The following is a 140,235-nucleotide window of genomic DNA, read 5'->3' on the forward strand; positions in this document are numbered from 1 at the left end:
CATTGTAAAACGTTGTTTTATCTATGTTGTTTATGCTTATTGCTGATGAATGTGCACATTATAAATCTTTGCCTGCATTGAACCATAAGCTAATTAGAAATGCACCATTTGAATCAGATGGTTTGTCCTGATTGGCTCATTGATAATGGGGGACTGGCTAGCTCACACCTGATTGGTGCATGTCCAATAAGGATATTTTAATATACATGAAGGCTAACATTCATGTTGCTCCTCACTTTCTGACATCTACTGTCGTGTTCACCTGCTTGTGTACCTCTTATCAGTCTCATTAAATTTATGTCTATTAGTCCTTATTAATGTGCAAACAAGGAAGCAGACATACATTAAAAACTGCTTCTGCTCCTTTTGATACAAGATGAACTTCGCTACTTAAATGCCTCCCAGCTTTGTTACACACCTGTTCAAATCCATTTTATGTTAATACCAAAAAAAAACTTTAGATGAAAACTGTTAGAGTTTACCAAGGCTTATAGTAGCTAAATTACTGAGTTGATGCATAAGCATTGATCAAAATTGTATAAAATAGATAAATCAGGGGTTTTATGTTGTTGTTTTTTGTGGGAGCTTAAAATAACATTTTTAAATATAGTTTTCCATCAGTGTGACTATTTTGAATGATTGGTTAATTTGCACGTGTATCTGGAGCAACTCTCTCCATGAATCATTCTGGCTCCTCTTAAGGGATTTTAAGTGTCTATGAAGGGAAAGTCCCCAACGTAATACAAAGCCTGGAGAGATTAGATTGTATTTGTAGGGAAATAAAACACAGAGGATTGGATAGTTAAGTCTTCCTTGTATATTTTCTGTGTTGATTTGTCTTAACATGTTGTAATGTTACTGAAGGACGGTTTCAATATTCCTGCGCTGGTGTTCTTCTATGTCCTCCAAGCTGTAATCCAACTTAAATTCAGGTATTAAATCTGCTTTTGACGGAGATAATAAAATCACTTCATTGGTCGGGTGTTCATCATTTGAAAGTTTGTAACTGTAAATAAGATGGGTTTAAAAAAAATAACACTGAAAATTCTTCTGAATGTCAATCTACTTATTGCTAGACTGTTCACGACGTCCACATTGTCTTTTAAAATAAAAAACTTGACTGTTTAACTGCCCTGTGTGACTTTTTTTAATGTCCAATTCTCTATCTTGTGTGAGTTTAAATGTTATTTTTTCTTAACTTCATGTCAAAACGTATTTTAAAGACGAAAATGTTTCTCAAAAAAGTAAAAACCCACAATTAGTTTAATGAGGATAACCAGCTCCTGCATGGTGCAGATTTTTCCACAGCATATAAATCCTGGTTTGTTCGCATTTCAAAAAAAGCAGTAGTAAAATTAATATTTATTTTTATTTATTTATTGAGCTTATTTTATAGAGCAGACACACAATAACATGGACCAACTGAATAAAGCAGCAGTCCCACGCCTGTGTCATGGTGCTTACAGCATGAGATAATTTGCAGCACTTGTCCCTATATGGGCTTCTACTGTATGTATATTAAGATAGTATTAGCCAGTGGAAGGGTAATGGAAGAGTAACATAATTTAAAATAATCATACTTTATAACTACAAACCAAAATCATAGATGGTGTCACATAAGGTCAGTCATAAAACTAGAAATACTTCTGATCTTACAGTTTCTTTATATTCTGCTCTCTGGAAATTGGAAATTTTGGAGGGGATAATCACTCATATTTCAGAATGTCAAAGATTCACAGCAATGCAGATCAATCTTTATTTGTAAGTATGTTGCACCCTCCTGTGTCAACATTATGCTTTCCATTTTTTTATCATTATTGGCTTTTTTGTTGTTGTTTTTTTTTTTTGCTTCAGTCATTAACATTCCAAACAAATATCTGGGATTTTTTTTAGGTTTGATTCCTTAAACTCTAATTTTAGCAATTAAAACATCATCAAACTTTCGGATATCAACAAAAATGCTGATGTTTTCCCATTCCATATATGCAAACTGAAAGACGTATGTTAAATAAAAAATCGACATTTTCCCTCCCCCAAGACTTTAGGTCATTATTAAAAAATGCCATAAATACATATATATATTTATTTTCAATCTTATGTAATATTTTAATCTTCTGAGACAGTAATTTTGAGGTTTCATTAGCTGTAAACCATAATCATCTAAATGAACAAAAATAAGTGTTTGAAATACATTATTCGGTGTATTGCATCAATATTATGAACAAGCTTTACTTTCTAAATTGAACTTTTCATTGATACTTTTGTTTATTGAGACGCTTGTGTACCCAAAAACTGGTATTCGGAAACCCAGCAGCTGTACTTCACTTGTTTTATACATACTTACCAGTAGATGGCAGCATTGCTTTGTAGTAATAATTAACGCCAGCCTATTTGTATGAATGTGCTGCTTGTTAAATTCATACATGCGATACATGAATGAACGTGGGATGTATTCAGAGATTTGTTTTGGGTGTGACCTTGATTCTACTTTGGTGAAAATAATGAGGTTAATGTGTCACAAAACGTCAAACACTGAAAGTTTAAAGCATGTAGCTTGACATTTAAAAGCAAAATGCCTATCATTTTGTGCTCTGATGTTTTAGTTATGCATCCTCTATGGGTATTGTCATTGCTTAAATCTAACATCATTAAACATATCTGGCTATATTGCAATGTCAGTGCTTGATGATACTATTGTCACGCTTTTTTTATGGTTTCTTTTTTTTTGCTTTCTGTCCCATATTTCTCTTTCCGCGTCCCTCTCACTCTGAATATGTAGGCCTTGCAGCTCTCTTTGAGTCAGTTTTGGAATTGGCTGGAACCACATTAGCTGCAATTCTCAAAGGGGAAACACTTTGAGGAAAGCCTTGACCTGAATCCACACTCTTGTTGATTTTAGTCTTTCACTATACATGAAGGATGCACTGCCTCTAACTCCTGCTCCTGTAGGTCCACAAGGAATTCAACATGCAGAAAAGTGCGTTCCCACGAGGAGTGCAGAGCTTAATTTTTATGTCAGTACATTTCACACCAATTGATTTCAACAGTCCAGGAAATAATCATCTTATCTGTTAGAATGAGCAAAGTTACACGCATGATGCAGTGTATTTTAAGAGCACTCCCTCAAACATTTGTGTTAAATAAACATATATTTCTACAATAAGTGTCATTTTTCATGGTGTGTTGTGCTTTGTTAAGTTGATTTTCCCAGCAGGGGGAGTCTGAAGTTCTTGTTTTCCCATGTTAGTTAAAAACAAAGCAATAAGCCAATCAGAAACCAGCTCAAGGAATTAAATAAGGGTTCTTTGTGACCATGGCAACAGTTTTACCTCAGTGACAGATAGAAGGTGAGAGATAGAGATGGAAGAGCGGCTAATGCATTATTGACTAGAGTCAGTGGGTTACTGCAAACTTCACTGGAGAGTTTGCAGTGTCTTTAAAGTGGAGCTTGGTGACCTGAGTGCATTTTGACCTCTTTCTGTCTACGAACTCTAACAGAAGACTAACTATCTAATCAGAGAAAGCTAAGGTAAGAAAGGTGAACAGGAAAATAGGAGTCAACAGTAACACTGCAACTAAAGATACGTCATATGACATATCATTACAACAAAGTGAATGAGAAAAATGTAATATTATACTTGGAAAGAATTCTAACAAAACACTGGAAAATGTGGAGCACAGTTCCCTTGCAGAAAAAGGTCCTGGACTCAAATCCCATCCAGGGGTATTTCTGCACGAACTTTGCACGTTCTCCCCGTGCATTCATGGGTTCTGTCCAGATACTCTGACTTCTTCCCCCACAGCCCAAAAACATAGCTGTTAGGTTAATTGGTATCATTAAATTTCTAAATTGTTCTTGGAATACATGTTTTTTTGTTTGTTTGTTTGTTTTGTCCTGTGTGTCTCTGTGTTGGTTTGAGATGGACTGCCAAGCTATCCAGGATTTACCCTGACTCTCACATTGATGGATAAATGGTGTGTATATGTAATCAGTCGCCCAAGTCTTTACACATCTAGAAAGTGAAGAATTTGCCTGTTCGAAATAGCTCAAAGTCAGTCAGAATAGCCTGTCAACATCACATCACGTTTCAAATTGGGTTTCCACAATAATATAGTTTAACTTAAACCATTCCATTGTATCTCTGGCTTTTACAATGGAGGTTGCAAGTCTTCTGCAATTTCCAACTGTTTTCCCAGAATTTATATAACTTGACAAAATGCAAGAAATTTCAAGGGTTGAGATACTTTTGCAAGACACAGTTCATGCTGAGTGATTATTGCAGATTTATAGTCAAAGTAAATATGCACACACCTATTTGGAATGCTATGGCTTGAATTCGATTTGAATTAATTTATTTACTTGAAAGAGGACAGAACAGCTTAATAAAACACATGTCAATTTCTGAAATAAAAGTTTTTGAAATAGTGTTTGTAATCTGTAGTCCTATGGCCATGAAGTTAATATATTAGTAATATTTTTGTGTTGTTGTCGAAACAAAAATGCATGCTGTTGTAAACTTCCATATGCTGGAACCTTAGCTGACGTTTTTCACTTTTTAAATTTGGTCAAATATAAACTACCTGAAAAACGCATCTAACTTAGTTTGAAATGGTGGAAAATTTTCTACCATACTAATTCAGCTTTTTTTCATTTAGAGATAAGTTACGTCAGGGTTTGGGGTTATTTCAGTTTAATTAAATCTAGATTATTTTATGAGAACCTTGATGAACTAATTAACTTCTCGCAGATAAATTTTACTCAGTCTACTTTTACAGTTCTTAAATTATAAACATGATTTAACATTTCTGTCAGGCTCTCAAGGCCACCTTTGTGGGTGCGGCCTTTTTTGGAGCGTACAAATATAGTTCTGCCTTCAATCCCACCCTTTCTTCCATGGTTGTATGCAATTGGCTGTCGTGCTATCATTCTTAAATTTGATTGGTTCTGCGTTCTGTCAGTTTCAGAAGCCCCGCCTTCTAAAACCAGCGGTTCATCCGCGCGTGAAGAGCTGAGGATTACCTCGTCAGCGGGGAGCAGACCTGCTTTCTATTAATTTAGCAGGGTTTTTTTTCCCCATGTTATTAGCCGTCTTATAAATGAACTTAACTTTAAAGTTTAGAGGTTTTTTTTCTTCAGTGTTTCGGACAGCTTTTAGTAATAGAGGTGTGGTGCTACGGTGTGAACGGTGAGCTCGCAGCAGGTTTTTGTGTCACCTGGCCGTAGCAGCTGACTCGTGTCTTGCGGAGACCGGAGTTGTCAAAGGAAAAGTAGCGGTTGCTAGTTAGCAGGTCAGCCACTTAGCCCGCCAGCTAGCCTTACTGCCACACTAAGTCCCACCCTCACCGTGCGTAAACGTCGGGCTGCAGCGGTGAAGACAAGTATAATATTTTTGCTTCCTCTGAACTTGGCTAGCATCCTTGTACACCTGGCTGGCAGGAGAGATTAGCGTAGTTAGGTGGCGCTAACGGAAATTGGCCGTTTTTACGTTCGGAGAGTGTTCTCTTTTTTTTTCTCTATGAAGGAATACTGATAAAGGGACTGGTTCAAAAAAAGAAGAGGCGAAATAAAGAGAGAGAGAACAAGGAAGACTGAGGAGGAGGTGACTGGCTTGTTTAGCCGGGGAGACACAATTGTGAACGTAAGTGACTCATACATAGCTGGTGTCGTGAAAGTGGCTTGTTAAACGGCTTACATGACCTGTCCAAAACAACTTGCAGCGCTTGCATGGCAACGTTTATCCTGCCTGCCGCTGTTCTGGTGGCTTAGCACCCGCAGCCAGTGCGCCATACTATAACGTAAGCTAAAGGGGGGGTCGTCTCTCTAGCTAGCATGACAGTTTAGCACTGATGAGCTTTAATGTCGAAACAGCACGTCAGTCTTTGCTTCATTGCACTTTATACAGGCATCGCGTTTTAACCAACGCTTACCAGCAAGTTTGGTTAAGTTGTTTCTTTAGCTCTAAATCAGCTGTTTGCCAGTAGTATTAGCTTAGCTAGATGTGCTAGCTGCTTTGAGCCGACCACCCACCCAAGTTGACAGCTCAGTTTCAGACGATGCAAAGCACTCGTGTTTGTAAAAACCCAACCAGTTTTAGTGAATTTGTGTCCATCCCTAAGCAAACTCATTATCTGCCGCCTGCAGCTGTGAGAACTCTGTGTTCCTCAGCTCAGCTTTAGATAAAGTCGCCACTTAGTTGTAGCAGTGTCACACAAGGCTGGTAAACTCTGTTGCATTCAAAAGGCTGCGCGATGCTTTCTCCTTTTGGCTGTCAAACTTTAGCCCGTCTGCATCCTTTTTTTTGTCATGCTAGGCTGTCATCCCCTAGTGAGCCTCAACAGGCATGCATTGTGTTGAAATTACAAGTCACATCTGTTTCAATCAACAATCAGGCTGTCATAGACCACACCACGTGCCAGTCCTCGACACATGAAAATTATTTTGCCAACACCATTAGGGTTGTCACTATTACTCTCTATTAATGTAAATGGAAAGAAGAAGCAATTTTATCTAGTGTTTTCCAACAGACATCATTGTGGTTTCCAGTATACCACCTAGTAAGATGGCAATTTAAAAAAAAGATACTTCTGGTTACGACTGAACAATATTAAAAAAAACATGTAGCTGCTATATTATGAAACATTATGATATGCTGTTACAATTTATCCACATTTTCTTACTCCTGCATTTTCTCTTTACTTTCCATTAGAATAACTTCACCATTTTCTGTGAGACTCTGGGATTTTGTTGTCATGAACAGATGGATATGCTGTTGCACTGAAAGGCTAACAGAGATTCAGCTTGTAAAAAAAGTTCAAAACTTAAATGTTTAGCTGTGGGAATAAAACAATATGTTATTGGTTTTTGGCTGTTTTCTTAGCCAAAAGCAACCATATTACCACAGTGAAGTTGAGTTGGTACGAAAACAGTGGAAACTGTTTTAGGATTTTGCATCATTCTGTGAAGTGAGCAACGACGTTGATGACAGATTGTACCACCTCGTCCGTTTTCAGGTCTTGTAGTTTCTTTGAAAAATCCAGTTCGACTAGCACTGTGGTGATAAGGAAGACAGCTGCAGCATGACAGTCACCAACTTTAATGTGGCTGCAGACATTATTTAGAAAAGAAATGAACTTTTTCTAAATATAAATACATTCTCTTCAAATAAATTTTCCTTCTTAATGAAAAAAGAGTGCTTTTTATATTTTAAAAGCCATTCCTAAGTTTTATATCGGTTTTGGCAGACGTTACCCGCAGCGTGGTTTCTTCAAACACATTGTTTACATTTAGTGTGTAGAAAATATCTATAAGGTACAAATTAGAGCTTTTCTGAAACCAGAAAAAGAAGCATAGGAGTTGAACAGATTGGTTTCTTCTGGTTACCGGCCTCCCAGTGACTGGATTCTGAGGCCATTTTGACAAGTTTGAAATGTTTTTTATTTTGTCTTTTATATACCACCTTTGTTCAGGACAACTTTATTTTTTCAACTTAGACCTATGTCATTGACATATTGTGTACTTTCGCAAACAGCGGTGTAAGAAAAAGTTCACATTTTTGTCAAAGTTTAAAACCTAAAAATGGCTTAGTAAATTGTCCACAAATTGATGCCAAGAGATTACTATAGGAGGCAGCAGTCAAAGGCAGCATAAAATCAAATAAATTCAATTTTCCTGTCTTTTTGTTTCATCTTGTTTTAGATATCTAGGAGCTACCAACAAGCTAAACACAGCCATGAGTATTCAGATACCGGTGGGATTGACAGAACTGCTACAGGGCTACACCGTGGAGGTGCTGCGACAAAGGCCAACAGACCTGGTTGATTTTGCTGTACAGTACTTCACCCGTTTGCGGGATTCCAGAAATCAGGATGGATCCGACATTAGTGGTAAACCGGGGAAAGGAGTGGTGTTTGATGGGGAGCCCATGCAGACGGAGTCCAACGGTGAGGAGGATGAAGATGACGACTCTGACTTTGAACGTGAGTTGATGCTGCCGCTTTGTTAGATGGGTTTGTCTGAGGAAAATCAGATGTATTATTTTGGGTTTCCATGAGGAGATAAATTGAGAATGTGTTGCCTGAAGCAGTGTCTGAATGCCCATCATATTTTTATAGAAAGTAGTCCTTACTTGCCACTCTACTAATCTACATGTTCTTCATCCCTGTTGTCTTTGTGGTCATCAGACTTGCACATTCTGTTCATGTTTTGAAGTTTCAAGGTCTTTAGATGTTTATTTTCTAAGAATTTGTGAAAAGGGGTGGGGGGAACTTGACTACATAAGCACTCAAGGTAAAATTCTGCAGTAAATTTTTGTGGTTTTGTGAGTGCTTTTAACTTTTTAGGCTTTTGTCATGTTTTTTTTTAAACAAATGTCAGCTTGTTGTCTTTTCAGACCTGCGTTCAAGTCTCCTTTTTAACTCTGCTCACAGATTGATTCCTTACATCGATGCAACTTTATTGTGATCCTCCTCCTAGTATGTTTTTAGAAAAGGAAGAACCGCACATCCTGTGGCCTTTAGGTTGCGTGTTTGCACATCTGATGGCTAGATTAATGGGACTCTGAAGTTCCCACACTGCACACAGCCTCATCTCTAGTGCATCTCTCCCCCGTGTTTGAGACACTGGCACAGGATGTAAGCCATTCCATAGCCCAGCTCTCTTCAGAGCAGTGTGGCCCAGATCTAATCACATTCCGATGCTGTGAATGGGACTTTACAGTTCATATAGGTGCTTGACTCTATTCGGGGAACCTCTGCAATTTGGAGGTTTGCAGTGGGAAAAAAGTGAAGCAATTTATCTGCAAGTTAATGGTTAATGTAGTCTAAATGGTGCAAGTGTGATTGTGGCTGCAGAGTTTTGTTTTTTTCCCCCCAAATCAACATTGGATGCAGTGAATTGGAGCGAATGTTAGATTTTTATGGCTGTTTGAAAATTAAGATTTATTAGCCAAGTCTGTCAGCGCACAAAATAAATTCAGCTCTGGCTGCTGTTGTCTTTCTACAAAGTTTCGCTCTAATTCTGCACTAGGCTATTTACAATAGATGTTAAAGCACAACTAATAGGGCAATAAATGTAAGATGTCAGGGCATGATGTGATGTTTGACAGAGCTTGGACTGCCAGGCATTGTAAATGATGATGTTCAGAGAGAACAGGTTCTGGGACACTCATTTTGCCCTCTTTGGTTGTAAACTTTAGTTTTAGTTTCACCATGTCTTTATGAGTTAACCATCGTCTCTTATGTAAATATTATTTCAGGTAAAAGCAACTTGACAGATGCTGCAGTCTGCTGCAAACAAGATAGATTATGTATTCTGTGTTTATTCTCACACAGTGTGGCTGCTGTCTAACAGCTGTAACCTTAACCGAAGGAAGAGTGTGTGTGCGTGCGTATTCACACATGCGCATCTTCGGTTTCTTCTTGCCTTTGAGTTAATAAGTGAACATGTGTGTGCTTGTTAAAGCACATTGTTGTGTTCTGACTTTTTCACACTAGTTCAGATTCCATTCTACTGACGTCACAACGCTCTTGTACCTCTGTGTGCCCTGAATTAACCTCAACAGCACTTATACAGCTCATCCAGGGGGGCAGTAAACCAAGAGTAGATACAGTCATGCTTCAGGAGGAAGCTTTACACTAAATGCTTGAGGTTACACACATGACTTCCATGGTATTAAGTTATCCAAGCAGGCCTCTGTGTGTGCTGCCCCCAGAGGATTCTGGCTCTGTGGAGGCACACAGGACTGTATATTGAAAGAAATCACGTGCTGTTTGAAAGACCACTAGAGTAGCCAATGAATGTGAAGATTACAGATCTGCTGAAAACAAATCTTTAAATATAAATATGTGCATTAAGTACTGTTAGTAGCTACACTACTTCTTCTATTAATATTTCAGTGTTGTCTATATTTAGTATGTGGAAAGTATTAATAAACTACAAATTGTATTTCTTTTTTAAACCAAAACTAAAGCTTATCAGTTCTATGGATTGTTTTTTGCTGTTCTGCTGTTATGCAGCTGCTGGTTACTGGTAAGAATTGCTTTCTTTAAAAAAAATTAAACTACTGTAACATACTGGGCCCAAAAGTGCAATAAAATAGTTAAATATCTGTTGAAAAATGTTATTTGTTTTCTTGCATTAAAATCTTTCTTAGTGAAGTGGTTTAGAGGTAAACATAGGTAGTAGAAATTAACATACTCATTTAATTAGGGTTGAACTGCAAGTATTCCATTTAAAAACCTGTATTTTCATAAGCATTTTTTATCTTATCAGCTGCCCCTGAAACTAAATGATTTCTTTTTTTTTTAATTGATTTAACTCCTTAATACTGCAGAACTAAAGCATTTAAACTAATCACACTCTGCAGCACTCAGTGACACTGCTATAAGGATCATCGTGTATTAATGAGTATCATCACCTTTCTGTTTTAAATGCATCTCAGCAGTTTTATAGTGCATTACCCTTCATCAAGAATAAAATATATATTTCAAACCTATTGTGGCTTTCCTAACCTATTCCGGTTTGAGGTTCCTGACAGCACAGCTGAGATGCTCTCGTTTAGAGGAGGAGCTACATCGCTCCCCTTTTAAAGCTTGTCAGAGGTATCTAGTGTTTGTCTAACATAGGCTTTCTGTAAGTAGGCCAATCACACTTTTAGGTGTTGACACTTTGTGTAAGAAAGACATAGTTGTTGCGAAATGTTTGAGGCAACTCAGAATCAATTTGCTCCCTGAAAGGTTGTTTGGTCTGAGCTGTGATTATGTGTATGATACGTTTTATGTTTCGCATTCAGACATTTTGGCAGTTTTTTTTTCTTTGTAGGCTGCTTACAGTTTTGATGATTCATCACTGTGCTCGTAACCTTTAGATTGCACTGCAGGAAACTGGTGTGAGTGAGAGAGAGCGCACTGGCTTAATGCTTTATATGTAAATGAAATAGATGGGGTTAGTACACTGTACTAGTGAAAGCATGATATCAGTTTTTGCATAGATTTTCTTTATCTCTTGTAGCTTAAAGCCACTACAGGATCAGTATATAAGTCTAAGCTTAGCTAAAGGAGGTTTTGTTTTCAGTACAAACTATCAGACTGTCATCATATGCATCACTGTTGCCGATATGGAAAGTAGCCTCATATGTTACCTGTTCAGTGACTTATCAGAAATCCAAATTCTACTAAGATGAACCAAATGTCACTAAATAAATTTTGCTTTTGCAGTATTACATTGTCTTAATTTTGGCACAAAATTGCCTGAAAAACCCACCATATCTTTATTCCATTAATTTATTCCATTGCTTGCGTATTAACCTATTTCAAATAAAATAATCTCCTATTTGTGTTTATGGTGTACTAGAACTATAGGGTTATTTTGTGTATGTTTTAATTTTTTCCATTATTTCAGGCTTTGATGAATGTGTTTTATTACTCTTCCTTAATAAAGCTCCCTTAAAAACAGGACTGGCAGGCAAACATTAGCTTGCATGTAATTTGACTTGTAATATATTTTTATACAGTTCTAATTCATTATCTGTGACTGGAACTGACCGAAAAAGATGCTGTCCTGCATCATCATTAATTATTGACTAGCTTGCTAGGCTAGCCCACTTAGCTGGCACACTGATGCAGGTTTTAGTTGCCGAGATGCTAAATGTCACAGAGTAGTTTGGACATCTTGATCTTAACAACAGAAGAAGAGTTAGTAAAACATGTTATTTGCAACCAATAACATTATTTGTATTATTTTTGCAGTATTACGGTTTCATGTTGTCTTTATACAATGGTGCCCTAATGTCTGCCTTACTTAATATATTTGCAGATTGTATTTTATGCCTCTGCTGGCAAATGTTTGGCTGGACACTAAAGGCTTATTTCAAGAGTAAATGTGTTTGGCTTACAACACAGTTATAAATATCTTGTTTCCTGAAGAAGACATACTTAGGAGAAGCAGAGCACAGGCACCACGTTTCCATCTTCCTAATATATTAAACCTTTTTCTTAGAGCTGGCCTGTGTAGTATCAGTTTGGCAGTGCAAGTGCATCTAGACAAACTCTGAATGAATGGACACCTTTGTGACTGAAGACATAGATGGGGGGGGGACAGTGCGTCCCAGTGATTATATTAGAAATGAATTAGATGTGTTTTTATATGAAAGATAGCTGGAATGAAGCCGTGGCTGTTTGTAGAAAAAAATGTCAACGAGTATTCAGAGAGGCTCTCTTTCTATTAGGAAAACATCTGTGTTGTTTGCAGAACATGACAAAGGGCTGTTTTTTCCCCCAGATCACTGGGAAATGTTAACCAACATGATAATGGGGGTTTTATCTTTCGATCTGTCAGTTGATATATTTTGCTGTCCGTCTGTATTTAAAAAAAAAAGCCTCTCAGGTATGTGGTAATTATGCATAAACACTGGTATTTTGAAAGCAGAAGATGCATAACATCCCTAGAAGCCAGCCAAGTGTTTCCTTTTCATCCCAACAGCCCTCTTCCATCAGTATATGCACAACTCCACAGATGGTTGGTGTTTATTTTTGACAGCAGACCTTCTCTTACTGGTAAACACTTCAGTAAATAGGCAGATGAGCGCGGATCTGTGAATATAAGCCAGACCAAATATTGAACAAAAGCAGTTTTAAAAAAAAAAAGCATTAGAGGGTGATTTTTCTTTACTTTATTTTAGATTTTTATGTGCTGTATTAAATGTAATTAGATTCCTGTTATTTCTAGGGATTACTGTGAAAGATCTGCATTCATAGCTTTATATATTCACAGCTCACGCTGGTCCAAAGTAGTGCAGAAATCCATTAACTGGGAATAATGATGAAATTGTGACAAATGCAACATGACTGTTTGTATTAATAACAATAATACATTCTCTTTCAATCATTCCAATCCTACTGCAAGCTTTTATTTACTCTATTTGAGGAAATAAATGTTCACCAAGGACACCTAAATGCTATTGGTTTCTTAAAATGTTCATACCAAATTAAGTATTTTATGGTACAAATATAAAATGAACTCTTTAGTGCATTGAAGCAAGTGAGCCCTATTCTTCACACATGCGCTGGAATCCTTAGGTTTTGATGAGTGGCATGTATGAAAATAACTCCAGACAGCGATGCCCCACAACAGCTGACATATAGTCAATCTGCACAACCTACTGAACCTAAAGTTCAATCCTATATTTAAAGAAACTGCCACAGTTATCATCAGACTTTTAAACTATGCACCATTTCATTGATGTCAAACGCTGACTAGCACTTTGCCCTTAACTAATGATGGTCTTTTTCCCTGGTACATTTGTGATGTTTGACTCTTTAGTTGTCTTTGGTTGTTTCAGTAAAAAATGTCATAACATTACCTTAGATGTAACTGCAAATGTTTTCTTGTTTTTTTTTTTCCTTCTTCATAATGTCCAATTTGCTTTTAGCCCCATTCTGTTTTGTTGATTCAGCCTTTATACTTTAATTACCCAATTGTTTTACTTTACATTATTGGAAAAATTGAAGACCTTTAGTGAGCTTCATTGTTTTTTCTTATGGACTGCGTCTGCACACGCACAGTAGAGATTAAAAACTCAGAGGTAACATTTGTGAGCTTAAAAGGCACCATTACTGTATACAGTTGGGAATCTACATGTGTTTGTATGCATGCATGTGCCTGGTTTCAGTGTTACGCTATGCAACAGGTGACCTGATTAGTATGCAGCAGTGTGTGTGTCCAATGGGTTTGTAGCCTGTGGGTAAATCTTATGCTGCCTAGCTTAGAGACCAGGCCCACTGGCAGACTGACAGCACTAAGTGGGGAAGCCCTAGGACAGATTAAACTGCTTATACTGACTTTTTGTTTCTCCTTTTCTTTTTGTAAAAGAGTGACATCTGTGTTTTATGCTAAGTAATATCATAGCTACTACATATATGTATTTTCCTTGATCAACTAAAATTTGCAGGCTACTTTGGGACAGTTTGATTTCTGTCAGCTCCAGTCTGATCCTGTGAAAAGGGGGAAAAATATAAACAATTCTTGAATTAAAGGTTTAACCTTAAAGTATAGCATCTACTAGATATTTAATTTATAATTTGCCACAGCTGCTAATTCCTTCATTATTTAAAAGAGTAGCAATGGGAGGGAAATGCTGGTTATTTTGCCCTTCACATTTCAGTGTTGCCCATTTCCTACCCAACTGAATAAAGTTTGTGTTTGCAGAGAGACAGAGCCGTAATTACACTATCAGCAAGTTGCTAATATTCAAACAGGTGACATTAACTCATGCCAGCCACCTTGTTTAATACTTTTATAGGTACAAGTTAACTGACCTGTTTAAATTTTATTAAATGGTGTTGTTAAAATGCTTCACTATCTGTAGAGCTAACCAGACTTTAACCACTAACAAGCTGTCACAGTTTGGATAAGCGTTTATCTTTTTTTTTCCTGTCTGGTTGTCTTGCATCTAAAATGCTCCCAAACACATTTGTCTTTGTCTTTTTACACCAAAGGTGGTCAGCATGACTCGTTTCCTGTCATGTCTGTGATGTTACTGGGGTTCTGAATTTATCAGCAACAGCTCAATATTTTGACTTGTCAGCCATCAGGTGACTTGCTGCAATTTCAGTATGCTCTCATACTTGTGGTGGTTTTGGCTTGGCTTTATTCAGAATGTAAGCTGATCTGCTATAAGATCAGGAAACATAAAGCCTGGATCAATTCTAAGTACCTCTGGGATTTTTTTCATTATTATTTTAATCTATGTAAGTATCGTATGTTGGTGTTTTTATTGTCGTGATGGTGGGCCACAAGGAAATGATTACTTTAAGCATGTTGTCTCTCAATTAAGTTCTTTTGTTCTGTTCACTTCACTGTTTAAATGCATCATTTCTCTTCTCCCATAAACACAGCTGCAACTTTTTTCTTGCGGTCAGTTCATTAAAGCCAACAGAGCTTCCTGTGCAAGGGGCAAAATGCGAACAATGCCTAAATAAAGGGAAGGAGCTAAATAAGATAATTACAAGTAAATAAAACGCAATGCACACGATCATAAATCAACCATGAGAAAAAGGGATGAGTCAAATATAGAAGCATGTGAGCTTGTGGTACGTGATGCATATATTTACTGATAAAAATCATTTGAACTTTGTTACTTCCTCATCTTGTTCTTGGGCATCTTTGATGGAGTTATAAAAATGAGGAAATGGTAGGATATCACATGCCTTTACGGAGGGAGTCTGCACTGTTCCTGCCCACCCTCTGGAGTGGGCAGGCTTCCTCTTTTCCCAAAAAACAATATCCCTACTGAATTGTAAACAATGCAATATTTCTTACTACGCTGAAACAGTTAAGCATACAGCACAATTCATTTCTTGGTAGTCATCACCCCACTGTTGGACCCACAAGACTGTGGTTTGGTTTTATGATAATCACAAACTCAAGAGTTGCACAAAAATCTAATGTTTTTTTTCCAAATTAAATTCAGCTTCACCTCTATTCAAGTTCTCCAACTGGCCTCCTCCTGACAACCACCCTATTACACCAACAACCAATCAAATAAGCTAGTTGGGGAATATTAATTTTATTTAGTAGTGCACTTTTTACACTAGCTGTATGGAGTCATATTGTCAAATAAATGTACTTCACCTGCTCTCATTGAACTAACAGTGAGCAGAATATGATCCCAACAATTCTGTGTAATTTCAAATGCTTCTAATTCTGAAAATGGGTTGTCAATCCATTAAGGCTTCATAATCCTCCACTTGTTGTTTATTTACTTATTTTCTGGTAAAAAAAAAAAACGTCTTCTAGGTGAGGAATTATCAGGCTCAGGTTTGTTCACTCTAAATATTTTAGACTTTAAACCAGAGGTGCAGAAGCCTTTTGGATTTTTCAGAGGTGAAATACAGTAGTTTAGCACCAACAGGAAGATGTAAACAAGCAGCGCAATTGAGAGTTTTTTTCTGTTCTTATTTCAAAATAAGTTTCAAACATAGATATGATGAAGAAAGACTGCCAGTTAAAATGTTGATTATTCTGTGGACTAATTTTTCACTCTACTTATGTATTCCCCCCCAAAAAAGCCATTTCTAAATGAAAATGTAATTTTTATTAATGTAAAAAACGTAACTAAATAAAGTGTACAGATTTAGATTTGTAAGCATGAAATAAAATGCATCTTCCAGCTTTACAAAAGTAAACTGAATGAAACCCCTGTCTATGTATTTACATAATGTGGATATTGATGAGATTACACTGGGAATAAACATAAATCTGTTCAGTCATGACTGTAACTCCAAATGAAAATGTTGTTTACATGAGGGGCACATACAGGATTTTTCACATTTCTTTCCATCTGTAACCCCTCCAGCCCAATCCTTCTTGTCTTTACATATCTTGGAACAAGCGGCTTCATTTGGTGTTTTGTCTTGCACCCAAATCTTTTCGTTCAGCACCTTTTCTGCTCAGATTGAGGACGTGCACTGTAAAAGAGCTGTGAGTGTTTGAAAATGGCACAAACATCAATATGACGAGGTGTAAGGCAGGCAAGCTCTGTTGCCTTGGATCAGAATACCGAACATGATTGTGTTTGAATATTCTTTGATTGCTTAATCTAAACCTTACCTTAAACGAAGGTTTGCAGAAAATATTGTGAACATGGCAGACTCCAATGTAGAAACGAATGTTTTAGTGTCTAAATAGTTGTGTGCATGTAAACATACCTACTGAGAGAGATGACATTTAAAAGATGAGGGAAAGAGCCAGAGCAAATAGCAGCACTGCTAAATGTGGACTAAGTCTGTCTAGGTCTGTTCAAACTAGCATGCTAAAAAGCAATCTCAAGCAAGAATAAAACAATGAAATTTCTTCAACAGTATGGGTAATTATACTAAAGAAACTTTACTAGCTTAAAATATGTAGACATGTTATCCTAACAGATTTTGTTCAAAGAGAATTCATGATCATACACTCAAACTAATCTTTGCTCCCCAGTGCTCATAGAGAAAAATCCAGAACCCCTGAGGTTGGGTGTCATTGTGTTTGCATAAAGAAGTTGATTTTTATTTGACAAGCCAAATCTTTTCAATCTCATTAAATGCTCGACGCCTTATAAGCTAGGTAGAATGCAGAGCAAAATCGAGCAGTGGATTAAGTATACTTAAACCTTATATCGATCAGTTTGTTTTTAATTAAAATTGACTGCTCGGTCATCAGAGAGGCTTTTACAGTTGATGAACTGACTGCAAGCACTTGTTTGTGTTTTGCACGGAGTGTCAGATAAGCTTGAATTCGCTCAGGGTTTAGGGTTATTCAGTGACATAGCATTCATTCTTATCTTCAGCCCCGTGCTCAGGCAGAAAGCCTCTAAAAATGGGTCACACAAACGCATGTAGTTTGTCCTCCATTGTTGTTGAGTTGTTTGTCTATTTCTTAATACTCCCAGAGATAAGTCATGTGTGACATTTTCTCTCAAGGCCTGTGCATTCCTGGGTGTTGAGTTTGTTAATTAATAAAAATCCATCACTCTCTTGTCCTGTTGGCCTTCAACCCACCTATGTCACATTTGTCCCCTGGTACTTGCTTTGCATTTGTCTGTCTCGGTGTAAAGCCCCAATCTCATTAGACCAGATGGATTAGAGGGAAGATGTTATTAGGCCGGTTTAGCTGAATGCCTTTAGGAAGGTAAGAAAGATTTGACAAAAAGAAGAGAGAAGACAAGAAAGCATGAATGAGAAGAAGAAACTGAACAAATGTGGAAACTACAGTAGATGTGCAGTTAAATGTTAACCAGATGTTGCCAGATTTGTGTAAACTGTATACATTTTTTTTCAGAGAGCAGTTAAATACTCAGCACATGTTTTAAAATGCTTGATAACTAGCTGTTCTTAAGCTATTAGTCAAATTGTGTTGAAACATTTGAACTACTGTATATACATATATATATATTTGTATTTTGTTCAGCAAATACAACCCTTGAGCAGAGTAATAAACTTTCTTCATGTGGTAGCAGCAGAAGTTTACTGGCATGATAGATAAATGGTTTCCTGCTGAATTGGTTACTAGAGCAGTCAAATAGATGTGGTAGGGCTATTTACAGGAACAATTTTGGTAGTATGATTTAGTCTGACAGGTTTTCAAGTAAGCTTTCTAGAACTATAGTTGGCCCAGCTCATATAGAATTAAAAATGGATTCTCTTAATGATATTCTGACTGAAGTTGTGTTTTCCAGAAGTTATTAGGAAAACGCATAATGGCAATGATGGCAAGGACTTTTCATTCTTTATATATGACTAATGTCGCAATGAATCTTGGACTGAAAATCTATTGCAGACTGGTTGTAGCAAATACATAGAGTCTACCTGACTGTTCAACATAATATTGGTATATAGACTGTGAATGTATGGCTTTGAGAAGTTGTATACCTTTGCGATTGGGATATTAAAGTTACTGATACTATAATGGGGATGTTATGCAGCTCTGGTGGTCTATGTAACCTTTTGATAAATTTTTTAACAAAGCTGAATGATGATCGTACGAGTTCATTGTTTTTTTTTTTCTCCTTTTTTTATAGAAATTAAAAATTGAATTGTAAATAGAAACTTAAGCTAAGAAAATGCTTTTATGGATTGAGCACCACAGTTGGATATGTGGGTTGTGCGCTCATAAAAAACTTAGCCAAATCCTCTCCCAATGCCAAATGGCTCATTCTGCTACTGTCTCCTCATCGGTGTCTTTCAATAGATTGGGGGTTTGAAGAATTACTGGGAATGGAAAACCCATGCACAACCCTGACATCCTGGCACCTGCTCTTCATGCTGGCCACCAGCTTGGTCACACACTGCTGTGGGATGGCATCCAATTTTCTCAACCAGCATGTTGCGAGTCAGTCAGCAGGGTTATGTTGGAAACTCTGGCATGAGGAGCACACCCAAGCTGACCTGAAAAGCGTCAAAAGAAAAAGATCGGACAAACTTAAATATCCTTGCCTTTTGGTTTCAAGTCCCAATCTCATTGGGATTTGCCTACGCTGATGGCTTTGTAGGTCTGTGAACCAACATAGTCAAGGTCACTGTAGTGACAACTGTCCTTGGAACCAGTTTCAGGCCATTGCTGCTGGTAGTAGCTGAGATAGGCAGTGGCCTCACCTTCTGATGGTTCAGATAAGGAGTGAAAGGGTTCTGTGAACTACTAGTGGCCTTCAAACATTCCTCTTCTGTAAATTTCAGTATCGTCACAGATTTTCTCACAGTGCTCAAGTTTTGGTTTATATTTGTTTTGTTTTTGGGTTTTTTTGTATTGGCTTTCTTTTTTCCCCAGATCCACTACAATTGTCAATTGTTTCCTAAGTATGTTGTATACCCAATTCATTTTTGCATATTCCTTTTCTCAAAGTACCAGTCCATAGTCAAGATGCTAGACCTTTACCAGGATAGCTCAATATAGCAAACTGTTTCACTTCCTGTTTGTTTTGCCTCTCTGTAATAAAAACGTAGATGTTGGGCCTTTTCATGTGAAAAATTCTCAGGTTTGATTTGCTTGCCTCTGCCTTAATGATTCGTCTATAGTGCACAAGCTTTGTTAGAGTATAGCTTCAGTCTTTCTTCATGAAAAAGTTTTATTTTGCAAGCTATTGAATGCTGGAGCTGACATTTGCCACAAAAGAAAAACCTGGAACATCATGGGGTCATGAATCTTGTAAATCTGCAGGTTTGTGTCTCATTCTTCAGATGACAGATAGGAGTCAACTGGTTCTACTCGTTTTTAATTGTGCACGTTTTCACTGATAATGTTGAGGATTTTGGCAGATGGCCTGAACAAACTTTAGATTGGTCTAAATGATTTTAGTTGATGGTGTCAATTTATTTAAACTGTTACTCATGTGGTTTTTGGGGGCATAACCAGTCATCACCAACCAGGGCGGCATTAAACTTACAGAAATAAAATGCGAGGCACATATTTAGATCTTTTCTTTTTTTTTCATCTTCAAAGGTAAAGTCATGCACAGAAAGCTCTGCGCTGTGCATGGTTCTCAGCAGCAGAACAAGTTCAAATTACACCATGCATCAGCTTTGACGTCAATATATTAAGCAGTCATCATCAGCAACCAGTGCCTACCGGTTCCTCCACACATTAGTTACTTCTGGGAATGTTCCTAGCCAGCGACTTCTGAATGAAGGAAAAAAACAGCGTATTTCCCCCTGAGTAAATAAGGCTGGGAAACTAGATTTGAAACAAACCACAGTTTAGATGCTGCCTTTTACAAGTCATAGCTGGAGCCAGGGAGGGGCAATTATCTAACCGTTTGTTAGTATCATGGATTTTTTCTTCTTTTTTTTTTTAGATACAATTCTCATAATAATTATTTATAGTGACAGTCCTACACCATGATGGCTGGAATCCTAAGTTTTTATTAACCCTTTTATCATTATAGCACAACATGCCACATTGTATGGTAGTAAATGTTTTCAGTCTATTTCTAGAAGGAAAGAACAATTACTACAATATTAATGCTTTAAAATCTTTTTGTAAAAGTATATGTTAAAACTGAGTAAGATGAAGTCTAGCGACTATCTAATCTTTAAGGTTTAGAATATGGAGTTATTTATGGAATGAGAAATGTGTGGTTTGCATTTCAACTAGTGGGGTTTAGGTTAAGACTACAGGTTGGACATTCTTATTTTAATGTTATGTGAATTTCTGTCTTTCATTATGTTCTGAAAATATAAATGCAAAAAAACACATCTGTTTGCTTCTTTCCTCTCCATACTCACCAGATGAACGTAAAGGGAATGGCAGCATGTTATTGGAGTGGGGATTTCCACGGACGATAAATATCTTCTCATGATGCTCTAAAATGCTTCAACAGAGACTCCTAATGATGGGAATAAATGTTTATGATGCCAAACCCTTATCAGGAGATAGCTCCTCTACCAAAAGACATGTAGACATTAAGTACCATAAAGTTTTATAGTGACCACAGAAGTATTCAGTAACCGTAAATGAAAAGTAGGCAGTTTGTTGCTTTCCTGTTTGTAGCCAAAAGCTGTTTCTCTGGGACTTGTTTTTTTTAACAGAGTGAAGTTCTTATCTTGTGAACATGTTTTAGTTTGATGAGAATTGCAGAAAGGGGAAAGGAATCATTTCCCTCTTTTTTTTTTTTTTTTAAGCAGCAGTTTCTATTTTAGAGCCACATACTGGTGTGTATTAGTAACCAGGGCATGCCTAAACTTTTCAATTCAACTGACATAATTTACCAGCTGTACTTCCCCCCTCCCCCCTTCAAGTTATTTTCACCGTTTTGGTCAGTGGATCCTAATGTTGAACTGAGTACACAATCTATCAGTAATGTATATAGAGTAAGAACAGGGCCTGTCAGGCTCAAAGTGGGTTAAATTACATCACCAATAGTTGAAGTGCAATGAAAGCATCGCTGCCCGACTATAAGCAGGCCAGAGTTTTTTCCTTTTAAGGGCCTAAGTTTCAGCGAGTTTGCGATGAGAGGGTTGAAACACTGGGAAAGTAGATTGAGTCACATATAGGACAAGGGGAAAATAGGGGAGAGCAGTTTTTATAGGAATCCTGCATATTGAGTTCTAAGAAGAGAAACGCTTGGGGTTAGTGGGAAGCTGAAACTTGGAATAAAACAGTAACTTCACATGATGAGCAGTATGAGAATAACAATGAATTCCTGATGAATTAGAAAAGGCTCTTGAATTTCAGCTTTTCAAGCCACATAAAGCTCCTCTACATTGTCCCCTCGAACATTCAACTGATGTTCAGTGTAACCCTTTAACTGACTCTATTTGTTTTAAAGCTTCTTGACATAGTTATCATTTAAATATTCGTTGTAATAACTAAGTTAGTGTTTTTTGTTTTGTTTTAGAGGTTAAAAATGTTTGAACGCTTGGATAAATATTCTAAAACTGAAATAAATTTTTAATCTAGACACCTCCAAGTCTTTTAATCATATTTGCAAATATCAGGCCTGTTTAATTGTGGGGAAGAAATAATTACTATTTTTGTGAGTAATAAAATCACAATTTTACATAATTGCTAATTGAGTTTGAAAACCTTTTTATGCACTGAAAAAAACACAAGCAAAACTATTGTGGAATAGTAATTCCACAATTTTGGCTCCAATTTTCTGTAACTGACTGGAGCCAAAATTGAAATTAATTGCCCTGCCCTCTCATTTAATAAACCACAAGCTTTTTATTATTTTTTTTCCTGATATGGTAATTGAAACATAAAGTTGTCATCTTTTGGTATTGTTCCCTGAATAGCTTTGGGAAAACTGATGTCTTCAACAACCTAAGCGATTCTAATGTTTTGCGTTAGGCTCTTTAAACTGTGACAAAAATACACAAAAGCACATTACTGTACATTATACAGTATATCAACCTTACTCCAGTTATATCTTCTCAGCTGACTCTCGTGCACAGACAGCACGATAACTTCCTCCAGCTGCAACAAATTTGACTGTAAAACACAATCACATCGACATTCCAGATACTGGGTAAGCATTCAGCTCCTCCAGCATGTGCTCGGTCCATGTAGTAAAGCCTCAATTTGCAAGAGGCAATAATTGGCATGTTGTTTGACACTCATAATTTGACTGTGGTATGACGCACTGCAACCTGAAGACACACGTCAGCAGACCTGATGCCTGCATTGCACTACATATTTTACCTAGAATGACACAAAAGATGCCATCAGGATGATTATCTACAGTCTATCTCGTGTATGTGGCCACAAATGGCCATAGATTCACACAGCTTGACAAAAACAGTTTGGGAATGGATAAAAATATACCCATGCTTTCTAATGTGTGTGTGTGTGTTCAGTTTGAGTGAATTGGTTTTATTTGATGTAATCTGGCTATAAAAGGCTTGAACTTGAAGTATTGAGAAAGTCAAAGTAATCTTTTAAACCAGTCGTCCCCACTGGGGTGGGGGTTGCGCGCAAGACTTCGGAAATTTGCGGGACGGGGGGGTGCGCACGTAGAGACGACCGACATCGATGCTGTTGCTGCTGTTTCTAACTCATTCTGCTGCTTGTGGGCTCAATGTTAGCGCACAAGACGTAACAGACAGAATCCGGTAAAGGATTTTCAAAATAAAAGATCCTCCAGACTCAACACATAAAATGGAAGTATTTAATTATTTCTTGCGCGGCTCTGTAGCATGCGGTCCACGGACCGGTACTGGTCCGCGGCCCGGGGGTTGGGGACCACTGTTTTAAACTCATCGTTACCCCACTGGAACAGGGGAGACTTTGTTTTTTTTTGTTTTTTTGGTAGGGGGAGTTAAGCTAGATTTGACTATCCCCTCTACAAGGACAGGATGTACTGATTATAAAAAAGTTCAATTGTGTTTCAGAAAATAAGCTTTTTATATAACTCCAGAATGAGGTTACCAGTTCTTACTCTACCTTTTGTCTTCTATATTATCAGTTTGTCTTTTTTTTAAAAAAACAAAACTGGTACAAACCTTTATTATGGAACGAAAATAACACATTCAGTTTCTATGCACCACAAATCTGGAAGAAAGTTCCATAAAATGGCAAAGATGCTGAGTTCCTTTAAATCAAGGCTAAAAGCCCACCTGTTTAGATTACAAAATTTTATGTACACTTGCTGGATGGTGGCATTTTACAAAATGTAATGTTTACTGTTTCATAATTAAATGTGTTTTTTTATGGCCCAAAGCCCTTTGACTCCCTTGTTTCTGGAATATGCTACTCAAATAAACTTGACTTGATCTGTGAAATATACAGTTTACATTCTGTCCTCATTTCTATATCAACCTCATGAATATGAACCTGAAGCTAAATGTTACTTATAACCTCAGTAGCAGATCGGCCGTGTAAAACAAAGTACACAGAGGTTCATTTAAAATTACTAAAATAAACACGAAAGAACCAAAAAAAAAAGTTTTGGGATCGGTCATTTTGAATTTCAGTCCATGATGAAAAAGCTGAGCTTCCTCTTACTGCGTCTCTTCAACAATCCTTTTTTTTTGTGCCGTCTGAGAGGAAGTATCACATTGTGCCAGAGTCAAACATTCAAATAACGGCGGAAAACAAAAATCCCTCCGTTTCTTTTTTTTTTTTTTTTTTTCCCCTGTTCAGATTCCACACGCATGCATCACTCAGGCAATATTCAAGGGGGAATTAGGGCTTCATTACATGTGTGGGTGTACAAACTGAAACTGGAGCTGATGGTTTTCTGCGTTTCTAGTTGTCTTCCATTTGCTGTGTTTTGTGAGCCTGCACACAAAACATGTCTCGCGCTGTTTGTGTTTGGGTTTGCTGACCTCACTGTGTGCCCAGATGAAGGATGCAGTTGTTGTTTTTTGAGGGCGTTAGACTTGTTGGGACATCCAAGGCTGCTTGCACTGGAGGAGAAGTAACGCATGGGGGGAAGTTCCTTGAAACATATCTCTCCCTGCTGTTATCATTTGGACCTTGAGGCTGATTTGGGGGTGGAGGGGAGGTGGGTGAACAGAGGTGGGAGAGTTTTAAAAAGAAATGTGGAGGGGGTAAGTTGCAGTTTAGGGTTAAATTAGACATTTGTGACTTTGAAATCTATTAATTGCACTATTTTAGTTAGAAGCAATAAAAACATCATTACACTTCTTCTGTTTTTAAGTCAAAACCTTCCACATGGAGCTGTAGCTCTGCACTTTAGAACCGGAAGTTTATTCATAAATACTCTGCTCTGGTGGAAAATGATGATGATACCCTTTTAGTGACATACCAAACACATACTGGCTCAATATTTTGACAGGCTCTGCAATCTATCAATTACACCCAAAGCAACGGTGAGGCAGATTCACAGGCTTGTAAACCGGCCTGTTGCAGAGAAACAGGGTTGAATGGAAAGACTACACTCTCTCATTTAAACACTTTACTATGATATATAATTAGGAACATTTGGAGGAGGGTTTCCATGTGCAGGTGCGCTGCAGTGCTGCCTAACACTGAGATGCTTAAACTCAAAGTGTACGATGTGAAACTACTAAATCTTAAGGATTAGTAATTTGATTAAAAGATGCACAAAATCATGTCTCTTTCAAAGTTTAAAATATTTTTGTTTTTTCACCATCAGAAAAACATTTATTTGTGAACATGAAGTGGACTCTGAGGATTACATTAATCTAGTTTGACAAAAACAAAACAACAACAAAAATTCAGTTGAATAAATTAATGGCTCCAAAAGGAGGTCGATTCGCTGCCAAATTTCTGTTCCAGACTAGTCTGTTTAAAAGCTTTTTTAGCCTTTCACTGTTTCTATTCCAGGAAGAAGAATAGTAGGAAAATCAGGGGGGCGATAAGTTGCAGCAGGGTGGTAAAAAATTAAAAAAGGTTAACCTGTTTTTATATATTTTATTATTTTGCCCCCTCAAAGCCAGTCTTTGCTTTCTCAATACACATTAAAGTTGTTGGGGTTTTTTTCAGATTCAATCTCTTTCTTTCCTCTCTCATTTATCTTCACTCACTTTGTCAAGGCAAATTATTAAATGTAATTTCTTTGTCTCAAGTACCGCAGCCACATTCATCCCCTTCAGCCAGCTATATGAGCTATTGACAGGAAAGACCGACAGTCTCACAATTAGAAGGACTGAAAGATAAATCAATGGGAAATGCCAAGCAGAGATGGTTCAATTGCTCTCTTTTCGTTCCCGTGGGTTTTTGTCTCTTCTGCCTCGGTTTCAAAAATTTTTTTTTCTTGGTGTGCAATTACATAAAACTGACAAGAAAAATGGGCTTTGTCATTTTTCTCCCACCTTTTCCATATTTTTGGGTTCATGTAATGGCTTAATTCTAATTTCTTATCCCTATGTTCCTACACGTCTCTCTTTTTCTTTTATTTTTGTCAGTGATTGCTGTAGATCTCACACTTCTGCCCCTTCTAGTCTAATTGTTTCCCCCCTCTGGTTTTCCGTCTGTTGTTCCTTTCTTCTTTTCCTTGCTCCTCTTTTTTTTCCACTGCTGTTAATGCTGCCTTAACACTCAGTGGGTGTGTATAGGGAGGGATGGACAGACCGTGTATGTGTGAAGGAGAGGAAGGGTGATCTTCCACTTATCACAAGCTGGGTAGAAAAGGGGGATAGATGGTTACTTGGGGGGGGGGGGGGGGGGGGGGGGGGCTGAAGAGGGAGGTGGAAGGGACAGCGTTGTTATGGTGATGAGAGATCCTCTTTGTGTTTGGTTGCCAAGGCAACTTCAGTCACACTCTTCATACAGCCACCACTACTACCCCATCACACTCCGAACCCCATCAGCCACATGACTGCAGGAAGAGCACTTCACACGTTACACACTCAGACTCCTGCACCCACACAGTCTGTGTGTACACACACACACACACACACACACACACATCCCTTTGTTTTATGTCCAGCTGCCTGGTAAAATTGAGATATTGTGAATGGAGATGAAAGTTAAATACTATGATGTGTATGAGGTGTGCTGTACTTATTCATCATTTACATCAAGTCGCCAGACATTTTCCCTCCCAATCAGCTGTTTGGTGGATCAGCTCAGTGCAGTGGGATGAGTTTTTAGGCAACTTTGAGACTTACTAGGCTATACTTTAGATTTTTAACTGTATTTTTCATTCTGTGACAACAGTGAGACAAATAAAGCAGGAAGCATGCTAGTGTGCTTATGTATGCTACGGTATTGGTGGTGTTCTATTTAGTGGATGATAAGCTGTTGCTAAACTTTGAAGAAACCGATGGTGAGCCCACCAACGATATAAAGGAGCATTGGGTGGTCCTGTTAGCAAGACCTTAAACATGTACTTCACTATTTCAGTGTTCAAGTTTCGATCTGGGTCATTTGTCAATTAGTGAGCTGCAACAGCCGGATCTCCCATTTTGTCAGTCAACATATCTGTACATTTTCTTAATTTATCACAACTAATGATGACAGTAGAGCCACATTTTGGTTGGTTTTGCTTGTGAGTTCTTGGTGTAGCTCTTCTTAATGAACTTGAGCCTGTGAGAATGTGCTCCTCTGTTTTGTCTGTTTTGTTATTGCATATCTTTTGCCTCACAAACACACACACCTAACCCTAACCCCCACAGCAAAGGGAAGGTCGGGGAATATTAATGAAGTAGAACATCTGGTTTACGTGTACTAGGCAGTGAACACTGGTTGTACAATATATAGTAAATGTATTGTTAATGGAATGACAATGTTCATAATGTCAATATTGCCAAGAACTGCATAGAGCATAGATTGTAAGCTAATTAATATTTGCTGATGCTTGTTTAATGCTGCAGGAAATGTTGAAGGAGGCTAGAGCTGGGTATGAAGAACCCCACAATTCAGTTTGGTTTAGATTTTTTTTTTTAAAGGCTTTATTGGCTGTAGTGGCCTTTATTTGATAGTTAATTGACAGGAAAGTGGGTAATGAGAGAAGGGGGAAGACATGCGGCAAAGGTCGCCAGGCCGGGAATCGAACCTGCGACAGCCGCGTCGAGGACTAAGGCCTCCTTATGTGGGTTGTGCTTAACCCCTGCGCCACCACAGCACATCCAGTTTAGATTTTGTTTTAGTCACAATTTGTGTCATTTTAAACTCTTCAGTATTGAGTTTATTTTATAAAAAGTACACAAAGCCATCTGGATAATTTTTGGACATTTATTTTCTTGCCCATATGAACAGAAATATGTTAACATAAAAAAGAAATATCTGAAAATAAAGTAGTAGGACAATAATATTTTGACATTACATTATTATTGATATTAATATTGAAGTGCACGTCACTGCATTCCTTACAACAGAAATATTCCCTGTTTTCACGGTGTGCTTATTCATTTATTACACATCTTTACTTGCAGAGCTTTTCTCAATTCCCAGTGTCACAGTGATGGTGATGAGACGGTCGAGGACTTCCTCACGTTCCTCATCAGACAGAAAGAGCTGGGCATCAAAGTGTCGGTCTAGAGCTGAGGGTGTGGAGAGTTCAGTGTTCAAGCTCATGTACCTTGAAATAAATAATTAACCTTTTAATTATTTTTTTCTTACAATCCTGAATTTTTTCCAGGATTGTAAGATGATGGTGTATAGCATGGGTCCCCAAAGTCGGTCCTCGAGGGCCGGCCTCCTTCATGTTTTAGTTTTCTCCCTGGTTTAACGCACCTGGATCAAATGATGGCTTGTTAGAAGGCATAAGAAGAACATTGACATGCTGAAAAGGTTGTTTGTGCCACCAGGGAGAGTACTAAACTATGCAGGATGCCGGCCCTCGAGGACCGACTTTGGGGACCCCTTGTGTATAGTGAAAAGAAAGTCCTGATTATATAAACAAACACCTTTTCTGAAGAGCCCGTTGTACAGGGGACAAAGCAACCAACAATCTCTGGTGAGACTGACGGGAAGTACCATGTTACTAACATTACCGGTGACAATTGCAGGCACTTTAATTCATTACTACTGTCCACAATTTTGCTATATTGCTCTCTGTGTAGCTTTTGTGCAGGGGCTTGGTCCCCAGGACATTTGACCTCAAAGTCCACTCTTCAGAAATGTAATGAGAAGAGACAGTTATGTAGGGGTCATTTGCTCTGAAAGTCCAACCATCGCATCATCTTCTTAAAACCTTTTTTTTCTACAACGCTTTGCAATCGCAAGTGCTTACATATGAACGCCACAACTGACGCCGTCATCTTTGTTGCGTGAACAGAAGATGACATTCACGTTTTCAAAGAAATAATCAGTCAACTTACTTCTGTTTAAGATCCACAGGTGTAGCTGCAAAGTATCTGCATGACTTTGGTTTAAGTGGTACAAACTGGCACAGGTTACACAAGACTTTTAACTATTTCCTCTATTCTGGATTTACATGGAAACCCAAAATATCTCCAAACCTCTGCTTTGAAAGTTGAAGCCACTGGCTTCATGTTGCTGCCATTCACTTCGATCTCCATGTTTGATAGTGCTGCTCCTGCTGCTTCTTTTGTTTATTGGCAATTAGTAAAAAGCTTTTTGGTGCATTACTGCCACCAGCTGATGTAGGTTAGAATGGCATTTTTTTTCTTCTTTTTTTAAGTGTTCAACATCATGTACCCACACATCAGGGGATCTAATCAAACAGAGCACTTTTCTGAATTATTATTCAATTGGAAAATATTATATTGCTGTGCATTGAATAGATATTTTACCCACCCTAAAGGGGTCCATTAAGATGTTCTGGTGAAGTCATTAAAGAGCTACAATGGCACTAAAGACAGCTTCAACTTTTCAATAAAACCATGTTATTTGTTTGTTTTTGTTTTGTTTTCTTTGTATATTTGACTTGCATCATGCAGCAAAGCCATTGTGGTGTGGAGATTCTAGGAGAACGTCTAATCTCTTGCAGACTAAATATTTCTGTTATGACCCATAATCAAACTTAACAATATTGTATGGATTTCCATCCCCTTTTGACCCTGTGAAAGACAACAAGACCTCTAACAGGGCTTCTCTGTTTCAGTTAAACATCCCACAATCCTGCACTGCATGACTATCAGTGTCACATGCCTAAACAAATATCACATGGACAATAATACCTAAAACATACACCAACAGCAACAAGATGGAGATAAACATTGGTTGTTCATATCAGACAAGTTTTATTTATGGCAACGTTGCCAGTTTGTTAAAATAGATACAGGCGATATGAATGTTAAAGCAGGATAATAAATTCTACCCAATGTTGAAACCTAGCACTATGGCAGAATTACTAAAGTGAAGCAGCTGACTAAGCCTGATTATGTGGTGTGTGTGAGAAACAGGTAACACATTTATGGAAATGGGGTTGAAAACACTCCAGGCTTTCTAATTGTTTTTTTCTGTGTATAAAAGCTAATCTAGTTGATATAGTGCTGTTTTTAGAAATTCACAAATTATATGAATTTTTGTGTTTAATCTACATTTGTGTGTGAATAAGTAACTTGGCCTCTCCTGTGGTTTTTTCTTTTTATTGATGGTGATCTCCTGAAAGTAGTGTGTTGAACTTTCACCTCATTCTCAGAAAACTGCAGGAAGGTATTGCGTGTGTGTGTGTGTGTGGGCGTGGGGGTTGTGTGTGTGTGTGAAAACCCCTTTAGTCTCCTAACAGCCTAGATCTAATGGATTCTGACACTGAGCTATGAAGAGAGTGAATGACACACAGTGTGTAAGTGTGTTTTTATATGCGGGTTATGATGGAAAGATTCTAGTTAGTTCCTTCTCAACTCTGCAGTTTTGTTTCTGGTTACTTTGTTTAAGGTAAAGTAACAGCAGCCACAACGGCATCTGGCTGCTGTTGTGTGTTCTGCAAATAAATTGCAGACAGACTTAACTCTTGGGATCATGATTCTCTTAAACTTAGGAAACAATGTACCACTGTACCAAAGGGATTTCTCTACAATTTGCAGTAGCTAAATGTTACACTTATACTGTAATTCATACTGCAAATCTAATTTGAAAGTCAAACTGTAATAGAAAACCAAGCATGATAGGCTTTTGAAAACATATCTCAAGTTAATCTTATTTTTTTAAAGTTGTGAGATGTAATCAGTTTTTGTCTATTGAATTATTGCACCTATCATGTGTCCTCCTTTTTTTGTTATAAATCTCTCTTCTCTACCACCCAACTAAATCTCATCTGCTCATAAATATCCTCCTCAGGACTTCAGAGTAATCACAGATTTGTGGTACAAGTTACGACGGTGGTGATAATTTTTCTTTTTTCTCTTCCCTGCAGCTCCACCGCCAAGCAGATTCAACAGGAGAGTGTCAGGTAAGAAGTCTGGTTGTGAATTCAATTATGTGTACATGTATGCATTTGTGTGTATGCATGTGGGTTTGACGTCATGTCCTCAGAGAGGGGAAATCCACCTTAGTTGTGCCTTTGCATACATCTCTGCCTCTCTGACAATATATTTGGGCTTTTTTTTTTTTGACGAGTCTTGCGTCGAACCGTGTTTAGTCAATGTTTTAATAATGAATGTTTTCTGCAACGTTTCTCCTCTGAGGTCTGGTGTTTAGTGTGTCATCTCTGTCTCTGTGGTCCTGCGTGGAGAGCACACTTGTTTTCTCACGCTCCGCTGTGCCCATTTAGTGTTTACATATGAGTGATTGAATGTCGTCAGCCGTCACAGAGCGCTGCACTTTGATTAGGCCGTGGGTGTGTCTGTGTGTCGGCTGATGTTTATCTTTTCTACGCTCTGCTGTCTTTGTTTCACCAGCTGTCCTCCTTATTAATATTCAATGTTGCCGGTATCTTGATCATTATGTTGTAATGTTTTTCAATTGTAATAAGGTTTTAGAGGTTCTTGTTGTCATAACATGGTAATTAATGTTGAACGGACCATACAGTCACTTGTGTTTTTGCGGTAGGGTAATGATCCTTTTTAGACTATGATTAAGCATCACTGGCCCAAATAGGTTAGTTAGACTGGAGAGGAATTGCAGACTTGCAGAAGAATGTTTTAGAAATTAGAAAGTTTACTGTGGGAAGAAATGAGCATGTTTTTGTGTTTTAATAAATTTAAATAAGTGTTCAATGCTTGTTCAGTTTATGTAGTTTTTTTTAGATTAATCAACCCTGTCTGGTAACCGGTTTATTAGAGACTCTACAACCTGATGTCTTTCTGGTCAGTAAGCGCACCAAATTAGGTCCTACCATGTTGTTTGGTTTTATTGACACTCTTATTGGGGCTTTTTCACCAAAAAAGTTGCATTTCTTAACTAGGCTGATGCTGCAGCCAGTTCTGTATCATGTCTGTAAAAGAACCGCTTTGTTCATCTCATCCAGTTAATCCACCTGTGTTATATTCTCTATTTTGTAAAGGATTATAGCGCATGTGCACCATTTAGCCAAACAAACATTACTTATCACAGCATACCTGCAAACAGGCACTTTAATATCACTACCTTAGTTCATTAAAAGCGGTAATTGTGAATGCTTCATAATTCTAATCCATTAATCTCTCATACTCACCAGCGTGAAAAGAGACTATGTTTAGAAACACATATATTAACACGTGGAGTGTTAAAATACTGACAGTGTTAAAGAACTGTCAACATTTATGGATTCACAACAAATTAATCAGCTGTGAGTGCAGCCATTATAAGTGCATCTACTGATTTATGCTCTGTGCGAAATTCAGTCACCTGCTCAACATCACAACTGGATTTAATGATATATTTTGTAACAAGCTACATTCTGTAGAATATCCACATACAGATATAATTGTCTCAAGATGCTAAAGTTTAAAATATCAACTCTTGTGAAACATTTTTTTCTTTTGAAATATTTATAAAACTTACTTTGAAAGCAATTGAGCTCTCGTATGTATTAACTATAATGCTCACTTGTAGCAGGAATTCTAGTGAAAATATTTCCATGCTGTCCTTCTGTCGTCTTGCATTAGTTCCCAGAACTGAACAGCGAAAGTTAGCTAAAGCAGGTCAGACTAATACCAAAGATTAAAAATCGTCCATAAAATCCTAATCTTTGCCTTTAGTAGTGCTGCACAATAGTTACACTTATACTGTAACTATAAGACCTTCTGCAACATTATTGTTGCAGAAGGTCTAGATTTTAGATTATAGCACCACAAGTCTACTCATTTAATTTTAAGCTATTCATATTGCAGAAGCAACACTGCAAACTGCATAATAAACAAACTTAATTAGATCCCAGTTCCAGTCCTCAGGACCCACTTCTCTGTCTGGTTTTATGTCTCCATATTTCAGCGCGCCATGTTTTTAAATTAAACTCCACTGCTCCAATAGAACTTGATGAAAAACTCTAAAGATGATTAGTTCCTTTCTATCAGGGCTTCAGGTGCAGGGTGACACCAAAAATGTGCAACGGCATGTACCAAAAAGGCAAAGATGGGGACATTCTACATTAATCTGAAGACTGTTAATATTTGCGAGTAAATCAAAAAGGAAATGAATCAATTATGGGTGAATACTGAGTTTTTATATGCAAAACATCAAAGTTGAGGCCACATGTGTTTCACCGTGAGACAATGATTCTTTCCTAGGGATGAGGCAGCTTTCTTTTTCAGCGCTGCTTTATTTTTGCTTCAATTCAGAGCAGGTCACACGGCAACTTTGAAAGTTGGTGTTCTCACTGCAGATTTTTAGTCCTCTGCAGCTTGTTTAACCAGGAAGGAAGGAAGTCGGATGCAATTGCTCTGGGTTGCTGTCTGTATTTGGGAAATGAAAGGCTCACCCACTCTGCACTTCGTGCTGCAGGGAGGTGGATTCTGCAGGTCACTGGTTATGACTTATGCGTGAGCAAAGAGTCTGTTGTTTTCATTACAGTCAAGAGACATGAGCCCAATTTATTGGCTGCAGTGGTGCATGGTTTAGGTGAATAAATAAACTTTGATCTCTTCTACCATATTCCCCATCGGTCCCCCCTCCAGCCCTAATCCAATTCACTGCTTGTCAGGAAAGGTAAAGGAAATCAAATAATCTATACATTTGTGGGAATTACTAGGCATGTTTAGATTAGGTAAATATACACATAAAAATTCATCATTCAATATCAAATCTGAAAGAAGTGGCATTCGGCCCTAAAAGCGGCTTCACATTCCTGGAATTAATTTTACTTGAATGTTATTCTCTACTAAACATTTACATCAGCATGGTTAGTTTTTCTGTCACTCATACTTGTAAAGCTCTGATAGATTGTTTCTGACTGGGAGCAGTGCATTTCTGCAGATGGCTGTAAGACTACAGGGAGAAGCCTTTACATTTTTTTTTCAGGATCTGTCACGACAGTTTTAACAAGTATGCTTAAATTTTTTATTTTTTTTACCTACTGTGAAAAGGCAAGTCTATAAAATATGGGTATACCATATAGTAGGTCAGAGTAAAAAAAAACAAAAACAAACTAAAACTTGAGTTGCTATTTTTTAAGGTTTATTTGGTACAAATGTTATCCGGTATAAGAAGAGAGCTTGTTGGTTTAAAAAAAAAATCAAAAAAACATCTGTTATTTTCTGCTTGGGAAAAGAAAGTGTTTGCCCTTTATAAAAAAAAAAAAATCCCATAGTTAAAATTTTACTCTAAAATTTTAAATCAAAAGCTTCTTAGGCCAGAAACCTTAAAACAACCATCTGTCTATTTACAGACCTAAATAGACAAAAAGACGGAAGTGTTCCTGATTTAAACTAATTTCTCTGTCCAAATTTTCACACCAAACAAACACAAATGTACGCAGGAAAGGCTTTTGGTTGCTCACTGGGTCCTCAGGAGTTAGTTTTTTCTCAGTAGCTATTAAGTTCACCATGGCAACATTTACTTCCACCCGCAGCATTCGGCTGCTGTAGAAGTCGACTTTGTTCACACACTGAGTTTAGCGTAAAAAAGATACTTGGGACAGAGCTGGCTTTTCCTTTTTAGCAGTTGGTCACAGATGAGACGCAATGGTCACAAACGAGTTTATCGAAAAACTGCATATATAAACAGATATATAAATAATAGCGTTTTGTTTGTTTCCCATTTGAAGTTTAAATCAAGATGGTTATGAGGTCTTTGATCCAGCGAGGTTCACCAGCATTATTTGTCCTCTACATTTAGATCTTTAGAGTTTTTGCTGAAGATAATTTTTAAAATTTTGATGGATTCTGTTTGTTGGGAATAAGAAAGAACCCCCTTAAACCACCTAAAGCTGCTTCAATCAAAACTTTGTGACCTATTTGCAATCTAGTTTTTATAGACTTTCACACATTCTAATGTGAGAGCAGTCACTGTGACAGTGTTGTCTTGTTTTATAAAAGGACTACTATCATAGTGTTGTACGACAGTAAAATGTTAATGATTTAGCGGTTTGTGTTTATCGGATCGTAGATAATGAACAGTTTATGCAGCTACTGGAAATATAATAAAGTTAATTATTTCCATCTCAAGGTTTTATGTAAAGTTACTTCTGGCAGACAACTTCTGTTTTGGCTATGAAACAATTTAGTTGTTCTGAATTGGCTTGACTACCTCACAACCTCTTCACCGTCTAAAAATCTCTTTGCTGACATTGGTTTAAAAATCTCTTCCAGGGGTGTCAAACTCCAGTCCTCAAGAGCCGCTGTCCTGCAGTTTTTAGATGTACCACAGGTACAAAACACTGGAATGAAATGGCTTAATGACCTCCTCCTTGTGTAGATCAGTTCTCCAGAGCCTTCTAATGACCTAATTATTCTATTCAGGTGTGGTGCAGCAGAGGCACATCTAAAAGTTGCAGGACAGCGGCCCTCGAGGACTGGAGTTTGACACCTGTGCTTTAAACCAATGTCATCAAACCTATTACAGATGGAGTCTGGATGCAAAAATACCTTAATTATGACCATTTCTTGCAGTCCAAGCAGTTATTTGGTTTATGTACAGTTTTTGACTACTTCAGAATCCACAACAACTTTTTAAGAATCTTCCAGGATTCATCAATTTGTTCATCAAAGAAGTATTTTTGAGTGGAATTGAAAATTATTATACTAATCCCTATTCCCTGATATAGGAATTGTATTCAAGCAGTAGCGCAACTTGAATACAAGTACTCATCTCTGACTGTTTAAACCCCAAATTGTATATTTTCCAAATAATAATAAAAAAAGAAAAATCGGCAACTTAAACGCTTAGCAATTAATAAAACATTCTTTTTTAAAAAAAAAAAAAAAAAAAAAAAAGAAAAGAAAAGAAATCTTATTAGTGTTACTATTTGCACTCAGTCATAGCATTAAATTTTTTCACCTTCCATAAACATGAATATTCAATATTTATTGTTTTTGTTTTTTTCCCCTACTGGTTTTTCTTTTTGCTGCTTATACCTAACACAAAAAATATGAAGCAACATAATCTATTAATATTGGAGCTACATTTCATAGAAACTAAAAATATGGTTGATATAGTTAATCCCCCAATCAACTATAAAACAATACATTCCTGCTAAAAGTAAAGATTAGCCAATAAATAGTGTATGGATAACATTTTCTCCAGTTGCTTGCTTACTGCTTATTGGACTGAGCAAGAAAAAAAACGTAACATTCACAATTAATTCAAACATTAACAAATTAAACATTGAATTTTCTACATAAACAGACCGTCCTATTAATTGTGTGTTTGATTTGTATTTTATCAGAATTCCAAGGGGAAAAGAAAAGTTCCATTTTGCACCAGCCTGACCCTAAAATCCAATGTGGCTGCCGTACCTTTAATCCCTCGATTGATGCGATGAAAATCAGTTGAACAAAACTGGCACATCTGCTAATGTGTATCTCATTGAACCTTTGAAACACACAGCACTATACAATCTCCTTCAGTGGCAATTTGCTGTAGTGTTCAAAAATTTAAAATTCTAACAAATGCTGGTAATTAGACCATAAACAATAGAGGTTTGTGTGGGTTTTTGTGATTGTCATCAAAATGCTTCGATGCAATAATGGGAAGCACTTGTGGGATCAGATTGGTCTTGCAGTTCATGTTAGACTGACCAACACTACCGTGTCAGCTGACTTCCCACAAATAATGGTTGAGGAATGGAATGCCATCCCACCGCAACACGTGACCAAACTGGTGACCAACATGAGGAGGAGGTTCCCCGTTTGTTGTGGTTGTATATGGATCTTTAATGCATTACTGCCAGGATATCTGGCTTCTTCCAACATAAAATTTAATAAGACACCAAGCAAGATCCAACAGCAGAACAAGCCGTTTGGCTTTGGCAGAAAGACTCTGGCGCATTATTTATTTTATTTTATTTTTTTTCATGGGCACAACCCACATACTCCGCTCTGCTGCTCAACCCTCAAACACACTTTCCTTACAAACGTGACCCCATTTCAGGGGAAATGTTACAACTTGCCATCAGTGGGTGTTGCTGTAGATGCAAGTCAATGGGAACATGGACCATAATAACATATGGTTCCACTGGGGAACAACGCAGTTCATGTTCACAGAAGCTGCTAACATATCCTGCCTGCCAGGCTGCAAAGTGATGACCAGTGGCTGTCTGCTTCCTGCTGTGTACATCCGACTCCCACAATCCAATCACAAATTAAACTGTCTTAATATTCTACTCTACTGCATCTGACAGAAGACGGCGTAATACGATCTCTTTCTTTAGAAGCTCATACGTCGGTTTAGAACATTTTAACAAAACACGTGACATGCATATACATCTGTAAATATTCTTTCAATATTTTTTGTATTTGGCTTGACCAAAGTACCGTGTCAGAAATGAACTCTGATTTTAAGAGTCCTGTCCTTAATTTCCCCCTGGCTCGGGAAAAGGATCTGACAGCGCTGAGAAACAAAATGTTATTGCAGCAAGCCTGCCTGCTCCATTATCTGATCTAAAAGGATATCAGTGAAGAACACACCAACATGCCCAACATGTTGAGGATGAGGTCTGCCTTTTATAACCTCATATTCAATATTTTGATTGGTCAGGGTTCTGCATCCAGATTCACACTTTTAGCTGTTTTCTCTTCTGTTCTGGTTTTTTTGTTGTTGTTTTTTTTATAACTACCTGATCAAGCTGAACTAAAGGATCTGACACGTTGACACTCCTGAGGTCACACTGCTGCGAACATCACTGGCACCGCTCCTGGGAGAAAAGATGTTACTCGCTTGATTTCCACGCACACATTTTGAAACTGTAGTGTGTTTAGTATAAATGTCATGCGAGAAGTGTGGTGTGTCTGCAGAGGAGGAGAAACACAGATACGTAGTGACAATTTGAAATGACCTTGTCAGGGTTTGTCTTCTGGTGTGGCAAAACATGTTTCAGTGTACGTGTCATTTCCTCCTCTGGGCTCCTCCAGCGTCTCACTTATCCTGCAGGCTGTCGCCTCATTATATGCTCTCCACTGTCGTCTGTTTGTGTGGGGGTTTTTTTTTCTTTCTTTTTATATAATAGAGTTTATTTGTGTAAATGTGGAACACAGATGAATGTAACGGAATTGCGTGTCTTTCTGTCAGTTTGTGCCGAAGCATTCAACCCAGACGAAGACGATGAAGACTCTGAGCCCAGAGTGGTTCACCCAAAAACAGACGAACAGCGCTCCAGACTGCAGGAGGCCTGCCGAGACATCCTGCTCTTCAAAACACTAGATCAGGTAAATTGTGTTGCAACACTGAGGAAATGTAGCTGCTGATGACATTGGAGAATGGTGAAATTAAAAATAATGCATCTTCACCGAAGATGTGCATCCATCTTTATGCTACCGTATGCACATTCATTTTAATCGAAAATGCACAAATCAGACTGATCAATATAAGCTGTTTTTGTTTGTTTAGTGATCAGCATGTTGGACACTAGAATCATTTTTTTAACCTTTTTAATTAAATGCATCAAAACAACAAACTCCCCTTATTTGGTCTATAAATGCATCAATCAACAATTTTTTTTGTTTGTTTCAGAAAAAATAAATGAATAATAAATTGAGACTATCTAGTAACATTTTTTTACTATTTAGAACTGTTATCTGTATGTTTTTTCAACTTTAATTTTGCTTCAAAGAAAATGTTCAAAAGAGTTGTTTTTTGACTTTCCTTTAAGAATAATCTCTTTTTTTCATCTTAATATTCTTGGTCTTATTGAAATTTGATATTAATCCGATTGATGTTTCCCAGCAAAACTTTCTTTACTACTTTGGGGATTGCTAAATGGTTCCAAAAGAAGACTTGAGCTACACTGGACTGTTGGTTGTTATGGTTGCAAAAGTTGAGTTATTAAATTCACATCTTTTAAGTCCTGTTGCTTTCAAGGGAGCTCCAGCATTTCATTTTATAGGAAACGTATTCTAGAAAATCATAGACACCGCCTGCACTATTGAATTCCAACCAGTCATTCATTCCCCTGTTTTGTCTCTCAATTGTTCTGTTGGTGTCATTATGAAATCTAATCTTTTCTACATTCAGAAATGGTGCCCATGTGAAATTCAACGTCCCACTTCTTAACTTCTGATTTTTGCTTTTCTTCCATCTTGCAGGAGCAGTTCTCACAGGTACTGGACGCCATGTTTGAGTTGAAGGTCCAGCCACAGGAGCATGTCATCGATCAGGGGGACGATGGAGACAACTTTTATGTCATAGAGAGGTAGGACTTTTTTTTCTTTTTCTTTTAATAAATGGTTACTTAATTGCATTTAAAGACAATCTATTTGCTTCAAGGGGCTTTGAAACCTTTAAAAATGGATAGTGTTCACAGTCATTGTCAGGAGATGTACGCTGTTTCAGTTGCAGATGACTTGCTTCGATGTTACTACATTATTGCTGGTGCAGTTTATTCAAACTCTGATCGCAAATAATACTGTATATATGGCCAGTTGGGTGGGCTTTCACTAGCTTTTATACACACCTGAATTAGATCTTAGTGACTAAGATGCTTAAATCCAAGGAAGAGTGGTTAAGACATCACAATGATGGAAAAAAGTAGTGAGAAAATTCTGCTGTTAACTGCGGTCTACATCACAGTGCAATATTCAGCTAAGATGTTACCACCTTATTTTCTTCCTAATTTTGCGCAGCCATAGTTTAAAGCTACAAATATGCAAGTACTTTTGCAGCTTTTCTAGTTTGCCTTTAAACACCTATTAATGGTTTTATGTGAAAGAAGTCGAGAGCAAAATTGCTGCAGTTTTATTCCTGTTTTCATATCCAGGCATTAAAATACCAAACTTTTTCTTTTTGGTATGTGCCATTTTCACTAAAACATGTCTGAGATTTAAACCTGCCGTTTAGGAGAGTGTATCGTGGCCGGTGTTTGGCCGGTGGCTGCTTTGTTTGTCATTTGCCTCCATTCATTCTCAACACATCAACTCAACACATTGTTATAGCTCCATTTGGGCCCAATCTCCCACACCTTCCCGCGCAGCCTGCCGCCTCATACAATGCAAGCGATGACCTTTAACAGTGGCACGCCTGCCTGGTTGTATACTGTCCCGGGGTTTTCCGTGGACAAAGTAATGAGTGGTAGTTAATGTCATCAGCAGGGTGGGATGTGAGCATGAACACAGATACTGGTATCATGAAAGATGAACAGAATACAGCAAAATGACTCCCGTTTTGTCCCTATTTAGGCAATGATCACGTCTCCTCCACACTTCAGTGTATAGCAATTTATTCCCCAACCTCTGGGCAGCTTTACTTGTCCCTTGCTTTCAGCTGTTTCTAAATCCAGCCTCTTGCACTGCCAGTGTGCTGCCATTTGGCAGCGTTTCAGTAAAGAATAAACAACCTTCTCTGAGGCCCTTAAAACAGGAAGTAGCTGAAAATCCTGTGCAAGCCCATAGGGAGAAGCCGGAATATGATTTGGACGGAGCATGGAAAAAAGCGATGAGAATCGTTGTAAAACATTATGGAGCACGCTTGTGTAATTTACACCAAGACTTTAGTTTTAACTTCAACATGTCATCCAGTTGTTTCTCTTTTGTAACTCACATGCTTTATTGTTCTAGTTGCTTGCATATAATTGCAATTCAGCAATCAAGATCAGTTGCTTAATGCAGTGACAGTTTTTCATATTTTATCACAGGAAATGAAATCATCAAAGAACAGAGCAGCAATGGGCTGGATAGTGAATTATTTCCAATGCAGACATGCACACTGTGTGTCTTCTCTCACCACTTTGTGCACAAGTCAGAACACTGGCACTCTCCATTATTACCATTGATTATTACTGCCTTCATTAATTTTTATTTTTTTTTTAACAGATTTTTTCTGTTTAAAATTAACTCTGTGTTGACCGATTTATCATTAATCATGGCTTTCTTTGCGCGTCGAATTAAAGGACTAGAAACGTAGCCGTTCAGTAGCGCATTCATACGGAGCTACCTGAGAACACGGGCGATCACTGTCCCCATGGTCATGCTAATCCAAAGTAAGCTAATACTCCCAACAGCAACGAGGGCTTTAGCCCCTCTGCACAACCAATGAGAAGACAGGCCTTCTTAGAAAATGACTAGTTAATCCTGCCGAGCAACATCAATACAAATTACCTTCCTTATGTATAATCCTCATAGACATAGAAAGAGGAGGCAGTTCAGAACTGCTCTGTTCAAATGTTGCACTCATTAGCAAAGCATTCACCTGCACTTTCCTTCTACATACAATTTGTTTTTGTAAAGAATTCAATTATTAACAATTAAACAGACAAGGATTTTATTTAGGACATGTATAGTTAAGACCAAAACTGTTCAAACCTCTGGCAGATTTGGATTCAAATTATTTCCACTCACTTTGGATGTTTTTATGCCATAGGAAATGAGAAAAACATTTCTCAAAATGTAATAAAACAACATGAGTAACGGCATGAGTAACAAAAGTACATGTCAGAAATGATTCATGCCTTCTTCAATACTCAGAGTTTTATTAGCATTACAGCATTCAAGCCCTGCTAACTGTTGACCAGCTTTTTGCCAGTTTCTGCTTTCATTTCACAATTTATTGTTAATTGTGAAATGAATCACTAATCCCCAATGTTTAGATCCCTAAACAAGTTTCCTACCAGTTAGAAGAAATATATAGGTAAAAGCAAGTTTACTTTAATTCTGAAATAAATGACTCGACATGTTGAACATACTATCCTGCAAAACAAATGTGACACAGTGATGAAATCTGGATTCAGGATTCCACAAAACAATTAACGGTGGATTTTGAAGAAAAACTGCAGCAGTGGTATAAAAGTCAAGTTGTGCTTTTTTTGAGATGGGGGGTATTTTGTGATGGATTCTAAACAATATTGGTTTCATTTGACTGCTTTCACCTACAGTACAGAATATAAACTCTTAATTATATTGTCACCCACTGTGCAGAAAAAAAAATCCATCCAGGGTTGCTGATAAAAGCATTAGGTCAGTTTACAAAATGACAGTCTGATGTAATATTTTGCTAACCTTTTGTTTCTTTTTTTTTTTTTGTGGTCCAACTCTCCCTGTCTCTAGGGGTGTGTATGACATTGAGGTATCAGGAAATTGTGTGGGTCAGTACAACAATAAGGGCAGTTTTGGAGAGCTGGCCCTCATGTACAACACGCCACGTGCCGCCACCATCGTAGCCACCGAGGAGGGCGCACTCTGGGGCTTGGTAAGAACGCAAATGAAAAGCTGAATTGTAAAAAGTAGAACAAATGAAGAGACACTATTTAAAGCCTTATAAAATCCAATCACATGATTTATTTTTGCTCAACGCAAGTGTGGTGTTTTATTAGTCTTACATTCTGTAGGTTAGACCACGATCTGAACCGTCACGCCTAGCGATGTTTTCTGTGATGCTCAGACATGTTAAGAATGGAGCCATGTAATCTATGAATGGAACCCTGCTCCACTCTGTTGATTTGTGCTGCTGCAGCTCCTCCTGGTGGCTTACATCAGAAAGACAACAGCCAGACACCCATGTGCAGGGCAGGTTTTTTTTGTGTGTTCTCACAATATTTTTGTTCCTAGGACCGTGCAACGTTTCGAAGACTCATTGTCAAGAACAATGCCAAGAAAAGGAGGATGTATGAGACTTTCATCGAGTCCGTGCCGCTGCTGAAATCGCTGGAGGTAAGTTTGATTGCCCAACAAGTGTGAAGAAGTTGAATGAGAATGAGTGAGACGATCCCGACCGCTTCCTGGCTCTTTCTTTCAACATCCTTGTTTTTCTTTTCCAGGCAACAGAGAGGATGAAGATAGTGGATGTATTAGGAATGAAGCAGTTCTCAGATGGAGAGCGCATCATCACACAGGTGGGAAACTACAGGTTTCCACTGTTTTTTACCCTGAGCTTCCATTTCTGATTTATTGATAACAATTTTTTTTTTAGGGAGACAAGGCTGATTGCTTCTACATTGTAGAATCTGGAGATGTCAAAATCATGATGAAGAGTAAAGTAAGGCACAGACCCCCGTCATCTCCATTTGTAGTTTAGCAGCTTTACAATGTAATTCTTTTATTGTCTTGAACCGTTTTCAGTAGCCGGTTTTTATTGAGCACAATGGATGACTGCAGCCCACACGCTCAATTAATATCCGCCAGGCTGCAGGAGGGCTTCCAGGTTTTGCCTAGCAACAGCAGGGAATCCATCACAGCCTCTCAGCGGCTCTCGCCGCGCCAAGAACAAGCAGCGCTCAGGGGGGCTTCTAACCTTTTCATCTTCCTCCCTGCAGACGAAGGCAGACCACGCAGACAACAGTGAGGTCGAGATAGCACGCTGTAGCAGAGGCCAGTACTTCGGGGAGCTGGCCTTGGTCACCAACAAGCCCCGGGCCGCCTCAGCCTACGCAATAGGAGATGTCAAATGTTTGGGTAAGACAAATTGTTGGACAAACTCCTGTCAGCGTTGGTGGTGATCCTGAACATTAGACAATGATAAGATGAGATCTGCTGGTGTGACGCAGCGTGTGGATGTTTAAAGAAAAGATATTCTGCTTCTAAGCTAAATAATTTCACAGGAACTTTGCATGGTTCCTTCCTTATCCAGTTATTGGTAAATAAAAGAATTTAATTTGGAATTTAGAGCTGATATGTAAACGTCTGATGACTTCAGCACTGTGTGTGTTTATTTCTCACTGATTGAACAGTTTAGTGGCCCCTGAATTGATTACACGTGGCCCGCCAGAACAGATGGTTGAGACTTTTTATCTTTAGTTATAACAAAATTCTTGCCGACAAAATAAAATTTTTGTAAAATGGAAAACATTAAGTGAGACATGCTTTTAGACAAGCATGTTGTCTCCTTTTATTAAGGAGAAGGAGAACATTCTCAATTTTATTGTAAATAGGAGTACACTTAACAACTGACTTCTACTCTGAAACAGACTTTAGGGAACCTATATCTGCTTTTAATTAGTTTATCAAATTTGACTTAATACAGCATATATTTTTTACAAAAATTGACCCAAACTTTCCTCTCATTCCTGAAAATTGGCTGAATATTTTTCTTCTATTCATTCGAAGAAACTGGATGCTTTTCTTTTAATAATGTGCAAAACCTTTTTTAAGTTTTGAATCTACAAAGATTTAAACTAACCTTTCCATTTCCTACAAGAAAAAAACGGACATTTCTTATATGTTCAATTGCAAATATTGTATGCTTAACTTATTCTTGAGTAGTAAGAAATGTGTATTTTATTTCATGGTTTAAGTGTTTTGAAATTTGCATTTCTTTGGCCCATAAATACTTTTGACTTGACGATTTTGGCCCACGTGACAAAGTTTAGACACCACTGGTTTAAAACATTCTAATAATTATTATTATTTCATAATCAACTCATCTGCCATAACCTTGCAGTTTCTAATTTTCTTTGAGTGGATGTTAATATCCATGCTCTTCTTTAAATGGAAGAAATGAGCAGCAGTTTTAACAGCTGTGCTTCAGCTTGTCACCTCTCCTCCTCCTCTTTCTATGAAATATGGACGCCGTCTCCCCGTCCTCATGAGTGGATCCATGCACCTTTCCACATGGAACTGTCACTCTCGTCTATCAGCTAACCGAGCTGGCAGTAGCACCGGATGTCTGCCACAACTGCTGATTGGCTTGTGAAGCAGAGAAAATGCAATTCAGCTGCACTGTAGCAATATTGTTTGTTGCTGGGTTTTTTTCCCTCTTCTTGCTCTCCTTGCCTCCTGGTGCTGTGAAGGATTAGCAATAATTCATTTTACCACTGAGCCTCCTTAGAGACTGAGAACATTTTATTTTGCTCTTTATATTGGGGATTATAAGAGAGGTAATATTGTTTAATTAATAGGCAACAGTCACTTATAATAGAAGTTACACCTTGACTTTTTTTAAGCAACTTTTTCTTCACTGTCATTGAGCGCATTCTGGACTCGGCTGAGGAACTCCTCTGTATCGGGGATGTTATTCATACAAATGGCAGGATTTAGGACCTCACAGCAAAAATGCCTATTTCAACAAAGCTCCTCCCAATTTTATAATAACTGAAAGTAACATAGTTACTTGATTGTCCCATAAAACACATAATACCGCCCCTTTAATAAGAACTAGAAGTTTTCAGGGGATATAAGTTGATCCATATGTGATGCAGTTCAGTACTAGGGGCCACTGAACGGCACATAACCTTCTCCTCTCCTCCTTTCTGTGCAGTAATAGACGTGCAGGCGTTCGAGCGCCTCCTGGGCTCCTGTAAGGAAATCATGAAGAGGAACATCGCCCACTACGAGGAGCAGCTGGTGGCTCTGTTCGGCTCCAGCATGGACCTGAGAGACTGAGCCTCCCACACCACCCTCCGTGCCTTCTTTTACAAACACACCAACAAACACGCAAACAGACAAACAAACAAAAACACACAGATACAAGTTCTCTCCAACATCAGGAAGTGGTTAGACGGACTCGTAAGCTTTACACCCGGTGCTCGGCTCACCTGCAAGTACATGAATCCTCAGTTTTCAAACACTCAGCCCTCTTCTTTTCCTCACACACAAACACATGCGTTAGGCACTGAGAGACGCACACTCCTAGATGTGTGCTCACCCTTGAGCACATCCAAGCTAAACAGATTCCTTGATAAGCTGACTTTGGTTAGATGTACACACACACACTCTCTCTCACACACATCCTGATACAGGCCACCCAAGTTGTTGCTTGAGTTAGTTTCAACCTCTCAGTATGAATGTCTTACCTGCGGTGACCTTCTGCAGGCAGAGCAGTGTAAGGGCATGAACTACACACACACTCCAAACATATTCAGCATCGCACCATGGAGCTTCATTAGTGCAGGCTCTTTATTCACATGAGCACTAGAACAACTCAGACTTGTTCCAAGCCTCAGCCAAGGACACATCAAAAATACAGGCGCACACATGTGGTGACAGGTGTAGATGCTCAAACACACACACAACACACACTCCCATACACACCATGGAGACAGAAATCTTTAAAAAAAAAAAAAGAAGCAAAATCTCTGAAAAGGGAGACGAATCCAAAAATGCAAAAAAAAAAAAAAAAAAAAAAGTTTAAAGACAGATAAGTTTTAGAAACATTTTATGAAGATAAAAACAGAAGCTTTGATAAAATATTATTTAAATAATAAAAAAAAAAGTGTTTCCTCTTTGGGAGGCTGGGGTGCAGAACTTTGTGAGCGCACTCCGTTTTCTTCCTCTGCTGTCGTTGATTGAGTTGAGTTAGTGCTGGTGATTGTTGCAGTACCACGGAGGAAGCGGTGAAAACAACAAACCTACACCTTCTGGGTCATTGTTATTCTGTCAGACGCCACACTTCATTGTATTGAATTAATTATTAATGTATTGTTATTATATATTCTTTTTTTTTGTTTGTTTGTTTTACGTTGACGAGTTCTGGATAAAAATTTCACCATCCATCTCTGACAAAATGTAAAAAGAGAGAAAAATCTAATAAACATATTAGTGCTTAATTCTTGATTATTCTTGAATGAGTTGTCCTGGATTAAAAGAAAAGCTGAAAAATAAAGTAAACATTTTGGTAACACTCCTGCCTCGTTTTTACTTCCTGCTGAAACGCAACATTTTTTGTGCACTGGGTCTAAATGCTGCAAATGTTTAATGATTCACCCATACAATAATGATATTCTTTACTCTACAGGATGGAAACAAATTAGCATGATCTTTTTTTTTGTTTTTTGTTGTTTTTACAATTGAAATAATCCAATTTTGGACACACCTGCTGTGTTATAGATTTTAACCTTTTTAAGAGTCCAATACTGTGTAATCTTGTGGGTGAACATTAATAGATACAGACCAATTCTTTTTTTCACAGTGATTTTACTGATTAGCTTTTATGCAGTTTTGTTTAAAAAAAATACCTTGAATAGTTAAGGATCTATGGATGTAGAGAGATATTCTCATATCATGTACTGTGTATTTTTTTTAAATCAGTGTAGCTATTACACCTTAGGTGATCATAAATATTGTATAAATGTGCTCTAATGATCTTTGGATTTAATTACCAGTATAGGTGGCACATGTACAACAGAAATTATTCTCTGACATAATAGAGATACAATTATTTGGAGACTAAAGCATAATTTCTGTACAACATAATTCAAAGTATTTTGCAGAAAGAAAGACAGACATTAAAGAATAACAGTAAATTCTAATAAAGTAGATCAAACTCAGATGGCCACATTTGTTATCTCTGGTAAAGATTTATTTACTACTTATTGATTTTATGATTGATCATATTTATGTTATATAATTGTGTACAGCACTTTGGTCCTGTGGGTTTTTAAAGTGCTTTATAAATAAAATTGGTGTGATGCATAAAAAGTTGTTAAACATTGAACTTTTTTTTTGTTGTTTTTGTAGGTGTGAAAGTGAGTTAATTCTACATTTATTCAACAAAGAAAAAAAATCCATGCATTTTTTTAATTATTATTATTAGTTTAACAATGATAGTGCTCACTAATGAACCAGTTACAGGTGTCGATGTTCAAGTAAGCCAGAGCTATTTTTTTCCATCCGTCGAAAGTGGACAAACCTGTAAAATGAAACAACCAAAACAAGGTAATGGTTTTAGGCAAAACATGTGGTCCAGTTTTTATTTTATTTTTTTCCCTTAACCCGTCATACCCTAGTGAAAGCTTATTTGTTTTGGCTGTTGTAGCACAAATATTTCTTAACCTAAGATTCCCCTAAGTTAAGATTTTGGTAGCTTCGGGTGAGGGGTTTTGAAAAGTCTCAAAGGAGTTATAAATATGATATTCTTTTATAGGGGCAATGGCCTACAAATGGAAGACAGTCAAAACAAATGCCAATGTGTCCAGGTCTGGCCTACAAGTAAGTCTAGACCGAAAAAGAAGAGACTACTCAAGCAGGCAAGTGGAGACCGGCGCAATTGGACTGCAGTTTAAATTTCATGAGAAGTTTGCAAGGAGGAAACTCACTGTTCACGAAAAACACGAATCCTAAATTGAAGTTTGCAGCACTTGTCCTTTTGTCAGGTAGGTCTACATATGTGACAGTATTTCTTCAGAAAATTCAATATTTAATGACCTGTCTTAATTTTTATCGTGATGGTACAGACCCTTTAAATAAACCAGAACGTAATGGAAAAGGTAATTTATTTTAGGAACATTATCACAAAACATTACATAGATTAATTACACACAGATGGGTGTTAAAGCCTTTATTAATTATGATTTTCTACATACAGTTAATCAAAACAAGACATTTCAAATTAGAATTAAGTCAAAATTAAAAAAATAATGTGGGTTTATTGTAAATATGCTTAATACCTGCTTAAAGGTCATTTTCAAAATATACATTTAATCAAACGAGACTCATTGGGCTGTATATTCTAAATTATTGAATGTGCCTAAAACTGTAGGCGCTGCACAAAGCTAAGAAAAGAAAGAATACCATCGTGTAATACCACTCCAATCCGCAGAGTGTCAGTGATGAGATCTATATTCTTCTGTAGAAGAGAAACTATCAACGTCGATGGTGTTTAAAATATTTAGCCCTGATTCTGGATCAGTTGCAGCTGACTGTTCTCTTGGTCCTTCTCCTGCTATTGGCTGCCGCCGTTACCGACGCTGACTGGAGATCAGCTGCCTGCCCAATGAGAGCGCTTTGACGGGAGCACAACCAGCCTGGTCTGACCGCGAGACTGAAAATGTAGGTAGCGTTTAAATGTCATTAAGTTTCTAATTGAGGTGTTAAACATGCGGTTCCTCTTGGTATTTAACACAAACATGGCGAATTAAGGCAGTTTTTAAAATTATACATTAACAACTACGTCAACCGAAATCATGCTATTTCTGCTCTGACCTTACATGGAAGCGACAGCCACGGAGACAGGAGATGAAATATTAACTGGGAGTATTCAGTACGAATACGTCCCGCTTATACAGAAACTCTATAAGATTTATGTTTAGTACTGAACAGTCTATGTTTGGCGCTATAAAAATGACGTAAATCATTTCCACTCAGTTATGGTATTTTTAACTTGTCCACCCTCTTCAATACTCAAAAAGTAGGAAAAAAAAAATATATATATATATATATGTATATATATATATATTTGAGAGATGTTCAAAATCCTAATTACTCAAATTTTAAGTAATATGGTGACCGTATTAAGACAGTTATATATTTTAGGGGTGTTTTCTTGTTTTAGTACGGTTTTTTTTTTTTCAGAAGATGGTTTTCCTCAGAGATGCTAGATTGTGTTGTTCGGTTAAAAACGCTCAGTGCGCAGGTGCGAGTCCTTGGACTAGGAAACACTTACACTAGCGTCTTACAGGGAGCATTAAAAGCAAATAAGAACTTAATAGTTTTGCTACATTGTATAAAAACAGGGTTTGCGCAAAAATAGAGTGGTTACAATGATATAAAGGCGTGGCGATTTCCATTGCGTTCCCACAATGCATTGCGTCCAAATGGATTTACTTTTAAACTATGCGTTTAACTCGTGATGTCGTGTTATTACGTTATCTACGTAAAGTTTTCTGTACGCTTAATGTACGACTGTAAGTTTTTGAATTGTTGAGGCCTAAATGAGTTACTATGGTTGCCAGTCAAACAGCACCGTAAGTGAACTGGGTGTGATGTCGAAACAAATAGGGCGTCTACATCTCCTGTAGGTCATGCACTCTTGTTTCTCTTCAGATCGTATAAATCTTTCGCCTTTTACTAAAGATTTCCGTGGAGAGGAACAACAAGAGTTTATCCCAATTTTTTGACGCCCTACCTTCCGGTGGGGTTTCCTTTCTCTGTCAAATAGTAAGAATTTAGCTGGTTAGTTTTTACAGTGTTGGAAGTAAAGTAAAAAGTAAAAAAAACCTGTTGTTCTTAATAGGTTTATTTCTGTATCTTCTATTTTACGTGAATATTATGTATGTATCAGTGAGGTGCTCCTGTCATCATGGAAGAATAATATAATAAGATGTTGCTATTTTCACCCTGTGTTTTGTACTATTTATTTTTCATTTAACTTTGCCAATTTTTATTATTTTTTTCCTTTATTTTTAAACCATGTTTTTAACCTGTCGTGTCCCATGTTTACATCGTGTCAGTGAAGTTGTCAGCCCGCTTAATAAACAACATCAAAGTCTGAACTTTTGAGGCTGAAATGAGTTCAGATGTTGTGCAGTCAAATAACAAATAAGTGGGTATGATGTCGAAAGAAATAGGGCTCCGACATTTGTAAGTAAAACAATCTTGTTTCTCTTCAAATCGTATAAATCTTTCGCCTTTTACTAAAGATTTCCGTGGTGAGAAGCAATAAGATTATAATTCAAATTTTTGATACCTCGCCGTGTGGTAGGGTGCTTTTTCCTCAGTTCAATATGAAAATATAATGTCAAATAAATAATTATAAAGTTTTATGTGATAGTAAACTGGCTACAAATTAGATGTCATCTCACTTGTGTTCCCACAATGCATTGTATTTAAATGGATTTATTCTTAAACTGGTTTAAGCTCGCTATGTTTGCGTCGTGTATTTGTTGTGTGGGTGAATTCTTCAGTCCGCTTAAAGAACGAGGTTATTCTTGCATTTTTGACGAGGCCAAACTATATTTTCCACTTTCCGGAATGGCAGTTTAAGATATCTGCATTTACATTCTGACTAGTAAGAATAATAATTCAAGATATCTTCAATTACATTTTTGACGAGTCAGAATTCCTTTCAAGGTGTTTCAAATTACGTCACACATCCGTAATTACAATTTAAGATTTCTCTTTTTTTCTATTTTCCATTGTCTTATTGAACTTTCAAAATGCTACGTTAATCTGTAATGTTTAGACTAGACAGAATACCAACTCAAGATATCAGTAAGACAGAATTTATGTCAAAACGGCCATAGGCAGCAAAGTCTTTGCATTTTTGAGGCTCAAATAAGTTCTTATGTTTGCTAGTCAAGTAGCACCGTGAGCGAAGTGGATATGATGTTGGAAGAAATTGGGCACCTACATCTTCTGTAGGTCATGCACTCTTGTTTCTCTTCAGCTCGTATAAATCTTTCGCCTTTTACTAAAGATTTCCGTGGAGAGGAACAACAAGAGTTTATCCCAATTTTTTGATGCCCTGCTGTTTGGTGGGGTGCTAATTCTCTGTTCAATATTAAAATGCTTACCCAAATGTAATAAGTTACTGTCTGCAGTCAGAGTTACAGTGGAGGTTGTCTTTATGGTTGAGTGTATTGATGCGTACGCTGTGCTAAGAACTATAATAAATAAATCCATAACTCACAACTGTTGATGTAACTTGTGTCCTTCTCGATTGTATCCCTTATCCAATGCCATAGTTGGCAAATGTTATAATTTATCAAAACGATCTCACAGTCCAAAAGTCGCTACAAAAGCGAAGATGTTGTATATGAGCACAACAGCGCCACCTGGACAGGAAGGAAGGAAGGACACGATCGGCATACTAAAGATCTTCATTTGAACATAAAAGCCCAACTGTGAAATACTGCTGAACTTGTACTGATTTAAATTAAAATGTGTTAATATAATTAACCCCCTCTGTAGTAACGTCATATAAATTCATCATAATACTGAGAAAAAAGTTGAAATATATTTAGTCTGTTTATCATTCATCCTGGCCTGGAGTCTTTCTGCATAGAGCTTAGACGTTCTCCCTGTTCATTTTCTCTGGGTACTCCAGCTTTCTTTCACAGTCTAAAAACATGACCAAAGTAGATTGGTGCGGTAAAAAGGCATTGGCCACCGTAAGAAAAGCCGTCCGACCATCAGCTTGCTTGTGACAGTGAGGTTGTTGAAGACCCGGCATCTTGGGATTCTGAAGAAAGAGACCATCCTGCAAGAACTGCCACTAAATGAACCACTTTTTTTTGTTGCCAAAAAACAAAACACATTACTTAAATTTTGTTGTAAATGTATGGTTATTTTATTGTACACTGTAAAATCTTACTGTACAACTCTGACTGTAGCAGACAAACAACCAGGAATCTTCGGCTGCACGTTATTGTTTAGGTATAACTCTTTTGTGACAAAAAAAAATGTCAGCACGCACAATTCAGACAACGTAGGCTCAGGATCCTAAAGGTGGACGTAAGGCATCTTGACTAAGTTTCAATAAATATTAATTACAAGTAATTACAACTTATATTGTGAATTAAATTGAGAAAAACAGTAATAACTTAAAGAAGAAAGAAAGGAAGACCGAAAGTTCTGCACAAGTATTACAAGTTTTTCTCTCTCTGGTCTCAGAAGGGACATCAGCACTTATCTTGAGTAAAGATCTTCTGCTTCGTTTTCTTCTTTATTCTGCAGTATGTGGTAATTAGCCAACAACCAGTTTCCTCTTACAAGCAGAATGTGAAGTAGTCCGGTGTGGTCAGAGACGAGTTAAATACTTGTAGAACAGTCAGCGATTAGTCCTCAGCTGCTCTCTTAGGGTGAGTCAATATTACTCAGTTGTTGGTTCTTTTATTCTGTGTTATGATTTTTCCTTTAATTAATGTTACATTTGAACTGTGTGGAACTGTTGCATCTTTCTACCCTTAAAATTATCTCTCATTCACAGAGACTCGCTGGTAGTTGTTTTCAGCTAAATGATTGGATCTGGAACTAACCTAAATTTGATAAACGTAGACCATCGTTGGAAAAGATTTCTCTTTGTGACTTTTTCATATATTGGCTATACTAACGTGTAATTTTGGCCAAGTTGTACAGCATTGAATATAGAGTTTCTGTGGACAGAAGAAGGAAGAATTCAGTATACTGAGCTGCTTTAAGTGTTCTTTTCATGTTTCTTGGTGGGGACGTGTCAGAAAACTACCACTTCCCTATTAGCTGCAGTGAGTTAACACTTTAACAAACTGAAATACATTCTAATGAATTATGCTCAATAAAAGCGATTGCATGCATGTCCTTTGTACAAAGATCATGCCTGTAGATGTGACGTGACTTGAAATCTGACGGATTTTCCCTTTCTTCTTTTACCTGGGTTTAAAAGCACCTTTTCAGAGTCGTGCAGGTCAACCCACCCATCAAATAGATCATTAAACAACTTTCCTTTTTTTTCCACACCGTGTCCATTTGGTTTTAGCCAAAGATGACACCGTGCTACAGCAGGTGACTTGAAATTATATGAAGAAAATTACAGCTTTTATGGCCGAATCAGCCACTCTCTGTCTTTAGGGTCCTGCTGTAATTACACTATACTGAGCTGTGTGTTATATTTATGGCATTAAACATATTTAGCCACACAAAAAACCTCTCCGTATGCAGTTCTGTCCATACATCTCAGCTACGATCAGGAATAAATTCCGATCAAAGGCTGTTTTTGACGTGAGTGGACTTCCATGTTCTCTTAAAGTTCCACATATTCCAGATATTTAACAAAAAGTCGTGAAAGAGGTTAAGATAATGGCAAAAAAAAAGGCACTACGTATGCCATTATGTAATCTTGCAATTGATACTGCAAGATATATTTCGCAATATCAGTTTGCAAGATATGGAAACATTATATTAAAATAGGTGCACAATTGTCTGCCGTTTTAAAACTTTCCATTTTTCTCTAATACCTGGTGAAGATGTGCTTTTTGTTTTTTATATGTTTTTAAAAAGCTGATCAAATTCCAGGGATAAGAACAAAGCATCAGGTGAATACAATGATTGTTTTAGCATCTGTAAATCTAGAACATGTTGAAATTTTAATTTAGTTATTCCTCAAAAAGCAATCTAAGACAATTGAAAGACAAATCTTTATATATTCTTTCCGTAACAGACATTCTATGCTTGACACACAGGTTTAGTTAGTGACATACCGGTGTTGACTTTCTATGCATGTTACACATTAGCATATGTCGCTCGATCTCCAGCTAAGTGAAGCTGCCGTGAATAGTTTGTCATGTTATGCTGGATTTGTGACCAAATGTAGATCTACAAGTTTGCTTATGCTTCAAGGAACTTTTTTTTTTGTCTTTTTCTTTTACCAATATATTGGTAATATTGGGGCTTAATGGCATAAACATTCAAAAAAATGTATGGATATTTATTACATATGGTGATTGGTGAATTTGGAAGATTCATAACATTTAGAAAATGTACATTGATGCACAGTTCTCTGGAATACTTTAAATTAACTCAGGTGTAGTGATTTACTTACAAACCACTTTACACAAATAAAAAAAAAAAAAACATAAATGTTGTTGCACAGCTAGTTTCTCTCCCACCTCCAAAAGTAACAGCAACGCCTCTAGATGATACACACGCTTGCATAACACACCTGTCAGGTACTGAAATTTTAATCTGCTTCCCTAAATTGAATAGAATATAAATTCCTTCCAGCTGTTGAAGTTTGCGAGAGAAACAGAGCATGAAGGTTAAAATAAGAAGCATAGACATTAAAAAGATAAAAAAGGTAGTTTTCATCTCCTGTCTCCAACAGATAAAGGTCTTAAAAGCTGCCAGCTTATTAAATGATTACATTTGTAAAGCTGCTGTCCAAAGAACAGAAAACTGATTGGAATGAAATGTCTCTTTTTCATTTAGACTTCTTGGTTCTAACTACCTGTTTCATAAGACAGACTTGTGTTATTTGCATCACTGGAAAATTGAGAAACTGTACATCCAAGCCTTGTGTAACATTTTACCAATCAGTTCCAGAGCTCAGACTGACTTGAACCCTGATCATCACAGGTCTGAAGCGCTAACGTCCTCAAGTTCCGAACCAGGGAGCGGAAACCAGCGGGACGTTGAGCCGCAGAGCCTCCCAAATTCACATTACGCTGAAAAAGTCTCGTTGCTGGATGGAGACATTCAGAATACCAAACACGACGACGCTGAGGAAGCAGGGAGGATCCGTGCGGTTCCGATCCACCGGCGTCCGGACCTGCTGGTGCCCTGTGCGTACCTGGTCAACTCCGAGTGGCGGAGGAGCCAGGCAGCCCGGGTCCACTCCCTCCAGAAGTCCTGCTCGGAGTTCCCCGTCTGCCTGGTTCTCCTGCAGGGCCCCAGAGGGACAGAGGAGCGGCTCCTCGGCCACGCCCGGCTCACCCGGGTCGTAGGTCACGGCAGCAGCCTGTTTGTAGAGTCGGTAGTTGTGTCCAAACAGGAGCGGGGGAAGGGCTACGGTCGGGTTCTGATGGAGGAGACGGAGCTCTACGCTCAACGCAGAGGCTTCAAGCGTCTGTGCCTGACCACCCATGACAAGCAGCACTTCTACGCCCATCTCGGCTACGTCCTGTCCACGCCGGTGCAGAGCACGGGTGCTGTGATGGCGCTCCTCCCTATGGGGATGCTCATGAGACTTTCCAGAGCTCCAAACGCAGAAGCAAACCCAACGAAACCAACTCCAACAAGAATGGAAGACTTAGAACGTAGTTGTGTTGATGGGTCACCTTCTCGTTTAAAAAATCCTCTTAACCCCCCTCCACCAGCTCCTCCTCTTCCCTCCGTACCTCCACCACCTCCTCCTCTTCCCTCCGTACCTCCACCACCTCCTCCTCTTCCCTCCGTACCTCCACCACCTCCTCCTCTTCCCTCCATACCTCTGCCACCTCCTCCACCACCTCCTCCTTCTCTTTCCTCCTCAGTGCCTCCTCCACCGCCCCAGTTTTCAGGACAGCCTGTAGTTCAGACTTTGACGGAAACCCCCTACAGAGACGCCAGAGGAGTTCCCATCTTTTGGATGCACAAGGACATTTGATGAACATTCGGACATGTCTGGGAGTGCATGTATACACTCCCAGACATATCTAAAATAAGACACACTCAGGGAAAACTGCCTTAAACCTCAGAGACTGCATTACGAAACCAAACAATCAAAGATCAATGCACTTCTTGCACAAGCTAACCTTCAAGGTCCAGTACCAGTTGCAGAAGAACCACAGAGACGAGAGAAAACTGAAAAATGGGACAGAACAATAACTTTTAATGAAAAAGGTTTAAATCTTGTAAGATGGAGTAAGAGGGTAGAAACAAAGCCCTCCACATCTATTAGGATTTCTGAAAGAAGTATGTTAATTTAATTTAATTGTTTATCACTATATTATGATTTCAAGCTGATTTGTGCAAAACATCCAACCTTTGGGAAACTTAATAAACCATTTTTAAAGAAATTAATGTGTAATCTCTAATGATACCAAAGCGGTCAACATTTTATGCAGTGTCCTTTTTGTGAAGAAAACAGATCCATACATTGGAAGATGTAGATCTTTCTCTATTCTTTGACACTTTGTCCTTGGCTTCTCTCTGATGCTCTTGTCCCTTCAGCTCATTCCACAGGTTTTCTATGGGTTTAGTCCAGGAGGTTGAGGTGGAAGAAGCTTGATTTGGTGTCTGGTAATCTAATCATGTCATGTTTTTATATTGCTATCCGATTGAAAGAACCAAAGGCTGTCTTATTGTTAGTTTTCTGGAAGAGAGCACCGGATTTATAAATAAAAGGTTCTGAGAAGTGATGGACATTAACAAGATTCTGTCACCTTTGGGAGCTGTTTAGGTTTGGCTCCCTTACCTTACTTCACAGTAGTTATGCGATGTTTTACAACATGTTCATTCCGTGTTTCTTTTAATTGACAAAAATCTCAACTCTAGTTTCTTTTGACCAAAGCACAGAGCTGGTTTACCTCCCAGACAGCTTGTTGTCATGTTTGCGGCATCTGACTGTTGTTATGGAAACCATGGCTTTGTGTCCAGGGGCTAAGAGAAACATCTAAAGTGTTGCTATATTTCTATTAAAGATCATAAATGACTCCTCTGACAAACTTTCTTTTACCTGTAGACGAAAACTACAAATTGAAAACACTTCAATAAGTAACTGATAGGGTACCAACGACTGCGACTTCATCCAGTTACTTCTCAACATTAGTTTGTGGCTCTGATTAAATGACTTCAGGTCCGAAGCGGAATTTTTCTCAAATTTCTAATGTTACCTTTATCCATATCTGTAGCTCGCAATTTGTGCTTGCATTGAAATACAGCCATTCTCAGAGAGGGTTACATGTGTTATTGTATGGTTTGATGCGGAAGTATTAAATTATTGAGAGGTGCATTCAAACCTAAATAGGGATCGTTTCTGATAATTGTCATGTCAACATTTAAAACAGGCAAAGAATTTCAAAAAAACACATTCTGTCTCTGTGGAGGGATTTTAAATCATGCAGGTTGTTCTGTGTCTCTGAGCAGGAAGGACACGCTGACTGCTGAGCAGCCATGGAGCTGTCTCACCTTCGTCTTCTCATCTTCCTCATCACTTTGTTGCCCCGCGCCTCGCTGTCGGAGAACCTCAGCCGCCCTGATGCGGCTGCTGCGGGTCCGGACCTGCGGGACCGGCCCTTCGTCGTCGTGTGGAACATGCCCACAGCTAACTGTCAGAAGCGCCACAACGTCCAGCTGGACCTGCAGGACTTTGGGATCGTGGAGAATCAAAAGCAGCGTTTCCAAGGACAGGTGATGAAATGATTTAGATAGACTAGAGAGATAATAGTCTCTCGCATAATTACCTTCTAAACCACCCATAACTATGCATACTCTGTCTCCAAGTGCCAGAGATTTTTGGTTCTGGTCAATAGTTCTGCATGATTTTAATGTCAACAGTTTTCCTGATCAGGACTGGAAACCTTGGCAACTGGAAGCAAACTATAGTGAAGGACAGCTGACTGTTAACTTTAGGGTTCTTATGGGTGCTTGGAATCCTTGAATTTCAATTTTGTATCTTCAAGGTTTGGAAAGCTCATCATTTCTATGCAAGGTGCTTAAAAGTGCAGCGTATTCAAACTGCACAGTTTTGTAATAAAGTGCAATCTAATTTGGAAAACTTTATTTACAGTTGAAAGAGACATTTTTTGAAGTTCTTTGGTTTGAAGTTAGATCAGACCAAACTTCTCATCTTTAATGTAAGTTCGAATTACCAAAATTATTTTGATTTGCTAAAAGCCAGAAAACATAGTGAGAACATTTTTTGAGATATATATTTGTGTAACTTTCTTTCTTTATTGTGCCTAAGCATTTAATTTGAGCATTTACCTCAATGTGATTTGGCTGGATTGTTTCGATGTCCTGAATATTTGTTGTTCCTAACAGCTCAATGACTTTTTGATTTGTGTAATTGAAATAAAGGTTGGCTTATATTTTACATGTTAAACAAAGTCTTTGAAATTTTGTTGAATTAGTGCTTTGTTCTAGGACCAGCCATGTATAGGGTGTGTGTGAGAGAAACACTCAAAACATAAAAGCTTTAGTTTACTTTTCCCTGTTATGTAGAAACCTACCACAAGATACTATTAGTAACAGTAAAAAAACATGGACTAGTGAATTGAAACTGTCTCCTTTTGTTGATTTGTGTTGTTTTTAACTCCAGAGGGTGGTGCTGGAAAAGTTATAAAACTTACCTTGGAAATGATGGAAAAGTGCTTCAATTTTACTATGGGAAAAGTGTACAAACCCTGTAAACAAGACCTACAGAGCTCAGTTAGCTCCGCAAACTTTGTAACTATTTAATTTTATTTCTTTTTTTTACTTTTCCAGAATGTGACCATCTTCTATCGGGACCGCCTGGGGAACTACCCCTACATCTCCCACGACGGCAGGGAGGTGAACGGAGGAATCCCGCAGCTTGGCGACCTGGCCTCCCACCTCTCCCTCGTAGACGTGCAGCTGGACATCCTGCTGCGCCCCAGCTTCTCCGGAGTCGGAGTCATCGACTGGGAAGAGTGGCTGCCGCTGTGGGAGAACAACTTCGGATCCAAGATGGAGTACCGCAGGTTGTCCAAGCAGCTGGTGAGACAGAAGAGACTGGATTTGTCCGAGAAGGACGTGAAGCTGTTGGCTCAGCAGGAGTTTGAGGAGAGCGCTCGGATGTTTATGGAGGAGACGCTGAGGCTGGCGGTCAGGCGCCGGCCCAGAGGATTCTGGGGCTTTTATGGTTTCCCCTCCTGCTTTAATAAGCACAAGAGAAAGAGAGGTAAAGCACACAGAAACTGGATTGTTGTTACCTACCGGGTGGGATTCATTGTTGTACATATACAAGCTTAAAAATGGCTTAAAATGCATTGTTTTAAAGAAAAAAGGCATATTTAGTCAGATATACAGTACAGTGCTGAAAAATATTTATAGTCCATAAACTTTTTCACAGACGTATCTCTATCACTTTTGTATTTTTACATTTCTTCTATGGGAAATAGCTAATGCTCTGTCAAGTGGAATTGTGGATCGCTCCAGCTTTTTGCAGGAAGCATTCCCACAGAATAAAACTCTATTCAAGAATACTTTATTGAGCCCAAAGGGACATTTAACATGACTATATTAATTGAGATTCAGATAATGCTGCTATGCAGCAGGCACGGTGTGTTCAGAGTAATGTGCAGTTTCTTTTTTTTTCTTTGCTACACAGCATTTTGTATGTAGGTCAAAAGGTTAAATTAGTTCATTTTATCAGAGCATTTTCTCCCACGTGTTTGCTACATGGATTTGAGAAAAGAAACCGCACACAGGACTTATCTCATTTTTATCTTTTTGCAACATTGAATTTCTTCTCTACTCCTCTATGAAGCCCAGATTTGTGGAGTCAGAGCTCATGGTTGCCTTCTTGTCAGTTTTTCACATTTGAGGTGTTGTATGTTGCAGACTCTTCAAAGTTAGGTAGGTGTCAGAATGAAAGAGGAAGGGGCGGGGATAAAAACACATGACACACTTTTCAGATTTTAATTGGTAGAAAACATAGAAAACTGCCAACTATTTTCCTTCCACATCACAGTTATCCACTGCTTTGTGTGAGTCTGTCGCATAAAAAACACAAAATGTGAACATTTCTGAGGGTTATGAACAACTTTGCAGGACGCTGTAACTTGTTTCTATTTCAGTTTCAGCTTTAAAATGTAACTGATATAACCAATTATAAAAACTGACATCAGCGTGTTTTACTTCATGTGTGTGGTCAGATAAAACCTACACAGGACATTGCCACACGGGGACTAAGCAGAAGAATGACCGGCTGTCCTGGCTGTGGGCTCAGTCCACAGCTCTCTATCCCAGCATCTATCTGCCACAGCGGCTGGCAGGGTCCACAGATGCTGCTCTGATGATCCGGTACAAACACACATTTATGTTCCGTTTTTACCTCAACCTTTTGTTTGAAACCAAAGAAACTGATCCGTTTCCTCCACTCAGACACAGACTGCTGGAGGCTTTGAGAGTGGCGTCAATGTGGCGTCATGGCAACAGTAATAACCAGGCCACACCCGTCCTTCCGTACGCTCGACTGGCGTTCACACATACTCTCGACTTTCTCAATGAGGTAGCCGCTCGTTCACGTCAATATAAAACGTTGAAATTAAACTTGTAAGCATAGCAGAATGTCTGGGCTTGCAGACGGACTTGGAGCACACGCTTGGGGAGAGCGCGTCGCTCGGCGCAGCTGGAGTCGTGCTGTGGGGAGAGATGAAGTTCGCCAAATCAAAAGTACGCGACTAACCAAAATCATGATGCATGTGCGTTCCAGAGCCTGTGTGTGTAACCATGTTGTCTTCTCCCTGCTACCAGCAACAGTGCATCCTCCTCAGAGGCTACATCCACACCGTCCTGGGCCCCTTCATTCAGACCCTGAGGGCCGACGCGTTGCGATGCAGCCTCCAGCTCTGCTTTGGTCATGGCCGCTGCGCTAGGCGACGCCCCAACTCTGGTCGCAGTCTATCATCTGCGCCCGTCTCTGTCTCTCACAATGATACGGACTCTGCCAGCAGCAAATACTTTCAGCGGCATTTCAGGTGTCAGTGCTACTCAGGCTGGATGGGAACCTGGTGCCGGAGGAAGATGGTTGGGAGTGGGCAGGACAAGAGTTGATGAGTGTCCTTCAGTCAGGAAGTTGCATAGCAGGGTTTTGAACAATAAAAAACAGCTATAGATAACTTTACTAAGTTTATTTTTTTAAATGTTGTAATTTATAAAGCTATTTCGACATGCCGTAGTTCAACTGTTGTCCTATCTCAAGAACAAGGCAGCAGATGGTATATTAGTTCCTATATTTAAACATTCACACACTGTGACACCCATCACACCTCGTCATGACAACTACCTCCCTCACTTATCGTCTAACAGATTCTAACAAATAACACATAAACGAGAGTAACAAGATCAGACTAATCATTAAAAGCTGAGTAGCTAACTTAAAATGATTAACAATGAACAGAAATTGTACCCATAATCCCTACTGTGGTTGCCACGTGACAGGCAATATTGTAGCCACAGGCAATACTGGTGTGGCTACAATATTTGAAATATTGTAGCCACACCAGAAGGCTACAATATTGAAAAACTGCTTGAGTTTCTTATAAAATGCAGCATTTTCTTGTTTTCAAAATCTACTTTTATTGGTGTTAGCCAACAACGTAATATTAGCATTTTAGCATATGCTTGCTATTTAGCTGAAGATCACCTATAAGCTGCTGTTAGTGTATCAAATAGTATTTTAAAATTAATGGATGCATATCAGCTTCCCTGCGACAGACTGGCGACCTGTCCAGGGTGTACCATGCGCCTCTCGCCCGAAACGTTCGCTGGAAATAGGCACCAGCACCTCCTGACCCCACCAGGGACAAGTGTGAACGGAAAATGGATGGATGGATGGATGGATGGATGGATGGATGGATGGATGGATGGATGGATGGATGGATGGATGGCTACCAGCTTCCTTCAGCTTAGTAGATAAGAATGACTGTCTTGTTTAAAGTACAAAAATAACCTGCCGCTATTAGTATTTTAGCTCATTCTGCAATTTAGCGAATGATTAGCTGTTAGCATAACAACAAACTATATCTTAGCTAACATATAGGTAGTTTCTCATATTTATTATAGAATATAAATATAAATAGAATATTATATCTATAAATATGAATAAAATATTTATAAATAGAATAAATAAATTATATTTATGAAAATAGAATTTCATAAATTTTGGTTAATAAAGAGACACAGGTTTCCTCTTTATCTACTTTTTGTCAAATTGAGCAAATTTTTCTTTTGAGCAATTGACCACATTTATTAAATATTGTTTTTTTTTTTACTTAATTTTAGCAATTTTAATATACATGAAAATACAAGTCACTGTTACATTTCAACTCAAAGCACAGGTGGTGTTTAGAGAAAAAAGACCAAAACCAACATGAAACAAAGTTTTATACTTCACATTGTAAAAGTATTTGACATCTATAAAACAAGCTTGTGTGAGTACACTAGCACAGCGCTGCGTGTCCTCCTCATGTCCCCCGTCTCACGGCTGTCATGTTTCGCCTCAGTTCCTGCAGCTCCTGGATCAGCAGCTCCAGCTTGTTGGCTGCAGCCTCCTTTTCCCTCACAGCCTCACTCAGCATCCTGACGGCACCGCCCTGCTGAACTGGAGGAGGAACAAATGCAGATATTGTGTTTATTCTTTTTTATTTTTTTTTAAAGAAGTCATTACATTTTATTTGGTATTGGCTTAAATTTTCATATGGGGAGCCCCAAGGATAGAAATGGGCTGAAATTATTTCATGATTAGAAGGATTAATAATACGCCTATGTATGTGATGCCCATTTTGAAGCTGATTTAGTCGATTTTACATGCGCTGTATAAAAATACACAAAATCTTATTTTTCTCAGGTCAGACTAAACATTTCCTGTTCAAGACCTGTTGGGATTACTATGCTTTTCTATCTTCTAAATTCCTGAAAAAGAGTGATTTTTGAGAAACATTTTTGTTTTTCTTTAACGAAAACTGTAAAAGCTGAAGCAGACATTATCGGCCAAAGGGTCAAGAACAACAGAATCCTTGCGAAATTCAAATAAAAACAGACGTATTGCCTAAAACGAAGATGAGCAACACTGTGAGCAGAAGCAGGGTGACGATGGCGCAGCTCGTGGCGTAAGCCCTCGATGAACTCGGCGTCAACATGTCCTGAAGACGTCTCTGCCATTTGCTGCCCAGCGGGCGCGCTCTCTGACTGACCGCCGTCCCGTCATGTGTGTACAGATTCCCGTTTGGGGACGGTGTGTACGCAGGGCGAGGAGGCCTCATCCCTGAAAAGGACACGGGGTGAAAAGTAAGTCGATTGGCCAGATGTGGATGTGCGTGTTGAGACTGTGAGCACCTTTGTGGCTGTGCTCGGGGTGCGTTCGGTGGAGGTCGTTGATGGAGTCGACGGAATGCAGCTCGATCTCGGTGAGGTCTCTCTCGCTCACCCTGTAGAACTGAGGGGTGGTCTGGGACGACGGAGGCCTCGACATGTTTCCTTGAACTGAGGGAAAATGTGGGGGCAGATGTGACTTTAGTGATATTTAAGGAGATGGACAAACATGAATTGACTTACTATGGAGAAGTAGGAGGACATCTTTTTGCAAATAAAACTGAGAAGATTTTCTCTGTATTCGACACATTACACCCTAATGCTCCTAAATAGAAAATTATGAATTGGATTTAAATTAGGACTTTGACTGGGCTGTTCTAACAAATAAACCCCCCTTGATCTGAACCATCCAATTGCAGCTCCGGCTGCATGTTGTTTTTCTGTAGGAAGGTGAAAACTTATCCCCGTTCTCAAGTCTCTTACTATCTCCTGTTTCTGGGATTCCCCATTATTGCCAGTCTTCTGTAAAAGGCCAGGTTCGTGTCAGCAGATTCTCCCTCCTGAGTGACCATGGGCCTCTTGTCTGTTTCTCTGATTAATGCTTTTTGTGTCCAACTTGTTAGTTTAGTTGGACGGCCATGTCTTGGCGGGTGTGCAGTCGTGTCATATCCTTTCCATTTTGCAGATTATGAATTGAACAGAAACTCTGCGAAATGTTCAAAGCTTGGAATATCATTTTAATCCTTAATCCTGATTTAAACTTCTCCACAGCTTTCTCCCTGATCTGTCTGATGTGTTCCTCGATCTTCATGAGGCTGTTTGATCTGCAACGTTTTCTAACAGAGACCTCCAACACATCCGTAGAACAGCTAGATTCATACAGACTAATTTGGTGAATGGATTTCCATTCCTTCTGTTTCATGGTGTTGCACTAACTTGTTTTGTTTTGGTTTATACACGTCACATCACAGAAAGAATTAGATTCAGAATTAGATGTTAAGATTAAAGAAACAGGCCAGTTAGAATCTATTCATATGTCCAAGAAAAGAACAGATCATTTCGGTCTATTTGACAACAAAACATGCATGAATATCTTAGGTATGAGACCTATTATTAGAACTGCTTATCAAACATGATGCTGATGGAATTTGAATCAAGGGTCAAAGGACAGAATGTGCTCATGACTAATAAATGACTGACAGACTGATAAATGACTGACAGTACACACTTACTGATTCACAGTCTGAATTGCATCAGATTAATTCAGACTGTGAATTAGTCTGATGCAATGGTTAGCCACCTGTCTGACGATTCCTCTTACCTTGTGACACTAGTAAAGGAAATCTTGTTTGCCGTATTATGGTCTTCTAGTCTTCTGGTTCACCTCTCACATGCTGACAGCAAACTGCCAACGCATGCATCTGAGCCAACAAGAGGAACATCAAAATGTATTTTTGAGTGAAAATCCACATTCCAGGAGCTCTGTCAACTGAAGCCAGGTTAATCCAGCTACATTTGGTCCACTTTGTTCCTTCACAAAGGAAAACAAAACAAACAAACAAACAAAAAAAGCTGGCTGGTTCCAGGTACAAATTTTCTAAAGTCTCCACAAAGTTCCAGGACGCTCCAGAACCAATAGAGGCCAAACTGGGTTTGAGTCTGTATTTTCAGATTTAACCCACCGCAGTCGCACTATATAGGAGACGTAAGGAAAGAGATATGAGCAGCAGAGGAAGTTTTCTTCTCTGCCTTAGTGCTCCCCCTCCCAACATGCACATGCTTGGCTTTGCAGGCCTTCACAGTCCAAAATAGCACCAGAGACATGAGATTATTATTAGTTCCTCTGGCCAAAAGGATGACTCAGTGACCGGGGTGAAAGGCATGATGGGATCAACACACACAAACACTGACAGAAAAATATCAGAGACTTTTACTGATGGAAGGAGATCTAAAGCTTTAACAAACAAATCAGCGCCGACAGAGTCTGTGAAATTGATCTTTTCCTGTTGTTTCTGCATGTCCTAATCTGAAAAAAATTGCATTGTGAAGCTGGTGACATAGTTACAGTTAAATGTTCTAGCTGTAGTAAAAATGTCTGGAATATTTTGCTGAGTAGCTTTTTTTTTAAGGGTTTTTGAAACCCTTGGAAAATTTTCATGTACAAACATCCATCCAATCATCAAGACACAGTTATTTTAACAATAGCTTTTTGTTTTGTAGATAGTGACTGTTATGCTTATATCTTGGCTCCATCATCTCATAAAATCTACTCGTCAGACATTTTAGTAAAACTTTAGGGATAAAGCTGTGGAGAAGGTCAGGCTTTTCATCTCAAAGAGCGCTGCTCAAACTGTCTATCATCTGCTGGAAAAATGGAAAACTTATGATACAACATCAAAACCTACCAAGATATGGCTGTCCACCCAACAGTGTACGCAGAGCGCTACTCAGATAATCTGACGATAATCTGAGGACATTACCATTATTAGTTGTCCACTCCAAAAATGAGACCTTTATGAAAAAGGGGCTGTTTGGAACCAATATTTTACTGTTTGATCTATATCCAAAAGGTCATGTTAGGTGTGAAACGAGCCACAGATGAGGCTAAATGCACCAAAGTGACAGGAGCATCATGTTGTGGGGGTAATTTTCTTCTGCAAGGTCAGGTGAAAGGGATGGGATGGGATGGAATCAACACACATTCATGTGCCGGGACGGCCTAGTCAATGTTTAAAATTGAAAATCTGTGGTGATCTCCGTCCAATCTAACAGAGCTGGAGCTGTTTACAAAACAAAAAACATAGCTTCTGTTATTTATTTATTTTTTGTTAATAAAAGAACATTATTTTCCTTCAGCCTTAAAATTATAATTAAGTATTTGCTCATCACTTAAAAATCGCTGTGGTTGTAGTGTGGAAACGTTTCTGTTTCCCCCTGTTGCCATGGTACTATGATCTGTCACGCTGATGAGATCAGAGAGTAATTTGTTGCACACTCTGAGGCTGGGACATGACCAAAACATCCTAGTCCCGCTTTAAAAACGCTGATCTCCAGTGAACTAAAGTGAACTTATCAACTACGTTTCCCACAAGTCTTTGCTCCTTCCTTCATCGTTACCTACGCTTCATGTGTTTTTTTTTTTTTTTTGCAAGGAAAGCAGGGATCCCACGTTGTTGAGTTCAAAAGAGTTTGGAAGCAAAGCGGAAGTGCTAACGCGGCTGTAGCGCCGAGCGGGTCCAAGTTAAACACTTGAGCGGGGATCAGGCTGCAGGATGTGGGCTCGGGTTACGGCCGGCGGCTCGGGGCTCGGGCTGCGGGCTTCTAGGGAGTTCTTGCTGCGGGTCACGGGTGCTGGATGTGCGGGGAAGATACTACAGGAGAGACGGGATTTCAGTGCCGAGGTATGGGGAAAGCTGCAGATTGATTTCTTTTTTGCTGCCTTTCTGGAGGATTACGACTGCTTCGAGCAGACCATTACACTGCGGTTTAATTTGCAGAAAATTGCATCTTTAACGCGTTCTGATTTGTCATTACAGTGTTTGAAACCATTTGGTGGAAGTGTTTCAAATGTGTGTTTTGTTTGTCTTTTTTATTTAGTTTTTTATTTTTCCCCCCCCAATCTGCAAATCAAAATTGTTTTGCCCTTAAATGAAAGATTCCCACTATTTCAAGTGCATCATGTGCTTAATGAATGGCGAGTGACAGTTCGGTACTTTGTTCAAGCACTTTGAACCAAGGGTGCACGTGCATTTGAGCAAATCCACGTGAACCCTTCAACCCACACTCAGCCCTAAATGTCCTAATCCACACAAAGGATCTGACCAGATCTGATCACCTTTTGCTAAATCAGAAATGCCTTCCGGTGACTGAGCCTGTGGAGTGTGTTTGCATTTCAGTTCACCCTGTTAGTGCAGTCACGTTTTGGATTCCCTCCGTGTAAACCTGGCTGTTTCTGCGTGGCTTCGTGTTTCAGTAATAACAGAATTGTGCTCTACAACAGCAGCCTGCTCATGCAGACATGATGTGCATGTGTCCCAGCAGACGCTCTGTCTGCTTCACTTCACCGAGCTGCACGAAATGACTTTATTGGAAACATGAGTGACTGCTTCTCTGTTGTTATCAGAGCAGGCTGATAAGTTTAAAAGTTTAAAAGTCATAATTTTTTATTTTTTTTTAAACAACTGAAGATGGGATTGTGACAGATGGCAGACTATCAGTAGAGCTGTCTATGTGTCAGGATTTTGCTTGATTACACATCGTCTCAGTAGTTTTGCATGTCAGGAAAATTTAAACTTTTATTCTGTTTCTTCTTCCCTGCAAAGCAATTTTCTCCACGTAGATTTGGATACGGTTTACAGTTGCAAAATGCATAAATACAGTTCTTGCATTTTCTTTCAACCCCTTCTACTTCAGTAGCCCTGAATGAAGTCCAATGCAGTCTGTTGCTTTCAAAAGTCAAGCATTTAAAAACAAACAAAAAAAAACGTGTAGTTGCTGTGTTTCTGTTAACTCCTCTGACTCGGTCGTTCCCCCCCCCCCCCCCCCCCCCTCTTCCCGCCAGGCTGCCCTGAAGAAAACCACTCTCTTTGACTTCCACAGGAACAATGGTGGAAAGATGGTGGAGTTTGCAGGCTGGAGTATGCCTGTCCAGTACAAAGACAGTCACATCGCCTCACACATGCACACCAGGGAGCACTGCTCCATCTTTGATGTCAGCCACATGCTCCAGGTGAGGCATGCTGAAGCCGAAGTGCTCCAGATTAGGCTTTGCTCACCGGTTTGAAGTCGGGACAAGACCAACGGTGATTAGCCTTTATAGAAATACATTCTTTTCATACATTTAACCACTGTATTCCTATTTTCCTCTTGTTTCTTGAGTCAGACCAAAATCCACGGAAAAGACCGGATAAAGTTCATGGAGTCTCTGGTGGTTGCAGATATCGCAGAGCTGAAGGACAACCAGGTAGAAGAAGGGTTGGCTGTTACCAGTTCTCACCTTGTAAATCTGTGTGTGATTCCAACAAGATGATCTGTAGCTGAACTGCCATAACAGAGCTTTAACTGCTTTTCAAATGTATTTCTACTTCCAAATACAATGCAGAAATTAGTTCTACAAACTTTCAAAGTGTAGTCCGTCTTCTTTATTTTACTACATAGTAGTAAACAGACCTTTTATATATCTCAAAGAAGTTTTTACTGACCTTTAAATCTATGAGATAGCTTTAACTTTGTTAATCTATGTTTCCTAATAATCAGACCCGGCTCCAGACAAGTTCAATAGGGGGCATCAGCTTATTTTGGGGGGCAAAATGAATCTGTGTAGCAATAATAATATTACTCAAGTAAAAGAAAAAAGTACAGTTCAGTAACACTACTCATATAAGTACATTTTATCCAAAAAAGTCACTCAAGTGAATGTAACAAGTACTACCCACTTTTGATCATAGATAACATCAGTAGCCTATAGACTACTTGTTAACAAGCTTAATGTGTTGTACTGGTATTAGCTTGTCATCTTTTAGCTAACATTACCTGCATCCAACAGCATTACTGAACTCATTCGGTTAGTTTGGGGGAAAAACTGTGCCAAGTTCTTTGGGTTTTGCTGGTTTGCTGCCATCATTCTAACACACACCTGAGTAGCTCTGCACAGCAGCAGGTCTCCGTCGCTGCCGCACAGGTGTAAACCCAGTGCGAGCGTCTTAGAGCTCATGTTGCATTTAAAGGCGGCTTGGTAAAGCAGGTTACGACGTGTTAATAACGGATTAAACAGTTTTAACTGCTGAAAAATAAGTGACAAAATGCTCAGATATGGGAAGTGTGGAAGCCCCTACTGCATCAAATCAACAAAGGGATAACAGAGAGTTGGTCACTTTAAAGTAAAAACAACAAACACGCCCCCCTGGCATGGCTGACCATGCCGCCGGACCTGCATATACCATAGAATCCAGTTTGGCTTTCATCTCTCTCTGTGTATTGGGACATCGATAATCCTAAACGCATAAAGAGATAAATCTGTAAGCTTTAAGTTTATCATTGTTTTAACAGAGAAGTAGATCTATTCATATCCTTACGGTAAATTCTTGAGTTTATCTTTAACTCTTCCCACTCCTTTTTCTTCTCACCTGTCAGGGTACGTTGTCCCTCTTCACCAACGAGAAAGGAGGAATCATTGATGACCTCATAGTGACAAAGACCGACCAGGGTTACCTCTACGTGGTCTCCAACGCCGGCTGCGCCGACAAAGACTCGGCTCTTATGAAGGTGAAGGAATCTGTGGAGGCTGACTGGCCTGGAATCGCCTGGGAAATGACTGATGGGTGTGTGTGTGTGTGTGTTTTAATTCTTAGGCCAGACTGGCAGAGTACAACGCTGCCGGGTTTGATGTGGACCTGGAGTTCATTGACGAAGCCCTGATTGCACTTCAAGGTCAAACACCCATTCGATCTTCCATTTTCTCTCCCTTCTTAAAGTATCCTTTGTTATTTCATTCTTTAATAGGTTTCATATACATTGCTTTACTTTTATCTCTCCTGTTGCAAGATAAGCTAAAGCTCGTTCTGTGCTTAAATTTCCAAGTCATTTTGTGTCATCAGGTCCCACCATGGCTCAGGTGCTTCAGGCTGGGCTGAAAGGAGACCTCAGTAAGCTGACCTTCATGACCTCCACCCTGGTCACGGTGTTCGGTATTCCTGACTGCAGGGTGACCCGCTGCGGATACACCGGAGAGGACGGGGTGGAGGTGAGCATCTCCATTGCGATGCTAAAGCTTTGGATCCGGGTCTGGTTGTTCATTTCCGTCCATTGTTGGGCTTCTTTTCTCAGACCTTCCCCAGACTATTCTGACTGAATGTTTAAAAAAAATGTGTCAAAGGTCAAAGGTTGTATCCATAGTGATAAATCTTTGGACCATTCTAATACTGAAGTACACTTCGACCTAAACTAGGGGTGACCAAATGAAATCTCTCCGTTTCAACTCGAAAGATTTAAAATCTTCTTCAAAGGGAAAATATTAGGTAAACACAAAGCATTTGTCTTTAATTAACCAAGATTTCTGTTTTCACGTTGACTTTATGGTAATCACCACAAACACCTAGCAACCCAGCGACTTGGCTGAATGCATCTTAGGTTTTTGAAGAAACAGTATATATATACATTACACAGCATGATGCCACACCAACATGGAGATGAGTTGTTTAAAATGAAGTGCTAAATGTAGTTTCCACAAAGGCCCAAACATTTGTGGTCTTTTGTGACCACAACACTTTCTTGCACGTTTGGGTGACTTGTGGCAAACTGCAAAAAGGTTTTTTTTCCTATGACTTTCTGTCCCATTCTCCCAAAAAGATCAGATCTGCAGAGTGACCAAGTCACAGTTATCCTGTAAAGTCTCCCAGTTGAGCTGTGGAGCTCCATAGCTCCTCCAGGGTTGGTAGATGTCGGTAGTCTTTTGGATTTTATTCCTGCAACAGAAACCATAACATGTAGAACGCCGGCGTTAAAGTTACTCTGTCTGTCTGTGTCTCCCAGATTTCTGTTCCTCGTTCCAGAGTGGTTGAGCTGGCAGAGAAGCTGCTTAGCAACAATGAGGTGAAGCTGGCCGGTCTGGGAGCCAGAGACAGTCTTCGGCTGGAGGCGGGACTTTGTCTCTACGGCAACGACATAGATGAGACCACCACGCCTGTGGAAGCCAGTCTTGTTTGGACGATAGGTTAGGCTTTATTTCTGGTAACAGTCTACATGTAGCTATTGAATACATGCGTAGTTGAGCACAGACACTCATAAGTGTGTAAGTCGGTGCATTTTTCACTTCAGCCTGAGCAAGGCAGCAAGTAATGCTCTCTCCTGTCCATCCTTTTGGATATTTTTTAATATTTGATGAGTCCTATCTTATTTTATGTAATGGAAACCTGCTTAATTAAACATTTTAAAAGGGGTCTGTTGGTTTTCCTTCTCACTCGCAGGGAAGCGTAGGCGTCAGACGAAGGATTTCCCTGGCGCTGACATCATTGTGCCGCAAATCAAAGCCAAGACAGCTAGGAAAAGAGTTGGACTGGTGTCCACCGGTCCCCCAGTGAGACAGCACACCCCCATCCTGAGCCCTGATGGACAGGTCATAGGTGAGGGATCGACAAGGAGCCAAGGCCTTATCTGAATTTGAAATTGAGAGTAGAATCATATGGAGAGAATCACATACGAAAGTAATGCAACTGCATATCCCTGTTAGGTAAATAGAACTATGTATTTGTTAAATTAAGCATTAAAATATCTGATTCACCTTTTTGTTTGTTGTCCGAACAGGCTTAAATAATTTGACCACTAGGGGTCAGCAAAACCCTTGCATTTTCCTAAACTGTAACTCTTCACAAAATGTACAATTTAATTTAAAATCTCATGCATTACATCACATTTTTAATTGTAAGGCAATTTATTAGCCATAGATGAATTCAAACACTTGCTACTTTCTAAATAAATGAGCAATAATCCATTATCTGGAATACAAACCAATGTCTGAATGTTGTTTTTCATGAGTCTATTTAGGAGGGTTTATTAAACTAGTGCCATCACACAGTTTACTTATTTTCACTGACACCTTTCTCGTTCTTTATAGGGGAAGTGACCAGCGGCTGTCCCTCTCCCTGTCTGAAAAAGAACGTCGCCATGGGTTACGTGGACGCAGCATTTGCCAAGAACGGAGCAGCCGTCCAGGTTGAAATCAGAAAGAAAACAGTCCCAGCCATTGTCAGCAAGATGCCCTTCCTCCCCACAAACTACTACACTGGATAGGAACCACACACTGGATCATTCTACCAATTGCCTCTCTCATTTACAGTCGTCGCCCCCTGGTGTTTAACTCCAGCAATACAAGGCCAATTTAGGATTTAAAAATACTTTCCAGTAAGTGTGGGGGGAAAAAAATGCAACACTGTAAACGTGGTTGGTGTTCAGCTGTGAACAACCATATTGAATGCAGAAAACTGATGGAAGATGTAAAGAAAAGACTATCGTACAGTTGGCATCCTGACTTGAATCCATAATTTGGTAACATTGTTTAATCTGTTTGGAATGAAAAGCAGGTGGCATGAGAGTACAGGTAGCACTGATGATGTTAGCACAGTTATGGGACCACAATAGAAACTTTTATTTGTCAAGTCATTATGATACAATACAAACTAAACAAGCAAATCATCAAACCAACATTTTGCAGGCTACTCTTTTTGTCCCTCACCTCTTTATTTTATTTTATTTTATTTTACTTTTCCTTTCTAGTACCAAATGGAGCCACCGTCTGTGGTACACTTTATAAGGACCATTTGTAAATTTGCATTCAACTTGCACTCACCTTGACAACATTGGCAAGTACATTCCTACATTGTTCTCCTAGTGGAAAAAATTTGGTTACAGGACTCTAGTAAATTACATCGACCACCTGGAGGTCACTCCAAGTCATTATAGAGTTATTACAAAGTTTTCAGCAAATATTTTTAGTTATATATGAGATTTTAGCATTTTTATGACCATCAGTCTCAATAATCAATTTAACTATGATGAAAAGAAAATTCTTCACATTGGTTGAAATATGAGGGTACAACATGAAAGACGGAGACAAATGTCAGAGCCTGACAAGTGAGACTGTGTGGCTAACAAACTGCTATTTTGTGAATTAGACTGCAGCACATTCATGCATGCTTTTTTGTCTTCTAATGCTGTCTTAATGCCACAGATGCATAGAAATATTTGCATTTACAGTAGCTATGAACAAATATGACGGGGTTTGGCGTTTTTGATCCTATGATGATAATGATGACGATGTTTATTTGTATGTTTTGATAGTATCAATTCATAAATCCAGAAGGGAAAAATAACGGTCTAATTTATAGAGATTGCTTAGTTTAACATTTAATCTTTACTACTAATAAAAATATTCAATATGTAATTAGAGCTTTCTGTTTTCACACGAGGTTTCTGGTGACTTGATGAAATGTACTACTGACTTGCCAACTTGAAACTGTGCAACAATGCGATTAACTTGGGTTTTTATGTATGGCTGAACGTTTGTGTGAACTTCTTAAGCATTTTTCAGGGGAGAGTTACTTTTGAGTAAATAAAACGTGCTTTTCTAGTTGCCTCTGATTGTTTATTTATTTTGCTTCTGAAATGGAAACTTATGAAATTAAGAAGGGCCAATTAAGAAAGTGTTTTACAACTCTTACTGTTACTATTTCCACTTGCAAAATTTGCCGTAGTTGTTTCTCATATATGGTGCCTTGCCAAATGACTTAAACGCAGTTTTTCATGTTTTGTCACATTTCAGTCAAAAATGATCTCGTGCGATAGACCAACACAAAGCAGCGCATTTATTATTTGGAAGACCAATGCTAGAAATTTATTTTATTTTATTTTACTTCTAAATAAGTAGCACAACTTTCTCACCCTCAACAAGAGACCAACATTTTTCTTGTCAAAATGCCTCAAGCTAAGTCAGATTGGGCCAAACGTTTACACTTCTGAATTTAATAAAGTAAAGAAAAAAATATTTAAAAAAAGTCTCAGGCTTATTAATCTGGGGTATACACAATAGGAGAATACTGCTAATCCTAACCCCCCTAAAATGGGAGAGGTTCAGTTGGGTTTAATGTTGATGGTTTTGTGCAGTGTAGTCTTAAAGTTTAATAAGAGATAAGCAAACACTTTCTCCTTTACATAGAAACTTAACGTGTAGGCCAAATACATAGGCCTGGGTCCAGCTAAAATAATATGACAATAATATATATTTTTACTGAGCATTTCAAAAATAATGGTTTTGGTGTATGACCTACCAAAACCGGAAACGGGGGATATCGCCAGAACCAACCAACCTGGCAACTCGCGTAACCGGCGGGTTCAGTAGTTACTGTGGGGAAGATGGTGGACCTGGTGACAGAGGCGTGCTCCAAACTCCGTCCTAAACACTTCGAGAAATATTTACCATCTCAACCTGGCGTCAGGTATAGATTACCCGGGGACAATCACAGATAATACACAGAGTAACTGGTAAAAAAGTGGGACATAACCCGCTCTGGACAGCTCTTTTTTCCGGGATTGAAGACGGCAGAGAGTTGCAAAACGTGGTTGGTGTCGCTCGTCACTGACGCTGGGCGAAGTGTCAACAGAAGAGTTTGCTGGGAAAAAAAAAAAAAATGTGTCGGTTTTATGGTCTTTGACTCATAAACAGAAGTTTGGGCAACAGGGATAATTTAGACAGGCGTCTTTCTCTGCCTCCAGCTGCTAAATAACAGCGTAGCGGACTTGAAGGAGGCTAACCGACGCTGCTACCTCAGCTAGCTTTGTTGTGACCCGGAGGATCCGCTCGACATGCCGCGGAGTAAAAAAGGGAAACGTGGCTCCAGTAAGCCGGGTGAGTAACAGTAGCACGGAAACCCCCGTCCACCTTTGTAGACAGAAGAAAACAACAGGACGCATAATCTGAAAAACAGGCTTTACATCTTGTAGTAACATTTATGGTGTCCATGTGGCGACAGCAGCCTGTTGCTCTTCTGACTCCAGCGTGTAAACCTGTCATTGTTGCACCTGGCAACCACCGCATCTTTAAGCTATTTTACAATTTATTACGATTCGTAATATTTGCAGAATGTTTTTTGTAAGGTTTTAGCGCGATTTGTCACCCATGACTTCTTTTAGCATGACAGATGACTTTTGATTAGACATTAGCATATTTACAAATGAGTGCAGTTTTGTAAGTACAATGTGTTTTTATCATGAATGAAAATAGGTGTTGGAGATGCACCTATTTGCGATCATTTGTGGTTTATCACCAATTTTGCAAAGCTTTTAAATCTGATTTCAGCCAATTCCGATTTCTGTACTCTAAAACTCTAAAAAAAAATTCTAAATATTTTTTGACAAGTGGAGAATGACATATGTAAAACAACGTTCTGTTTACATAGAATAGAATAGAATAGAATTACTTTATTCATCCCAGCAGGGAAATTGTTGCTGTGTTGCTCTTTTTCATTGAAAAGCTAAACACGCAGTAAAATGCTCCACATTGGACAGAGCTATTTGCACACCTACAACTAAGTACAAATGCACAAAAACATCAGTGAGACAATCTAATCGACCATTTTACTAATCAGGAACTCTTATTGGGAATCAGTAGAGCAGATATATATACAAAAAGCTTTATTTGTCCTAAAAACAATAACTGATTAAAACAGATATCAGCAAGCCAAACCTTAAATAAAATAAGAATTTATAATTCGGGAAAAGATCATTGTGCATCATTAATTGCAACATACCAATTTTATAAGAAAACTGAGGCTATAGCAGTGTAGTCATAATTTATTGAACTTTTTCCTCCAAGTTATTTTATAAATAAATACCTACGTTTAAGCCTTAAGAAACCTTTTTGTCATGAATGATTAGTATTTATATTGGCACCAGACGTAATGTCACACAATCCGGATTTCACAAATATTTCAAAACAGAGACAACATGATGGCAGAGTTGATATTTTAAACTATTTTCAACATTTTTTTTATTAAGAGATCAGCATGAATAGCAAAACAATCTCTGTTCCTCATAGCTGATCCTGATCTTAACTATAATATATTGTGGTGTGTTTTTTTTGTCTCTTTTTTTCTTTCAAATATCTTAAAATTGCGACCAAATTAATTTGTTACTACACTAACACTCGTAATGGACTTTAGAACATGCAGCTCCCTTTAGAAACACTTTTTTTTAGTACGAGGTTCATTTTTCTGATTACTCAGACATTTACAATACTAACATAGTGTACACTTGCGTGCAGGGTTACAGTGAACTGCATGCTATTTTTAGCAGCAGTGATATCATGCTACTTAAGTTGTGCACAGCTGGTTGTACAGTTAGGTTTCAGAGTGCTGAAAGTGGAAAATCTGCACGCCATGTGCAAGTCTGTCTTTTTTTTTCCTGCAGCCACACTAACAGGTTCCCGATGTTGTATGACAGTGGTGTGAATCTCATGTGTCCCTGTTCCAACCTGTTTGGAAAGCATGCATCTGTACACACAATCTCTGTTGCATTGATTACCAACGGAAATTACAAGGAGGGAAGCCATAAAGAAGTAAACTAATACATCGACAGAGTCATTAAATGTGGCGCTGCAGTGAGATCATGGAGCATTTGAGCACTAGTGCTTATATGTAACATGATTTAGAAATAAAGCTCACTTCTGGTGTTTTTCTCTCCAACACCGCCATCCCTCATTTTCCCTTCAACATCCTTTTGGTCCTTTTGCCCATGTGTCTCCCAACTCCATCAGGCTCTCTGCGTCAGGAGGTTCTTCAGCTGCAACTCTCAGCTAAAGGATCGTTGAAAGGTAACATCTCTGATTCCTAACATCAGATCCCTGTTGAGCTCAAACCCTGCGATGACCCTCAGTAAGGTGCATGCAGTAAACCTTAACATCAACTGAAATGCTAAAGCACGCGGAAGCCATTTAAATTCTTCACCCATATGCCTCACCTGACTTTAAACACTTTTTTTTTTTTTTTAACTGAAATTATTAGTCAACTTCCATATGACCTGACTAGAAGTGTTGCTGATGATGAGGGATTGTTTTTCCTCTTTATAGATGGGGAAGTAGAATTGTGGAATTTTTTAAATGTATTATTTGGATTTTGGCTCCAAGCGATGGCAAAAACAGCATAATTGTGGTTGGGGTGATTTTTTTAAAAGGCCACTGTTGGTAAAAATGTCCAGAGAGAGGCAGCGGTGGTATTTGTAGGCGACACTTTTACGCACCTGAGAAAATCAGGGTTTTGTTTTTTATTTAAAGACAATGAAATATTTGTCTTTAAATATTGGGCCATATTTACTGCTGGTTGCTATTTGCAGCAAAAATGCAACTAGCGTAAATGTGAACAGTGACCTTCTTAGGAATTTAGCACAGAAAATGTGCCTAAAATATGGATAGAATATAAAATGTGAGCAATTTTTTCATATTTCTGAAAATAACACATGATTTTTATTTAGTTTAGGTTGTTTTCTCCAGAGTGTTAAAAGCACTAAATCGTCATTGTAGTAGTTTATTTATTTCTTAAAAATAAAACTCTCTTTAATGAAATTGACCTGCCCCAAACCTCCAACCTGTTTCACTGTTAAATGCTGAAACTCGTGCACAGAAGAACATAAAATAAGTTAACCACTCCCAACCTGAATCCCAGTTCCTCCTGAAGCAGGTGACAGTTTGGTCAAACTGTTTCCGGCTTACACCAGAACCTGACTGCAGTGTGGGGCCACTGGGTGATGAGGACTGGAGGAAGGGAAGCAGGCTGCAGTGAGCTGTGGACACGTGTTGCTCGTTTGGCTTCTCTGAGTGAAGATAAAATTAGAGACGTTTTTTTTTTTGTTCTTTTTTTTTCTCGGTCTCCAAGTGACAGTTTGCATGTGCAGTCATCTGAAATCCCAGCAGTCGTCTTTGCCTACTGAAATGGATTTTGTGGTTTCAGATGACAGGTTATTTCCCAAACAAAGCCGTCCAGTGATATTTGGGTCAGCGTCACCGACCGCTGGAGTCTTTTGTTCGATCGATGAGATGGATGAGATGACATGCGAGTCGTGGCAGGCAGATAACAGAGCCGTGGGTGGGTCTGCGTGGGAAGGTGTATCGCTGTGTGTGGGGCTGCAGTGGGAGTCAGCAGGCGGTGATCAGGAGTTCAAGGATAACTGGAGAAACTGCCGACTGGTCCACGCTCACAGAGCGCATTAGCTTCCCACCGAACCTGTTTGTTGATCCCATGTTGGGCAAACTCTGATTATGGAAACACATTTTTGCAGGTTCACAACAGTGATAAAGAGTAAAAAAAAACAAACAAAGCAGACAGAATGTGTCCTGTAGCGTTTAATATAACAAACAAGACAAAATCATATTGTATGATTAGTCAATTTTTCAAATTCTGATCCATTATTTTTAAAAGCTTTATTTTTCCGACCCACATTTTTATCAGTTTCCTATTTGTCTTTGATAACCGTGCAGGAAGATAGAACGGCATCGATTTCTTTCTTAAATTCTAGTTGTGAACCATTATTATTTATAACAGAGGAGGGGCGACTTCATAACATGAGTCACTGTTAAAAATACTTTCACTATTTTATTAAGAAAGACAAAATGATAATGGAGTGTAGCATCATATATTAGTGACTATCCCAGGTCATGTTACTAAAACAACTCTTTCCTTTCTTTGTTCTAACTTCCTAAGATTGGACCCTCAATAGAAAACAGAAAATTAATTCTTTCTATTATTTGCTGACAGTCTTCTGTCACAGCCTGAGTGAACCACAAATGTCATAGGAAGTGCAGGGTTCTATTAAATGGTTTCTATTAAAACTACAGTTGTGATATGTAGTTTTTAAACACTTCACCTGTAATGAAAATGGCTAACAGTTTATATGGTTAGCTCACTGATTGCTAAAAGCTGGTATTTTTCAATTGCGTAATTTCAGTCACCAGTTGATTTTTATTTTTATTTTTTAATTCATGAATGTAGTGTCATAGTATTAGTGGATACATTTATGAGTGGACTAATAATAAGGCTGTAGAAAGCCTACCCTAAAGTTTAAATAAAAGACATGGAAGAATCTAAAACTGGGTCCGCTCAGGTTTGAATAGCTGAACTTTCCCCTATTATTACTCTGGTTACACATTCAATTTCCAGTTAGTCATAGGTTGACTATGAACAGTTATTTTTTTCTTTATTCAGGTGGAAACTGCTAAATAATACAAGAGCAAATGTTGCTGAAGTTTTAACTCCTCTCACTTCTGTAGTTTTTGTTCAGTTTGGAGTAACTGTCAAGTGTTTGTTAAAACTAAATCACTTCAGCTGGTATCTGAAATAAAATCACTCTGCTTTCCTGCTGTATGGGTGACCTCTGAATCACTTTTACCGTACCAGTTGATTTTTAACGTGAACACAAACGCAGCGTGACCATTCTGGATCGTGAACACCCAATGAGGGGACCGATGAACGGCCTCGCTGGTCTTCAGTAATCCCACCAACAGTAGAAAGTCCTGAGGCAGCAGAAACATGAGAGTTAGCTTAGCTTAACCTGCCTGCCTCTTCTTCCTCCACCACACATGGCAGAGCTGTGCTGGAACAAACCCCCGGTGTGCTAATAAAAGCCTAAACCATCACATAGTACTGCTTAATGGGAAAACCTTTCCAGTTCAGCGGTTTCCAGCTATTATGTCCTGATAGATAGAAAAAAATAAAAAAACACCTTTTCCTCTAGTGGATGTCATCCTGAAAGCCATTTTACTTGATGAATGTCATCGTTTGTACAAGCCTGGCCCAGTTTGTAGCAAATTGCAATCATGCATGAATGTGTGTGTGCAAAATTTTATCATTCATTGTGAATTTTTTGAAAACTACATATGCAAGGATTGTAGGTTTTGTGGCCAGTGTCTAATCCATATTTATTTTTTGTAATTCCACGTTTCAGATTCCAGGCTTTTTGTTTTCTTCACTTTTAAAAGTCATCAAGTTTCAGTAGAATACACCGTTTTCTTTATAGAAGCTTCTTTGCTTCCTCTGACTTAACAGTAAAATAAACTGAATAGCGTTCAGTCTTCCCTTGGTAAAAACTTGGTAAAAACTTCGGCACCGAAGTGTGTTGCTAGCAGTTTGAGCTGGTAGCATCTCACTGAGCTGCATTCACTGATTCGAGAAAATGTTGGAATTTTAGTGTCTGATGAGATCATGTCAAGATTTATGTTGTCAAATTTTTCTTTGCATTTCCATTTAATTATAGGGTATACAGTTTGCACTCAGTATTCATTGGGTTCAGGGACCACAGCCACCCACGAACAGCCAAAATATAAAAACTTCAGACCCCCTCTAAAATTGCTTATAACTGCATATGTTAATATACCTTAATATGTATTAATTCACCCAGTAGAAACAGTTTGGGGACTAGTGCAGAAGCTAACATATAGTCTTGCTTTAACGCTACTTTTGGGGTATTCTTTCAACTATTTTAGATATTTGCCTATTTATGGATTGTTCTGCAGAAAAACCCATAAATAGGCAAATTTTCCATAAAAAATTCAGTTGTGTTCCACATAAAAAAATGTGCGTACAGGGTAATACGTGAATACATAACGGCAAACAGGCGGGGTCCACTGTATCTAGAAACCAGAAACTGACTCGGGTCGTAAGTGTTTGAGTCAGAAACACAAATGATTGAAAAGCAAATGAACAAAGACAATCTGCCTCTTTTTCTCTCTAAGAGTAATTAACTCTTCCACTCACACTCACTCTACAACTTCGTCTGGGTTCCAAGTCTTTCCTTGGTCCACTAAAGCACAAATCTCGGTTCTACCCTCACCTGGTACCAACATGTGCTGACAGTGAGTTTATTTTCCAAGAGCTCCTGATTTTAAACTTGTTTTTTTCCCTGGCTTGTGGAAATAACAATCATTGCTGCTGATCATTGTTAACAGCGTTTGTTGACTTATTCTCTCAGCCCACTTCATTTTAACTTGCTACTAAAAAGATTTCTTTGTTCTTGTTGGGTGTTTTTCCCTCCAAGTGCTTCACGTTCTGTGGATGTTTTGTTTTTGTCTCCAGGTGTTAGAAACGGGATGAAGGGAGAATCTGCAGCCAGTGACGATGAGCCGACATCGGACATTCTCAGCCACTACAGTAGCGCCAGTGAAACTGCTTCGGTCCTGGAAGAGGGCCCAGGTCTGTACAGAGACACAGATATTATAATGCACAAAGCAGGCTGATTAAATTAGAGCAGCTGATTAAACAAATTTAGTTCTTGTTGCTGTAGTGAATATTAGATAACTTTTTCTGAATGTTTAATAGTATGTCTTAACTTGTTCACAACTACTTTGCGCAACATTTATCTTCTAAGTGCTCTCTGGTCATATTTAGGGAGTGAGCAGGTGGATGAACAGACTGCACAAGAAGAAACAGAAGACAAGCTCAAGCAGTGTATAGACAACCTGATGGACAGAAGGTGAAGGTTTTTATTTAGCTTCTCTAAAATAGAAATAGTGGTAGCACGATGGTCTGCTAGAACCTAACATTATATCCTGAAAATTGATTTACAGGACAATATATCCTGAAAATCAAAACGCCAAGAATTAGTGTGTGGAGACAAAAATGCTATTAGACAGATGACTTGTTTGAATTAATGATTGGCAGCAAGAAGATGTCAAACAACTAAAAGTTTGAAAACACAAGAATTTATGGGCTGCAGTGTTGATGAAGTAACTGTGTTCTCCTATAAAATGTAATTTTCTATGCAAATATATTCATCATTCTACTGTGCAGTTTTCTTCAGTTTGTTGGGTTCTGATCATCAAAGTTCTGCGCATTAAACTCTGCTTTACAATAATATATTGCCACAACAGATGGATATTGTAGCAGCCAACATCAAAAAGCTTTGACTGCCTCTATTGTCTCATTGCAAAGTCTGGCTCTGTTTGTCTTTTTCTTCCAGTGCAAAGACTCGTCTAGCAGCCCTGGAGTCACTACGACAAGCTTTCTCCTCCAGAGTTCTGTACGACTTCCTGACAGGCCACCGTCTCACGGTGCGCGACTACCTGGAGAGAAGTCTCAAAAAAGGTTCCGAAGACAATCGAGTTAATAGATTGACATTGTGTGTCATCATTGATGCGTCATGCTTTAGTTTTGTTTGTTTGTACACAAACTTTCTGATTACTTTATGAAAGCTTTGCCTGAGCTTGTTTGATGCAATATAAAACATCGTTCTTAGAGTGAACCAGTTAGGTCGCCCGAACTTGAATTTCTTCCTCTGTCCCTTCGTGTCTGCAGGCGTCGGAGAGGAACAGGCCGCGGCGGCAAACGTTTTCACGATGCTGTGCATCCAGCTCGGAGGAGGGGACGAGGCCGAGGAGGGCTTCAAGTCGCTTTGTCCTGTTCTCACCTCCATCCTGAGTGACGACAGTGCCAATATAGCAGCTCGTCAGAGCGTGAGTGATGCCCTCTTCTTAGCAAATCGCACTTTAAAATTAAAACACTCTTTCTGATTGGAAGTTCTGGACGATAAAAAAAAGACCAAGATTAAAATGTGGGATTAGCAGTTTTGAACACATCTGTTTCAGAACATTTTATATGCATACACTGCTTTGTTTTTAAATAAAGATTTCTGCTTCTTTTTGGATGTTTTAAAAAGAGAAACACCATAATTGTTTCAATTCACGGTCACTGTTTAGACAAAAAAATAAATAAATAAAAACATTGATGTACATCAGTATGGCTTAATAAGAAAACTTCAGTGTTTTAATGTACATCTGCTCATCTCCTGTCTCATCAGTGTGCCAGGGCTTTGGGGATGTGTTGCTATGTCTCCACTGCAGAAGAAGGAGAGGTGAGATTTGTTTGCAACGTTTTGTGCTAACACACAACTACTCAATAACAAACCTGGGACAAAACACCCAAAAAAGCATAAATGAGTTTCATATATGTTGGCTTTTGTATTTAGTTTTTGTTCAATGCACATTTTTAACATGGTATCTGAACTGTTGCAGGACCTGGTGAAGACACTGGCTCTTCTGGAGAGTGTCTTCTCATCTTCCTACCCTAACACAGAAGGAACGCTGCCCACACCCAAACCCGGTCTGCCCGGCCTCCACACTGCCGCCCTGCAGGCCTGGTCGCTGCTGGCCACACTCTGTCCCACTTCCAAACTCACTGAGCTGCTGGAACTGTGAGTGGACATGAAAAACATAATAAATATTAATACTCCAAATAAAGATTTATATCTCACTTTTTTTGTTTTGATACATTCTTTTTCAGTTGAATAAACAAGTATATGTAAAATTTGAGTGAAAATCCAGTTTTTCATCCTTTGTTTTCAATCTAAATTTATTTTAGATTTATTGATATTCACATAAAAAAAAAATACCCACCATCCTATTTTGCCCATTCCACAAATTTGTGTTTGTGGAATGTATATCAACTTATTTTATGGACAAATACTCGAAACGCACATTGCAACATCAGCCAAGATTTGCAGAAGAAGTCTGTATTAAGTCAAAACACAGTCACCACCAAAACAGCTCACACACACTGATATTTCATTGTGCTGTCTTGAATATCACATGCATTCACAAGTTCTTTTAGAAATGAGAAGCTACTCATTGCATCAACCTCAATGAGTTGTTCAGCTAGAACAGCCGTCCCTTGATAGCTGGAATTTAAACCCAGGACTTTGTCTAATGTACTCCAACGTTATTGTATAATGTCATTAGTTGGTAGTAATCGTTACCAAATACTGATTATGCGTTCACTGTGTTCTTTGTAGGCACCTTCCTAAGCTGCAGGCCTGTCTGCAGAGCAGCGACGTCAACTACAGAATTGCAGTGGGAGAGACGATTGCTCTGCTGGTGGAGTTGGGCCGAGATATAGATGAGGTAATCGCAAACAAATACTATTTGCATGGTGGAGGGTAGTGTAACTATTGATGAATAATGGATGAATATTTTGTTGAACGCAGATCAATCTATTACATAAAATTCTATTAAAATTTATTGAAGTTTGGGGTTGTAACTTGATAGAATGTGGGAAAAATATCAAGGAACATAAATGCTTTTGCTAAGCACTGTAAATGCCTTTGATTTAGCGTCACTAACGCTATGTTGCTCGTGTAGGAGTTTGAGGTGGAGGACACTGAAAGTCTGTGCGAATGTCTGAAGAGTTTAGCCACAGACGGCAACAAACACAGAGCCAAAAATGACAGAAGGAAACAGCGTTCCATCTTCAGAGAGGTGCTACATTACATAGAGGTTGGTAACTGTCTCAAGTATTTCCAACTTGGAGGCTTTGACTTTTGGCTTCCTGTTTGCAGTAGGTTTCTTCTGCATCCCTGTTGTCTCTTTAGTTCCTGACATCCAGTTTCTGTCCCCACAGAATGAGGATTTCAATGAGGAGAAGATCAGATTTGGGATGGAGAGCGTTTACATCGATGGGTGGATGAGGAAAAGAATCTACGATGCCTTCAAGGAGATCCTAGAATCTGGAGTTAGACACCATTTACAGGTGTGGTAACAACGCTCCAACACAATAAAACACGCTGTGTAGAACATTAAGGCGATTTGTCCTCAACCAACCTCTATATGTAACTTGTTTTGTGCAGTACAACCAGCTACTCCGAGACATCTTTGGCCTTGGACCTCCCCTCATCTTAGATGCTGCTACTATCAAAGGCAGTAAGATCTCACGGGCAGAGAAGGTAAGGTATAATTAATTTTTTCACTAGCTTACTCCTGGCTCTTAAGACCATTAATACCTGTTCAGAATAAAAAGTATGTTTGAAAACACACAGTTTAATAGCCATTTAATTTTTACCATTAAAACATGACCTCTTCAAATTGTATTGGTTTAAAATAAAGGCCAATACATTCTCTACTGGTATGTATTGCTATTCAGTCTTAGTTTATGAAATAGTCATTAAAGGTTTCCCCCAGAAAACTTGCTAAGCCCGGTGGTTGGGTGCTCAGGCAGCAGCCTGTTGTGCTTTTGAGTTAAAAAATGTTTAAAGTTGACAGGAAATTTGAAAATATCACTTGATAATTATGTGTTATTGAAAGATTGGAAGATTAATACTTGAACACCAGCTATAAAGTTTTAAAAGATGCAAACATTTTAAAAAGACTTTAAAAAATAAGCAATGCTTAGCCTGGTGGGGGCACAAGTAAAGCCTGGTGGCCCGCCAGGCTTATAATGCACTGGGGTAACTCTGGTCATTTCTTTTTTTTACCTCCTCACGGAAAAATGTTTTTTTCTGGCGAAGAAATCTTACACCCTAGAAAAACTTCCTCCTAATGTAGCATAAACACTTTTTTCCTCCCCTTCAACAGCATTTATTCAACGCAGCTGCCTTCAAAGCCCGAACGAAACAGAGGAATAAAGTCAGGGACAAACGCGCTGATGTCATGTGAGGGACGGACAAGAAGGGAGCGGATGAGGAACTGAGATGCCTTCGGATCTTCCCCCATCAGACACAAAAAGACTCAGATTTTTTCACTTGTGCTCTTCATTTGCTCTACAAAGAGCTTTACCTGCTATGAAGCGTTTTTGCCAGACCAGTTGTGTGGTTTTAATGAAAACATTTTGATGCTTTTTTGTTTTGTATTAATAAGTAGCAGAACAGGGTTGAAATCTGAACCAAACATTTAAAGAATCTGATTCTGTGCAAAAAAAGGAGCCAAGGAAACGTTGTGCTAAGTGTCTTTACTGTATGGGATGTCCGATTCCTTGTTTACCCACCTGAAAGCCTCATGTCTCTCACCCAGCCAGAGTGGCTTCTTCAGCAGCCAAAAAAACCTTTTCAAGGAATGCAACCTTTGAGAAACGTGTGTGGTGTTTGTGTGCGAGTGTGTTTTATCTGACATTAATTTAACCATGAAATAAAACACTTACCATGTGAATCCAGAAGATGCCTAATTAAAAAAAAGAAACATTATTATTGTCATCTCTGTATTGTTTTTGCTTTTACAAAATAAGTGAGCTTTTTCTGGTGGAAAAAATTGTATTTTACTGTTTTAATTTATTATAAGAGCTGTAATAAGTGGGGTTTTTTTAAGAAACTTGAAATTATGAACTGTTTACAGACACAACTATGGTTAAAGATGACAGAGGTTTATATAAGTTTTCTTTCCGATTCATTTGACGAGGGTTACCGGGTCATAAAATATTTACGTGTATGTAACACATAGAACATGGATTCATGGACATATGTGTATGTGAGATGAATTGAATGAATTTTAGTCTCTAGACAACAGTAAATGTTTTAACAGCTGCTGATCAGCAAGTTTGACAACATTGTTTTTAACTAATGAAGTTCACATTAAACATCCGTCTGTTTCAATGACTTTTATTTGGTGAACTTGATGGCTGCCAAACAGTTTGAACTGGTGATAAACCAGAAGAAGGGAGAATGTTTGCAGAGTCACTGCAAACTTTTACAGTTTAGTAACTGTGTTGTTGATCCTTCTTGGAGGGAATCAAATGAAATAAAAAGCAGTTCAACATCTACATTGTTTTTAGTTATTCCAAATTGTCGAAATGTTGCATTGGTTTTGGACTAGTGCGTTTTCTTACAAGTAAAGTCAGCATAAGGCTAATGGGCATGTGTGCAATTTTTAAAAAAATCATACTTTTTCTATGGTTTTAAAAATCAAAGAATGTGCTGTCTATCTTAGCATTTAAAGGTTTTTATTTTGATTTATCATCTGAAATCATGGATATTATTTAATGCATCGTCTTTTTATTTGATGTTCATACCGAGTCCATGCTGACCACATGGAAAAATGGGAGGTGGGGACTTAAAGCAAATGTTTTACTGGATTAGCATAATCTAAGATGGACACAAATGTATTCAATAGAGAAAGTTCAACACGTCTTTTCCGGGAAAAGTATACATTTCCAAGTAAAAACCCACTACCATTATGGCGGTGGCTCATGTTTATATTTAACTCAAAAGAAAATGCTTTTATTTTGGTGTTGTTTCTGCTGCCTCCTCGTGGTTGCTTTCATCACTACACCCACTTTGAACTGAGCAAGGTGGTATAGTCCCAACATGGAGGCGCAGCGCAGGTAGAGCAAAAATCATTCGGGTTTGGTGTTGAAGCGGCTTCCTGAAATGCATTTCAGTCATTGACCGAGGGCTGCGCTTAGCTCTTGGCCTGAAATAGAAGCATTTGGCTGCTGCTCCTGAGGAGTAACACTTTCATGCAACGACGGTGCCATTATCAGGCTTGTTAGCTGAGTCTGGTGGTTCATAGTGAGCCGTGTGTGTCGCCTCAGACGCGGATGGACTCCGACCAAATCACCGGGCTGTACGGAAAGGTCAGCGGCCTGGCTGTTCCGGTTTCAGCTCGCGTGAGCGAGGAGCAGCTGCCGGAAGTCCGGATCTACACCGTGACAGCGGGTGAGCTAGCTGCAGCTAACACAGCCTTCTTCCACTGATGCTGAACAGTACTTATTTGTTAATTACACATTTGTGACTAAATTATTATTATTAATTAAATTGTGTTGTTATTATTATTATTATTATTAATAAAGTCGTCATGTTTCTTAAATTTGTTTTAAAATAAGGCTGTCAATAAAATAAATTAATTATTTTTAAACAATGCTGGAAGCTATTGGCAAAATTTGTATTAATTTGAAATCAAATCTTACCATAAAAAAATGGAAATGATGAAAAATGATCACCCCATAAATCTAATAACTTCTTGGGCCATGCTTAGTGACAACCATAAACTGTTTGTGATAACTGGCACATTGCTGTGGAGGAATATTTGTACATGTACACCTGTTCAAGGTCACATTTCAATAGGATATAAGTCCAAACTTTGACTAGGCCATTTCTATTTTGTTGAGCTATTTCCCAGATCTCTACATTGTAAAGTTTTTGCAGATCTGCCCTCCATCGCTTGAGGACCTTAATGATACTGAAACTATCACATTTCTGCAAACAATTATGGACACAAAATAAAGCCTCTGTGCAACGTAAAATTAATATTATACTTTTGCCGGAGGCCCCTTTTAATAAATCCCAACTTTTTACTGTGTACACATGCAGAGTGGATCCAGACTGACCTGGTCCGAAACTCCAGACTTCACTACTCACAGCAGTGGACTCTGATCGCTGACAGCAACAACCACAAAAGCATCAGGACCGTCCTCCCACCTGGACCATGTTCACCACTGTCTGGAGAGTGAGTGGTGCTTGCTTTAATGTAACTGTTTTATCCTCAATTATATTTACAGCTGCTATTAAGTCTTGACCATAAAACCTGTACAAATGTTTCATTTGTTTGAGTGACAGCTGCTGGAATAAAAGACTTCCTGAAGTGAATGATTGTAGGTTTATAAAACCATCAGGGAAATAAAGTACAGCAGTCAGACAGAGCAGACTTCTGTTAAGCTGCAAAGACTTAACAACACTGCAGAAATGTTTCCTCCCTCTCGCTCAATTGGAATTGAACCATGCCTTTACATAAAAGAAATCTACATATTGAGGTTTACTAAGCAAGAATAAATGTCTATATTTTTAAAGTGATATAAACCTACAGGCTGTACAGTTTGTTGTAATTGGCACAAATAATGATTCAACGATCCACAGGATCTTACAGAATAGAAGATGCATTCTCTCTTTCACCATACATGGGATTATAAAAAGTGAAAAACAATGGAACAATGTTTGTGTTCAACCTGTGCACATGGAAATAGTTATTGTGAAAAACTGCCGGCACAAGAGGTGTGGCTCAGCTAGGGACGCAAACAATTAATTGACTTGCGATTAATTGTTTAAAATTTTAACTGATATTATCTAGTTAGACCCACTTTTAGTGTTGTAGTGTGCCCACCATCCAGAAGAGGGCGCGACTGGACAACCTTAATCCCAGCCAGTTAAGGCAGAAACAAAGATGGCGGAGCCATACCAGAACGGGAAAATGAAACGGTCCAGAATTCGGCGTGAGATGTAAAATGCACTTGATGTGGTTCTGTTATGAAACATAAACACTCGACAAGCTCTGTCAGTTCCACCTTAAAGCACTCACTCAGCTGTGCCTCCTGATAGAGCAGTGTGAACTTCTCAACCACAAATGATTAAAATATAAAAATGTGTTTTGTTTTTTAAATTATGGAAAACTTAGTCCTTAGTGTTATGGAAAAAAGAGAAAATGGTCACCTATCAATTAATCATTAGTCAATTGTGATTGATAAGCTCAGTGAACTTGAGGATAATAACTTGGCAATAAAATTAATCAAAGATTTCCAGTTCAGTTTTTTCTTCAGATGACAATGGTGACTATTTTGCAGAAGTATTCATTTCTGTTCTTCAGGTTATTGAGTGAACTGTCGCCAACTCGTGGCCTGAGGGCTGTTGTCAGGGAGACGGGCAGCCAGCAGCTCCTAGAGGTTAGAACGATGGATCAAAATCATCCCCAGGAGGACAAATGCTTTAACATCTCAATAAGCTGCTGCTTGTGCTTGTTCCTGTTCAGATCTGGGACCGTCACGGCCTCAGGAAAAGCCTGAACCTGTCTGCCCTGAACATCCACGGCAGAGTGTACGACGACAGTAAGAGATCGGACTGAGCGTCGTGCGTGAGTGTGGTACTTTGACACGCCCCTCATGTCTCACTGTGTGCGTCCAGCTCAGTTCGGCTGCCTGTCCTGGTCAGAGTGTGAGAGCAAGCTGCTGTTCGTAGCTGAGCGTAGCCGCAGCTCGTCGGCAGAAACGCGTTCTGGAGAATCCGCGATCAGAAAGGTTGACAAACATCGCCACAGAAACACACCCTGATATCGAGTTTGCTGTACGGAGACGTCTTTGTGTCCACACAGGACAGGAGTGTGTACTGTGAAGACTGGGGCGAGGCTCTTACCAGTAAGAGTGTCCCAGTGCTCTGTGTGGTGGATTTGCATCATGGTGAGATCGATGTACTGCAGAGCGTCCCGCAGGACGTCTCACCTGGACAGGTGAGGAGAGACGCTAACCTCACTTCTTCGTCACTGATGTTTTTAATCACAGCAGAAACTTTATTTTATCATGGTTGATCAGTATATGAATGTTTTCCACAGGCTCTGTGGGCTCCTGGCAGCCAGGCTGTGTTTTTTGTCGGTTGGTACCATGAACCTTTCAGACTTGGACTGAAGTTCTGCTCCAACCGCAGGTCTCAGACTTTATTATACACACCTAGAGTGAAACAGGATGACAGAAAAAGTAGTTTATCGCTTTAACCTAACTTATATCTTGACCGTCTAAGTATTTAATGTATGAACATGTATAAATGATCAAACTACAGGCTGGAGGAAGATTGGGAGCTTCTCAAAGTAGTAGTAAAATGTCCAGAGCATTCTTTAGTTATTTATGTTGGACATCAACAGCAATGAGAAAAAAAAAACCTTAAAGAGCATCTACTGTTTAGGAATACATCTGCTGCTATCCCTCATTTCAGAATTTTTCTTTGCTGTTGATATGGAAACTATTTTCACACTACCAAGTATTTACCAGGAGGATTCACCGTCGGTTTTATTCTAACAGCCTGGCATAAGTGTTTACTTCCTGATTGGAATCGGTTCTAATATTTTCCTGCCTTGACTCTCAATCATAGCTTAATAAATTCAGTAAATTTAAAAATGCCAGGATTGTGTGTGGATAATTAATTTCTCTGTCTTATTTTTTCAAACAATTTTTCAAAGCCTTTCCAGAAATGTATTTAAAGCATGATGTGGAGAAATTGGGGTTTACCTTCTCTGTGCCTTTTTTTGTCATCCTTGTGTTTCAGGTCGGCTTTATTCAGACTCAGCCTGGATGGACACTGTGGTGAGACCTTTACCTCCGTCTTTTTTTAACGTATTCGTCTCTGATCATCTGACCTCTGACCTCTGTGATCTACACCGCCCTCTCTCCTGTCCCAGAGTGTATATCGGGGGACAACCTCTCCGTGTCCTGTCCCAGGCTGAGTCCAGATGGATCCACGTTGATCTACCTGCAGGGTAGTGTGTTTGGGCCCCACAACCAGTGCCTCAGTGTACAGCAGGTGCGGGGTGTTTGAGTTGTTTTGTACTTCTCTGTGTGTTTTCTGTCCATTAACAGTTGAATATTAAACCTGCACAGTTGGACCTGAAGAGTGGGAAGACCTCGACCATGCTGGATGTGGTCAGCAGACCTCAGACTGGTGGGTTAAAGGCCAATCAGGCCACCCAATGAAGACTCACTCAGTGCAACACGTTGGTCTAAACTGTTGGAGCTTTAGTAAATAAACATCTAGGTTATATCTAGATTAGTAATCCTATACATTTTTGATGGTTCCAGGTGATTTTGCAGGTGTGTATGAAGCACTGCCGTCCCACTGCTGGTCTGCGGACGGTGAGAAAGTCGTGTTCAGCAGCGCCGTTAGAAACTGGAAGGTAACACTCACCGCCGTCTGCAACCAATAAGTAGATATTCATGCCATATCATTCATTCATACATTCATTTCAAAATAAAGCGAGCTGTGTTTGATTTTGAGTCATTAGTAATTAAACTGCTCTGTCTCTCCTGTCAGGATGTCTTCATGGTGGACAGAGGAACAAAGAAAGTCTCTTTCCTCTCTGATAGTAAGAGTCCGTCCTCTCCTCCACCTCCTCCCCCATCCTCCTCTCTTCTGTCCTCATCTCCATCTTTCATTTTCCCTCCTCCTCCCTCCCAGCCTCCCACTCCTCTCCTTCCTCCCCCTCCATCCCCTTATTGGTCTTTGTATTCACCTCCGCCACCACCTCCTCCACCGGCTGTTCCTCTCTTCCCTCCTCCTCTTCCTCTTCTGTCTCCTGTTCTTCCACCTCCTCCTTCTCCTTTTGCCCAAAATTCGGCTCCACCTCTTCCTGCTGACTCTTACTTTCCAAATCCTCCTCCTCCTCCTCATTCCTCGTCTCATCTTCACCAAGAACACCAGAGACAGGTGGAAGGTATGACATTTCAAAATTAGAGCCCCGGGTTGCGAGCTCTATAAATGGAAGAACACTTTTGACAATGCAGTTGTTATCTATGTATCATAAACTCATACATCTTTTAAAAGTATTCAAACCTTTCCATGTTTTGTCACATTACAACTACTAATGTCAAGTGTGTTTTATTGAGATTTAATGTGATGGAGCAAAAAAATAATTGCACACAATTGTGAAGTAGAAGGATTTAATACTTGAGTTTGACAATTTTTTTTGTCTTTGCTGCATTTTGGCTGCAGACTTCTCTGATCTTTCTAAGGTTTATGGAAGCTGGAAGCTACTGACAGTCCAAAGAGACCTGATGGTCGTCTGCTGCTCCAGCCCCAACTCGCCTCCCACCCTGGTCAGACACACTACACACACACACACACACCAATACCAGCCTACATCATGTAACCCAGGTGAATGGGTTTTAGAGCTCACATAATGTGTTGCTTTGGTATGTGCAGAGAGTGGGATTCCTCCCATCAGCAGACGAAACTGTAACCTGGAGAACTCTGCAGCAGCCTGTCGTGACGTTTGATTACCTCTGGACGGTCCTAGATGTCACACCCACATCAGACGAGGACAACCTACGTTACCGTGAGCTTTCAGCTTCTGTCTCATTAGAAGATTTCCTTGGGGTATAACATGATAAACGTGTGCTGTAATCTGTCAAACCTGGATGGACAGATTATCTGTCTCAGGACATACAAGCACGACATGGTGACAGTTTTAACAAATATGTAAAAAAAAAACATAGATTTAAAAAAAAAAATGTTACTGCACATTTAAGAGCTGGAACATTTATATGAACAATAAAATAACAGAAAACATTTGAGATTTTTCCATTTGTGAATTTCTGCAAGGTTTAGAATCAAAAAAACCTTTCAAGAAAACCAAATGTTGGATTGAATAGGTTTTGTTCTTCGTTCTTCTTCATTGTCTGTTTTCTAAACAGCTGGTTTAGATTTCGGGGCCATCTTGGTCAAACCATCCCATCTCCTCTGTGAAACCGGAACACCTGTGGTTGTCTTCATCCATGGTCTGGACCTCTCTTTGGCTTTGCATGGGAAATTTTCACATAACAAAACGGCACATATAAACACCCAGAATAATGCCTTGCTCGTTTAGGTGGCCCTCACTCCCAGTTCCCTGCAGAGTGGAACAGCACCACCGCTGGACTGGTTGAACTGGGCTTTGCCGTGCTTATGGGTGAGATATTTTCGTTCCTTGCTTGTCTGCAGAAATTCTCCCAGAAACATACAGATGGCGACTTTCATAATCTTACAGATGTTTTTGAGGAAAACATCTGGAAAGATCCCATTTATGTAAAGTTGCTGTGTGTAATATGTGGCAATGTCAGCCTGGATTTTTTCCCTGCACTTTAAAAGTTTACTTTAAATATCTGTTTTGGATTACATTGTATGCTAGTGATCATAATCATAACCAGATTTTATTATTTTTTTGGGCTCCAAGGGTTTGATCCCTCTGTAATTCAGTCGACGTCACTCTGCCTCTCTGCCACTCTGTCTCCATCCAGTGAACTATCGGGGATCCACAGGGTTCGGACAAGACAGCATTTTATCCCTGATTGGTCAGGTCGGGAGTCAGGATGTAAAAGATGTTCAGGTATCAACTTTCCTTGTCTGTCTCTTGAAATAAACCTATGATGAGCGATGTGTTGATGTTCTAGCAGATGAGTGTTTGTCACAGCACAGAGATCCTTCACCTTAACACCATGAAATTAATCTTGTCTGTGTTCATCCTGTAATATAGCGGGCTGTTATGGCTGCGCTCCAGAATGACAAAACCCTCGATCCCAAACGCTTGGCTGTGATCGGTGGTTCCCATGGTGGTTTCCTGTCCTGTCATCTGATTGGTCAGTACCCAGACTCCTACAGAGCGTGTGCAGCCAGGAATCCGGTCATTAACGCCGCTACGCTGCTGGGAACCAGTGACATAGTGGACTGGTGAGAAAAACTGTACATAATATTCACAGCAGCACTGGTGGGTTGTGAAAAAGTATACACACCTCCTGGACCTCTTCTGTTTTTTTTTTTGTTTGGATTTCTTTGTTGGATGAGCACATAAAAACACATAAATTAAGTGAAAGGGAAATAAAACATTGTGTAAGTTTGTATTGTGTAAGTTTGTTCTCTCCAAAAGTTCAATGGGTGGGGATACTTTCACATGGGACTGTAATAGTCACTTTATGACATGAGTTTTATTATTCTGTCTTCCTGCTTACAGGAGATACACAAGTGCAGGCTTTCAGTTCTCATATGACAACATCCCTACTGTTGAAACTTTGGCTGCAATGTTACTGAAGTCTCCCATCACACATGCAGCACAGGTAAGACTCATATAAACACACACTTTATTATATTACAGCTTTGAAGAAACAGATAAATTACCTTATTTAGGCCAGAAGTTAATTTCTATTTTCAAATATGTTTCAGTAGCAATTTCTTAACATGATTTATTGAGCATTTTAAAGCTCCCTGTATTACCAAAAATGCCCTCTAGGGGGTGCTAAACTCTAACATAAAAATGTTCACATAACAGTTTTGAGTTTTAGAGATGCTATAAAACGTTACTTTCATCAACAGATAAGATTTTTGAATTATAGTTACTTCTAGTTAAGGTAAGAAAGAGTTTACATGACCTTTATCAAATCAATGTCATTGTGTTTAATGTGTGTAGATCAAAGCACCAGTGCTACTGATGTTGGGTGGGAAGGACAGACGAGTTTCTCCTCATCAGGGTCTAGAGCTCTACAAAGTACTGAAGAGCAGAGGTTCACCTGTCAGGTACAAGTGAGCAACATAAAAACCTAAAATGGTGGCCCAGACCCTTTTACTTCTGCCGTTTCATTTTTCTCCAGGTTGCTGTGGTTTCCAGAGGATGGACACTCTCTGTCCAGGGTGGACACTCAGGTTGACTGTTTCCTCAACACCGTGCTGTGGCTGACCCAACACCTCTGAGCAAATCCCTCCAAACAAACCCCTGTGACGAGGCTGCTGTGATTCTGCTGACTGCTGCTGAATTTTTGACACCCCTCATTTGTAATAAAACAGAAACCCTTCTTTATACTAAAATTAATCCTAATTTTATAAAAGTGTCTTTGAAACAAAATCATGCAATAAACACTGGTCATGATCTGCAGATTGGATCGTTTTGTTTCAGCTTGGTTGAGTATAAAGCTGAACCGTATCTCCTATGGTTGCCCTAATTGTAATTTCAGGTAGAGATTTTTTTAATGCAAATAGCTGACATCAATGCGCATTATTTTTTAAGAATGGATAAAAATATAATACCTGATGTACCTTAAAAAAAGAGATCTAATTTGATGTAATTAAAATACATTTACAATTTTTAAAATGAAATACAGATTTTTTCAGTCCTTTGTTTAGTTTTTTTTTGTCTTTATGAAAAGAAAAGAAATTTGACAACTTGAAATTGGACCTGATCTGTCTCTTTAAGAAGCTCCTACTTTTTCCTACGCCCCGCCTTCGCCACGTCATGAAGGCGTGCAAAGAGCCAATGGACGTCAGCTTCCGTGTTCGGGGATAAGCTGCTCGGTCGCGTCCGGTCTATTGAAAATGGCATTTTACGCTAGGTGCTTGCAGTTCTTGCCCAAGGTAACAATTAATGATGTACATCAATCCGAAGCTCCAACAAGTGAACTTGAGAAAGGTTTTAAGATGTACGCCTTGTTATACATTCATGGATACGAAGGTGAGTTTTACTGTCTTTAAGCTTTGTGGCTAACGTTAGCTTTAGCTTGTGGTAGTAGGCAATGTGCTCTAGCATTTTCATTATAAAAATATGCTATTTAAGTACCTAAACATGCTCTTTCATTCTAATGGACAATGTTTTTAGCCCTATTATATATACTTATTTTCAAGTATATTATGTGTGTTTATTGTCGTTAGTGTCAAAATTTCAAAAACTTTAAAAAAGTTACAATGCACTTGACATGCACTTAAATTTGTCTAAACTTTTTACATTTATCTGTAACCAGTATGTTGCCTGGAAACTTAGTGTTTGTTGTTGTTTTTGTAATCATAACTTTTGAACAAAATCTTAAGACTGAGGAGGAATTCCAAGTATTTGCTTTTAGTTCCTAGTGGATCACATAATATAATAATACAATAAAGGTATTTTGAATTTAATGAGGTTGGAGACAGTGAGACAGTCGCTTAAAATTTCTTAAGAGGGTTTATGGGACACAAATGCCAAATCCTTCCACACCAAAAAAGTTAATCTCCACTTAGCTGGAGGGCCAAACTGGATGTCCATGAAAAGACGGGCAGATCATCCCCACAGACAAAGATCCTTACTGATGCTGACTGCAGCCTAATAACCAGTGTTGTATAAAGTACTGAAATCTCAGAGTCAAGTAAAAGTATAAGTACCTCTCCAAAATATGACTTTGGTAAAAGTCGAAGTCACTGACTGAAATGTTACTTGAGTAAAAGTCTTAAAGTATCTGAAACTTCTTGTACTTAAGTATGGAAATTACTGTAAAAATGGATGTACTCAAGTAATGTAATGAAAAGTACAAGTAAAAAGTAAAACAAAGCAAATGCAGGTTGAATGACATTTTTTATATTTTGGTAAACTTGTCAAATACACTTAAAATAATGTACCCAACCAAGTGCAGGCAAAATTAAACCTGCTAATAGATATACCTGCAGGCATCATTTAGTTAAGAAAATTAGGTGCTTTACCTATAGCACAAGGTTAACTTAACCTGCTTTACAACTGAACCAGCTTCTTAGTAAACCCTCCAGGACAGAAAATACAAAGTTTTTGTAAGCCTTAAGTTTTCCCTTCAAGTAAGGTCAGTGCTGAAAATGAGAAAAATAAATAGTACAGAAAATGCGGCCAACATGAAGAAAAAGAGCTGTTACGATTACTCTACTTCACAAATCAGTGAATCAGTCAATAGGTGGTGCACACAACTGGTCATTATGCAAAAGAAAAAAACCAGAAAACTTCGGAGCGGGGGGTGCTGCCCACTGACGCGGCTCAGGGATTACGTCACACGCAGCGCCGTGCGCAGTGCCCTACAATGCACTGTAAGCTATGTAATGTGTTTTGAGGCAATTGACCAAAATCCCGGACAATTTTTAAATTCCCCCCGGACATCTTTTTAGGTCTGAAAAGTAGGACATGTCCGGGAAAAAGAGGACGTCTGGTCACCCTATCACCAGCTGGTGGTTCCCCTGGAGCCGTGTCCGACGTAGTTGCAGTCGTTGTGGTCTCCGTCTCCTCCTCCATGTGGCTGTTCCTGATTGCGAGACTTGCTTTGTGTTTAATGGGAGAAGCGAAGCAGGTGTATCCTATTGGTGGTGATGAACAAGCCCAGGCAAGCAGGCTACGGACTTTGTTCGGTAGCCTGCTTGCTACTTGCTAATCAGTAGGTGGGATCAAAACACTTTGCGTTTCTCTCTCTCGCTTTTTTGTAACGAGTAACTAAACCACACATTGAAAATGTATCGGAGTAAAAGTACGCAATTAAGTTCGGAAAAATAGTGAAGTAAAAGTGAAAGTCCTCAAAAATTTTCATACTCCAGGAAAGTATGAAGTACTCCAAAATATACTTAAGTAAAGTAGTGAAGTATTTTTACTTCGTTACTATACAACACTGCTAATAACCATAAGACAGCATCTGTGAGAGAAGTCCTTAAGGAACAAAACAAAGACTTCAAAGGTCACACCTCCTCCAAAGTCCAAACGGAGCAGTTTGTTGAATGGAAGAACAAAACATGGCAAGGTGGAAGAAAGATCTTAGACAAATCTCCAGTGATCATGACATGACAAGCAGGTATTTCCAATGCATCATAGTGGAGAAGACTTTATTGTGAAACTGGAGCTTTCTCCTTTAGTGGAATAATGAAACGTCATGTTTTGCAGGAGCATCGGAGCAAGCCTGCTGTGTTGATGCTGCAGTGAGCATTTCTTTTGACTGAGGTTCCTCATAACTCCCATCTGACAAATGACTTCTTCCAAGTGAGTGGCATCCGCTTTTGAATTGTCCTGCTTCTTCCTGTCTAAATCCTTCTACAAATATTTGGGAACATATGGCAAATGAGATTTACAAAAATAGATTTTAGTTCCAGACCACAGATAGATTTTAAGGGTAATAGTTTTTATCCTGTGATGAGTTGAGGCAACACCTGTTTGAATTTGAGTCATTTTTAAATAAATTACATTTTCTGTCTCTTAGTCACATTCAAAGCTCAATGTACAGGGTTATAATCTGGTGGAGTTGAATGGGGGGGAAAAATACCTGTTTCACAATACCTGTAACACAATTCTGTAACGTTGTAAAGTCTTAAGACTCTGATCAGGATTACAGTATGCATTGAACAGAAAGACTACCTTATTTCTTGCAATATCTTCGTTTACCTGATTTAACTTTTTTTTTTATGTACGTATATAAATTATTGTCTTCTTTTTGTCCTTAAAGTACTTAAATTTCCACTTGACTTTATATTTTGGTGCATCTGGTAGTTGGAGTTTTAGTCCTGCAACCATCAACTGCACAGAAACCGTTGTGAAGACCCACCACTCCTTAACCCTCTATGGCATGGCGTTGCCCTCAGGCAACAAACCACATAGCTGTACCTCACATTGCTCCTTTATTTTATTTTTTGGGGGGCATGATTTTTGACATATTTTTGTCCAAAAAATAGTTCTTTTATGAATATAGTTTTTGTTTGATTTGTATTTCATTTCTCATAATCAGTGTAGACAATCTTGGTGTTCTAGACCAATGTTACCCTGAGGCAACAAACCCAAATCTGGTTCCAGGAGGTGTCAGAGTCCGATTTTATGATTGACATGTAATTAGGGACCACCAAGCTCCCAAAGAATGCAGGAAAATATTTCTTCCCCACAAAAATAAAAAGTCATGCCATAGAGGGTTAACATAGTGTTAAGTATTACGAATGCATCTCAGCTGAGTCACTTTTCTTAAACAAACTATACTTGTGATTGTAAAACTTTTTCAAAGTTGGGTTAAAACAGCACCGTGAATGTAATTCAGAAAGTCGTACAGCAGATGGCAGTCTACTTATTTAGTAAAAGATGATGCCTGGTTGAATCTGCAGGTTTATCATGTGTATCTCTAGAGTTCTGAAAAACAATGAAGATGCTGTAATTAAATAAAAACGAAAGCTGCAATACCTTTTTAAACTGAAGCAATTCTACTTGTGCTTAAAGCAAAGTAAAGATGAGAAAGTCTTAGGATGCCAGGAGATACTCAACATCAGAGGCTTAGTAACCACAGAGACTGGTTGCATGGATCTAGACCACCTGAAATGTAATATCCTTTTAATGAGTCTCTTGACCAGCTTTCTCAAGGGACCGGCTAAGCATGAAGAACTATACTGCTGACCTTCAAGTCAAGAGATTGAAACAAGATCCAAGAAAGCAATCTACTTGAAAGTGAAGCCATAATAACCCAGTCTATACAATCCAGTTTATTTCATATAGCCTCAGTTCACTGAAACATCATTTCAAGAAAAGTTGAATAAGAATAATCCAATTAGAGTTAAGTTACCTACAGTCAATCTCAATTATTGTCAGAGAAACCCCTCTCCTTTATTTATTTATTTTTTTGGAAATTAATAACCGAAAAAGCTTAAAAAATTAGTCAAAATGTCTGCATGAAAAATAATTAATTTATACAGCTTGAATAACTGAGTAGCAAAGGCAGAGGAGACACAATAGTTTCCATAAAACCGTTTTTATTTACCCCAAAAGATCAAAGTATAAAAAATCACTTAAAAAAGGTAACTGTCTGCTGTTACAATTTCTCTGGAATAAGAAATGGAGTTTAATTTGCTCTTGTGATAAAGACAGCAATGGCAGTAAAACTATTTCTAGTTCACATAAAATGTCCTGGACTTTTTAAAAACATTTGCATATCTGATACATACATGTGATTGTGTAGGTCACTGAGTAGACTATTTTAGAGATTGCGAGGTACTTAATTTAAGACTACCCTATTCTACACTTAGGAATTCAGTATTGTTTAAAATGAGTTTGCAGTTAGACCTCACTTTTACACCTGATATATTTTAATTTCAGCCTAAATGACAAAAAACAGAAGTGTCCAAAGTAATCTAAACCTTTCACCCAATGAAATGAGGATGAATGTGGGCCATAGACATTTTTCAAAATATGAACCAATATAAATCTGTGCATTAGGTTCAAATAAATGTTTTATGACCGACTATGAATAGTTTAAACTATCTAAAGCAGCTCTTTGTCCCAACACTGGCAAATTCATGGCCAAGGGTGACAAAGCCTGCAGTCAGTTGCCGTAATAACATTACCACCACTTTACCTTCTAAAGCATTTTATGCTGCATTAATCATCAGAGATCCTCAATAAACAAGTCCAGCATGTCTACAAGGATAGAGAGCCTGAAAGCATGGTACTTAAAGTGTCCACTAATATTTATTGCAGCTTAAGTTGTTCTTTGATGTTGACATTGCATTTGACCATGAGCAGTGACACCAATTTCATTTCCTTCACCATGGGTCCCCCTGACATGATACTGATGGTGATTTGAAGACGGATGAGCTGAAGCACTGACTTGGTTCATATCTTCTGTTATCCAGAAGATATCAGCCAGACATGGTGGCGGCATTGATTGTCTTCACCAACACCCAGATCTGCAGCCTTGACCGCAGCTGTTGTCTGATGAAGTCACTGTGATGTGGGTGATGGGTGAGGTCATTGGTGTGGGAGATGGATGCATGGAGGGCAGAATGGAAGTGATGATGAGGAAGTGACGTAGGAAGGAAAAAAAAGAAGTGATAGACAGATGAGCGGGTGTTGGAGACGGAGAGCGAGCCAAAAAATAGGACAGGCTCATGGCGTCCCTCTGTGGTATTCTGACGTGGGATGGTGCAAAGAGACAAAGTATTGTTAAAAAGCCAGAGGAAGGGGGGGAAGATTCATGCTCAAAACTTGGTGCATGTAGGAGGTAGGGAGACAAAGGAGGAAAGAGTGAAAGTGTTGTTTTCTGAGGCTGCTGGACAAAGAGTCCTTTGGTATCAGAGTTTTCTGGTGCTTTCCCTTTTTAATCGCCTATAGAGAAAAAACAAGTTTATCACAGATGGACAGGAAAGACTCAGCAAAAATAACACTTGGGGCTGAGTTATGTCTCTTTAGATTTGACTTTCCTTAAAAGAACATACAGAGATCTTATCTCATCATGCAACTGCTGACCAGCTTTTTGTATTTTTCCTCTTGTGTTTTGTTGATTTATCTTTTGCTGCTCAAATCTTTAAAGTTGAAAGGCCTCCTCAGCATCACCCTAATCTTTAGACGGCTCTCCAGATTCAAGACAGGAATCTGGATGGGCTATTTCAAAACGCTATTTCTCCCCGTAAGAGGAAACTTGTTGGTAAAAATGGTATGAATAACTTTGAGATTAAGTTTATGCTGAAGCCATTAATCGTAGCTGGGTCCCAACTGTTTGTTGCAATGGTTGTGGGATTTTAACAACCAGATTGTTGCTCTGGAGAAGCACAAGAAGTCAGTGACAACTGAGACATCATTCTTGTGCAAGTGGAAACCCTGCCTGCATTGTTGCACTGCAGCCATCATCAAAACATCAGTAGTCGAAATACACTCTTGAAATATTTCATGGTGGACCGGCAGCTGCTGTGGATCAGCTCCCTTGAAGTAAAGGAACGGGTTGGGCGCCGGAGCTAATGCCAGCAGGCTTTCAGCTCAGCACGACAGGAAACAGTTGAGGGAAGCAACAAGCCTGGTTTTGTCTAAAGTCAGAAATATCTGATTACCAACACTAAACATGTCATATTACATGCCACAGTACGTCTTGCTCCTTTAATCCGTTAAAGGTAACATCCGATAGTTTAGACCTTGAATGGAAATATGAGGCTGTTCTATTCAAGTGCTTTTAAAATGGGTCTTAGTCTGATGAATAAAGAATTGTTTAGGATGTTTTGAATTCTGGCTTTACATTACTTCATGCTGTCTTTCCATAGAAAAGCAGTTCAGCCCTGAAAGGTTGACTGAAAACGTATGCATGGCACTGCTAAAGGCCAAGAAGACATTAGATCAGAATGACATTTACGTCATTTAACTTTTGGCACTTCAAGAGTTTATCTTAAACTTAATTTCCGGTTGGCTAATGTGAAAGTCGAATTTACAAGACGAGTAGATCTAATTCCCAACAGCAAAGTTTCAACATCTGCATCTCCTTAAACTAATGCTGATTCCCCTCCTTTTGTCCTAACCCTCAAGCCGTGACCTTGAGTTAGAAATCCTGGTTGTGCGGTGATACTGTATGCCTTTCTCAAAAAGCCTCTGTAACCGTAGAGTAATTCTTTTTGAGAGTTTGACTTCACACGATTCAGTAAAAGGAGGACTTTAGTCTCTTATACCTATTTTCCATTCATGTTCTTCCCACCAATAAGCTCTCTTCCTGCCTTTAATCCCATTGTCTTTGTCCTCTGGCGTCCACCATGAACAGCCATTTGTAGGTCTGTGTACAGTGTTCATTCAAAAGCCTATTAAAGGTGGCCTTCACTGAAAGGAATCTCCTTTTTGATTCATTATTTAGCTGTTGAGGGTTGTTTGAAGAGAACGGGTCGCAGTTTGTAAAGGAGTGATTTAGTATTACGCCACTGCCACTTTTGTTCTCTTTTATCTCATTATTTTCTCCTTTTTTCCCTTTTTTTTTTTACTAAATGTTTCCTTCCAATAACAAGAGCAGGTTTGTGGACATGGTCGCATTGTGTTTCTTGAAAGGTGGAGCTGGTTTGGGCCCTTTAAATGGTGGAAATATTTAAGACGGTGACAATTTACAAGTCCTTCTTTTTTTCACTGCTGTTTCTTTTCTACTCTTGCAAAAACAAATCCGATACTTTAAAAGTCACTGCTTCTACCGCATAACAACCATATCTGTTTTTCCCAACCAATCAGTCAATATTTGTTCATTTGCTTCTGGTTGTCTGGCTTTTTACATCACCCTGCATTTTCTATGTGTGCTGTTTCCTAAATGTGGCAACACAATTTGTTTTTTTTTCAACATCCTGTGTCCTGCTTTCATCGGGATCTTTACTGATTATCTGATCTGACTTCATATCTGATGTTAGCTGCCAAAAATGTCTCATTTCTAGGCCTTACGTCTTGCAAATGATTATCTTCTGCTTTAAAGGATTTCCCCCTGTTCCACTGGAAACCAAATTCTTAATTTTGCCTTAGAAACAGATGGAAGAAGTAGTGGAATGATATTTTTTTTCCTTCACAGATTCTTTGAAGGAGCTACTGCTGTCACTAACTATATGTTAGTTTACTGGTATCTGTTTATCTCCCATAGATAAACCACTAAACCAGCCACCACCACTATTACCACTGGATATTTTTATTTTCTGGTACACCGGGACCAGTTCCTCTTTTTTTTGTCTATGCCCAGTCTTCTCAAACCTCTAGTTGGTCGCAGCAAGTTTCCTGTCAACTGTCACCACATGCATGCACAGTACGAGGGATTGCTACGAAGTTAATGACTCAATGGAATCAACTGTCCACTGTTGCTGCACACTCAGTGGTGAACAGCAATCTTCAAGCCTGACCACTGATTGTCAATTGGATTGAGGTCTGAGTTTTGACTAGACCATTCCAATACATTTACACGTTTCTCCTTCAACCATTGGAGTGTTAATTTGGTGGTATGCTTCAGGTCACTGTCCTGTTGGAAGGAGAACCTCCGCCCCAGTCTCAACTCACTGACAGACTGAAACGGGTTTTGCTCAAGAATATAACGGCATCCATCATCTCCTCAAATCGGACTAGTTTAGCTGTTTCCCAAGATGCTGCCACCACCATGTTTCACTGAGGGGATGGTGTACTTGGGGTGATGAGATGTGCTGATTTTGTGGCACAGAGGTCATGGCTGAAAAGTTATATTTTGTCTTGACTGGTGAAATCACCTTCCTCCATACATTTGGGCAAGCTACCATTTTTTTCTGACCACTGTGGCTACTTTTGCGAGGCAGTGTATATATAACATCTACCTGGGGCTTAAATTGTGAAATATGAGGAAAATTGATCACTCTACCCCCAAAAAGAACTTGAGGGTGTGCCTAACATGTCAAATGCAATTACATGTTCAATGTAAACTTTCTTTAGTGTTCCAGCTCAGTTTCTAAAGTTTGCCTCTTGCTCCTGGGAGGTGTAGGGGAGAGGGACTGGTGACTGTGCAAAGTGTACCCTACCTCTTGTCCAATGACTGTTGGACATAGGCGCCAGCCCCCCTGCAACCCTGCAAGGAAAAGCAGGCTTAGATTGCAAAGCATCCTCACCAGTTTATTACAGCTCCAACACAGAGACAAACAACAATATACCCACACACTCACACCTAAGAGTAAATAAGTTGCCAAATAGCCTACAGTAGTTTTGGAGCAGGGGAGGAAACCAAAGGAAGTCCATACACTGGAAGAACATGCAAACTTCAGAGACAATCCAGTAAAAATTGTTTTTCATTCCTAAATTTCAAATATAAATTTACATTGTTTTTGTTTTCCCATCTCTTAACATGTAAATAAAGCATCACCCTTATCCATACATGATGCATGAACGAATTCTGTCTCCTGCACCATCCAGGATCATGGGAATATTCCCCCTCTGCTCCACTTTAACAGTAGGAGCTGTCTGAACTCCCTCACAAACAACCCTCATTCATCTGCCCTCATCCAAATATTTGGCTTGCCTCCATCTTCCTTTTGTCGCATTTTACTATCTCTCGATCCCCATGCTGTGTCCTAAGCTACTTCTTGTATCAGTGCCATGCAGGATAATAGCGGGCTGAGGGGAGGAGATTTCAGCTCCTACCTCGAAAACAACTTACACCAAAGAACGGAAGAGGCAGCAAGCCCTTGTTCTGTTAAAACAATAAAATATTCAGCCGTTCTGATGCAAGATCCTGAGCAGGAGAGATTATAATTACATTGCTCCTGATCCAGAATCTAAGCCATTAATACTTCTATAATCCATTATATTTCCTTTACATGGTGGAGTTTGGAACCTATGCACACAATCTTCTTTCATGTCAGATCAGACTTCAACCAAAAGAGCTACAGACACTTGAATTATCAATGTATTCCAACGGCCCTTAGGTGAATGTGTGAAATCTGCATTCATGTTTTAAAAGGCTCCTGTACTCTTTAGATCTGAGTTTTATGTAAACCATTCTGATGGCTTGTTGTGGAGCAAATGTAAAGGACACCTTGTGGTGCTTGCATTTAATAATGTATGACAATCAATCTATAAGATCTACTTCTTATTAGTCTTAAGACTTATTGTTTTCTACATGATAATAAAACCCTAATTAAGAAGGATTTTTAAATTAAATATTTTTGTTATTGTGCAGGTTTTTTTTTTTTTTGTCCACGTCAGCATTTTGTGTTTCTGTGCCTATCTGTCTATATATGCAGAGTGTGTGTTTTTGCATGAATAATCTATGCAGTGGGGCATTTAGTAATGCGTGTTATGCATAATTCATCGCTAAGAAATGGGATGGACCTTCATTAGTCAAGTTTAAAGCTGCTGTGAACGCCACCTGTTATTACACTGCTCAGTGAGTCGCACACGGGAATCTGAGTGTTGCATTGTGACTATACAGTGTTCAGAGTTTCCCAGTGCTGTGCGGTGCCATTAGAAATGATATTGCTAAATTGGAAAGCAATACTGTATTAAGTAAAATAGTTTTTATTTAATGAATTATTTATTTCATATTTTTGTTTTTAGAAACGTTTTACACGTTCTTGGTTTTTGGCACTGGAACCAGTCAACTTGTACTGGTTCTTACAAGTGAGCATTTCCTATAATGTGCCAGACAGGCCTTTGTTTGATCCTAAGAATATACCTGTTTTAACATTTCTCCACTGTAGGTAATGTTTTTAAGTAATAGGCAATGTGTTTACCTCTACCAGACAAAGTACTTTCAATGTGAACTATCAGGTTCCTATCTTTCAAACTAGACACTTCTAATGCCTAAGCCACACAGATTTACCTGCCAAACCTCTGACCCAAGATCAAGCAGAAAAAAATAGTGATGGAAAACAAAAGGAATCTTAAGATGTTTCAATTTGTAGACTTATTGGTAAATTGGCAAACTAGTTTGATGTAGAGGAAGAAGGAAACTTATACCAACCTCCTCCACAAAGAGTTGCCTTTGGGTCATGACTCTCGCCATCATCATAAGTGATACTTGAAATATAGATAAATTCAGTTAAGAGGAAGTTCCACCATTGCTGGTGGTTCAGAAACATTTAACTTAATAACTGCTCTTTTTACAGCTAAAAAGGGCAGACTCTCATCCTTGTCGCGTGACCTGTGACCTGACTCATACAACACATAGTATTTGGTTATCTTTTCTTTATTTTCAACATGGAAATATGCAGATCTGCTTCTTTTCTTCTTAAATGCCCACTACTTAGTCTGCCAAGGTTTCTTTCTGCTACTGATTAATGAAGTTGGCTACAGTTTATTCGTCAGTGCTTGCTTCTGCTAACTACAGAGTGCAGAGAATGGGGGAAAAGCAGTGTGTTAAGAATATATGTTTCCCTCTTAAGCACTTTCATATGTGCATGTGCATTAATTTTGGCACATGCACATATGAGTTTCAAGAAGATGTGTGTGGGTAAGCTGGTTTTGGCTGCAATATCTTAGCCAGTCCATGGTGCGTTTCAGGTATATAAGGACTAACTTAATGCATCATTCATAAATGAAGGATTAGCCCTAGCTTCTCATACTCAAAGATAAACAGGCAGTAATCGAATACCCTGAAATTAAATTCACCACCAGTCTTACACATACCATTATAAGTCCACTGAATGTGATCTTTGTTTCTTCTCTGGGTTTATTTAACCTTCAATATAAATTGCACTTGTGCAAAAAGAGGGTACATTTGGTCCAAGGACCAGCTTTACACAGTCTGTGTGTGTGTGTGTGTGTGTGTGCGTGTGTGTGTGTGTGTGTGGGCGTGCGGGTGTGTGTGTGTCTTTGTTTATGTTGCTTGTTAGTTTCTGGTATATTGAATTGCTTTCTGGTAATAGACTAATTGGCCTTACAAAGTCCAAAACCGAGCATTACTGCGGCAGACCCCCATTTTTATGGTTAGTGGTAAGGGTTAAGAATGTATGAATAATCATTAAGGTTTGTTGTAAGTATTAGGTTAGCCACAGATTGAGTTATTAATATTAATGGAAGTCAACACAAAGTCCTAATATGGTTAGAAATCTAAACTTGTGCGTGTGCAATTATCCTTCATGCATGTTAAGATTCAGCAGGCTCCCAGTGTGCAGCAGCGTCCGATGTAATGTACTGCTTTAGTTAAAAAGAGCTGCGCGTATGTGCATGTTGTCTAAATGTCCCACCTCATGTTTATTCATCAACTGCTCAAACTTCTCTGCAGTACTAAGTTAACTCTGTGCACTTTGATCTACAGATCACTCAAACTGCTGAGCCAGGAAAAAAATGAAGAAACTCACAAACATGCTGCAGAATGCAGACTCTGAACTTGCACCAGTTCCTGACACACATTAACATTCATACCCACATACAGATTCCCCCATTCACTATTCCAAGTTGGTCAGAGTAGTTTTCAGATTAAAAGTGTTAAACCAACCAGAGACTGGGATTCACATTTCCTTTATGTAACTTTACTTTAGATTTCAAGTGTTGCATTGTGTCACAATTAAAGGGCATTTGAGTTTAAACTTTCTTTTGATTGCATTTGCATAATTTCTTTGTATCTTGTCATATTCTTCTCAGTTCTCTGTGTATACTAGTATTATTGTAACGTGTTCTATGCATTGCTGCACACAGAGGGTCTAAACCCTCGGCTATTTAGAAACTATTGCTTGCTGGAAGCGTGGATTATATTGAACTTTTAAATTTTATTCAATCGTTAATACTTAGCCATGACAAACCAGTACAATGCTATGAAGCTTACCAGAAGTTGCCTGCGCTGTTTTATTTTATATTAAACATTATATATATATACATAAGTTTGGACACAACTGTGTGTCCAAACTTTTGGTCTGTACTATATATATATATATATATATATATATATATATATATATATATATATATATATATATATATATATATATATAAAAGCAAAAACATCAAACTAGATCCACAAATATAACTAGGTTCTTGCATAATTTTCTTTCACAACCCTCCAGGAGGAAGGACTTTCAAGAACCCACGATATTTTCCATCACCCATTCCAGTTTTCATCTCGGCTGGTACTTGCAAGTGGATCGGTTCAGTCATTATTAATAATTGACTATGACAACAATTCATGCACATGATTAAATGTTTTCAAAACCGTGTTCATGGTTAGAAAATCATTCATAAGTACTCCTTCTATACATGGAAACTCGCTATTGAAGTGTTTGCCAGCTCATTTTCCAATGACTCACCGTATGATGGTGAATCTTCTTGGATTTAAAGATGCAAACAGATTGATTCCACAGTTTTTGAAAAGTTTGATCCACCCAAGTTTCCTATAATAATAATATAATATTGTATAATAATATACTATTATACAGTATAATAACCATAATGAAGCGACTCTAGGACACCAATTTATGAGTAAGTGAGATTTAAATGTACAACTTTTGGATTGTGTCTGTAATAACAGGTCATTGCAAGAATTTTGTTTTTAGTATTAGTTAGTTATCTTGCATAAAGAAATAAATAGGTGAGTCCTCAGCTCTTCTTAGTCATGCAGAAACTTAGGAGTCACTATGAATATAAATGATTTCTCTTTGCCAAACCCCCTTCATAATAGTTCATAATAGTGCACAAGCTGTACTTCCCTTTGGCACCAGTAACATTTATTCTTATCAAGTGGTATCTTGTATTTTACATGTGGAAATATTACTGTTTTTGGTATTTTGTGTTTGCACAACATATTACTATTTTACAGATGGCCACCACTAGGCCTGTCGCGATAAACCGTAAATCGATTAATTGTACGATAAAAAAAACCTATCGACGTCATTTAATTTATCGTCCATATCGTCTCTGCTTGTATTTTTCTCTTTCTATTGATGACGCTGGATGTGTAGGCTCAACTCCGGCGCTATCCACTGACCCCTCCCTTCCTCATTTTTTAGGAAGGGAAAAATGAGAAGGGAGGAGGAGGGGACTATTACGTCAGGTAGTCAGCGCGCACATCATTTTGTACTGCTGCAGCTTTAGAGCCCCGTGAGGAGTTAGCAAGGTAAAGAAACACTATCTCATATTGGGGGAGGAGGGACTCGAAATGGAACTCGTTTCAAAGCCGAACGCAACTGCCGCAGTGTGGGAGTATTTTGGATTCAAACCAAATGACCGAGGCGAACCGCTGAACCTTTGCGAGCCGGTATGTCGCATTTGTCATAAAATAGTAGCAACTAAGGGTAGCAATACAACCAACTTGTACGTGCACCTAAAGCACAACCATCCAGTAAAGTTTTTCCAGCTGAGGAGGAAAAGTACAACCGGTGGCCCGTCTTCGTCTTCAAGTTCGCGACAGTCCACCGTCATTGAAACATTTCATCGACAGGAAGCATACAAAAAGGACGGCGCAAAGTGGTGCGCGCTCACAGACAGCGTAGTTCGCTTAATTGCTAAAGAGATGCTCCCATTTAATATTGTTGAAAAGCCGGCATTTCGAAAAATGTTGCAAACTTTTGATAGACGGTACGAAATCCCCGGAAAAACATACATATCACAAACGGCAATTCCACAACTTTACAGCAGTATTAAAGAGGACATACTGAAGGAGATAAAAGACATTTCATTTTACTCTGCTACGTCGGATATGTGGTCAAGTTCAAATATGACTCCTTATATGAGCTTGACCATTCACTATATAGCTGCTGACTGGACCCTGCACTCTAAATGTTTAGAGACCAGGTATGTCCCAGATAACCATACTGCTAACACCCTGGGAGAAAACCTGAAATCTGCTTTGGCAAGAAATCGCATGCATTATTTCGTCATTTCCATTAAATCAGTGTAAAAAGGTCTTCAGACAATACTATCGTCTATCGCAATAGTTTTTTGAGACAATTAATCGTTCAGCAAAATTTGATATCGTGACAGGCCTAGCCACCACTGAAAACTATCTATATGAGTGTATTAGCTGAAGGTTTCAATGGAGATGAACAGAGCCTGAGGCTGAGACTCGCTTTTCTTTGTATGTAGCGTTTATGGACTCACGCCAGCTGGCAGAAGAAACTATAAAATCAGCAATTTGATCTAAGATTCATCTTGGGATTCATTGAGGCTGTCTATAACGCTTACCAGTGATAAAACATTCTTTCATCTTGCATATAATAAAAAAAAGGGTACATATTAGATGCTATTACTATTTTTAAGTTTACTAAGTGTCATCTCACATAAAATCTATGATGATATGAACATGGTGAAGTATAAAGAGGAGTAGCTTCAACAGTGCAGTGAAAAACGATTTGCACTTCACATATTTCTTTTGTTTTTGCTTTTCTTTCATACTTGAATGGTTGAGTTCTTCAAACAAATGTTAATGTTAGACAAATATTACCCAAATAATGCAAAAATCTGTTTTCAAATGATTTGGTTTACTAAATGGGACAAAAAAATACCCATACCAAAAGCTGGTTGTGCCACCCTTTTTGGCAACAATTGCCTTTGACAGTTTTGGTAACTGGCAAAAGTATTTTACATAAAGGTGAAGAAATTCTGACTCACTTTTATGTGCAGAATTGTCTTCATTAAGCTACATAGGAAGGTTTGAGGCATGACTAAAATCACGTTTAAGGGCGTGTGTCAGTATCTCATCTGTCACGCACAATTGGGTCAATAAAAATACTCATCTTTTTCCTTTTTCCTGTTGTAGAGAAGAATTAATTGTTTCATCAATTACCAAAAGTCACTAAAGAAACAAAGCGGCACCAGAGCATCAAATTACCACCGCCATGTTTGACTGTTTCTATAATGTTTATCCAAGCAGATAAAATATTGTATCTTTTATATTTTCACAATACAAAGAACTCCAACACAATTTACAACAAGAAAACATCTTGGTTTCTTGAGTTTAAAAACACCTTAAGAATTGAAAAGTTACAAAAAAAAGCAAGTCTGTTAAATCGTGGGGCATTCAGGGATGATGATGTTTTGCAGGGATCTCTTTGTTCTGTTGCTGGTGCATTAATTTGAAGTGCTGGCTCATTTTTCTGACAAAGCTTCAGGCCCAGAGCAAAATCTGTCCTTTGCAGAAAGAGTTCCTGTTACTTTTGTGTGTATACATCTTTGTCAGAGTTTCTTTTAAACATAAACTAAGATAAACACAAAGGCAGATAATAGCACCCCAGGCCACCTCCTTTGAAGCTTTTTGGAAATTACTCCTGCAGATGAACGCTGGTTTCATGTTAAATAACAGGAGTTTCAGTCAGATGCTCTAGTTACGTCACCACAGCATGTGTTTGTTTCATTTAGCTGACAGAAAGGGTTTGCAGGTTCTTGTAGAAATAGCTAGAAATGTAAGGCATTTTCAGTCTTAAGTATTTCCAAGCAGTGTTGAGAGCTGAGTTCTTGTACAGCCTTTGGTTAACATTTGTCTTGGCTGAAGATCCGTCCAGGCAGCATAACATCCAAAATACAGGAAAAGTTGATGTCAGAATTCCATGAATCATATTGAAACAGGTTTGAATCAAAGTTCAGTAAGGTACAGCCTGTTTTTTTGAGACATTTATCTATGTTACTCATGTAACAGGCAGACACGACCTTTGACAGGGTCAAACGGTTCTCCTGGGTCCAAAGAAGGAACCACAGCTCGGTATTTAAGCTACATAAAACCTTTTCTATTTTTTTCTCCATAACCCCGCTCCCATCCCAAACCCAAATTGTTTTGGCTTCTACCACAACTTCTTCTGACTTTGAGTTTGTTCAGCCAATTTAGAGTTTAAAATGCTACAAGCAGAAGGAGGAAAATATGGATTGGCATTCCTGCCAGGCGCATCCTCTCCGCTGCCATGAGCTTTGGTGGCTGGAGGTGAGCCGATGTCAATGAAATGCAGATACTGCTTTAGAAACTGAACTACTACAAGAAGGCAGATGTTTAGCTATGATCTGATGCCAATGGCATTAAAAATGTGGCACAAGCATAATGCCTAAAATATGAACAATTTGGACCGCAGCATGTATGGAGTTCAGAAATTGATATATATCAAAATGTGGCCAATGACAGGAATGTAATTCAGAACCTGCTCTAAGGAAGAAATTTTAAATTACAAAGTATCCAAAGAGAAAGGAAGAGGAGAGTAAGGAAAAAGATTTTTAATGGTGAATATTAATGAATTTTCTACCTGGTACAGAATGCGGTTGGTGAGGGACACATCTAAGATTAATTTGTACCAGGCCCAGGCGAAGCAGTCAGCAGGAACGGAGTCATCCAATTAAGTTTTAGGACTTCCCCCCAAAAAACAAGCAAAAATACCCATGACAAGGTTTCTGTTCAAACACTAAAATCCAACCATAAATCGTCTTTCCAGTGTCCTGTTGTCAGATCATAAAACTGATTTATTTTTCAGCACTGATTTGTAAAGCTCTGTTCATACTCTTAAAAAAAAAGGCACATAAGTGTTTGAGTGCAGTGGGAAAATCCTGTGTCAAATGATTTAACAGACGTCGCAGGCATTTTGGGGTTTCCAGCCCTAATTGGCATTTCTGTGCGCACAGCATCCACAAGCATGGACTCATTTTCAATGAGAGGTGCAGAGCTCAGGGCTGAAGGCTGGGAGTTCACTCTTTCTTCTCCTAAGCAGAGCATTTATTAGCATGACTCACCTGGAGGCTCTAAATTTGACAGCAACTACATTTTAGCAACTACAAACTCGGACTGAACGCCACACCTTTTCTTCTTGCTTACTTTGTGATTTACAGGGTTTATACATTTAAGTATATAAAAAAAAAACGGAGCACAAATTATCTTGATATTTGGATTATTTAAAAATATTGGTCTGGAGCTGCATGATACAGTTTAATTGTATATTTTAAAGTTGCACTACATATTCAGACATAATTCCTTATGCATCATGTTGCAGCTGCCACAGCAGGAACATTACAGCTATTACCGATAAAAAATGATTTAATCTGAAGTACATGAAAAAAACAAGTTCTACCAGCCAGTTGAGGAAAGGTTCTTGAAATCTTATAAATGAGTGAATTTAAGTTATTAACTTTATATGACTTTATCTGATTTACTCTGATACCTTCTAGGATGTGCTCTGACCTACACTGACAAATTCAACCTATGCCCGTCTTGCACAAGCATAAGCACCTCAATAATACTAACCCATCGCAGCAGATCTCCTTTTCCCAGCTGGACTTTGAGAAACACATAACCCTCTCCTGTCTCGTATCGTTCCATCTTTCTCCTCCGATTACTTTCTCCATCCGTCATCCTTCCCTTCCTCCGTCAGCTCAACAAACTGTGAAGAGATTTACAGCTTACACGCAGGAACATGGTTTACTGCACCTCTGTATCCAGGCCAAACCATGTCAGAACCTGCCAAACCACAGTTTTCTTTTCCTCAAACGGAGCATAAACAACAGCTAAAAACAAATAGTTAAAAAATTAACACACACACAAAAAAAAATACAAGAAGCAGTTGATTTGGTTAATTGGTCTCGTGTGTTTTTAAATAAATTTGTACATTAAAGAATAAAGGTGAATCGCCAGAAGTTTTCAGATGCTTGCTGCCAGATTAAATGTGTGCATAAGCCAGTGTAATTTCAAACCTACAGAGGAAGTCAGTGAAAAGACTCCACAGGAAGCAAATTCTTTGCCAACGCTGCTGTGACTCAGCCAAAGATGTTTAAAAGTTTTTAAAAATACGTCAATTTAGGCAATAGTTTGGATGAGTGTGGAGACCTAATGACTCAATTTAATTATGCCCAGTCAGAAAAAAGAAGGAGTGGAGAAAGTAAAGATATTAGCTTTATACCTTTGGATGTATTTTATTAGGTTTTGAACTACAAATGATCAGCTGGAGTCAAGACTCCTTAAGAAGAATACAAAAAAATAAAAAAACTAGTGCCAATAGGAAGCCATGAAGATGTTAACTTTAACTCTCCAGATAGCCTGTTGTGGTATTCTAGCATTGTTTTCATTTCTATTGTGCCCTCAACAAAATGGAGACCTTTTCTTCCTAGGGTCTCAGAGATAGCAGGGTTTCAAGCTACGTGGAATGCCTTATAACTTGTACTTATAGCCTGAACATGTTCACCAAAACAGAGTAAAAAGTAAGAGCAAAGGTGGATCTTGTTACACTATTCATATTTTAAGAGAAACTTGAGTGCAGAACTCTTGGAAAGTCCACATAGGGCCCTTTACCCCCACATTTACTTTATAGCCTTACTCTGGATATTAAATGTGATATGGAAGATTAAAATATCAGACCAACAAAACATTTAAATTTTTTTGTACCTTTTAATGTGGACAAGTGGGGAGCATCTTTCATAGAGAAACTAGGACTTTTAGTGGTCTGGAGGTTTGAGCTCACTTCACAGTAATTTTTTTCCCATTTTTTGTTGTGCATGACATGTTTGTTTTCTGTGGTTGGGTAAAAATTAGAGAAAATAAAAAGTAGATTTCTTAGAATTCTTTTCAAAACTTCAGAGTGAGTGAATAAGCTTACAAATATGGATTGTTAAAGTAACGTAATAATCTATTTAACTGTAAATTACTTTACAGTTAAAGTAATAGGATCTCTGAAAAAAAATTAAGCAATCTAACTCTTTAATGGCTTTTGCTAAAATTGCATTTAAGATTTCCATTTATATTATTCGTGACTAAGTAAAGATTGCGTAATGTACGGATTTTATTTTGCTGCCTACTTATCATTGTAATTTTAGTTTACTTGGGTATTATTTAGACAATGAAAATGCGATTCTGCTTAAGTTAGAGAGAATTTTCTATTATTGCTTGTTGTGACAAGCCAGAAGGGTGACAGCAGTGGAAAGGGATTGGTGAATAACACAATATGCATTTACTGACTTTAGATAAACACAGTAGAAATAATTGACAGAAAAACAAGCTGGCAAAAAGAAACAGCTGGGTTACAGCTTTACAAAAACATAGTGTTATTGTCATGTTCTGTGTTTTATTCATTCACTTGCAGAACTGACAATTATTCAAGTGCATCAAATCACTGAGAGGTCAAAATAAAACATTTTCAAAAAAGCTCTGAATAGTTGGATGAGTTTAGCTCTGGCTTTCTCTTACATTTTCTAAGTTATGTAAAAAGTGCCTCTCTGCTTGTTTCACTTTTCAATCCTTCTTTTAAATAAATAAATAAATAAAACATACAGTTTGCGATTTCTTAATGACTGCAAAGAATCAAATGGAGGACACCATGTAGCTAAAAGCTGAGAACAGAGCCGCCAACATCTTGCTTCATGTTTTAGTACTTGGAATCATTTGCTACCCAGTTGTGCTAGAAGCCAAAGCACTACAGAGAAGAGGATCTTTTTTATCTGGACAGACTTTGTTTAGAGTTTCTGATATACTCAGAAATCCGCTGATGTGGTTTAGGCATCTAATCAGGAGGATGTTTAACTATGATTTGATCAGAGGTAAGAGGAAGATAATGGAAGGATGAATGAGTAAAGCACTGCTTTCTACGTCTGTTTATAAATAACCGTTTTCCATTGGGATCGAATGCACTATGGCACCTCTGAACTAAAGTATGGATCACATGGTCGATACCACATGGGCAACGTGGTATCGACAGCACCAAAGAGAAGCAGTGGTATCGACTAGGCTTTCAGATGATCAAAACAGGAACATCCCTGAAAGCATTGCCAGGCAGATGTCTTTTCTATAAATACCTCTTGGTTCTATTCATATTCTTACTGATATGTCACAACACATAGTCATGTGTTGTGACATTCCTTTTTTGGAGTTTACAGAGTCACACAAAAGTGTTTATTTTCCAAAACTTTTTCAGATTTAGTTATAATCTAAGTATTTTGTTGAGACTTTTTGTTACTTGCCAACACAAGGTGTTGCATGATATGGGTGGAACAATAAGACTTTATCCACTTCCTTTGCACATTTAGATTGTTTTTGCCTATTCTTGTTCTCACATTAGTTGAAGGTGAGTGACATTGTCTCAAAAAACTTTCTTTAGGGTTTTAAAAGAATAATAATTTATGATGGCTTGTCTGCTTCTGTCTTTGTTATCAACAGTGACCAGAGATCAACAGTGACAGTGGAGAAGATGGCCCTAAAACATAGAAAGAACAGAAGGTTGAATGCAGACAGATCCTCATAAGACTAAGAGCTCTGCACTGTGATAAAACACTTGAATGGAGACGTGATTTAATCATGTTCTCACACAGACACTTCCACGCGGAGACAAAGGATCTGAAAGGTTAAGTGAAAAATATTTATTTTTTTAACAGAGTGGCGGAAACGTATGGAAGCCCGTTTCCACCACTCTGTTAAAAAAATAAATAATAAATAATCTCATTATAATGAGATAGTATCTGAAAATAATGAGATATTTTGAGATATCTCATTATTTTCAGATACTATCTCATTATTATGAGATTATTTATTTATTTATTTTTAAATAAATACATGGCAGAAACGGGCTTCCATAGAGTTTGTGAAAACTTTTGCAAGGCGTTTCGTGAGTTCACAGAACTGACGATGTAGTGTATTGCTCTATGGGTACGAAAAGAAATATTCAGACAGACAATTAATAAGGAAATCTCTGTGCTTCAGTCTCGCTTTTATTGCTTCAGTTTTCCCCAATATTCCCTCAGTCACCTCTACGCAAAGATTAGACCTGGGAATCCTCTCTGACTGACTTCAGAGCAGAGTTTAAACAGATTAGACAGCGTAAATCGGAGCTGGATTATTTTACTTCTCCAGTTTTTGTTTGCTACAAAAGAGAGTAATGTGCTCGCTAACCTGAATGTTTTTAAGGGTCTAGTGTAGAAACTTTACTAGGTTTTCAGGTGAAACAAAATAATATCAAGCAATTGCAGTAACTGGCACCAGTGATGAGAAGCTTTTCCACTTTTGACAAAATCATGATTGAGATTTTTTTGAAGTCGCTAGAAAATATTGCTTTCCAGCACAAAATAAAACAGTAATTCAATAAATGCCCAACATTTGCCTAAACAAATACGGGAATACATTCAGTAGCTGAGTCGTTTTAAAACTAATCTAGTGGCCTACTGCTAGCTGGGCTGTATACTGACACCAACACCAATCAATTCTATTGGATTTTTACTTTGTGGAAATTACCTTTGAATAAACACGGAGCCCCTGATCAGTCGGAGATTATATTTAATGAAAGCTATCTGTGTGACGACGCTGGCACCTCTTGTGCAAACACCACTGACAGCGCAGGGCTGGCGACAATTAAGTGGTTTTCAGTCAGTGCACTAGAAATAAAATCCGTTATGAAACAGCTGAGGTTTAAATCAAGGTAGTATTGAGGAGAGCACGTCCTTTTAAAATAGATATATAAAGGTTTCAAACTGTGAGCAGTTTTCAGTTACTTCAGACTCTTAGTTTTTATTTCTTAGTCCAAAAACCGTAGAGTTAATTGAGGTACCAGTTCAGAACAATTTAACCTGCCTGGAGCATCAATTGACTCCTGAATATTTTCACAAGTAAAAACTTTGTATCTATGGTTTTTGTTTTCTGGTGGAAATCTTCACTATTGATCACATTTTACATCTGCCTGTGGTTCCATTAAAAAATAACCAGTGAATGTATCAAGAATAGCATAAAACTAAACATAAGCAAAGATTAGAAATTTAGATTCAAAATCAGCTTCTGAATATAGCAAATTTACTCCTAGCAGATTATTAACTAAGATTATTTTATTCAAATAAAATGTCTGTGAAATGAAATGAGACAAATATCACACAAAAGATTATAAAACAATTTGAAAAGTTATTGTTCTCTTGTATTGATATTTCAGAAAAATGTAAAATGATGTGTAATGCCCAGCGCACACTACACGATCTTAGAGCTATCGGCCGATTGTCGGCCCATTTTCTATACCTGAGAGATCACACATTAGCCCACAGAAATCCTAGGTATAACGGTTCGATCGGTTCAATCGTGCCGTGTGGGCACAAAATAATGGCTACAAGTTCAGTTAACTAATTATAAAACCAGGCATTAATCAATGCTTTACTACAATCTACCTGCAATGCATGTGGCTAGTGTCAGCGTAAAGTCCTGACTGAATGAAAATCATTATAACCTATTTATGTCACGTTAACGAAGAACAGTTGAAAAGTTACCGGGTTTATCAACTGCGGTAGCAATTTTGCTCAAACTCCTCACTTTGTCATTTCTATATTCTTTGCATGAAATGTTGAATAAACATTAATGTTGTTTCCACATTTAATCTCCAATGGACCTTACCAGAGGGGCCGCTTTTCATTGGCTGATGCCCATTCTACGTGGTCACGTGCGTGGCCGTCTCACAAACACACTTAGCTTCCCGTTAGCTAAGTAAAGCATAATGGCAGAACTGATACAACTTCTACACCTTGAAGCCTGCCTGCTACACAGTCTTACATTAGCTATTCAGATCAATATGCAATGTGTCTGTATCTGACATACACTAAAGATTTTATTTTAGCAGAAAAGGCTTTGGACTAAACTGTTACTCGTGTTAGCCACGTTAGCACCAAGTACAGCTAGTCAATCAACCATCGCTGTGTTCAGAGAAGCTGATTAATAATCGAGACATAAATATCAAGCCTGGAAACTTGATATCGTAAAGGACTGAATGTTATGTTTTTAACGTAATCGTTGCTTGTCTTGATGGGCGCAGGCGGTTGCCACGGTAACAGGTGTGCTTAAACTACAAAGAGAGAGTAAAAAGGTAGGAGTGGTTTTGAGTTGATCACCTGTTCAGGTTATTTTACCTTTGTTTACCTTTGTTGTGGCGCATTACAGCCGCTGTAGTTTCTAAATGTTGGACTAATTACCTCGTTCATTTGTGAGTTTACGTCATTCACAACAAACATCAAATAGAACAAATATATTTCATAAAATTTTAACAAACAAATGGCTTCTACCGTGGTAATTATGTGAAATTAAATTAATTATATCCCAACTTCAGAAGATTTGCCTTTACCTTTACAGAGCTCTTTGGTTCCTCCTATCAGTCTGTAGCGTCTCATATTGACGTCATCAAACCAAATTTCAGATCTACCATAACTGACTGACACCTGCTGGCCTCAGGTTTGCAACCAGCTTGTGACTGAGAAACCAGTAACCTCCTCCCATATGATGACATGAACTTGTTAGTTCCTCTGTCCATTGTAGTAGCTGATATATTGTGAAAATATCAGTTTCCTCTTCCTTCTGCGTTCAGCCAGAGCCGACAGGACGCAGTGAGCTTGATTAGAGGACAGAGATTCACACTGTGACACGATGCCTTTTGAGCCAATGATCCTGCATAAACTGTCTGGGTTTTTTTTTTGCATCTGTTGGTGCATCTTATTACATCTGAGGACAAATGTTATATTCATAAGATGATTCTTTAAACTAAGTAAACTTCCTAATTAAATCCTAAATACGCTGCAAATCTCCAAAACGCTGATCATTTATTGACTGTTTTTTTTTTTCATCAGAAACTGATATTGGGCTACAAGATTCAAGTTTTAATTGGTGTTTTCCATGAAGTTGTGATTAATGAGACCAAATAAATGAGTATATATAAACATAAATATATATATGTGTGAAATATTTACATTTTATCAGTCATGTAGTCAGGAAAACTTCTGTTACCTTGTTTTTGCACAGGACCTGTTTGATGTGTTGTATACTGTTCCCCTTTCTGCTTTGAGATGATCTCTGTCTTAATTTACATTTTATGTAAATCAGTGATGACAGTGATACAATAATAAATATCTTGAAGTAAGCTTTGTGCTGCTTGTCTTTTTTTCTTTTATACGTCACACCAGAAGCAGAACAAATGTTTTTCTGATACGGTTAGAAATTCCACAAATCACAATTTCAGCTAAAACTCAAAACTAACCACACCAACGTTCTCTGACATCGGTTTCTACTGTCTGACGGCCGCAGTTACCATGGTTGCTGAATGTTTTTGTTGTTCACAGGTTGTCCCGAGGGTCACTGACAAAGACGCATCTATGCACACATACTTAAGATCAATTTCTATCTGTTGTGTCCCACTAGCCTGGAAAAACCCAGCTCCTTGATTTACGCTTTGCTTCATACACCGGGTCTAGACCCTGGGCTACTGAGAAATGATTGTCTAATAGAGGTGTGAACTTCAAGTTTCAAAGAATTAGATTACAATACCAAATTGCTAGCATTTGGCCGTGACGTATAAAATGTGTCAGCTCAATCATGAAGGAATCATGAAGCTTAATGGTAAATGCAAACCATCCAAAATAGAAATGCCAAGCCAAATGGCATCTTTACCAGGAATAAAATGTCTTGAACATTCTTCTTGGTCCGACTTTAATTTCTCAATGCTAGGAGAAGTGGCCAACACAGACTGAAAGACTTTGTTCACTGCGGAGTCAGTGAACAAAACTACAAGCAGATTATAACACTAAAGGAGCCCAGAAAATCTATATTATCGTTCACAACTTCTCCTTCTGTTCGCTGATTGGCCTGGTTGAAATCCTACTGCAGAAACTGAGGTCAGTGGGAGAAATCTCAGACAGAGTACTGAAGGGAGATGAGAATCAAGCTGAATTGCATGGAAAGGCATTTGCACAGCTAGTCTATCACATCGGGTTGAAGGTTGAACAGGTCCAGAAAGGAACCATAGACATCCCTCCCAGGCCAGACTTGACGCATAGACCATCTTCATCAGTTCATTTTAAATCCTGCATCGTATTCAAAAACAATCTAATTATTATTAATAATAATGTCACCAAAAGCTGCTAATGCTGGTCATCTGATGGAGACATAAGAGAGAAGCTGCTATTCTTTTAAAAACAGACATAAACATTTGTTTACCAGTTTTAATAGTTAAAATACACAAAAAACCAACAGACTCATAACCAGTTTACAGGAGAGCATAGAAATGGACTCATTCATCTCCTTCCCGGCTATCAGCAGTGTGGGCTGTTGGTGTCAAGCTCTCAATTACACAGAAAAAGCTGGAAGACATTACATTCTGTCTATTACTTACATTTCCGCACCATACAGAACAAATGTGTTGGAGTGGATTGTTTACAACCCATCAAATATGGAGCGGCAGCATCATTTCTTTGGGATCATTCTTTATTCTATATTTATGCTAACGTGTAAAATGATTAAACCAAAATTATTTCTTTGTAGTTCTTCTCCAAGCGGACAAAATTTCTTGTCACATTTTACAACAGCAGCAGCAGCAAATGTCTGTAAGTTACATTTAATTTTACTTTCAAGATATTTTTAAGTCAAGTATGATTCAAAATTTTAAACCTGATAGAATGATAAAAAAACCTACTTAAATGAATGGTTTTAATATACTATTGTCAAACTAAACTTACTATTTAACTATTAAAATCCCTGTTTTAATCCCCAGCCTCCTGAAATATACACTTGCAAAGGGTTAATAGTTTGAGTCATGCAGAACTGATCTGACCGTTTCCATAGCAACGTTCAGAAGCAAGACATTCCCCCAGAACTACAGTGAGCTCATTGTAGCTATGACGACATCTATGACATAGATCTATGTCAGAGATCAAAGAACATCCGAGGTTATGAATGCGTCCATCTCAAAACATCAGGTATTTTACAAGCAACCCTTTGACAGATACCATTTCAACCCCTCGCTTTCATTTACTAGGATTGTAATATGGAGAAACTTTTAACAGCTGCCGTCTTTTTTCCGTTGTCTTTTGGCGCCGGGTATTTAGTAACCACTGGTGTGAGAAAACTTGTGACCACGCTATTTCCTGGTGTCACATTTGATTGTAGCAGCCATAAAGATGAGAACGTGGATTACTCCGACTATCTTTTTAACACTTTTGGGACTCGGAAGCAAACGTTACCGGATAGAGAAGACTCGCAGCACGACGAGTCTACAGATGACGATACTGAAAAAGAAACTTCCCCGGCTGGGGAAGCTTGCTGTGAAGCAAAAATAACTTCAGAGGTTGAGCCCAAAGACTCAACCTCTCACTTGACCTTAAAAGTTGAGTCTGTAGACCCAACCTCTGGCCCAACCTCTGGCCCAACCTCGGATCTTTCAGCAACATTAAAGAAAGAGACCCAGGAAGACAAATCTGTCGTACTGGACAAATACCCCCCCAAACTTCCCAAAGCTCCCAGAAGACGAGAACCCATCCTACCTGGCTGCGACGTCTGCAACGCAGAACGGAGACGTCGTGAAGAAAGGAAGAAACGTTTGCGAGGACGTGAAAAAAAAAAGAAGTGCTGCATCATATTTTGAATGCCTCCGAGACGATTCTAAAATTATGAGGTGGTGAGCCTATGATTTGGATTTTACACCAAATAGAAAAGATAACAGATTCAAGTTATGGATCTCAAAAGGCTTAACTACCTATTATTCATTTGTCCACAAAGGGATATTTCAGAGCCTTGAAACCTTACAGAAGGATCATGGACTGGAAAAAGAGGATTTTTTAGGTACCTGCAGGTGAGACATTATTTTAATAGAAATTTTAAAGAGGTGTTGAGAAAAAATGATTCCAGTTTCATGGAGGTACTTCTAACACTAATTAAACCCAGATCAGACAGCAGAATTATCTCCAAGTTATACAATGCCATACAGCTATCTAAACATGAGAATACAGAATACATAAAGAGGAAATGGGGAAAGGAAATTAAGGTAATAATCTCACAAGATGATGGGAAGAAATATGTCAACTGCAGTTGGTCTCGACCGGATCAAACACATGGCGGGAGTTTTGTTGGAAAAACATTGCACGATTTTTTGTTATACCCATTCAGAGACGATATCAAAATAACGGGGACGCCTGCTGGAGACTTGGTGAGTCTAAAGGAGCCAACCACTTCCATGTTTTTTGAGACTGCCAAGTAATAAAACCATATTGGGAAGAGTTCCACAAACATATTGAAAATATATTCAATGTAAAAATTATTTATTTCCAAGATTCAACCTTCTCCTTATCTAAAAGGCTACAGATTTATAGCAGTTTCCATATTCCTGCTCGTTGTCTCTCGCATTTTAATTTAGCTGATGTTGCCAAAACCTCCTGCACATGCAGCTGCACCCCCTTTTGATTCACTCCTCGCTGCTCCCTGTGACCTTTCCCTGCAGACAACAAGCCATAAGCTTTCTGTTGCATCCTAGATCATGTGGAAGATGGAGGTTTTTTATCTTTCTCTCTTAATTTTTAAATCTATGTTTAAAAACCAGCATGGCGAATTCAAAATGAGCCTCTTTTGATCAACTTCAGGCACTGGAAGCCGATTACTGATTTACATATGATGTCATGCATGAAATGTTTTGGAAGTTCCTGAAACGTCTTAATCTCCCCCACCTCCCTAAAACTCTGGACCTGGGTGATGTTACGGTATGCTGGTGATGTGTTAAAGTGCATCAGACAGAGTATCTTCCATCTTGTAAACGAGGGAGATGAGGTGCAGTGCTGGAGGGAGCTGGCCCAGGTGAGATGGGGATCAGGTCAGGGCCATGCAGGTAATCCTTCAAAACCAAACATCTGCACACTTGGATGTAGACCCACATACTGTTAAAACCGCAGGTTGACTCCATTTCTGGCATTTGAGTTGAAGGTTGAACCTAAACAGGAAATGACATAAATGGCCACAAGTGAGATGCTTTTCACAGACCATTTGAACTCTTAACACTTAAAGCAGGAACGTGTAACCTGTAGCTCCAGGACTGAGAATGGCCCTTCAGAATATTCAGTGACTCTTAATAACTTTGGTTAAAAATAATTAAAAACCAACAATGCGTTCAAATATAGATGTAATTGCAAATGCAGAATTTAAATTTTTTGTGGAGTGATTGCATTAAATTTCCACAACAGAATGACACTAAAAGTGCAAGTAATATACTGTACATATATTTTAATATTTTTCTTATAAATTGGAAAATTCCATTTTTAGAAATAATCTTTGACAAATATCAACCCTCCTCCCCATAAAATATGTTCATGGTTTATGTTTTCCTTTATTCTAAAAGCTAAATAAATAAAATAGAGGTTCTTTAATAGTGACAACACATTTTCATTAGCAGATATGTATCAAAGCTTATACATACATTGTATTTTTTTCCTTCTAAAGGTCATTTAACATCAGCTGTTGTTGATGAGTTTTATTTAACTTTTTAGGGCCAAAATGGCTCTTTGAGTTGTAAATGTTGTAGACTCATGGCTGAAAGAAACCTTTTCCTTTTTGTCAAATACTAGCAAAGTTGTTGTGCATCATCTTCAACAAGAATCAGATCAGATGCACATAGAGGAAACTCTGCTGACTCTGCTCTGTGCGCATCAGTGTACGCGTAGCTATCGCTGCTACAGTTGTTTTGTCTTTGCTTTGGTGGACGAGGGGCGTAAAATCAGCCAGCTGACTTCAGTCGCCCATAAAACCAGCCTTCTTCCATAGCCGTCACAGTCCAAACCTAAATCCCATTGGAAACCTGTTTAAGAAGATTTCACAAGAACGGTCAAAATATGATCAACGATCCTTTTCTCTGTACGCTCCAACCTTCTGAAGTGTGTCAGGATCTCTTCATCTACTAATCTGTACATTTCTTCACTTCCTTGACGAAATTTTCCACGGCCGGTACATATAGATTACCGAGGACAGGATGGTTTTTGTTCTTGAAGTAGCCCTGAGCCTGGGCTGCTGAAATTCTCCTGTTGTAAAAAATATATTTAAATTAAAACTTTAAAGGTTAATTTAACTATAAAAAATAATGTAGTGTTCATTATACAAAGAGACTCAATCTCCTTGGCACAATATTTCTTATGTTTTATATTATAGTCTGGCTATGCATGTGTTTCTCCCAAAACTGCCCATCATCTCTATTCTTAAACGCATCGCAGAACGTCTTCTGATCACGACAGATTACTGATGCCATAAACCAGAGCTGGCGGCAACAACATTAAAAGATTTCAAAGAGAAATGAAAATCTGACTTTGCTCCTATTCGTAACCATATTTATAGTTTCACCGCGTCCAGATTTTTTTATTTATTAATTTATTTCTTTACAAAATCGAGCTCACAACAATCAAAAACACGTAAAAGATCGCTATGCCTATGAAACTTTCACGCTGCTGCTGATGGAAAGTTGCCTAGCCTCACAAACTTGAGACGCACGCATACATAAATGCCGTGCAGGCTCACCCACATGCTTATCACAGAAAACTGCAACACACCTGGAATGCAGTACTGGACTGTAATCAGGATCTTGATTCAAATATAGATAAAAATGCTGCTTTAACCACAATACAAATGGCTAAACTTTTATTGTAAATCATTTGTGCTCATGCTAAATAAATAGTTTTGATCAGCCATACATACCTAATTTGCAGAAGTTTCTATTTATTTATTTTTTTTACATTTACTGCAAAAACCTTCATATGCCCTCCTTATTCTGAGGGTGTCCTTACTCTTGTTTTTGGCTGGCAGTCTTAATGTTCATGTATAGCTGATGAATGTGATTATGAATGTACTCTAATGTGACAGTTTAATGTTTTATCGGCTTGTAGCTTTCGTAGCACCACTGATTTCCACATCAAAGCATCTCCGCCTGCATCTGACTGCGTGCCAGCAGAAGCGTTTTGTGCAGCTTTTGCTCCAAAGTATGTGCGCACGTGGATAAAAGCATCCTGTCCTCACCTTCACTTTTTGATCTTGCGTTGTATTTTTTCTTTCTTTTTTTTTTTTTGCAGGGAATGAAAAGTTTTTTTCTTTTTTTTTTGTTTTTTTCTTTCTGGCATCAGCACAAAAAGAAAGGATTCACAATAAACAGATGCTGCCTTCCAGCCCGTCCACAAAGATCAAGCTAATTGGTTACAGTGGACATGTCCTCTTAACATTAAAAACGGCTCCAGTTATTTTGTTCTGCTGATATGATGGATGGAGGGATGTGTTTCGTCACGTCTGCTCAAAGACACGGGCGGCTCTTTGTTGTGGCGAAGATCCGTGTGTTCGTAGAGTGGTTGACAGATGCACCCATCTTGATTAAAGACACACAGTTGCGTGTCTATTTCTGTCCCTAGAACGTATTTATCTGTGAAGTTTTACATACATCAATTGAAGTCACATCCAAGAGTTTTTGAGCTTCTGATCCCGAAGCGCTTGTGTTCCAGGCCTGTAACTTGGCAGTAATTTGCAGCAGAGCTGCCCGTGTTATTTTCCAGATAAATGACAGATGTTGTGTGTGTGTGTGTGTGTGTGTGTGAAAAAGGAGAGCACACCTGCCAGGTCAGGAAAGGAGATTTTTCACCCTGGCTTTATCTACTATTTGTGATGCATCACACACCTTGTTTAAGTTGAGGTCGACTTCATGTGTGGGCCCTTTTGCGTCCAAGGAATAAATCGTCACAGTTGGGAAGTTTTTTAAAGCACCAGATCAAAATGATCTGATTTGCGTAGCTAGTTAGAAGTTTAACTTTGATAACTTTGGTGACTGGGCGTCTTGATTTACCACTTGTCATGTCTCGGCTTCTTTGGCTGTGACAAACGACAACAAAATAACCCCAACAGACATAAATTTAAGTAGAACAAGTCCATATCGTTTATGAGCGGAATAAAAGTGTCCATCTTGGGTGTGCCAGCAGGACCCACAATGACAACCTTTTTCCGTCTCTGGTTGAAAATGAGAAGGAGGAAACACACACTCAGTGGCGGTCTTCACTCGGCTTTTAAGATTCTGGGATGACTGGCCAGGTGCCGCAGCCAATCGGGACGCGTAAACAGAAAAACACAGACGGGCGCTACCAAAACAGAGGTTGTCACTCTCTATGACAAATGTTCAGATGGCTTGTAACAGGAGTTTTTTTTCTCAGCCAGTTGACTAAGGGAAAATTTAAAACTCAATAAAAAAATTAATAGAGGTTCAGGCAAATTTATCAACAGTGTCACACTTGTGCAAGAACATTAGTTTTATAGCAGATTATGGCGATTTATACTCATGTGGTTGCAGTCTGTTGTGCAACACGTTGCAAAGGAGAATGTATTAAGCCTAACAATGTATTAGTAACTTGCTCTTCCAGAAGTTTTAGAGTTTGAGTTGTTTCAGCAGTTGAATCTTGAGCACTTGCATCTTATTGTCCAAATGGATCTTTTCTGAGTTTTTGTCCAAATTTTAATGCTTGAGTCTCAACATACTGAGAAAATATTTTTCACTGAAAATTTGCTGGTTTTATTGCTGAAGGTCTTCACTTCCAGCGCGGTCTGGGTTTTCTCGCCTCGACTCCCATTCTCTCGGGTCGATATTTGATTTTGGTCAATCAGTGAACAGCAGAAGAAGTTATGAACGATGACATTGATTTTCTGTGCTGTTTTTAGAACGGTAGTCTGCCTGTAGCTTTAACAGTGGCAGCCGAGGAAATGAACAAAGTAACGCTTCCAAATATTGAATTAACATTAACAGTCATCTCGTTTGGCTTAGGACTTCTCTCTTCACAGTGGAGGACGATTGTTTAGGCAATTTCTGGCAAGCATTACATACGTCACGGGTAAACATTAGCTACTGGGTAAAATTTAACACCGCAATGCAGTCCACACCTTGAGGAAGCCATCATTTCTCAACAGAGCCCGGACCCTCTGTATGAAGGAAAGTATAGAACCAGGGGCTGTTTTTAAAAAAAATTAAAAATCTTTTTGTAACTAGGCCAGCCTGGAAACAACAACACATTTAAAGCATCAGTGTTTTCACAGTACCAGAAGCAGATGTTTATCTAAATTTATCTAATATGAATTAGATAATGTCAATCTGCATCTAATTTAGAAACTAATCAAAAACATTCCTCTGGAGACATTTGTGGTATTGGGACTAAGACAGAGTATGTATTGTAGCTAAGAGTTACTGAGGATTGTGTAGAGCTGCAGCTCAGAAACTGTCCATGCATGGTCGCCTGTGCACATATATCCAAAGAGATCATTTCGTTTTTGAAGTGTGTATTTATAGCAGCTTTTATAGTAAGTGATTTGATTATGACTCTACGGTGGAAAAGAAAACAACAAATCTGTATTTTTAACTGCAGCTGTTAAAAACAAGAAAGAAACAGGATAGACTGGAGCTAAAGAAATGTAAACCTCTGCAGATGAGAGGAATGTGGGTAAAAACACAGAACAGCTGCTTCTGAGTGCCTTAAAATTTGCTAGCATGACTGGATGAGGACGATGACAGGTAGACTGTAGGCCATCTGGAGATTGATGGCAACGTTCAGCCATCAGTAGGGCATCGTTACATGTGTGTGAGTGACACTGGCCTTATCAATGTTACAAAGATGTTCTCTGTGGTGAGATCATAGATGAATGCTATCTGAAAAGTTATTAACAGAGGAAAAAAGCCTTTAGTTTTGCATCAAAGTCAGTATTTTTACTGTCCCTCTCTCTTTATTTGCAGCTTTTCCTGGACATCAAAGGTACCAGCTGAACGTCATGAACGCATTTCTTCTAAATCATAAACAGTCACTGTTGTACAAGGCGATCAGATTTCTTAAGAACTTCGAAATGGTCTGATCGTTCCCTCAACATATACCAGAACTTCTCAGGGACATCTTGTTGTTAAAGTTCAGACCCTTTACTTTAATTTTTCATTTTTACATCATGCAGACAATCAGAAGGTCAAGCATCAATGTCTGGTGTTCACAGACGTTACTACAGACTGGATGGATCTTTTGGATGGGTTATGGGAACTGGTCCTGGATCTCAGGAACCGTTTCACACTTCTGACACCCAATTGACTGATTTTCCCTTCTTTTTTGTTTTGGAAAAGTTTTTATGATGGGGCTGACTTTACAAGATATTTTAAACGCTTGTGTGAAGAGTGAAAGAAGTCATTCAATTGGCCTTGCTTCGAAAAATTAAGAAATTAACTTTGGAGCAAGAGGAATGTTTATCATTTGGAAAATTTGCATATGTAAAACATCTTAGAGATTGGATAAAATAAAATCAGATACAATCATTTAAAATTTCAACAGAGTCCACGTCTCCAGCAAGCAATTGTTTCTTAAATAGCTGAGGGTAAAGACCCTCTATATGAAGTTTAAATGAGGGGCTTTTTTTTTTTTTTACCAGGCTAGTTTTAATTCAATTCTGATGCAATTTGTTTGGAGAATTAGTGTTTATTCTCATAACATGAGGCTTTTTTTCCCCATCTTTCATATGCTTTTTTGTATAGAACATTACAAATATAGATTGATAACAGCAACTCCTTATTAATTAATGTAGTGCTTTAAATAATAAGTGGTAACCAAACATGTTTTAACTTATTACTCCTCAAAAATTAAAGTTTTAGCTAAATCCAAAACAAAGTCACAAACATGAACACATTTCTAACCACCAAAAACTCCTTCTTTGTTCTTTCTACCATTTCATTAGCATTTCCATTGTGACTGGTGGTTCGCTCATAAATGCTGGCCCACTGTTGGGAATCATCAGAGAAGCTTTTCCCACACTTTGTTGTTCTCCTGCTGAAAAACAACCAACACACTAAACGGACCAGTGCTTGTCTTTGTCATGCGTACTTTGTAGTGTGGGGTACAAGTTCATGCTAACACTTCATGCTGTGCTGTGAGCCACACTGTGCTGGTGGGGGCAAACCAAACAAGGGCACTTAGCCCTAATTATGGAGGAAAAGGTTGAAGGTGGAATAAAAGCCTAATCCCCCCCTTAATTCAGGCTGGAGATAAGGGTGTAAGCAAAACAAAGAATTTCATAATGATAAGACAATTTCTCTGGGCAAATTTCCACTAAGCTTCTCAGAATCCGATTATACTCCATCGTAAGAGGTTCTGGAGTTTTTCTTTCAGGGGAAAATTCAACTCCTCCTGTTTTCTGGTCACCTCACGGATTCCTGTTGTACTTTATTCCGATTGGATCAGCCCACTCTTGCGACCTTCCGCACCATTGGTCAGTTTTAGAACACAAGGTATGAAACCACCAGCAGAGCTGCAGAACCTGGACTCCCTCTCTCTTTTTCTCTGCTTCTTTTCACGGATGAACTTGTTTGGGGTTTTAGATTTAATATCCAGTCTTTATTGGACTGCATTTTAATGCACCTGATTCGAGGTTCATTATTCATAAAGCTCTATGGATTATAGTTGCATGAAAAATGGCTAGACTTGTCAAATTTGCTTCTCTCTGCATGTACCTTATCTGAATGTCATCTAAGCATGTGGCAGAGTTGTACCAGATTGTTCTTTTGTGTTAAATTGTTAAATTACGAATTAGCTTTGATTTTAGAAAAGCTTAGTTTGATTTCTTTGGCGCCACGCAAATCGGATTACTACCTGACCTGTTTGGAAAGTTTGGAAATCACTTAAATCAAGCCACGCTGGGGCACCATGTGGGTCAGAAGCACTTTCTGATTCATTTGTCCTGGATTTAATTCTAGATCCGAGCCATTCTTCCAAATCGAAGCCCAATACTGCCACAAAAACGAAACAAACAAAAATAACAGTCAAGAACATGCCATGGAGCATGTTCACGGCATGTTCATTTTATCAATTGGGCTACATAATTGGGCTACAATTATGTAGATGTTCCCTTTGGTAGAAATTCAATGATTATCCCTTAACTCTTAAATTAGATTGATAATCAAAAACATGTAAGTGTGACAAGAAGCCAAACCAGCAGAATTCTGCTGGGGACCAAAACGTTTTCCAGAACTGTAGCTTTAGGGCTGCTTGTGCTTCCCATGATTTGTTTCAGAGAATGAACTCTACATCACATTATCAGGGTGTAAAGACAGACCAGTCCAGACTTGTCCTTGCAGCCACACTCATCCCTTTGACTTGTGACTCCCAACCTTTGACCCCTAATCTTTCATTATATTGGCTAAGAAACAGGTTAACCTGAGGGACAGCAGAGAGTAGTTAAAAATCTAATTTTGTTTGATCGAAACTAAAATATTTAATACTACTTAAACTCTTAAACAGATGTTACATTGCAATATTTTGAAACGGATAACACAAACATTTTTGACAGCTGATTGTAAAATTCAGATAACATGTCTCTCCCTTGTTTCTTTGAGTCTTTGTTCCTTATTCAGTTCAGTCTTGATGTCTGTCACCCGACAACCCCAGGAGGTTTGACCTTGTTGCTCCAGGCAGAATGAGGTCACAGGTGAGTTTCCTTCATATCCTCTTCCTGTTGGCGAAACAGGTCTCTACTTGAACGGGTTCGCCAAATATCCCGTCATTTCAATGCATAGCATGCTGCCTTAGAGAAGCTTTGAGCTCTAGAACATTTTTTCTGTAAATAATGACTTTGAATGTCTATTCTGTAGAAGTGACGATGGTCAGAAACAAGTTTTATGTGTGTGTGTTTTTAGATTCTCTTATCAAATTAAAATGAGCATTAAAAAGACTTTTGGGCAAAAAAATATAAAATTCTGTGTTTTTTGTAGCATAGTTCCATAATAATAAGCTACGTTTATTTAGTTGCAGGGAAAGTTATTCGTTATGCCTTTCATCCACAGTTGAAAAATAACCCCTTTGTAACTTTGTCAGGAAATGTAATTATTGGCCCTGTCGTTGTTTAACATTCAGTCCATTAAACCAATACATTTCAGAACCAGGGGTCAAATTGTTCCCTTCTGCTTTTGAAATCTGAGTAGATTTTGCAAAGCTTCCTTAAAAATTTTCCTATTCAGATTTTCTCATTTTATCAGTGATGGGCATCTAACCTCAAAAAACTTTGACGGGATCCAGTTTCCGCCCTGCTGTTTGACACATATTGAGCCTGGGGCCATTCTCTGAGATTTAGTTTCGAGGTTCACTGCTACACAGCTGTAATAAATGTGGGATTGGAAAATTGGGATCTTTGTTTGCTTTTCATGGCTCACGCCTTAAGTGGAATTATTCTAATACAACTTAACGTCAGACAGAGTTGAATCAGTAGCCGCTCTCCTTTTACTAAACTATTTCTTTGTGCTTTGTGTAGGTGCGTTTGTCATTTCTTATCAGGAATAAACTTCTCAATAATTTTGAGCCAGAACCACATGTGCTGCTGGGGGTATATTCAGTTATTAGTGTAAGATTTGACCTATTGGACCTGAATTTTGTGAGTGCCATCATTAAAAAAGTTCATTCTAAATTGTTTTGTTTTTTTTGGCTTTTGTTCTCCTCTTTAATTATTTATGTTATATCCCATCTTGTCAATTCCAGGTTCTGGTGCACTGTCTCCTTCCATTTTCCTCTTCCTAGCCTTCCATCCCCCGTGTTTCATGTCTAAACAGTAATTGCATGCAAAGTGAGCCATGTGAAGCTGTACTGGACTGAATAGCCTCAGGGTAGAAAGCAGACAGAAACATTGAGGTGTGAGCAGAGGGGGAGATTTTTTTTTTTTGTAAGGGAGGGAAAATAACAGTTTTGGGTTCAGATTGGATTTTGTGTGGACGACTTTAGAAATTTGGTTAAAAGTAAAACGGATTCATAAGGTAAACGGCTTCATTGTTGACGATGCAGAGAAGTTTTAACCAAGGCAAGTCCAATAAACACATAACAAATTCAGGTTTTTGTGCTAATGCTTTATTTAAACCAGCTAGGGTCCAGAATGGGGCCATTGTGAAAAATTAAATAAAAAAAAAAAATCATTAGTCAAGAAAATAAGTTAAAAAAAAACTAACAAAAAAACCCTGACCTTTATTTTTTTAATTATTTATTTACTATTTGATTTCTATTACTGACAAAGAAATCCATTTGATCTTGTTTAACACATTAACATGAGCAGTGATGTCTGCAGAAACTCTCAGTAGCTTTTCCAGCTTGTTTAAGGAAAAGCGATGTCATGAGTAATATGTAGTTGTTTGAGAATGTTTATTTTTCTTGCTTCGAAACTTGAGCAAAGATGATGTTCCACAGCTATTTGAACATTTCTGTAAACCCTTTATTTAGCAGTAAATCTCTTTTCTAACTAGAAAACAGTTCTGTCTTATTGTTCTTTGCACCTCTTATTTCCTGAAGTTTTGTAACCCTTAACAGCTGCATTGTACGTTTCTGCATGCATGAGTAGTCAGTGTGAAGGAACATTCTTTTCCTGAAATTGACCCCACTTAAAGAAAAAAGAAAAAAACTTCCCTTGGACAGACTGATATCATCAAAAGGTTTACAAGCATTTAGGAAAGGCTTCTCTTTCAGTTGTGGTTGCTATAGATTAGCTAGCTGCATGTCAGTCATTTATGATGAGTTTTAATTATAATCCATGTTTTAGCCAGACAATTATATAGTGCAAAAACAACATAAATCAAAAAGCTATCCATGTTCGGTTAGGGCAGCTTTGTGTCTGAGTGTTAGCATTGCTAATACTTGATGTAAAGCTACACTGTAGCCATACATGCTGCAGGTGTTTCCACACACACTATGTAAGATAAAACACACATTTTTGTAAGCTCTGCTTTTCAATCTCTTCCAAAATTTATAGAATAACTGCTTTACTGCTGTCACTTTAGTTATTTAGTTTGAAGAGAATCTCAAGACCCAAAGCCTGTTGATTTGTGATTCCTAATGGAGTCCCCACTCCAACTTTTGGATTCACTGATGAAAAATAGTGTTATTTCCTTTAAAAAAAAATCTTTATCTAAAAAGCTACTCTCTTGTTTTATTTTTACTCTAAAGAATGAATGAAAGCAGGTGTAGAGACTGTTGCACTCTAGTCCTTTTTTTAAATTATTATCCTGATTTGACATATCGTCCGTCGCTTGTGATTCGCTGCTCTCACACAGTTAATGGGCTGTGAGTACAGCAAGAAAAGGAGAAATTTCTTTGCAGAATGGTTGACCGAATGAAAACAGTTTGTTTGGAAAGGAAGCGAAGCCGTGCAGAACGGCCGACTGAATACTGATCCAGAAAGGAGAAGGAGCGGAGGGGTGAAAGCATGTAGCGACAGCCGAGGAAAAGAAAGTGTGATAAAGGAGCAGCAGGAGATGTGCTTCAGGGGTAGAAACAGAGGCTCAGGGTCAAAACCTCCCCCCAAGGAGCTCTGCAACAAGACCGTCAGCAAGGCAAGAGGTTAGACCACACATACATTTTGACAAATCACATACTTGAAATTTCTTCCAATTTGAAAAATGGAAACGCTAGGAAGACGCCGAGCTGCCCTGGAGACGGGTTGTTCCCATTTCTAAGGTCACTTGTGTGGGAAGATAATTTAAACACTTCTCAAGTATAAAACTGGAGATGAGATGAGGTCAAGAGATCAATCAGCTCTCTTGTCCAAATTAAACTCATCCAGTGTGAGTTGTCTTATGAGTGGAGACGTGGCTAAACCTGTCTGAAACGAGGCACTTCCAAAAAGAAAAAGAAAAGCTTAAAAAAAGAGGTGGTGTGTTTTAGAGCTTCAGTCAGTTTTTCTTTTTATTATTATGTGTGGAGATGAGATTTAAAAAAATAAAACTAATAAAAATGTACAAAAAAAATGGATGAAGACAAGAAACAGCCTAAGTGTGACATCCTTCACTACTATGTTAGCATTTGTAGATGGATTTCCACTTGAAGACGACACGCTGTTCAGTCGTTTTTTCTGCCTCAGATCAGTGTGTGTGGTCATAGCTGCTGAGCTTCTCACACCTGCACAGGTTGGTCGTGTCACTCTGCAGTTGATAGTTAAAACTGAACGACCACTGAGGGACATGCGCAGACCTGCATGCGTCTTTCTCTGCACTGCTTTTTTTTTTTGTTTGTTTTACAGTAGGAATGTGTCCAGAGGTGGGTAGTAACTAATTATATTTACTTAAGAAACGTTCAAGAAAAAGGCTGCTTATAGGAGTCGTTGCACCTGTTTCTGCGACGTGTTTCTGTTTCTATTGAGGAAGCGCTACTTGAGTACGATTTCTGGCTGCTCAACCTACGTCAGTTTACTTCACTGAATGAATAACTTTGTTATAATTAAAAACTGCATGTGGCAGAGATACAAACGTACAGTTTTTATATAGGCTTTGTTAATCCAGTGATATTTTCCATCTTCAGCACCACTTAGAGGCCGGTTGAATATTCAGAACAAATTATATATTGCCTCTGGGACTTATTAGTCTTTATTTGTTTGTTATTCAAACAAATAAAGACAATATGATATATACCGTATGTTCTAAAAGCTTTTATGTTCAGAACTTTGTTGGAATTGTTTTTTTCTGCCTGAGTTTGTCATTTTGCGGAGTAATTCATATTTACTAAGTTTTATTTTGTTGTGTACCAGAATCAGCAAATATTAATGTGTCATAATGGCGGTGCAATTGTATGAAAACGCATTAGGTGTTTGGTTTTAACTCCGCCCATCAGAGTACAAATGGTTATGGAAATGCTTCCCCTCAGTCCATTCAGGCTGGGAGAGAATGTTTTAAAGCAACAGTGCCGATAGATTAGTTCTTTAAAAACAAAATTTAAAACAATCTTCAGAAATCAGCACTCTGTTTTTGCTCACTAAATTTTCCTTAAGGGCACTTTGAAGAACTGCATAGTAACTGACGAGTTGTTGAGTGTCAAAGAAAGCACAATTAAAAGAAGAATAAGGATGTGACTTTTACACATATTTTTTGACAGCAGTGGGCAATTTTAAAATTAAAAACTGTCTTTCTAGGAGGGATGGCAGCTTGGCTTATAAAGAGCTACTCAACATGAATATGTGGGAGAAAAATCTTTGGGTATTACTGGAGATTTTTTTTTTGTCATAAAAGTTAATGATCAGAGCAGCGAAACATCTGCTTTAACCATGGGAGGGGAAACTAGTGAAGGTTACTAAGAACAAAGTCAAACCTCTGTATGCAGAGGAACAGAAAATCTGGCAATTCAGAGGTAATGTGACTATTAAGCACAATTTGCACCATATGCAAGGAAAGTAGTAGATTTTAAAAACGGAAAGTAAAGGCACACTTTACAGGGTACACTTAAAACAAAAAACCACACAAATGTTAACTATATTAAGGGCACAGGAAAAGCAGCTTTAAGTGAAAAGTAGCTTACTTAAATCTTCCAGAAAAAACGAAAATGTCACAAAGGACAAAATAATTTAAGGTCTAAATTATTTGAAGCTTTTGACTCACCAACATAACATTTAGGGGTAACAAAATCTAACAATCTTACATTAAAACCAGGTCAGCATAGGAGAGAAAAGGACAGAAAAGGAACATGAACGACTGACGAAAGAAGCAGACCTCCTGAGGTCATGTATGTTTTTCTTTAGTGACTTAATAGATTAACTGGATTAACTGTGAAAACAACGTGATGAATAAAGTCTGATTAGGAACACAAAAAAGGCTCCAATAAATATCTTTCTGCAGAGAAGGGAGTTGTGGTACGACTGAAATAAAACAAAGGTAACATCTGGGTAGAATCATGCTCCAATAGTTTTGAAATGTTTTTTTTGTTGTTGTTTAATGTTCTTGATTCTGGATTAATGGCAGGCATTTTGCAAAAGGCAATGGTTTAAAAATAAATATAGGGCACGCCATGGTGGCGTAGTGGATAGCGCGACCCGTATTTGGAGGCCTTGAGTACTCGACGCGGTCGTCGCGAGTTCGACTCCCGGACCCGACGACATTTGCCGCATGTGTTCCCCCCTCTCCTTCCCTGTTTCCTGTCAGCCTACTTTCGTAAAAGGGACACTAGAGCCCACAAAAGACCCCCTGGAGGGGTAAAAAAATAAAAAAAATAAATATAGGAAGCTACCGTTTTCTACTGCATTGTGGTCACATCTCAAACACTCTCTGCATGTGCAAAATGACAATCACGACTACCAGATCCTTTGGTAGTTGTATGTTAGCATAACATACTTTTCTTAGCATCTACCAAGGCAGTTATGTGGCAGAGCAACTGCTTTATCCTCTAAATATGAACATGTTGGCAACCAACACATGTGTTATAGAGCCAGACAAAAACAAAAGTAAAGTCTAGCTAATTTCTTGTTGTCCATGGAATGAACAAAAGCAGGAATAAGGCAGCATTGGTGAAACTTTTTTATGCTTAAAGAAACATCCGCTTATAGCTCTGTTGCCTGTCCGCTGTCTCTAATCTCTCCACATCATGTCTTCCTTCCCTGGTCAGGCGAGGGCTTAAACAGTTGGTCTGTTGGATCTGTAATTTCTCAAATGCCAACTAAGTTTTATTCTGTTGATTAAAAACACATTAAGTAGTGTCAGAGGAAAACAGAAGCACCAAGAGCGACTGCTCTGGACTTCAGAGCTTTTCTTATCCTCTTGCGTCACTTCATGTACTGAAAATAAAACTTACTGAGTAAAAAGGGCTGTGATAAAGACCAGTTCTGAGGCTTATAAATGAACACATAGGGAAGTGGGTTCTGTTTTTTAAGTAAAAAAAAATAATTTTTAACTGCATTTTTTACAGATTGAGTTAACAAAAATTATATAGGGAACCATTTATTAAAGGGAATGAAGAAAACATTTTAATCAATCCAAACGGAAAAGTCGAAAAACCAAGTTGTTCAGCAGCTTCAAACCATTACATGTGGCTGTTTGAAGGAAAACCTGATCTCACCTAAAATGTTATATTATTTTCAAGATGTAATTTAGCTGTAAATTAAAACAGTCTTGGTGATGTGTGATTTTTCTCTTGGTCCCGGGAAATCAGAAACAACTGAGCAAACATCCTCGAAGAGTTATTACTTCATATTGCCAGAGGTTTATATTTAATATAAGCCAGATCTCCTTAACTTTCTGACTTCTAATAGACAATAAAGGGTCTACACAAATTAAACTCTGCAAAAAGAGCAGTGAAAGCCAGTAATAAAAAAACCCCAAAAACCTAAAAATTCATGGAACTGCTTTCTCAAAAGTGGCCAACAGTGGAAATGTGGATTCACTGGAAACTCTTCATAATGTCGCTGATGACAAAATGGTGTGTTCTCCATTTAAGGGTCATCAGGATCTTCCATCCATGAAGTAAGGCAGGAAGAGAAATCTAAAAAGTTAACATTACTTAAAAAATAAATAAAAAAAATACAGGAATGGAATTCATTAAATCTGCTGACTTGACAACTTGTGGACGTCCACTTGCTGGAGCGTGTAACACAACTACAGCACGACAGATGAGGGTCGGGGTCCGGGTCAAATCCACAGCAGCATCTGGACAGTACCGCACATCTGTCAGTGTCAGAACAGCTGAATGATTTCTACTCTCAGATTAATAATACATCACTCTCTCACTTATTATTTTCAAATATCGTCGAACTATTCAATGAATATTTTAGCATTTCATTTTATTTTCCGTTATTTTACATATTTATCTTAATACAATAAATCGACAAGAAATGTCAGGTCCTTTTTCAGAGCGACTGAGCAGGTTAAATTGAAATCCAACTACATAAAAATTATTTTAGCCCAATCAAACGCAGTCCACATGCATCGCTACTGCTCAACATCAAGAGCACAGCAGCATCGAGTGGCATGTATACGGCAGAGTTTTTTTTAATTTATTCTAAAAATAAGAGTCCACAGCAAACTCGGAGAGTTCAAATATGCAGAGAATATCGCCAAATATAAGTGGCTTAAAATATTTTTCTTTCCCCTGCTGGTCTGAATGTGGTCAATGAGGGGTGAGACAGAGGCTGCTGAGTGAGTAGTTTCCAGGGAAGAGCAGCTTGACTCGAATCATGGAATAAAACAGCCATGAAAGAAAGAAGACAAAAAAAACCAGCTGAAACAAATGAGAAGCCGAATCTCCAGCCACGTTAGGAGAGAAAGGGGTTAGAGGAAGTTTGTAGACTGAAACTGATCCAGCGGATGAAAGGTTAAACATAAACATGGTGGCATAAAGTAAACATGAATAAGGGCACAGAGTGTCTATTACAGAAATAAAAGTGATTATTTCTATAGCAGTAAAAATTTTTTGGAATACTTAACTGTGACTCTTTGATAAGAATCGTACTGTAGGTTTTGAGCATGAAGTAAATTGCGCAAGATAATGCTTATTAAAAAATGTCTTTGTTTAAAAATATGTGAAAAGCACATACAATGTGAAGCTTTTCTAAACTAAATAAACTTGCTCAAACATCTTGACTTTGGGAGAATGTTGAATGATTCTCTGACAGGTCAATTCATCATTAACAAAGTTCAAGGACAATTATGACAACTGAAAACACACCTGCACACAAACACAGGCATCACACATTTATTTAAAGCTGAAATTAAAGTTATTCTATCAAAATCTGGAAAAATTAGTTAGCAAAACAACATTTTATTTCTTTTGTGTTCTTATTGACCAGAATCAGCAAATATATGGTTGTGTAAACTTATTTCTCTGCTTGGTCACAGAAAACCATAGCGACTTTACAGACTGTATCTGCTTTTTGTCTGCCTTGACTTGTGGCAGGCGTGAGTGCCATCGTTGTGTTCCAAACTTCACCCACATGGCAAAGCCGTCGTTTCTGGAGCCATACTCTGTCAGCTAAATAACTCTAGTCTAAGATTTGTAGAGACGTCTTTAACGGAGCATTAAATGAGAAATAGTGGTTGTTGAACAAGCTAAAAGAAAACCCACCAAATATTTAAAACAGTCTGGAGAAAGTAATATTTGGGAGCGGGGAGGAAATGTGAATGGTAATGAATGTGAGGGTGAGGAAAAAATTAAAAGAGGGAAAGTTTTGTTATAGTTTTTGATGTGGAAAACCCATGACCTACATCAGCAGGTGAAGAAAAGGGAGAGCAGAGATTGAAGAAATTCTCCAGAAGCAAATTAGAGTTTCTTTATAAGCCAAGAAATTTACTGCAGGTTTTATGAGAACAGAAATAGTTGTTTCCTAAATTGTAGTTTAAGAACTGCTGCGCTTTGAAAAGGTGAGGATGTTACGAGTGAATCGTTGAATCTGTGCATCGATGAGTAACAGAGTGGCAACCTGAGATAAAAATGGTTAATACTGGATATTTAAATGTGGGTTTTCCAGTGAAGGAAAAAAAAAATAAATCAAAAGTGTAATTTAAGAGCAGATACTCGAAAACCTAACTAACTGGTACTTTGCCAAATAATTTAAAGCCCTCACTGGTGTTCTGCCACAGTGGCAAATGATGGCTGGTAAAAATATAATAAAACAAACAAAACAAAATCTTAAAAATCTGGCACCAATCAGGTAGTCATTATTATACCTGAAAAATGCACTGATCCTATTTTTTTGTGTTTTTTACATCTAAATTATCTAAATTTGAAGAGACTTCAAATTTTGGACAGAAAGGATAATGAATATCACAATGCTGACAACACATACTGTCTTATAATAATCATGTATCTGCAAGTCACCTAGCAGTCAGGGTGAACACAGGTAATGTATTTTATCAAAGAGCAGTATTGCTAGTATTATTTTAAAGGAATAACTAGTAAAAACCCAATAAAATGTCTGAAAGGACAAAACATAACCTAGCAGTGAGGTTTTCCATGGGTCATTTTTAAATTGCATTTAAGGTAATCCCAACTAAAGAGCTCTCAGTTCTCAGTGATTTCTTCCAATGAAAGTCCGTGCATTAAGCCCGTGTTTGATACACACTGTACATTTATTTCTGAAAGGTTGATGAAAAGATAAAATACAAGACAAG

At 38.5% G+C, this 140,235-nt stretch overlaps 6 protein-coding genes, 1 long non-coding RNA gene and 3 other non-coding genes across 18 annotated transcripts in view; all 10 read left to right on the top strand.

The window, feature by feature from the left end:
* The window catches only part of mgll (monoglyceride lipase), a 39,386-nt gene extending 38,260 nt beyond the window's left edge, over positions 1-1,126 (top strand). For all 3 annotated transcript variants that reach the window (XM_023329142.1, XM_023329146.1, XM_005814652.2), the window contains one exon: positions 1-1,126. This exon is cut by the window's left edge and continues 6,792 nt beyond it. The gene's annotated coding sequence lies outside the window, so the exon portion shown is untranslated.
* A 3,863-nt stretch (positions 1,127-4,989) lies between these two features.
* prkar2a (protein kinase cAMP-dependent type II regulatory subunit alpha) lies at positions 4,990-45,887 on the top strand. The gene is made up of 11 exons (XM_023336783.1): positions 4,990-5,639; positions 7,697-7,977; positions 30,723-30,758; positions 37,952-38,088; positions 38,965-39,071; positions 41,917-42,058; positions 42,418-42,519; positions 42,627-42,701; positions 42,779-42,844; positions 43,122-43,260; positions 45,062-45,887. The coding sequence occupies exons 2-11, from the start codon at positions 7,731-7,733 to the stop codon at positions 45,184-45,186; spliced, it is 1,176 nt and encodes a 391-aa protein (XP_023192551.1). The 5' UTR covers positions 4,990-5,639; positions 7,697-7,730; the 3' UTR covers positions 45,187-45,887.
* A 2,474-nt stretch (positions 45,888-48,361) lies between these two features.
* LOC102236740 (hyaluronidase-3-like) lies at positions 48,362-61,369 on the top strand. 3 transcript variants are annotated; one of them, XM_023346538.1, is made up of 7 exons: positions 48,362-48,574; positions 57,058-57,321; positions 58,399-58,834; positions 59,811-59,958; positions 60,040-60,166; positions 60,241-60,330; positions 60,412-61,369. In XM_023346538.1, the coding sequence occupies exons 2-7, from the start codon at positions 57,085-57,087 to the stop codon at positions 60,709-60,711; spliced, it is 1,338 nt and encodes a 445-aa protein (XP_023202306.1). In that variant the 5' UTR covers positions 48,362-48,574; positions 57,058-57,084; the 3' UTR covers positions 60,712-61,369. The 3 variants fall into 3 exon arrangements, with proteins under 3 accessions (XP_023202306.1, XP_005800230.1, XP_023202244.1); XM_005800173.2 differs by having other exon boundaries at positions 48,362-48,570; XM_023346476.1 differs by lacking the exon at positions 48,362-48,574 and adding an exon at positions 52,214-52,319.
* On the top strand, positions 49,544-49,659 carry LOC111610053. Its single transcript, XR_002753478.1, has one exon. It is a non-coding gene; the product is annotated as a U5 spliceosomal RNA (small nuclear RNA).
* On the top strand, positions 50,110-50,224 carry LOC111610041. Its single transcript, XR_002753469.1, has one exon. It is a non-coding gene; the product is annotated as a U5 spliceosomal RNA (small nuclear RNA).
* Positions 50,886-51,000, top strand: LOC111610056. Its single transcript, XR_002753481.1, has one exon. It is a non-coding gene; the product is annotated as a U5 spliceosomal RNA (small nuclear RNA).
* A 4,632-nt stretch (positions 61,370-66,001) lies between the features above and the next one.
* amt (aminomethyltransferase) lies at positions 66,002-73,093 on the top strand. 2 transcript variants are annotated; one of them, XM_023333489.1, is made up of 9 exons: positions 66,002-66,371; positions 67,570-67,699; positions 67,853-67,933; positions 69,103-69,234; positions 69,321-69,399; positions 69,567-69,712; positions 70,501-70,681; positions 70,935-71,090; positions 71,582-73,093. In XM_023333489.1, exons 2-9 carry the CDS (start codon positions 67,586-67,588, stop codon positions 71,755-71,757), a joined length of 1,065 nt encoding a protein of 354 aa, XP_023189257.1. In that variant the 5' UTR covers positions 66,002-66,371; positions 67,570-67,585; the 3' UTR covers positions 71,758-73,093. The 2 variants fall into 2 exon arrangements, with proteins under 2 accessions (XP_023189257.1, XP_005800229.1); XM_005800172.2 differs by having other exon boundaries at positions 66,005-66,371; positions 67,532-67,699.
* Positions 73,094-73,862: 769 nt separating this feature from the next.
* LOC102223459 (interferon-related developmental regulator 2) lies at positions 73,863-85,842 on the top strand. 3 transcript variants are annotated; one of them, XM_014469175.2, is made up of 14 exons: positions 73,863-73,958; positions 74,236-74,368; positions 76,274-76,330; positions 80,580-80,696; positions 80,892-80,976; positions 81,463-81,587; positions 81,798-81,955; positions 82,300-82,353; positions 82,514-82,692; positions 83,290-83,398; positions 83,636-83,770; positions 83,895-84,023; positions 84,121-84,216; positions 84,845-85,842. In XM_014469175.2, the coding sequence occupies exons 2-14, from the start codon at positions 74,326-74,328 to the stop codon at positions 84,923-84,925; spliced, it is 1,368 nt and encodes a 455-aa protein (XP_014324661.1). In that variant the 5' UTR covers positions 73,863-73,958; positions 74,236-74,325; the 3' UTR covers positions 84,926-85,842. The 3 variants fall into 3 exon arrangements, with proteins under 3 accessions (XP_014324661.1, XP_023195818.1, XP_023195827.1); XM_023340050.1 differs by lacking the exon at positions 76,274-76,330 and having other exon boundaries at positions 73,863-74,368; XM_023340059.1 differs by lacking the exons at positions 74,236-74,368; positions 76,274-76,330.
* A 702-nt stretch (positions 85,843-86,544) lies between these two features.
* On the top strand, positions 86,545-94,630 carry LOC102235977 (acylamino-acid-releasing enzyme). Of its 2 annotated transcripts, XM_023332917.1 has the most exons (22): positions 86,545-86,916; positions 87,571-87,706; positions 88,838-88,913; positions 89,000-89,075; positions 89,152-89,264; positions 89,339-89,473; positions 89,576-89,667; positions 90,283-90,320; positions 90,416-90,537; positions 90,615-90,675; positions 90,813-90,907; positions 91,045-91,096; positions 91,424-91,444; positions 91,723-91,826; positions 91,933-92,065; positions 92,424-92,507; positions 92,597-92,677; positions 93,006-93,094; positions 93,242-93,435; positions 93,716-93,818; positions 94,169-94,275; positions 94,350-94,630. In XM_023332917.1, the coding sequence occupies exons 1-22, from the start codon at positions 86,799-86,801 to the stop codon at positions 94,447-94,449; spliced, it is 2,130 nt and encodes a 709-aa protein (XP_023188685.1). In that variant the 5' UTR covers positions 86,545-86,798; the 3' UTR covers positions 94,450-94,630. The 2 variants fall into 2 exon arrangements, with proteins under 2 accessions (XP_023188685.1, XP_023188737.1); XM_023332969.1 differs by lacking the exon at positions 91,424-91,444.
* Positions 94,631-97,061: 2,431 nt separating this feature from the next.
* Positions 97,062-115,982, top strand: LOC111610969. Its single transcript, XR_002753844.1, has 3 exons — positions 97,062-97,298; positions 97,388-97,483; positions 115,755-115,982. It is a non-coding gene; the product is annotated as an uncharacterized LOC111610969 (long non-coding RNA).
* Positions 115,983-140,235: the final 24,253 nt, after the last annotated feature.

This window comes from Xiphophorus maculatus, chromosome 1 (genome assembly GCF_002775205.1).
Source record: "Xiphophorus maculatus strain JP 163 A chromosome 1, X_maculatus-5.0-male, whole genome shotgun sequence".
Classification (NCBI taxonomy): Eukaryota; Metazoa; Chordata; class Actinopteri; order Cyprinodontiformes; family Poeciliidae; genus Xiphophorus; species Xiphophorus maculatus.

Coding starts and splice junctions, on each gene's coding strand:
- prkar2a (XM_023336783.1), top strand. CDS start 7,731: ATGAGTATTCAGATACCGGTGGGATTGACAGAACTGCTACAGGGCTAC. Junction 42,520..42,626: donor CGCTGCTGAAATCGCTGGAG/GTAAGTTTGATT, acceptor TTTCTTTTCCAG/GCAACAGAGAGGATGAAGAT. Junction 43,261..45,061: donor AGGAGATGTCAAATGTTTGG/GTAAGACAAATT, acceptor CTTTCTGTGCAG/TAATAGACGTGCAGGCGTTC.
- LOC102236740 (XM_023346538.1), top strand. CDS start 57,085: ATGGAGCTGTCTCACCTTCGTCTTCTCATCTTCCTCATCACTTTGTTG. Junction 59,959..60,039: donor GATGCTGCTCTGATGATCCG/GTACAAACACAC, acceptor TCCTCCACTCAG/ACACAGACTGCTGGAGGCTT. Junction 60,167..60,240: donor CTCTCGACTTTCTCAATGAG/GTAGCCGCTCGT, acceptor CTGGGCTTGCAG/ACGGACTTGGAGCACACGCT.
- amt (XM_005800172.2), top strand. CDS start 66,243: ATGTGGGCTCGGGTTACGGCCGGCGGCTCGGGGCTCGGGCTGCGGGCT. Junction 67,700..67,852: donor ATGTCAGCCACATGCTCCAG/GTGAGGCATGCT, acceptor TTCTTGAGTCAG/ACCAAAATCCACGGAAAAGA. Junction 69,235..69,320: donor AAGACTCGGCTCTTATGAAG/GTGAAGGAATCT, acceptor TTTAATTCTTAG/GCCAGACTGGCAGAGTACAA.
- LOC102223459 (XM_014469175.2), top strand. CDS start 74,326: ATGCCGCGGAGTAAAAAAGGGAAACGTGGCTCCAGTAAGCCGG. Junction 81,956..82,299: donor ATATAGCAGCTCGTCAGAGC/GTGAGTGATGCC, acceptor CTGTCTCATCAG/TGTGCCAGGGCTTTGGGGAT. Junction 83,771..83,894: donor AGGTGCTACATTACATAGAG/GTTGGTAACTGT, acceptor CTGTCCCCACAG/AATGAGGATTTCAATGAGGA.
- LOC102235977 (XM_023332917.1), top strand. CDS start 86,799: ATGGACTCCGACCAAATCACCGGGCTGTACGGAAAGGTCAGCGGCCTG. Junction 88,914..88,999: donor GCAGCCAGCAGCTCCTAGAG/GTTAGAACGATG, acceptor GTTCCTGTTCAG/ATCTGGGACCGTCACGGCCT. Junction 90,321..90,415: donor CAGCCTGGATGGACACTGTG/GTGAGACCTTTA, acceptor CTCCTGTCCCAG/AGTGTATATCGGGGGACAAC.